Source organism: Bos taurus, chromosome 9 (genome assembly GCF_002263795.3).
Source record: "Bos taurus isolate L1 Dominette 01449 registration number 42190680 breed Hereford chromosome 9, ARS-UCD2.0, whole genome shotgun sequence".
NCBI classification, from domain to species: domain Eukaryota; kingdom Metazoa; phylum Chordata; class Mammalia; order Artiodactyla; family Bovidae; genus Bos; species Bos taurus.
This window is the reverse complement of record NC_037336.1, coordinates 1,278,905-1,423,083: the sequence shown is the minus strand read 5'-3', so window position 1 is coordinate 1,423,083 and position 144,179 is coordinate 1,278,905.

Genomic DNA, 144,179 nt, shown 5'->3' with positions numbered 1-144,179 from the left:
CATCCGATTTTCCAGTAAAGAATACTGGATCGACTTCCCATTTCCTCCTCCAGAGGAATCTTCCTGACCCAGGGGTCGAACACCAGTCTCCCGTGTCTCCTGCATTGGTGGGTGGATTTTTTATCATTGAGCCATCTTGGAAGCCTATACATAGGAACAAAGGAATAAGAATGTGTAGAAAATGGTTTCAACAAACTTCAACAATTAGGAAAGCCTGGACCTTTAAGGAATAGTAATTTCATAAGGTTTGAGAGAAATTAAGGTATTTATTAGGAATCGTGATAAAACAGGTTGAAAGACAGAGGTATCTGATTATTGAGAAGCTTTGAATGTAAAAATAAGGAATGTAAATTTAATTAAAAGAAAACTGGCTTTTGTTCATCAGTTTTTAGGGAAGAAAAAGTCAAACTGGCTGTAAAATTTGTGAAAAGAGTAGGGAGTCGTTTGTAACATTCCTAAAGTATCTCTTGCTTAATTTCTCAAATGAATGCAAGTGACTTTGAAGAAAATATATTTCAGTGATCAACCTAAAAAGAATTCACATTCAAGCAATTTTACCACTAAAATGTAGTATGGTATTACTTTGTTTCAGGCTCATGAGGAGCCAAAGTAAACTGTGTTCAGCCCAAGTTTTAATTATTCTCAAGAGCTGAGTCTGAGCCTTATGCAGGCTGATATATTTGGGTTGCCCAGGACTTTGAAGAAATTAGTACAGCTTCACAGAACTACAGAGATGGACTCTATGATTCACCCAGGGTCACATTTCCAACATTTTAAAAATCCACCATGGAGAACAAACGTGACAGTTTTATTTGCTTTCAGTTGAACCTTGGATGACTGCTGTTTTTTTCCTCTTATTTTTTAATTAATTTATTTTAATTGGAGGCTAATTACTTTACAATATTTTAGTGGTTTTTCCCATACATTGACATGAATCATGGGTGTACATGTGTCCCCATCTTGAACCTGCCTCTCAACTCTATCCCCATCCCATCCCTCAGGGTTGTTCTAGTGCACCAGCTTTGAGTTCCCTGTTTATGCATCAAACTTGGACTGGTGATCTATTTCACATATGGTAATATGCATGTTTTGATGCTATTCTCTCATATTGTCCCCCTATCTTGTTCCATTGGTCTATATTTCTGTTTTTGGGCCAGTACCATACTGTCTTGATGACTGTAGCTTTGTAGTATAGTCTGAAGTCAGGCAAGTTGATTCCTCCAGTTCCATTCTTCTTTCTCAAGATTTCTTTCACTATTAGAGGTTTTTTGTATTTCAATACAAATTGTGAAATTATTTGTTCTAGTTCTGTGAAAAATACCATTGGTATCTTGATAGGGAGTACATTGAGTCTATAAATTACTTTGGAGGGTAGTATACTCATTTTCACTATATTGATTCTTCTAATCCATGAACATGGTATATTTCTCCATCTATTTGTGTCATCTTTGATTTCTATCATCAGAGTTTTTTAATTTTCTATATATAGGACTTTTGTTTCTTTAGGTAGATTTATTCCTAAGTATTGTATTCTCTTCATTGCAATGGTAAATGGAATTGTTTCCTTAATTTCTCTTTCTGTTTTCTCATAGTTAGTGTATAGGAATGCAAGGGATTTCTCTGTGTTAATTTTATATCCTGCAACTTTATTATATTCATTGATTAGCTCTAGCAATTTTCTGGTGGTGTCTTTAGGGTTTTCTATGTAGAGGATCATGTAATCTGCACACAGTGAGAGTTTTCTTCTTTTCCAGTCTGAATACCTTTTATTTATTTATTTATTTATTTTCTTCTCTGATTGCTATAGTTAAAACTTCCAAAATGATGTTGAATAGTAGAGGTAAGAATGGGCACCCTTGTCTTGTTCCTGACTTTAGGGGAAATGCTTTCAATTTTTCACCATTGAGTATAATTTTTGCTGTGGTTTATCATATATGGTTTTTATTATGTTGAGGTATGCTCTTTCTAAGCATGCTTTCTGGAGGGCTTTTATCATAAATGGGTGTTGAGTTTTGTCAAAGGCTTTCTCTGCATTTACTTAGGTAATCATATGATTTCTATCTTTCAATTTGTTAATGTGGTGTATCACATTGATTGATTTGAAAATATTGAAGAATCCTTGCATCCCTGGGATAAAGCCCACTTAGTCATGATGTGTGATCTTTTGAATATGTTGTTAGATTCTGTTTTCTAGAATTTTGTTGAGGATTTTTGCATCTATTTTCATCAATGATATTGGCCTGTAGTTTTCTTTTATTGTTCATCTTTGTCTGGTTTTGGTATTAGGGTGATGGTAGCCTTGTCGAATGATTTGGTAGTTTACATCCCTCTGCAATTTTCTGGAAGAGTTTGAGTAGGATAGGTGTTAGCTCTTCTCTAAATTATTGGTAGAATTCACCTGTGAAGCCATCTGGTCCTGGGCTTTCCTTTGTTGGAAGATTATTTATTACAGCTTTGATTTCCATGCTTGCAATGGGTCTGTTAAGATTTTCTATTTCTTCCTAGTTCAGTTTTGGAAAGTTTATTTTTCTAAGAATGTGTCCATTTCTTCCAAGTTGTCCATTTTACTGTCATATTGTTGCTGACAGTAGTCTCTTATGATCCTTTGTATTTCTGTGTTGTCTGTTGTGATTTCTCCATTTTCGTTTCTAATTTTGTTGATTTTATTCTTCTACTTTTTTTTTTTTTTTGATGAGTCTGGCTAATGATTTGTCTATTGTATTTATCTTCTCAAGAACCAGCTTTTAGTTTTGTTGATTTTTGCTATAGTCCCGCTTGTTTATTTTCATTTATTTCTGCTCTAATTTTTATGATTTCTTTCCTTCTACTAACCTGGGGTTCTTCATTTCTTCTTTTTCTAGTTGCTTTAGGTGTAAAGTTAGGTCATTTATTTGATTTTTCTCTTGTTTCTTGAGGTAAGCTTGTATTGCTATGTACCTTCCCCTTAGCACTGCTTTTACTGAATCCCGTAGGTTTTGGGTTGCTGTGTTTTCATTTTCATTCATTTCTGTGCATATTTTGATTTATTCTGTGATTTTTTGGTTATTCAGAAGTCTGTTATTAAGCCTCCATATATTTGTACTTTTAATTTTTTTCCCCTGTAGTTGACATCTTATCTTACCACGTTGTGATCAGAAAAGATGCTTGAAATTATTTCAATTTTTCTGAATTTACCAAGGCTAGATTTATGGCCCAGGATGTGATGTATCCTGGAGAATGTTCCATGTGCCCTTGAGAAAAAGGTGAAATTTATTGTTTTGAGGTGAAATGTCATATATATATATATATATATGTATGTATGTATCAATTAGGTCTTACTGATCCATTGTATCATTTAAAGTTTGTGTTTCCTTGCTAATTTTCTGTTTGGTTGATCTATACATAGGTATGAGTGGGATATTAAAGTCTTCTACTATTATTGTGTTATTGTTAATTTTCCCTTTCATACTTGTTAGCATTTGCCATGGATGGAGGAATCTACTGGGCTGCAGTCCATGGGGTCGCTAAGAGTCGGACATGACCGAGCGACTTCACTTTCACTTTTCGCTTTCATGTATTGAAGAAGGAAATGGCAACCTGCTCCAGTGTTCTTGCCTGGAGAGTCCCAGGGACGGGGGAGCCTGGTGCACTGCCATTTATGGGATCGCACAGAGTCGGACACAACTGAAGCGACTTAGCAGCAGCAGCAGCAGCATTTGACTTATGTATTGAGGTCCTCCTATGTTGAGTGCATATATATTTATAATTGTTATATTTTCTTCTTGGATTGATCCTTTGATCATTATGCAGTGTCCTTCTTTGTCTCTTTTCATGGCCTTTATTTCAAAGTCTATTTTATATGATATGAGAATTGCTACTCCTGCTTTATTTTGGTCTCCATTTGCATGAAATATTTTTTTCCAGCCCTTCACTTTCAGTCTGTATATGTCCCTTGTTTTGACGTGGATCTCTTGTAGACAGCATATATGGGAGTCTTGTTTTTGTATCCATTCATCCAGTCTTTGTCTTTTGCTTGGAGCTTTTCCCCCTTATTTTAAACCAAAGTTTTTGTTATTTCTATTTAAATTCCTGGCTCTTTTACATATATATATATATATATATATATATTTTTTTTTTTCCTGATCTGTTTATAACTTTAGATCAAAGTATCCCACTCCATCCAAAAGGTCCCAGTCTTTCATTCCTCATGGGGTCCTGCTAGCCCCCAGCATAGCACCTGCCTCCCGCCAGGGGCCGTTGTGTCACAACAGGCTCACCTGCATCACTGTCCTCCTCCCAGGGGGTGCCTTCTCCTTCTAATGTGACTGTCTGCTCCAATTTACCCTCCAGTTCTGAGAACAAGGTAAACGAACTTCACTGTCCTCCTTTATTTCTTTTATAAAACTTTTCCAGAGGATGGAAAAGAAGAGAAATCTATCATAAACATCTTGAAGGCTATTAGCAAAAACAAGAAATATCTGTCTAATTTTATTTAAAAATGAATTCTAATAGAACATTTTTGGTTCAGGATTGCAAAGCAAACACTATTTGTTTTCTTTTCTTTTTTTTTCATTAAACTTGTCATTCAAAATATATTTGCAATAGCCATACAAAATAGGAGTTGCAATTCAAATGTAGTGTTATTTACTTAGTTTCTTGAAAATTATGATGCATCCATCTTCATCACCATAGAAACAATTAAGTTCTAATTAATAATATTTTATTGCTTATTTGTTAATTAAATTGCTTTTTTTGTACTTCATAAGCAGATATCCATATTGAAGTTGTTTTGGTGTTTCAGAAGAACTTTATTCAAAAAATAAAGTTATTTTTTGATGTTTAAGAATTAATGAAGCTATTTATGAATCAAAAGGAAATTATCCTATTGCCAGCATCTAATGACTTCCTAAGAGTATTTCAGTTAACTAGAGCAGTGCTGGGCAAGAGAGCAAAAAATGCCCTTAGCAGATGACAAAGGCATTAGGTGTCTATGCAGCTGGCCTGTGCTTGCACTAAGCATGAAGATTCTCATTATTTTTTATGTAAAATTTATCACTTGTTCTATATTGGGGGGAGTGATAGGAATTACTATTAGGTGATGATTCAGATGGAAGATAATTTCATTACTTTTCCAAGATTGTGTTAAATAACTCTTTTTTTAATACCAAAGTGTGGGGCCTCGAAAAGTGATGTCAAAGGTACATATATCTGTTATTCCACTCTTCTTCCCAATCTTGTGTGACTGTAATGAACCTGTTACTATTTAGCCAAGTAAGCCAGTTGCTGCTGCTGCTAAGTCACTTCAGTCGTGTCCAATGCTGTGAGATCCCATAGACAGCAGCCCACCAGGCTCCCCCGTCCCTGGGATTCTCCAGGCAAGAACACTGCAGTGGGTTGCCATTCCCTTCTCCAATAAGTAAGCCAGTAAGTACAGCCAAAAGCACAGAATTAGAAACATGGTCTCTTTTGATATTCATTGTAAACATATTATATCCTTAAAGTCTATTTTTTAACTGTGAGATGGTTTTGAAAACATATCACTATTGCTCGATTTTTGAGTGACTATTTCATGTTTGCAAAGCACCATGAGACTTGTCTCCTCTGCTCCCATCTGAGACCATCTGTGTTATGTACTATGAGTGGACCTCTAGGGAGATAATTTGGATGATAAAGCTCTTTTAACTCCATATGTAAAACTGAGAATGTTTTTCCTTTTTTAATTTCATGATACCAAATTACCCTTCATACCCATCATACCTTTCATACCCATCAAAAACGTTTTGATATTTTATTTTATTTATTTCCAGCCCAAATTTACTGACTGGTGAAATTGATGCCATGAAAGCAGGGGTCCTCAGTTATGAGTGTGTCCCTGGTCATGGCCCAAACAACAGAGGATCCAGGGTCCACTACTGCCCTCTTCCTCCTTGACTCCTCACTCTGTGGCTTTAATGCTTCATGCAGTAACTCATACTTTTCTCCCAAAAAACAAAAACCCAGGTTTACCTGGAGTTAAACCCCAGGCTTGACTAAGCTTTGACTGTTTGGTGTTTGGGTGGCAAAATGAAAGACCCTGAGTTCAGGAAAATAAGCAAGGAACTCTGTACTATATTCACTTTTAGGAATAGTTTATTGTTTGCAACATTATTAAGCACTTTCTACCATTTATATTTTAATTGTTTTTTTTTCTGTTGAATTTGCAATATTTTTAAACTAATAAATTGGATGTTAGATTAGATCAGATAAGATCAATCCCTCAGTCGTGTCTGACTCTTTGCGACCCCATGAATCGCAGCACGCCAGGCCTCCCTGTCCATCACCAACTCCCAGAGTTCACTGAAACTCACGTCCATCGAGTCAGTGATGCCATCCAGCCATCTCATCCTCTGTCGTCCCCTTCTCCTCCTGCCCCCAATCTCTCCCAGCATCAGAGTGTTTTCCAATGAGTCAACTCTTCGCATGAGGTGGCCAAAGTACTGGAGTTTCAGCTTTAGCATCATTCCTTCCAAAGAAATCCCAGGGCTGATCTCCTTCAGAATGGACTGGTTGGATCTCCTTGCAGTCCAAGGGACTCGCAAGAGTCTTCTCCAACACCATAGTTCAAAAGCATCAATTCTTCGGCGCTCAGCCTTCTTTACAGTCCAACTCTCACATCCATACATGACCATAGGCAAAACCATAGCATTGACTAGACGAACCTTTCTTGGCAAAGTAATGTCTCTGCTTTTGAATATGCTATCTAAGTTGGTCATAACTTTCCTTCCAAGGAGTAAGCGTTTAATTTCATGGCTGCAGTCACCATCTGTAGCGATTTTGGAGCCCAGAAAAATAAAGTCTGACACTGTTTCCACTGTTTCCCCATCTATTTCCCATGAAGTGGTGGGACCGGATGCCATGATCTTCGTTTTCTGAATGTTGAGCTTTAAGCCAACTTTTTCACTCTCCACTGTCACTTTCATCAAGAGGCTTTTGAGTTCCTCTTCACTTTCTGCCATAAGGATGGTGTCATCTGCATATCTGAGGTTATTGATATTTCTCCCGGCAATCTTGATTCCAGTTTGTGTTTCTTCCAGTCCAAATTTCTCATGCTGTACTCTGAATAAAAGTTAAATAAATTGGATGTTAACATGATGCTAAATCTAGATAATCTACGATAGAATATATATTTCTAAGCGCAAAATAGTTAGAAACTGTGAATAATCATTACCAATGAATTTTTTAAAGAAAATTTAAGTCATTGATATATGAAACAAAATTCTTGAAGTAGGACTTTTTAGATTATATCATAGTATTATCTATAATTTTTGGTTGTTCTTGCCTTTTGAGGAAATATTTCAGTATAAAACTTAGAATGTGATGAGATGTATATTTTTAGAACTAGAAATATCTAATTGCAAAAAGTACACATTTTCCCTTGCTCAATTTTTTTTTAATTGAAGTATAGTTTATTTACAGTGTTATATTGGTTTTAGGTATACAGCATAGTTATTCTTTTTTTGCATACTATACTTCATTATAGATTATTAATTACAAGGTATTGCGTATCATTCCTTGTGCTATACAGTAAATCCTTATTCTTTTTGTACATGTTTGAAAAGACCCTGATACTGTGAAAGATTGAAGGTGGTGAGAAGGGGACAACAGAGGATGAGATTGTTGGATGGCATCACTGACTCAACGGACATGAATTTGAGTAAGCTCTGGGGGTTGGTGGTGGACAGGGAGGCCTCGTGTGCTACAATTCATGGGGTCGTAAAGAGTCGAACACAACTGAGTGACTAAACTGAACTGAACTAATACATGTTTATTTTTAGCTGTTTACCCCCTATATTTGAGTTTACCCCCTTTCTTTTTTAGTCATAAAGAAATCCAAGGACAGATCTGTGTTCTTAATCTGATGCTATTAATATAAATCATACTAGGATGGATCTTAGAATCCAGATTCACAGATGATGAATACCACCTAAGGTTCACAATTCAGGGATCTGGTACCATGACAAGACTTCTCATATACAGCATTACCCAGTTTGGCCAGATGCCATGATTTCTAAGTGTACATTTCAATAAATTAGCATTGTAAGCCAGTTTCAGTGTATTTCAACTACCTGGTAAAAATCTTGCTTTGGATACACACTCTCTAAACCACCTCTCTCTACCTATCTATATATGGATATTTCTTATGATTTCATTTATATATTAATATTTAATATATTTCATATAGCTTTTAATTTATTTACTTTTGAAATGTAATTGATTTACAGTATTGTATTAGGTTTCAGATGTACAGCCAAATTATATATATATATATATATTCTTTCTCAGATTCTTTTCCCAAATAGGTTATTATAAAACATTGGGGATATCATCACCTGTGTTATACAGTAGGTCCTCGTTGTTTAACTATTTTGTATATAGTAGTATTTATATGTTACTCCCAAATTTCTAATTTATCCCTCCCCCTGATATTTTCACTTTGGTAACCATAAGTTTGTTTTCTATGTTTTTGAGTCTATTTCTGCTTTGCAAATAAGTTCATTTGTGACATGTTTCTTTAGATTCCACATATAAGTGATATCATTTGATATTTGTCTTTTTCTGTCTAACTTACTTCACTTGCTATTATAATGTCTATCTCCATCCATGTTGCTGCAAAAGACGTTATTTCATTCTTTTTTATGCTGAGTATGCTTATTTAACTTATATTCAGAGTACATCATGAGAAAAGCTGGGCTGGAAGAAGCACAAGCTGAAATCAAGATTGCCAGGAGAAATATCAATAGCCTCTGATATGCAGATGACACCACTCTTATGGCAGAAAGTTGAAGAGGAACTCAAAAGCCTCTTGATGCAAGTGAAAGTGGAGAGTGAAAAAGTTGGTTTAAAGCTCAACATTCAGAAAACTAAGACCATGGCATCTGGTCCCATCACTTCATGGGAAATAGATAGGGAAACAGTGAAAACAGTGTCAGACTTTATTTTTGGGGGCTCCAAAATCATTGCAGATGGTGATTGCAGCCATGAAATTAAAAGACACTTACTCCTTCAAAGGAAAGTTATGACCAACCTAGATAGCATATTCAAAAGCAGAGACATTACTTTGTCAACAAAAGTCCATCTAGTCAAGGCTATGGTTTTTCCAGTAGTCATGTATGGATCTTGAGAGTTAGACTGTGAAGAAAGTTGAGTGCCAAAGAATTGATGCTTTTGAACTGTGGTGTTGGAGAGGACTCTTGAGAGTCCCTTGGACTGCAAAGAGATCCAACCAGCCCATTCTAAAGAAGATCAGCCCTGGGTGTTCTTTGGAGGGAATGATGCTAAAACTGAAACTCCAATACCTTGGCCACCTCATGCGAAGAGTTGACTCATTGGAAAAGACTCTGATGCTGGGAGGGATTGGGGGCAGAAGGAGAAGGGGATGACAGAGAAGGAGATGGCTGGATGGCATCACTGACTCGATGGACGTGAATCTGAGTGAACTCTGGGAGTTGGTGATGGACAGGGAGGCCTGGCCGTGCTGTAATTCATAGGTCACAAAGAGTCGGACACGACTGAGGTACTGAACTGAACTGAACTGAACATTCCATTTTATATCAGTACCACATCATCTTCATTCATTCATCAATGTAGAAATAGGTTGCTTCCGTGTCCTGGGTATTGTAAACAGTGTGGCAGTGAACACTGGGGATAAATGTGTCTTTTCAAATTCTGGTTTTCTCTGGATATATGCCCAGGAGAGCTACCATGTGATCCTGTAATATACAATTTCTGAGAAATATAAGTATTAATATGCTTACATTTGCAGAGAGATTGCTACATCTAAAATATGTGAGCTTCCGCTTTAGGAATGAAGTTTGCATATTGTCATTGTGAAGAGTTCTGATCGACCAGACAGCATCCTGGTTGCTTCATGCATCTTATTTCACTTAGTTCTCAGAGCAACCAACCTGAAGTCAGCACTCTAAGTCACTCCTGTTTACAAATGAGAAACCGAAGGCCTCGAGCTGTTAAATTACCCTCTTTAGGTCACACAGCTTGCGCATGGTGGAGATGGAATTAAAAGCCATTTCATCAGACCCCAGAATTCATATTTAGCCACCATGTTCTATTGCCACACTTATCAGAAAATCAAATTTAACACGACGTAGAATTTCTAATTTTCCTCATGCTTTCATGTTAAAAAAAAAAAAAAACAAACAAACCTTTATTTCAAGGAATAGAGAGGTTTCTTTAAAAAGAATAAAATTTTCAAAAATTATAAAACCAAAGAAGTGAAAATTAATCTAATAATTTTTCATGACCCAACTAAAATTAAGCCAAGAAGTGTATTAGGTGATCTGAAGAGAAGTGGTAGTATCTTTCCATAACTATTTCAGTAAAACTAAAATGTGGAAAGTAGATTAAGAAGATTTGAATTTCAGAAAAATCTAGATACAGATAATGGAATAACATGACTCTCTGAAAATATATATATAACTGCAGAGATATCTACATGTAAGTATATCTTCAAAATTGATTTTTTCCTCATAGCCTTGCTTCTTTTTCCTTTCAGTAAATACTCTCAACCTTTGTAAAAATGTTATTTTGTCTTAACAACCTTGAATTCTCACAGCAAAATGGAGATGTCAGATGTCAGCTACACATGAGCCTTAACTAAAATAGCATTAGATTCAACAACACAAAGCAAGGGTGTGCAAAGCTGTATGACTCAGTAGTAGGTCACCCATCCACTATTTCCCATCTACTTGGCATTATATCAGGGTCTTTACTTCATAAAATCATATGTCTAATCACCTAATAACACTGACTTATAGAATCAGTTTGATTTAATATCAGTTGTTTTCCTCAACATGTACTGTCTTAGTTCATATTAGCCGAACCTGTTGCTTACTTTATCTTGATCCTGCATCTCATCACGGGAGACATAAGAGCCTATAGTCTTGCTTTGTTTTAGATGGCTATGTGCAGGCAGATGGCTGTCTCCAACTGTAAAGTTCAGAGTGACAGATTTAGAATATCAACACTTTGTGCTGGAGGAAAGCGTATGCTTCTGACTATTAATTATAGGATTAACATTTTTAAACAGTCCCATACATTTTAGTGCTCTATAAAACAGTTTTATAAATAGCACAATAAAGGAGCATTTAAATGCCAATACATTAAAACCAATAAATTATTTATTTTATATTCTGTCTGTGTATATTCCATATATGCTTAAAGATTAGCTGCACTGAATATATTGCAAACCTAGAAATAAAAATGAGAGGTTTTACTAAGTGTTTTGTCTTGTTTAATTAAAAAAAAAGAAGACTGCCTACATATCTGCTTTGTTTTCACATTAACTGGAACATATTTTAAAGGCACATTACAATAGTCTGAACTTATATGTTAACAATAGATCAAGTGGCTGAATGTGGGATTTTCTAGGGCCAAAGAAGACAGATACAGTCAGCATCTAATAACAATGACTTGTCTCCCTCCAGAGGAGTGATAGGTCTACATCATCAGAGAAGGGCTGAGAAATGGGTGTTGCCATAAAATTCCTATCTGAGTCTGTCTTTAAAAGCAGAGGGCAATCTTGCATATCTATTAGTAAATGACAACTGCTGAAATATTAAGATGTTAAGTTGAAAGTGAATGGGGATTGAAGTCAAAGGCAGAGACTGACAGGTGAAACTACCTATGGGTATGACAGAGAATTCTGTTTTTGGAGCAAGGGCATGGGAAGGCTCCCCTCTTCCCTACCCTTCTCACCACTTGTTGCTGTGTTCTCCACCAGTAAGCACCAAGTTCAGCTGGTAAAAAGTGACAGCTCCCCACCCATGTCCAGGTGTTCGTAACTGTAAAAATTACATGCCCATCAATCTATTTACACTGGTGATAATCTAGAAATGCCTATCTAAGAAGAGAAGAAAATACATATTCTCCTCTGTCCATAAAAAAAAGATGACATTTCTCTCTTATAGCCTTAATTAACATCCTGTTTCCCCTATAATTTAACACATCCAATTAAATAAACATGAATTGAACATATACGTATCAGTATTACACATGAAATTAGTCGTTAGAAGTGGTATGAAAATGTTGTTATATTTTATTTTTTAGCCACTGTTGTGTCTGGCTGTAGCCCACCAGGCTCTTCTGTCTGTGGGATTTCCCAGGCAAGAATACTGGAGTGGGCTGCCATTTAAGTCTCCAGGGCATATTTCTGACCCAGGGATCAAACCTGTGTTTCCTGCATTGGCAGGCAGATTCTTTACCACTGAGCCACCAGGGGGAACTTTGGTATGAAGATGAAGAAAGCACATTTTTATCCCTAAGTTTGCAAGTACTCTGAGTACAGAGTGCAGATTGAGGGGACATAGGGAAAAGAAGACATGTGTGATACACATGTCAGTTGCCATTCCCTCTCCCTTCTTTAAGCTACAGAACTTCAGCTCAGCATCACCACCACCCCCACAGGAGTGTCTTCTTGAGGACCTATATTAGTTTTCTGTTGCTTCTATAGCTATCACACAACTTAGTGAATGCACCAACACAAATGTTATTATCTGAAAGCTCTGTAGATCAGTTCCCAGCATGTTGGGATCAAGATGATGGTAGGGCTGTACTCCTTTCTGGAGGTTCTAGGGGCTAATCTTTATCCTTGCCTCTTCTGGCTCCCAGAGACTTCTTGCTTTCCTTAACTCAGGACCCCTTTAATTTCATATTCAAAGGAAAAAATGATGGCTCCAATCTTTTTCATATTATGTCAATAGATTTACTCTCTTCCACTTCCCTTTTCTATATTTAAGGACACTTGTTATTGCACAAAGGCAACTGGGATAATCCATGATCATCTCTATATCTCATCATTGGTTTATTTTAATTCCAACTACAACCTTAATTTCCCTTTGTCAGGTAAAGTAACATTTGCATAGATCTTAACAGTTAGGGTGTGGACGTCTATGGTGGGTAGGGGGGACACATCATTCTGCCTTCCACAGGCCCTGTAGTCATTCCTCAGAGAACTTACATCATTATATAATAGGGAAAAAAAAGGAGCTTATTGGATTACATAGAAAACTGATAGAATTGAGGGAAGCAAGTGAAACCAGATTATTTTATGCTCCTAACACAGTGACTCCTAAAGATGTAGTAACTCCTAACATAATAACTCCTAAAAAGGTAAATCATGAAACTGATGATACTATTAAAGTGCTGCACTCAATTTGTCAGCAAATTTTGAAAATTCAGCAGTGGCCACAGCACAGGAAAATGTCTGTATCATTCCAATCCCAAAGAAGGGCAATGCCAAAGAATGTTCAAACTACTGTACAACTGCACTCATTTCACATGCTAGCAAGGTTATACTCAAAATCCTTCAAGCTAGGCTTCAGCAGTATGTAAACTGAGAACTTCCAAATATATACACTGGATTTAGAAAAGGCAGAGGAACCAGAGATCCAATTTCCAACCTGCATTGGATCATAGAGAAAGCAAAGGAATTCCAGAAGAATGTTTACTCCTGCTTCATTGACTATGCAAAAGCCTTTGGCTGTTTGGATCACAACAAACTGTGGAAAACTATTGAAGAGACGGAAGTACCAAACCACTTTACCTGTCATCTGAAAAACTTGTATGCAGGTCAAAAAACAACAATTAGAACTGGACATGGAACAACTGACTGGTTCAAAATTGGGAAAGGAGTGTGCCAAGGCTGTATATTGTCACCCTGCTTATTTAATTTCTATACAGAGTACAGTATGTGAAATGTCAGGCTGGGTGAATCACAAGCTGGAATTAAGATTGCCAGGAGAAATATCAACGACCTCAGAAATGCAGGTAAAACAACTGTAATGGCAGAAAGTGAAGAGGAACTAAAGACTTTCTTGATGACGGTGAAAGAGGAGACTGAAAAAAAACTGATTTGAATAGCAACATTTAAAAAACTAAGATCATAGCTTCCTGTCCCATCACTTCATGGCAAATAGAAGGGGGAAAAATGGAAAGAGTGACATTTTATTTTCTTAGGCTCCAAAATCACTGTTGAAAGTGACTGAAGCCATGAAATTAAAAGATACTTCCTCCTTGGAATAAAAGCTATGACAAATATACATAGCATATTAAAAAGCAGAGTCATCACTTTGCTGACGTGGGTCTGTATAGTCAAAGCTATGATTTTTCCAGTAGTCATGTACAGATGTGAAAGTTGGACCATAAAGAAGGCTGAGTTTTGCTTTAAAATTGTGGTCCTGGAGAAGACACTTGAGAATCCTTTGGATTGCAAGGAGATCATACAAGCCCATCCTAAAGGAAATAAACCCTGACTACTCATTGGAAGGACTGATGCTGAAGCTGAAGCTGAAGCTCCAATGCTTTGGCCACCTGTTGTGAAGAATCAACTCATTGGAAAAGACTCTGATGAGTAGAAAGATTGAAGGCAAAAAGAGAAGGGGGTGGCACAGAATGAGATGGCAAACTCTGGGAGAGAGCAGAGGACAGAAGAGCCAGGCATGCTGCAATCCATGGGGTTGCAGAGTCGGACATGACTTAGTGAATGAACAACAACAAAATAGCATAGTAACTAGACTGCTCAATATACCAAGATCCCAAACCATGAGCCTCTTTGCCCTTTCCACAAAAGAATATAATCATTCACAGAAGGCTTTTATAGCACACACATGCAAACTTGCATACACACACAAATACATGAACATATCTTAAAAGTGCATGTTAAATCTTTCCTTAAAAATTCTTCATATATTTGTCTTCTCTCTTCTCATTACCCTCTGTTTCCTGCTTTCTCCTTGAATTTTTGACATTTTTAATCATTTATATTGTAGGATAGTTTAACAAAATTTTATTGCCATTTCTCTCACAGACCCACAATAGATAGCTTATGAAAATATTTTCATGAACAATAATTGTTCCTTTCTTATGTCTTAGGTAATCCATAAAATTATTCCATGGACAAAGTGGTAGCCAAAATGGTATTTAAAAGGACAAATTGAAAGAATGTGCACATACATGAAGGGGAAAAGAGTTGTCTAGTTTGGCTTGGCAGAAGGACACATGTGGGATCAGATGAGAAATAAAGCTGAAAATTGAGGTGGGATTCATTTTGTAAAAATCCTAAATGACAGATTAAATATATTAAATTCATAGAATAAAGTTATCACTGAGATAAATTGGGAATGGTGCACAGGGATCTCTATATTATTTCTTACACTTATATATGAGTCTATAACTATCTCAGTAAAAGTTTAAAAAAATTGAAAAGGACTTCACTAGGCTATTACTGATTAGACTGCCTGTTCCCAATGCAGGGGGCATGGTTTTGATACCTGGTCTGGAAGCCAACCTGGTGGTTCTGATGGTAAAGCATCTGCCTGCAATGCGGGAGACTCTCGTTCAATCCCTGGGCTGGAAAGATCTCCTGGAGAAAGAAATGGCAACCCACTCCAATATTCTTGCCTGGAAAAATCCCATGGACAGAGGAGCCTGATAGGCTACAGTCCATGGGGTTGCAAAGAGTCAGACATGACTGAGAGACTTCAGTTTCACTTTTTCACTGGTAACTAAGATCCCACATGCCATGTGACAAGGACAAAAAAAAAAAAAAAGAAAGAAAGAAAAAATTATAAACAATATTAAACTCATTATCAATGATTTTTAATTGAAAAAATATATAATGATCAAAGTTTACTTCAGAATGATGAAACTGAGAGTAGGATTTAAAGTGGATTATAGTAGAGATAAAAATAAGGTAGAAAAATTGGAACATAATTTCAGCAAGCTATAAAACAGGATGAAAGCTCTTTAACTCTAATGTTTCCTAATACTTTGGAAAGATAAGAGATCTTTAGATTAGTTTAGTTTAGTTTTGTTTTTTTTTAATCAAAACTTACAAACCTGAATAAGTCTTGGGTCTTTTGATGCATTATTTTATAAAGAAGCAAAAGTGTGTTGTGAAATGTAATTATAAAAGACAAGTCTTACCAAAGGTCCTCTTATCTCCCTTTTCTTACACCATCTTCTGTTCACCTAGCCATAGAAAAACTTAAATTACATGCAGCAAAACTTTTTTTTAGTTAGTTAATTTATTTTAATTGGAGGTTAGTTGCTTTACAATATTGTGGTGGTTTTGCCATATCTACATGTATCAGCCAAGGGTGTACATGTGTCCCCCCATTCCTGAACCCCCTCCCACCTCCATCCCCCCCCCATCCCTCTGGGTTGTCCCACAGCACCAGCTTTCAGTGCCCTGCTTCATGCATTGAACTTGCACTGGTCATCTATTTTACATATGGTAATATACATGTTTCAATGCTATTCTCTCATATTGTCCCACCTTTCCTTCTCCTACATAATCCAAAAGTCTTTTCTTTACATCTATGTCTCTCTTACTGTCTTTGATATGGAGTTATCATTACCATCTTTCAAAATTCCATATATATGCACTAATATACTCTATTGGTATTTATCTTTCTGACTTACTTCACTCTGTATAAAGGCTTCCCTGATAGCTCAGTTGATAAAGAATCTGCCTACAATGCAGGAGACCCTGGTTTGATTCCTGGTTTGGGAAGATCTGCTGAAGAAGGGAATAGGTTACTCACACAAGTATTCTTGGGCTTCCCTTGTGGCTCAGCTGGTAAATAATCCACCTGCAATGTGGGAGATCTGGGTTTGATCCCTGAGTTGAGAAGAACCCCTGGAGAAGGGAAAGGCTTCCCACTCCCAAATTCAGTTCAGTTCAGTCAGTCGTGTCCGACTCTTTGCAACCCCATAAACCTCAGCAAGCCAGTCCTCCCTGTCCATCGCCAACTCCCGGAGTTTACCCAAACTCATGTCCATTGAGTTAGTGATGCCATCCAACCATCTCATCCTCTGTCGTCACCTTCTCCTTCTGCCCTCAATCTTTCCCAGCATCAGGGTCTTTTCAAATGAGTCAGCTCTTTGCATCAGGTGGCCAAAGTATTGGAGTTTCAGCTTTAACATCAGTTCTTCCAATGAACACCCATGGCTGATCTTCTTTAGGATGGACTGGTTGGATCTCCTTGCAGTCCAAGGGACTCTCAAGAGTCTTCTCCAACACCACAGTTCAAAAGCATCAATTCTTCAGCACTCAACTTTCTTCACAGTCTAACTCTCAGATCCATACATGACTACTGCAAAAACCATAGCCTTGACTAGACGAACCTTTGTTAACAAAGTAATGTCTCTGCTTTTTAATATGCTGTCTTGGTTGGTCATAACTTTCCTTCCAAGGAGTAAGTGTCTTAATTTCATGACTGCAATCACCATCTTCAGTGATTTTGAAGTCCAAAAATATAAAGTCAGCTTCTGTTTCCATCATTTCCCCATCTATTTCCCATGAAGTGGTGGGACCGGATGCCATAATCTTAGTTTTCTGAATGTTGAGCTTTAAGCCAACTTTTTCACTCTCCTCTTTCACTTTCAATATTCTGGCCTAGAAATTCTATGAACTGTATAGTCCATGACACAGTGAATGGACTGTCACTTTCACTCTGTATAATAGGCTCCAGTTTCATCCAACCTCATTAGAACTGACTCAAATGTGTGTTTTTTTTTTTTTAATAGCTGAATAATATTCCCTTGTGTATAGGTACCACAACTTCCTTATCCATTCATCTGGGGATGGACATCTAGCTTGCTTCCATATCATGGCTGTTATAAACAGTACTGCAGTGAACATCAGGGAACATGTGTCTTTTTCAATTCTGGCTTCCTCGGTGTGTATGCCCAGCAATTGGATCGCTGGGTTGTATGGCAGTTCTATTTCCAGTTTTTTAAGGAATCTCTACATTGTTCTCCATAGTAGTTGTACTAGTTTGCATTCTCAGCAACAGTATAAGAGGGTTCCCCATTACTCCATACCCTCTCCAGCATTTATAGTTTGTAGACTTTTTGATGGCAGCCATTCTTTTTTTTTTTTTAATTTTATTTTATTTTTAAACTTTACATAATTGTATTAGTTTTGCAAATATCAAAATGAATCCGCCACAGGTATACGTGTGTTCCCCATCCTGAACCCTCCTCCCTCCTACCTCCCCATACCCTCCCTCTGGGTCGTCCCAGTGCACTAGCCCCAAGCATCCAGTATTGTGCATCGAACCTGGACTGGCAACTCGTTTCATACATGATATTATACATGTTTCAATGCCATTCTCCCAAATCTTCCCACCCTCGCCCTCTCCCACAGAGTCCATAAGACTGTTCTACACATCAGTGTCTCTTTTGCTGTCTCGTACACAGGGTTATTGTTACCATCTTTCTAAATTCCATATATATGCGTTATTATACTGTATTGGTGTTTTTCTTTCTGACTTATTTCACACTGTATAATAGGCTCCAGTTTCATCCACCTCATTAGAACTGATTCAAATGTTTTCTTTTTAATGGCTGAGTAATACTCCATTGTGTATATGTACCAAAGCTTTCTTATCCATTCATCTGCTGATGGACATCTAGCTTGCTTCCATGTCCTGGCTATTGTAAACAGTGCTGCGATGAACATTGGGGTACACGTGTCTCTTTCCCTTCTGGTTTCCTCAGTGTGTATGCCAGCAGTGGGATTGCTGGATCATAAGGCAGTTCTATTTCCAGTTTTTTAAGGAATCTCCACACTGTTCTCCATAGTGGCTGTACTAGTTTGCATTCCCACCAACAGTGTAAGAGGGTTCCCTTTTCTCCACACCCTCTCCAGCATTTATTGCTTGTAGACTTTTGGATCGCAGCCATTCTGACTGGTGTGAAATGGTACCTCATAGTGGTTTTGATTTGCATTTCTCTGATAATGAGTGATGTTGAGCATCTTTTCATGTGTTTCTTAGCCATCTGTATGTCTTCTTTGGAGAAATGTCTGTGTAGTTCTTTGGCCCATTTTTTGATTGGGTCATTTATTTTTCTGGAGTTGAGCTGTAGCAGTTGCTTGTATATTTTTGAGATTAGTTGTTTGTCAGTTGCTTCATTTGCTATTATTTTCTCCCATTCTGAAGGCTGTCTTTTCACCTTGCTAATAGTTTCCTTTGATGTGCAGAAGCTTTTAAGTTTAATTAGGTCCCATTTGTTTATTTTTGCTTTTATTTCCAATATTCTGGGAGGTGGGTCATAGAGGATCCTGCTGTGATGTATGTCAGAGAGTGTTTTGCCTATGTTCTCCTCTAGGAGTTTTATAGTTTCTGGTCTTATGTTTAGATCTTTAATCCATTTTGAGTTTATTTTTGTGTATGGTGTTAGAAAGTGTTCTAGTTTCATTCTTTTACAAGTGGTTGACCAGATTTCCCAGCACCACTTGTTAAAGAGATTGTCTTTAATCCATTGTATATTCTTGCCTTCTTTGTCAAAGATAAGGTGTCCATATGTGCTTGGCTTTATCTCTGGGCTTTCTATTTTGTTCCATTGATCTATATTTCTGTCTTCATGCCAGTACCATACTGTCTTGATAACTGTGGCTTTGTAGTAGAGCCTGAAGTCAGGTAGGTTGATTCCTCCAGTTCCATTCTTCTTTCTCAAGGTCGCTTTGGCTATTCGAGGTTTTTTGTATTTCCATACAAATTGTGAAATTATTTGTTCTAGCTCTGTGAAGAATACCATTGGTAGCTTGATAGGGATTGCATTGAATCTATAAATTGCTTTGGGTAGTATATTCATTTTCACTATATTGATTCTTCTGATCCATGAACATGGTATATTTCTCCATCTATTAGTGTCCTCTTTGATTTCTTTCACCAGTGTTTTATAGTTTTCTACATATAGGTCTTCAGTTTCTTTAGGTAGATATATTCCTAAGTATTTTATTCTTTCCTTTGCAATGGTGAATGGAATTGTTTTCTTAATTTCTCTTTCTGTTTTCTCATTATTAGTGTATAGGAATGCAAGGGATTTCTGTGTGTTGATTTTATATCCTGCAAATTTACTATAGTCATTGATTAGTTCTAATAATTTTCTGGTGGAGTCTTTAGGGTTTTCTATGTAGAGGATCATGTCATCTGCAAATAGTGAGAGTTTTACTTCTTCTTTTCCAATTTGGATTCCTTTTATTTCTTTTTCTGCTCTGATTGCTGTGGCCAAAACTTCCAAAACTATCTTGAATAGTAATGGTGAAAGTGAGCACCCTTGTCTTGTTCCTGACTTTAGAGGAAATGCTTTCAATTTTTCACCATTGAGGATAATGTTTGCTGTGGGTTTGTCATATGTAGCTTTAATTATGTTGAGGTACGTTCCTTCTATTCTTGCTTTCTGGAGAGTTTTTATCATAAATGGATGTTGAATTTTGTCAAAGGCTTTCTCTGCATCTATTGAGATAATCATATGGTTTTTATTTTTCAATTTGTTAATGTAGTATATTACATTGATTGATTTGCAGATATTGAAGAATCCTTGCATCCCTGGGATAAAGCCCACTTGGTCATGGTGTATGATCTTTTTAATGTGTTGTTGGATTCTTATTGCTAGAATTTTGTTAAGGATTTTTGCATCTATGTTCATCAGTGATATTGGCCTGTAGTTTTCTTTTTTTGTGGGATCTTTGTCAGGTTTTGGTATTAGCATGATGGTGGCCTCATAGAATGAGTTTGGAAGTTTACCTTCCTCTGCAATTTTCTGGAAGAGTTTGAGCAGGATAGGTGTTAGCTCTTCTCTAAATTTTTGGTAGAATTCAGCTGTGAAGCCATCTGGACCTGGGCTTTTGTTTGCTGAAAGATTTTTGATTACAGTTTCAATCTCCGTGCTTGTGATGGGTCTGTTAAGATTTTCTATTTCTTCCTGGTCCAGTTTTGGAAAGTTGTACTTTTCTAAGAATTTGTCCATTTCTTCCACATTGTCCATTTTATTGGCATATAATTGTTGATAGTAGTCTCTTATGTTCCTTTGTATTTCTGTGTTGTCTGTTGTAATCTCTCCATTTTCATTTCTAATTTTATGGATTTGATTTTTCTCCCTTTGTTTCTTGATGAGTCTGGCTAATGGTTTGTCAATTTTATTTATCCTTTTAAAGAACCAGCTTTTGGCTTTGTTGATTTTTGCTATGGTCCCTTTTGTTTCTTTTGCATTTATTTCTGCTCTAATTTTTAAGATTTCTTTCCTTCTACTAACCCTGGAGTTCTTCATTCCTTCCTTTTCTAGTTGCTTTAGGTGTAGAGTTAGGTTATTTATTTGACTTTTTTATTGTTTCTTTAGGTATGCCTGTATTGCTATGAACTTTCCCCTTAGGACTGCTTTTACAGTGTCCCACAGGTTTTGGGTTGTTTTGTGTTTTCATTTTCATTCGTTTCTATGCAAATTTTGATTTGTTTTTTGATTTCTTCTGTGATTTGTTGGTTATTCAGCAGCATGTTGTTCAGCCTCCATATGTTGGAATTTTTAATAGTTTTTCTCCTGTAATTGAAATCTAATCTTACTGTATTGTGGTCAGAAAAGATGCTTGGAATGATTTCTATTTTTTTGAATTTACCAAGGCTAGATTTATGGCCCAGGATGTGATCTATCCTGGAGAAGGTTCTGTGTGCACTTGAGAAAAAGGTGAAATTCATTGTTTTGGGATCAAATGTCCTATAGATATCAATTAGGTCTAACTGGTCTATTGTATCATTTAAAGTTTGTGTTTCCTTGTTAATTTTCTGTTTAGTTGATCTATCCATAGGTGTGAGTGGGGTATTAAAGTCTCCCACTATTATTGTGTTATTGTTAACTTCTCCTTTCATAGTTGTTGGCATTTGTCTTATATACTGTGGTGCTCCCATGTTGGATGCATATATATTTATAATTGTTATATCTTCTTCTTGGATTGATCCTTTGATCATTATGTAGTGACCATCCTCATCTCTTTTCACAGCCTTTGTTCTAAAGTATATTTTATCTGATATGAGTATTGCTATTCCTGCTTTCTTTTGGTCCCTATTTACATGGAAAATCTTTTTCCAGCCCTTCACTTTCAGTCTGTATGTGTCCTCTGTTTTGAGGTGCATCTCTTGTAGACAACATATGTAGGGGTCTTGTTTTTGTATCCATTTGGCCAGTCTTTGTCTTTTGGTTGGGGCATTCAACCCATTTACATTTAAGGTAATTACTGATAAGTATGATCCCGTTGCCATTTACTTTATTGTTTTGGGTTCGAGTTTATACACCGTTTTTGTGTTTCCTGTCTAGAGAATATCCTTTAGTATTTGTTGGAGAGCTGGTTTGATGGTGCAGAATTCTCTCAGCTTTTGCTTGTCTGAAAAGCTTTTGATTTCTCCTTTGTACTTGAATGAGATCCTTGCTGGGTACAATAATCTGGGCTGTAGGTTATTTTCTTTCATCATTTTAAGTATGTCTTGCCATTCCTCCTGGCTTGAAGAGTTTCTTTTGAAAGATCAGCTGTTATCCTTATGGGAATTCCCTTGTGTGTTACTTGTTGTTTTTCCCTTGCTGCTTTTAATGTTTGTTCTTTGTGTTTGATCTTTGTTAATTTGATTAATATGTGTCTTGGGATGTTTCGCCTTGGGTTTATCCTGTTTGGACTCTCTGGGTTTCTTGGACTTGGGTGATTATTTCCTTCCCCATTTTAGGGAAGTTTTCAACTATTATCTCCTCAAGTATTTTCTCATGGTCTTTCTTTTTGTCTTCTTCTTCTGGGACCCCTATGATTCTAATGTTGTAGCGTTTAATATTGTCCTGGAGGTCTCTGAGATTGTTCTCATTTCTTTTAATTCGTTTTTCTTTTATCCTCTCTGATTCATTTATTTCTACCATTCTATCTTCTAATTCACTAATCCTCTCTTCTGCCTCTGTTATTCTACTATTTGTTGCCTCCAGAGTGTTTTTAATTGCATTATTCATTATATATTGACTCTTTTTTATTTCTTCTAGGTCCTAGTTAAACCTTTCTTGCATCTTCTCAGTCCTTATCTCCAAGCTATTTATCTGTGATTCCATTTTGATTTCAAGATTTTGGATCAATTTCACTATCATTATTTGGAATTCTTTATCAGGTAGATTTCCTATCTCTTCCTCTTTTGTTTGGTTTGGTGAGCATTTATCCTGTTCCTTTATCTGCTGGGTATTCCTCTGTCTCTTCATCTTGTTTAAATTGCTCATTTTGGGATGTCTTTTCTGTATTCTGGCAGTTTGTGGAATTTATTGTGGCGTTTCCTTGCTGTGTGTGGGTTTGTACAGGTGGCTTGTCAAGGTTTCTTGATTAGGGAAGCTTGTGTCGGTGTTCTGGTGGGTGGAGCTGGATTTCTTCTCTGGAGTGCACTGAAGTGTCCAGTAATGAGTTATGAGATGTCTATGGTTTTGGGGTGACTTTGGGCAGCCCGTATCTTGAAGCTCAGCACTGTGTTCCTTTGTTGCTGGAGAATCTGCTTGGTATGTCTTGCCCTGGAACTTGTTGGCCCTTGTGTGGTGCTTGGTTTCAGTGTCAGTATGGAGGCGTTTAATGAGCTCCTATCAATTAATGTTCCTTGGAGTCAGGAGTTCCCTGGAGTCAGGGTTTGCACTTAAGCCTCCTGCTTCCAGTTATTGGTCTTATTTTTACAGTAGTCTCAAAACTTCTCCTTCTATACAGCACCATTGATAAAACACCTACGTTAAAGATGAAAAGTTTCTCTACCATGAGGGTCACCCAGAGAGGTTCACAGTGTTACATGGAGAAGAGAAGAGGGAGGAGGGAGTTAGAGGTGACCCGAATGAGATGGGGTGGAATCAATAGTGGAGAGAGTAGGCTAGCTAGTAATCACTTCCTTATGTGCACTCCACAACTGGACCGCTCAGAGATGTTCATGGAGTTATACAGAGAAGAGAAGAAGGAGGAAGGAGACAGAGGTGGCCAGAAGGATAAAAGGGGGGAATGAAAAGGAGGGAGACAGATCCAGCCAGTAATCAGTCCCCTAAGTGTTCTCCACCGTCTGGAACACACAGAAATTCACAGAGTTGGGTAGAGTAGAGAGGGGTTAGGGAGGAGACACAGGCGACCTGGTGGAGTAAAAGGAGAGCCCAAAGGGAGAGAGAGCAGTTAAGCCAGTAATCTCGTTCCCTAGTGAAAAATGGGTACTGAAGATTGGGTTCTTAAAGGTACAAAATTGGTAACAAATAGATAAAAGCAAAAATTAAAAATCTAGAGTAGAGTTTGGAATTTCAAAAATACGATGTTAAAGAAAAGAAGGAAAAGAAAGAGAGAGAAAAAGAACAAACAAAAACAAACAAAGTCGCAAAAGTTATAAAGAAAATATAGGTACAAAATTGATAACTAATACCAAAAAGCAAAAGTTAAAAATCTAGAGTAGAGTTTGGAATTTCAAGAAATACAATGTTAAAAAAAAGAAGAAGAAAAAGAAAGAGAGAGAGAGAGAGAAAAAAAAAAAAAAAAAACAATGTCACAAAATTATAAAGAAAATACAGGTACAAAATTGATATCAAATACTAAAAAGCATAAATTAAAAATCTACAGTAGAGTTTGGAATTTCAGATATACAATGTTATATAAAAGAAGAAGAGAAAGAAACAGAGAAAAAAAAAGTCACAGAAATTATATAAAAAAAAAACTATAGGTACAAAATTGACAAATACCAAAAAGCTAAAATTAAAAATCTAGAGTAGAGTTTGGAATTTCAAAAATACAATGTTAAAGAAAAGAAGAAAAAAAAAAAAAGATCAAAAAATTATAAAAAATATATATATGAAGTTTGCTAAAGAAAAAAAATAGGGTCTTTTTTTTGCAAAGTAAAAGGTTATAAAAGTGAAAATTAAAGGAATAATAGAGGACTTAAATTTTTTTAAAAAATTAAAAAAGAAAGAAAGAATGATCGTAAAAATAGTAAAAATATATCGAGGACTTTCTCTGGTTTTGTTGTGAGTATTGTGGGTTCAGCTCATTTTTGGCTAGTTCCTTGGTCCGACTTATATTTCTCAAGATATACAGGCCCCTTCCTATGTAGTCAGTAGTAGCCACAGGGTTTTAATCTATTGCCTGTAGCTTCCAAGGCTGTTCCCTCTGTTATAGCTTCTTCTGTTTGCTGGTCTCTTCAGTGTCTGGTTTCCGCCCTGACACAAAGGGGACAGTGGAGGACACTTTTTTTTTTTTTTTTTTTAGGCTCCGTTGTTCAGTCCACCGTGGGGAGGGAGGGAGGGATGCTGCAAACAAGTATCACTGGCATGTGCTCGCAGTGCCTCAGCCACACTGGGTCTGCCCCCGCTCATGGCACATGTAGCCTCCCTGCCCACACTGCTCAGGCTCTAGGTTGTTCCGCCAGGAACCATCCGTGGCCAGCCCTGGGCTGCCTGCACCTCCCAGGTCCAAGTTGCTCAGGTTCAGGCACTCGGGCAGTCCTCAGAGGCGTAGAACCAGTTGGGCCTGCGTTTTGTGCCCTTCCCAGGTCCAAGCAGCTCAGGTGATGAGGTGTTTAGCAAGCGCGCTTGCTGCAACTTATCGCCTCCCCGCCGCTCAGTTATCTAGGTGTACAACAGGTGCACCTTCTCAGGCAGATATTGACCGTCCAGACCCCCAAGAAGCTTTAGTTAGCAAAGAAGCCTGCATACAGTTTTATAGATAATGTCTCTCTGGGGCTGAGATTGCCCCCTTCCGGCTCTGGCTGTGTGTCACCCGAGGGGGAAGGTCTGCAGCTGGCTATCTCTGTTCAGTCCTTTGTTCAGTGCATGGGCCTGGTGGTATCTTAAGTTAGGGCTGGCTTTTCTCGTGATAGATATCCCACAGTCTGGTGTGCTAGCCCAAATTATTTCGCTCAGATAGTGCTCAGAGTATTCAGGCCAGGTCCTTACTCTAAGCGATGCAGCCCGCGCTGCACCTCCCTGCTCTGCCCCTGCTTGCTAATGGCGTGTGCAGGCATCTGTGCTGCTTCTCTGCTGGGGGAGTTACCATAGGATTTGCAATCTGCGAGTTTTAATTATTTATTTTTTCTCCCTGTTATGTTGCCCTCTGTGCTTCCAAAGCTCGGCACAGATTCGGCAGTGAGAAGGTTTCCTGGTGTTTGGAAACTTCTTTCTTTTTAAGACTCCCTTCCTGGGACGGAACTCCATCCCTCCCTCTTTTGTCTCTTTTTTTGTCTCTTATATTTTTTTCCTACCTCCTTTCGAAGACTTGGGTTGCTTTTCTGGGTGCCTGATGTCCTCTGCCGGCATTCAGAAGTTGTTTTGTGGAATTTACTTGGCGTTCAAATGCTCTTTTGATGAATTTGTAGGGGAGAAAGTGTTCTCCCCGTCCTACTCCTCCGCCATCTTGGCTCCTCCCTCCTGATGGCAGCCATTCTGACTGGCATGGGATGGTACCTCATTGTGGTTTTGATTTGCACTTCTCTGACAATGAGTGATTTTCAGTATCTTTTCATGTGTTTCCTAGCCATCTGCATGTCTGTTTTGGAGAAATGTGTGTTTAGTTCTTTGGTCCATTTTTTGATTGGGTCATTTATTTTTCTGGTATTGAGCTTCATGAACTGCTTGTATGTTTTTGAGATTAATTCTTTGTCAGTTGCTTCTTTTGCTTTATTTTCTCCCATTCTGAAGGCTGCCTTTTCACTTTGCTTGTAGTTTCCTTCATTGTGCAAAATCTTTTAAGTTAATTGGGTACCATTTGTTTATTTTTGCTTTTATTTCCATTACTCTTGGAAGTGGCTCATAGAGAAGGTTGCTGTGATTTATGTCAGAGAGTGTTCTGCCTGTTTTCCCTAAGAGTTTTATAGTTTCTGGTCTTATATTTAGATCTTTAATTCATTTTGAGTTTATATTTGTGTATGGTATTAGAAAGTGTTCTAGTTTCATTCTTTCACAAGTGGTTGACCAGTTTTCCCAGCACTGCTTTTTAAGGAGATTGTCTTTTCTCCATTGTATATTTTTGTCTCCTTTGTCAAAGATAAAGTGTCCAAAGATGCGTGGATTTATCTCTGGGCTTTCTATTTTGTTCCATTCATCTATATATCTGTCTTGATGACTGGAGCTTTGTAGTATAGACAAGTCAGGCAGGTTGATTTCTCCAGTTCCATTCTTTTTTCTCAAGCTTGCTTTGATTATTCGAGGGTTTTGTGTGTGTGTGTGTGTGTGTGTGTGTGTGTATGCGTTTCCATACAAATTGTGAAATTATTTGTTATAGTGAAAAATACCTTTGGTGGCTTGATTGGGATTTAGTTGAATCTATAAATTTATTCATTTTCACTATATTGATTTTTTCAGTCCACAAGCATGGTATATTTCTCCATCTATTTGTGTCATCTTTGATTTCTTTCATCAGTGTTTTATAGTTTTCTATATATAGGTCTTTTGTTTCTTTAGGTAAATTTATTCCTACGTATTTATTCTTTTTTTTTTTTTTTTTTGCAGTGGTGAATGTTATTGTTCCCTTAATGTCTTTCTGTTTTGTCATAGTTAGTGTATAGGAATTCAAGGGGTTTCTTTGTGTTAATTTTATATCCACATGCAGTAAAACTTTTTCACATTACAATCATGGATAATATAGCAATGATGGGGGATTTTTCAGTAAGAGGTTAATAACCAGTGAGGTAAACATGTATAACAACCTGCTTACATGCACACTGGGAAGTGTCATGAACCTTTCTCACCTCCATGCTGAGTTTCCAGAGAACCACAACTTCATTGTTTGCAAATGTATTTCTAACAAATTATATCATACTGTACACATAAACACACAGATAAAATTTAAAACATGAAAGATTAATACAATATAAGCTTAGGATCCTTGGGGGACTTTAAAACTATCTATTATTGGAAAATATCTTAGAATTACATTAGTTGAGCCCTGTATGTTACTGGTGTGAAAACAAATCCAAGAGAATTAACTCATGGAAACTGCTAGCTTATGTCAAATCTAAATCTGAAACACAATGTCCATATTCGAGATCTATAGTTTTATCTGCCACAATGTGTGTCCTCTAGAGTGTCCAGTCAGTCAGTTCAGTCACTCAGTCATGCCCAACTCTTTGTGATCCCATGGACGGCAGCAGGCCAAGCTTTGCTGTCCATCGCCATTTCCCAGAGCTTCCTCAAACTCATGTCCATAGAGCTGGCATTGCCATCCAGTCGTCTCATCCTCTGTCATCCCCTTCTCCTCCCGCCTTCAATCTTTCCCAGCATCAGAATATTTTCCAATGACCCAGTTCTTTTCATCGGGTGGCCAAAGTATTGAAGCTTCAACTTCAGCATCAGTCCTTACAATGAATATTCAAGACTGATTTCCTTTCAGACTGATTGGTTTAATCTCCTTACAGTACAAGGGACTCTCAAGCATCTTCTTCAGTACCTCAGTTCAAAAGAATAAATTCTTCAGTGCTCAGCTTTTTTTATTGTCCAACTTTCACATCCATACATGACTAATGGAAAAATCAAAGCTCTGACTAGACAGACCTTGTCAGAAAAGTAACATCTCTGCTTTTTAATATCTTTTCTATGTTGGTCATAGCTTTTCCAGAGTGTCCAGTGATGGTAGATTTCAAATTGAAATTCAAGAAAAATATATTCGGGTGCAGGTACTTGAAATAAATATTACATACTTAGATGAAATTAAGACACTAATGAATTCAACTGTACCAACTTATATCTGTATATATTATAAATGGATATAGATATATTTAACTCTATTGGCATGTGGGCATGATATTTGATAAATTTACTGATTATTCTTTTGATAGGCACGATTAAAATTATTTTTCCTTCCAAGGTTAAGTTGCTTATAAAATTGAAGAAAAGTCAATTAAAATGATTTTTACTATTGCTTATTAAAAAGTTTTAAGGTAAAATTATTTAAACATAACTAATAATTTCTGTGAAAAGAAGAGAAGTGAAAAGCAAAGGATAAAAGGAAAGATATAAGCATCTGAATGTAGAATTCCAAAGAATAGCAAGAAGAGATAATAAAGCCTTCATCAGTGATCAATGCAAAGAAATAGAGGAAAACAACAGAATGGGAAAGACTAGAGATCTCTTCAAGAAAATTAGAGATACAAAGGGAACGTATCATGCAAAGATGCACTCGATAAAGGACAGAAATAGTATGGACCGAACAGAAGCAGAAGATATTAAGAAGAGGTGGCAAGAATACACAGAAGAAGTGTACAAAAAAGATCTTCACGACCCAAATAATCACTACAGTGTGATCACTAACCTAGAGCCAAACATCCTGGAATGTGAAGTCAAGTGGTTCTTAGAAAGCAACACTATGAACAAAGCTAGTGGACGTGATGGAATTCCAGCTGAGCTATTTCATATCCTGAAAGATGATGCTGTGAAACTGCTAAACTCAATATGCCAGCAAATTTGGAAAACTCAGCAGTGGCCACAGGACTGGAAAAGGTCAATTTTCATTCCAATCTCAAAGAAAGGCAATGTCAAAGAATGCTCAAACTACCGCACAATTGCACTCATCTCACACACTAGTAAAGTAATGCTCAAAATCCTACAAGACAGACTTCAGCAATATGTGAACCGTGAACTTCCAGATGTACAAGCTGGTTTTAGAAAAAGCAGAGGAACCAGAGATCAAATTGCCAACATCCACTGGATCATGGAAAAAGCAAGAGAGTTCCAGGAAAACATCTATTTCTGCTTTACGGACTATGCCAAAGCCTTTGACTGTGTGGATCAGAATAAACTGTGGAAAATTCTGAAAGAGATGAGAATAGCAGAGCATCTGACCTGCCTCTTGAGAAACCTATATGAAGGTCAGGAAGCAGCAGTTAGAACTGGACATGGAACAACAGACTGGTTCCAAATAGTAAAAGGAGTACGTCAAGGCTTATATTGTCATCCTGCTTATTTAACTTCTATGCAGAGTACATCATGAGAAATGCTGGGCTGGAAGAAGCACAAGATGAAATCAAGATTGCTGGGAGAAATATTGATAACCTCAGATATGCAGATGACACCACCCTTATGGCAGAAAGTGAAGAGGAACTCAAAAGCTTCCTGATGAAAGTTAAAGTGGAGAGTGAAAAAGTTGGCTTAAAGCTCAACATTCAGAAAACGAAGACCATGGCATCTGGTCCCATCACTTCATGGGAAACAGATGGGGAAACAGTAGAAACAGTGTCAGACTTTATTTTGGGGGGCTCCAAAGTAACTGCAGATGGTGACTTCAGCCATGAAATTAAAAGACGCTTACTCCTTGGAAAGAAAGTATGACCAACCTAGATAGCATATTCAAAAGCAGAGACATTACTTTGCCAACAAAGGTCCATCTAGTCAAGGCTGCGGTTTTTCCTGTGGCCATGTATGATGTGATAGTTGGACTGTGAAGAAGGCTGAGCGCCAAAGAATTGATGCTTTTGAACTGTGGTGTTGGAGACGACTCTTGAAAGTCCCTTGAACTGCAAGGAGATCCAACCAGTCCATGCTAAAGGAGATCAGTCCTGGGTGTTTTTTGGAAGGAATGATGCTAAAGCTGAAACTCCAATATTTTGGCCACCTCATGCAAAGAGTTGACTCATCGGAAAAGACTCTGATCCTGGGAGGGATTAGGGGCAGGAGGAGAAGGGGACGACAGAGGTTAAGATGGCTGGGTGATATCACCAACTCGATGGACGTGAGTTTGAGTGAACTCTGGGAGATGGTGAAGGACATGGAGGCCTGGTGTGCTACAATTCATGGGGTCCCAAAGAGTTGGACACGATTGAGCGACTGAACTGAACTGAAAATAATAGAATATGTCAATTAAAATACTAAACTATCCTATTTTTTAATGTGTGTGTGTGTTCAGTTGTTAAGTTGTGTCTGTTTGTGACCCCTTGTACTGTAGCCCACCAGGCTCCTCTCTGTCCATGGGATTTGAAAGGCAAGAATACTGGAATCAGTTGCAGTGTGTGTTAAAAAGGCATTGACTTAACAAACTCTAGAGCACTCACTTTGATCTCTCTTTACTTAACTGTGTTTACATTATCTGTCTCCTCGTAGATGAGAGGGTCCAACAGAACCCTGAAGCCTCACATGACATCTACAATGATAGCTACCTATTTGCAATTCAGCTCCAACCTTCACTGTCTGCCAGACATACATGTTACACTTGTATATCAAACAAGACCTTTCACACAAAAATGGGCCTTGACTCTGAGAAGGTAACAGGCAGGAAGGCCAGAGGTCTCCAAACAGACGAAATAGGCTGCAAGTGTCAGACATTTTTTATGTCTCTCTTAAGCAGCAGGAGAAAACAAACTACAAGTGTTAGATTTTTTTTTCCCCCTTTTCTAAACAAATTTATAAAGAAGCTTCTTTTCAATCAATTACTGAGAAATATTTGGCTTTTTCAGGAATTTCAGACAATAGAGTGTAAGGATTAGGCACCATGGGGTATAAAGGAACTTTAGCCCCGTTTATTATTTGTAAATCTTGAGCTAGTCTCCGTTTATCATTTGACTTCTTTACACCCAAATTAGGAGTGTTGTATGGACTGTTACAGGGACTTAATAGCCCCTGCTCCTTTAAATTCTCAATGACAGGTTTTTAACCCTTAATTAACTTTACATTTCAGTGGATACTACTTTTTATGTGGAAATAAGTGCAGGTCTTTGAGCTTGACAACTACAGGAATAGCATCTTGTGCTCGACCCACAGATTTCCCATCAGCCCACACTCTAAGATTTACATTTTATTCAATTAAAGGGGGAGAAAGGGATGCTTCTATATTCATGAAAACAGAGGCATGGACCTTGCTCAGTATATCCCTCCCCAAAATGGGTGAGGGAGACTGCCACAATCAGAAACTCATGTGAAGATAGCACAGAGTCCTAGTTACAGCTTAGAGGATAACTGAAATAATAACATTTGGCTTCATATCGACAGTCACATTACAGAAGCAGATCGGGGAGAAACTGGGCCAGGGGTTTCAGTAAGCACAGAGTAAGTTGTCCCAGTGTCCAAAAGGAAATCTAAAGATTGACCCCCACAGTTACTAATACCTGGGGTTCCTCAGGTGTAATTAGGATGGGACCTTGTGTGGGGACCTCAGAGCACCTTCAGTCCTGATTGTCTTGAGAGTCTGAGCCCTGAAACATACACCTCTGAGGCACACAACTCTCCAGTGTGGTCCCTTACAGACCGGACATGGAGCTGGGGGGCACTTAGATCCCTGGGGCAATCCCGCTTGAGGTGTCCCTCTTTTCCAGAATAATAGCAAGCCCACCCCTTTTCACCTGCATCCCTCTAGAAATTTTTCTCAGGCTGTTTAAGAACAGTCCTGACAGCCATTACAAAGGCTTCCACCTCTTCCTTTGTTTTCTCTATTTTTCTTTCTTTTCCTCATATTCCCTACCATAATAGACTGTCTGAGCCAGTTGCAACAGATTATCTAAAGACTGATTTGGCCTGTCAGTTCAGTTCAGCTCAGTCGTGTCTGATTTTGTGACCCCATGGACTGCAGCACACTGGGCTTCCCTGTCCATCACCAACTCCTGGAGCCTACTCAAACTCATGTCCATTGAGTCGATGATGCCATCCAACCATCTCATCTTCTGCCATCCCCTTCTCACACCTTCCATCTTTTCCAGCATCAGGGTCCTTTCTAATTTGATCCATATGCTTGTTTTAATAGCTTATGGTGGATATCTGGAACTGACTGAGTGAGAAATATTTTAAGATCACTCTTCTGCCTTCGTTTTCAATCTCAGCGATCAATCTCAAGGATCAATCTCAGTGAATCTGCAAAAGGTTTCCCTCAATCTATCTAGGCCAATTTGGCATAAAGTCTTAGCATGTCCTGAGTCTTTTAAGAACACATATGACAAAATTGCTCTGATCCCATCTTCCTTTAGCCATGTTGTAGCATAGTTCCAATTTGGTTCTATAGTTGGAACTGCCTGATTCCCACTAGGGAGGGTGACTATCTCATCCCTCCTCTTCCCTACTGATTTATTACCAAGCCATTCATCTCCATAGGCAAGAGCTTTCCCCAAAACCCGAGTTTTGGGGTTGGGAGTTAGTGTTTGTCCCAGGATACACATCACATCCTTCCAAGTAAGGTCATAAAGCAGGGTAACACCTTTAAAAGCTCTAATATATTTTTCTGGGTCTTCTAAATAGTCTCCCAGATCTTCCTTGATTCTTTGTATTTCTTGATGAGAAAAATGGCTTATTAACTCTCATAGACTGATTATTTCTCCCGATGGGTGCTTCCTGAAGAGACAACAGCTTGTGTTCCTCAGCCTCTCTGGCTGTTCTGCGCATATGATCCCAGGGATAGATTGGAGAAACCTGCTTTTCTTTATCTCTTTGTCTCCTATCTTCCATCTCATGCTGTATTTCACCCTTAGCTTTTGCTGTCTGAGCTTCTCTTACTTTGATTGTCTGAGTTTCTATTGAAACCAGAGTAGTCTGATTTTGTACTCAGATGGGTTGTTTAGACCACTACTCGGGCAGTTTGAATCTCAATTTGGGTTTTTACCAAGATCAAGGTAACTTGAATTTTGGTTTGGGCTTCTACTGAGACCAGGGCAACTCTTCCTGGGGAGGGTCCCCTGACTTTCAGTTTGCTCAGTTTGGAGCCCTGGGTACAGGGGCAAAATAGGAGGACAGGAGGGAGCTGAAGGTTTCATACCCAAATCTATACCCTTAGAATGTAAGTCTGGCATGCCTCACAGAGAGAAAAAGGGCAACACATATGCTACTTTTACCCATTCCTCTGGTTTTCTAGAACTGGCCTAATAGTAAAACAGTATTATAATTAAGAGACCCTCCAACCGGCCTCCATTTGCTATCCTCCAATGGATACCGTGGCCATGCACTATCCTATAGGAAGATCAGGCATGTCTTCTTTAAGTTCTGGGGATCAAATCTATCTAGGTTTTCAGAATACAGTTCAAAGGAGGGAGGCTGGAATTGTTAGCTCCCATCTGTAAGAGAGAGAGAAAAAAAAAAAAAAAAAGCATCCAGAGCCATCTTTCTACCAGAGGCAGCAGCGAGTAAATATCTACACTCATTCTAAGTATGCTTGTTTGACTTTACATCCACATGCTGCAATGTGGAAAGAAAGACAGTTTTAAAAGGCAACAGGAGAACCTATTTAGCATTTCAGAGAGATTGAGAGACTTTTAACTGCTACATATTTTCCTAAAGAAGTAGCTGTTATGCATTGCAAAGGGCAGAGCAGGAATGGGAATAAAGTAGCCAAGGGTAATCAGCTGGCTGACTGTCAAGCCAGAAAGGCCGTGCTTTATGAAATCCCTTAACTGCAGACGACTTTATCTGGACAGGTCCTGTGGAACAGGAAAAAAACACAATATACTGAGGAAGAATTAGAAAGATATGAGAGAAGAGGAGTGAAGATTGCTGATAAAGAATGGTTACAGTCCAAGGATGAACGATTAATAATTTCCAAAAATGCTCAATGGAAAATTCTTAAGGGTTTATACCAGAGTTTTCATTTAGGTGTTGAGAGTACTTACCCACATGGCTTCTAGTTTCTTTGAAGGTAAAAATGTAATGAAAACTTTAAAGAACATTATCAAAAGATCTGAGGTTTGTCAAAAAAAAAAAATAATAATAATAATAATAATAACCCTAAGACTGAAAAGCTAGCAAAATCTGGGTTACAATGAAGTGGAAAATATACTGGAGAGGACTGGGAAATTGATTTCACTCATATGCCAAAAGCAAATGGATATTTTTGCTTACAAGTTTGGGTGGATACTTTGACTGGATGGATTGAGGCTTTTCCCTGTCATAGTGAAAAGGCTAAGGAGGTTGTAAAAATTTTAATCCATGAAATTATTTCCAGGTTTGGGCTGCCACAGAGCCTCCAGAGTGAAAATGGCTCTGCCTTTAAATCTGCTGTAATTCAAGGGGTGTCAAAATCTCTAGGAATAGAGTATCACTTACACTGTTCCTGGAGACCCCAATCCTCAGGAAAGGTAGAAAAAGCTAATGACATTATTAAGAGACGTCTGTGCAAATTAACTCAAGAGACACAGGACAATTGGCTTAAAGTTCTACCCATAGCTTTAATGAGGGCTCGAACTGCCCCCAAAAAGAAGGGACTGTGCCCCTTTTAATATATTTATGGAAGGGCCTTCTTATGCACAGACATTGTTATAGATCCTGAAGCCTTGGAATTAACTAATTATGTAACTCAGTTCTCAGCTTTTCAACAGGCTATAGCAGAACTCTGGGAGGTGATTCCTGACCCAGCCTTTAAGTCAAGCAAGCCTCTATTTGAGCCAGGAACCAAGGTCCTGATAAAAAACATTGGGATCTGGGAGCCAATCCCTCGAGCCCCTCTGCGACGGCCTTTACCAGGTTATTCTTTCTTCTCCTACAGTTGTCAAAGTGCCACGAATTGATTTGTGGGTGCATCACACTCTACTTAAAAGGTGGCACCCTGACCAGAACTAAGTGATGTAATTTTATGTTTTCACTTTCCTGCTCTGACTTTGTGCTTTTCAGATGGGCCTGATAATCTATGTGAGCCTGCTTCTACTGACTCCAAAAATCCTGAGTCTGCCATTTGATCCTCAAGACAATGCCTTCCTGTCCTGGGCTCACTCCTATGCTGCATTCCACAATTGGTCTAACTGCTGGGTCTGCAGAGTGCTCCCCTGTTCATTAGTGGAAGGATTCCCATAGTAGACATCTTCACCTCAAGGAAAAGACTTTCTCCAAGTCTGTGAATACCTTTGACAACAACAATCATACGTGATGTCTTTTCTTAATCTGATGACATCTAACAGTCTTAAAATGGACTGGTGCAACACTTTGTGCTTTAACTATGCATATAATGTGACTTTTAATTTTGATTATATATTGTCTTGGTTTAATGACTATTTTGCTACACATAAGAAGGTAAATGGGTCTAGATCTGGCGGCTTTTTACCTGACATTTATCAAATATGGGATGAGGTTATATGGCTAACTCCTGAAAAGGGATCTCTAATATCTAGCACCCCCATATGCTTGGAACAAATAGAGCCATCCCCAGAAGTTAGCCAACAACTTAATTATAATGATTGAAACAATTGGGATTTTTGCTTAGGAAATATGCAATGTAATCATTCCCGTGTTTTCCAACCCCAGTTCAGGTCCTCCTTTTGCCTAGCCAGGCACTGATTGGGACTGGATCCCTCAGTCATGCTGGCTTGCTCAAAACCGGACCTACTGGATATGTGTCTTATACATGAGCGTGACTTCCCCCTGGCTGGATAGGGAGATGCAGCCTAAGTCTAGCTTTTACTCAGGGCTTCATATTTTCAGAGCTTCCAGAGAAGCTTGATAATTTACCACACCTTAGAACTCACTGGGGAAGGTCTGTATTTCACTGGTATGATTATTTGGCTGCAATATTTGTTCCCTCTCTGGGAAGTACAGATGTTATGCTATGAGTTGATGTTCTGACTAACTCTACTCAACAGGTTTTAGAAGATTCTCAAAAAGCTATTTCAGCTCTTAATGCTGAACAAATACAAATTAGAAAGGTGGTTTTACAAAACAGATTGGCCTTAGATATTCTGACAGCTGCACAAGGAGGAACTTGTGCCATTATTCATACCCAGTGCTATATATATATATATATATATATATATATATATATATCCAATATAAACTCTAATGTTACTCACTTTACTAAGCACATGAACAAGATAATTCAGGCTATGGATACTCATAAAACCTCAACTGCCTGACTTTGGAAGACATTAACTAGTTCCCCATGGTGGAAAACTATCCTAACTGCAATAATTCTGATTGTTCTGCTTTTGCTGCATCTGTAATTGTGTAGCTGGATTAGTTTCTAGTCACATGAAGGCTTTTAAGTTACAAATGGTTGTTCAAAATCCTGTGACTGCAGCAGCTTCCTCCAACTACTACTTGGGGCTCCTGGATCAGAGACCCTCATTATGAGGGTTAGGAGAATGTGTTGCCACAACAATTAAGGGACGACTCCTCTTCTCAGCTCGGAAGCATTTACAGAGTTACAATGATGCCCCTTTCCCCAGGCAACATAATTCTCCTGAAAGAAAAGGGGGGAATGAGGGGGTAACAGCAGGAAGGCCAGGGGTCTGCAAGTGTCAAACATTTTTTATGTCTCTCTTAAGCAGCAGTAGTAAACAAACTACAAGTGTTAGATTTTTATCCCTTCTCTATACAAATTTAAAAAGAGGCTTCTTTTTAAATTCTGTGTTGCCATGACGACACCTGTTTCCACCTGAATTTAACTTTTCTCAAACCTTGAGCTAACCAATGTGTTTTTCTTATGGAAATGTTTGTCTTCAACTATATTAATGAACTATGTATTTACCCTAGACTCAGTCTTCAAGTCAGTTCCACCTAAGACTCAGAATGGACTTGACAAATCAGTGTGTTTTACTAATGCAAATATCCTCATAGGCTATGTTAATGAGACTATGTCTTTGCTTGGAAACCTGCCATTCTTCAAGATTCATGTCAATCATTTTATGGAAGGGGACAACTCACTTTATGCCAATGTTATCTCAGAATGCATATTGTGAGTGAGGGGCCTGGTGCCAATCTCTGAGTTTTGAGATATTTCCTTTCTCTATTTAGCAGCCTGCTAGTAGCTATATAACATCCAGCTAAAGACTAGCAGGGGGACACTCTTTCTTCCCCCTTCTGATGTCTATGTCAGAAGCTTTCTCTATCTCTTTTATACCTTAATAGAACTTTATTACACAAAAACTCTGAGTGATCAAGCCTTGTCACTGGTCCTGGATTGAATTCCACTCCTCCAGAGGTCAAGAATCCCGGTGCCTTTCATGGTTCAGCAACAACCTTTCAACTCTTTCAGAGGCAATCTCTCTCATTCTCATAATAATGTATTAATTCATTTGCAAATTATTAGATGAAGTCATTCGTGCACATTTTCACCACACATTATTTACATATCTCTTTATTTTTAATTGGAGGATAGTTGCTTTACAATATTGTGTTAGTTACTGCCATATATCAACATGAATCAACTCTAGGTATACATATGTTTCTTAGATCTCCATCCCACCCCCCACCCCAGCCCACCCTTCTAGGTTATCTCAGAGCACTGGATTGAGCTCCCTGCATCATAAAGCAAATTCTCACTAACCAATTATTTTATATATGGTAATGTATATGTTTCAATGCTACTTTCTAAATGTGTCCCTCCCTCTCCTTCTCCCCATCATGTCTACAAGTCTCTTCTCTATGTTTGACTCTTCAATATGTTCCTCAGTACCATTTTTCTAGATTCCATATATATGAGTTAATATATGACATTTGTTTCTCCCTTTCTGACCTTCTTCACTCTATATAATAGGTTCTAGGTTAATCCATCTCACTAGAACTAACTCAAATTCATTACTTTTTATGGCTCAGTAATATTTCATCGTATATATGTATCACAATTTCTTTATTCATTTATTTGTTGGTGAACGTCTAGGTTGCTTTCTTGTCCTGACTAATATAAATAGTTCTGCAATAAACATTGAGGCATATGTGTGTTTTAAAATTGTTGTTTTCTCAGGGCATATGCCCAGTAGTGGGGTTGCTGGGTTCTATGGTAATTTTTTTTTTCCTTTGAAAACATAGTGAATTATTATTTATTTATTTACCTAAATAAAACTGACACAGTCCTTTGGAATATAGTCATGTTGAAAGTGCAAAAAAAATTAATATAAAACTGTAAATATGGAACACTTAAACTTGAATTTGCAATAAATGAATCTAAATCACTATTGTCTGTTCTCCATAGTAGCTGTATCAGTTTACATTCCCATCAACTGTGCAAGAGGTGGGAATTTCTTTTTCTCCACATATCTCCAGCATTTATTGTTTGTAGATTTTTTTATGATGACTATTCTGATTGGCATGAGATGATACATCATTGTACTTTTGATTTGTGTTTCTCTAATAATAAATGATGTCGAACTTTTTTTTTTTTTTTTTTTAATGTGTTTGTTAGCCAGCTGTATGTCTTCTTTGGAGAAATGTCTGTCTGTGTCTTCTGTCCATTTTTTGATTGCATTGTTTGTTTTTCTGGTATTGAGCTGCATGAACTGCTTGGACATTGAGTCTTTTTTGGTGGCTTCATTTGCAATTATTTTCTCCCATTCTGAGGATTGTCTTTTCTTCTTTTTTATGGTTTCCTTTGCTGTGCAAAAACTTTGAAGTTTAATTAGATCCCATTTGTGTTTTCATTTCCATTACTCTAGGATGTGCGTCATAGAAGATCTTGCTGTGATTTGAAAGTGTCCTACATGTGTTTTCCTCTGATTTATAGTTTCTGACCTTACATTTAGTTTTTCAATCCATTTTAAGTTTATATTTGTGTATGGTGTTAGGAAGTGTTCTAATTTTCATTCTTTTCTTATCTGCTTTGAACAATGGTCACATGCTGAAGAATAAGATGGACATATTCCCTGCTTTTTGTCTTTACAAGAGGTATAAACCAATTGAGAAGTAAATGTTCAAATATATAATTCAAACTGACATACAGACTCTGAAACAGAGTGGTGTAGCAAATAAAAATAGGCTGGGGTGTGGTGGAAGTGGAGGAAGACCCACTTATAAATTTAAAACTAGCAAATGTCATTTAATCTAAAATTAAAAATCAGAAGGTGCCAGGCTTTTGGAAAAGAGAAATGAGTGATTGAGACAAAGAGAATATTATGTTATCATGAAAATGAATATGTAAGAATGGCTTTCTACCAGTTATTGTTTTAAAAGAAAAACTGTAAGTAGAAACGATTTTTTTTTAGCTAAAGTTGGAGAGGAGAATAAAACAAATTAATGAAGGGAAAACTACATTAATCTCATTCATCTATTCAAATTTTTAGTAGGTCTACTGATCCCCATCTCAAGAAATATGGTAAAGTTTTATGATCAGGTGCTATTTTTTAGTGATAATAATGGCTATTTTCTTACAATTGCTGCAGTACACTCTTTCAAAGACAGCACTAAGCTCTTCTATATGAGAATGTATTACTGATAGTTAATTACAGCTTGTTAATAGTACTTTTTTCTTTTATTTTAACAGTTACATAATGAAAGAAAAACCTGTACTAAACTTTTGTATTATACTGTGAAAGTGAAGTTGCTCAGTTGTGTCGAACTCTTTGCAATCCCATGGACTGTAGCCTACCAGGTTCCTCCATCGATGGGATTTTCCAGGCAAGAATACTGGAGTGGGTTGCCATTTCCTTCTCCAGGAAATCTTCCTGGCCCAGGGATTGAACCTGGGTCTTTAATACAATGTATGAAATAGTAAAATTCTAATTTACAGTTATCTAGAAGAAATCAGCACAAAGAATTGGAACACATAAACTTAGAGGATACAATAATAAAGCAATAGCAAACAGGATGGCTGATGTTGACCTGTCCTACAGAGTTGTTAAAACAATAGCAAAACAGAAGACCTAGGAGGCCCAGAGCTAAAAAAAAAAAAAAAAAAAAATCACATGGCCTCTGGGAAACTGAGTTTTAAGCAAGTATTTTCTTCATCATTATAATGTGTTTTGGCAGGAAACAATCAATAGAAATTGTATTTAAGTGGCAACATCATAGCCTTACTCATAAATGCAATTTGATTACTGAAATTGAAAAACATCTGAGCAAAAGAATTTATTTGTTAAACTGTCTGCCCTTGAAATACTAAATCAATTTCAATTACTTTAATTTACTTTGTTAAGATATCTCTGTGGATATATATTATCTGTTCTAGGATCATAGATATGGGTATGAATAAATATGAATATGTAGAGAGATAATATGTAGATGAGGAAACAATGGGAACAGTGTCAGACTATTTTTTGGGCTCCAAAATCACTGCAGATGGTGACTGCAGGAATTAAATTAAAAGATGCTTGCTCCTTGAAAGAAAAGCTATGATCAACCTAGACACTGTATTAGAAAGCAAAGACATTTCTTTGCCAACAAAGGTCCATCTAGTCGAAGCTATGATTTTTCCAATAGTTGTGTATAGATGTGAGAGTTGGGCTATAAGGAAAGCTGAGTACCAAAGAATTGACTCATTTGAACTGTGCTGTTGGAGAAGACTCTTGTGAGTCCCTTGGACTACCAGGAGATCCAATGAGTCAATCTTAAAGGAAATAAGTCTTGAATACTTATTGGAAGGACTGATGCTGAAGCTGAAACTCCAATACTGTGGCCACATGATGTGAAGAACTAACTCATTGGAGAAAACCCTGATGCTGGGAAAGATTGAAGGCAGGAGGAGAAGGGGACAACAGAGGATGGGATGGTTGGATGGCATTACTGACTCAATGGACATGAGTTTGAGTAAGCTCTGGAAGTTGGTAATGGACAGGGAGGCCTGGTGTGCTACAGTCCTTGGGGTTGCAAAGAGTTGGACATGATTGAGCAGCTGAACTGAACTGAGAGAGAGAATTGGAAATCAAAACCACTCTGCACATGTATATTCGTCACCCTCTTTCTCTAGTCCTGTTTGTTGCTTGTGGATTAAAAATAAGGAATGGATGATATGGGTAATCTCAGTGTTGCTGGCAATTAACGAGTTGCTCCACAGCATGTGGCTTTTCCCAGACCAGGGATCAAACCCATGCCTCCTGCAGACAGGTGGATTCTTAACCACTGGGCAACCAGGGAAGTCTGTAAATGATACTTTATTAGTCTAAGTTATTTTAGTTTCCAAAGTGATGAAATTCAATTCAAAAAATAATAGCTCATATTTATTGGATACTTTAGGTGATTGCAGCCATGAAATTAAAAGACGCTTATTCCTTGGAAGGAAAGTTATGACCAACCTAGATAGCATATTCAAAAGCAGAGACATTACCTTGCCAACAAAGGTCCGTCTAGTCAAGGCTATGGTTTTCCAGTAGTCATGTATGGATGTGAGAGTTGGACTGTGAAGAAAGCTGAGCGCCGAAGAATAGATGCTTTTGAACTGTGGTGTTGGAGAAGACTCCTGAGAGTCCCTTGGACTGCAAGGAGATCCAACCAGTCCATTCTGAAGGAGATCAGCCCTGGGATTTCTTTGGAAGGAATGATGCTAAAGCTGAAGCTCCAGTACTTTGGCCACTTCATGCGAAGAGTTGACTCATTGGAAAAACTCTGATGCTGGGAGGGATTAAGGGCAGGTGAAGAAGGGGACGACAGAGGATGAGATGGCTGGATGGCATCACTGACTCGATGGACGTGAGTCTGAGTGAACTACGGGAGTTGGTGATGGACAGGGAGGCCTGGCGTGCTGCAATTCATGGGGTCGCAAGGAGTCGGACACGACTGAGAGACTGAACTGAATTGAACTAAGATGTTTTAGGCATTTCTCTTAACCTTAGCCTGTAGCGAGTCATGTATTACTCAAGGATGAATATTATGTCAAAGTAATTACTATTCTTTCCCCATTATGGGAGAGAAAATGATGCAGGGTCTAAGTAACATGGTTACTTAGCCAATAAGTTTGGAATTGGAATTTGAATCCAAGTTCTTTAAACTATGCTTCTTTTCTAATCCAAGTTAATGTCAGCAAAGACAGAAAAATTTAATTTTGAAAATATAAATGTGGCATCTTATAAAACTCCAGAATAAGATGAAAATGTATCCCCAGAAAACTAGTTCCCCAGTAACTAGGAACAAAAGCATCCATATACTTTCTCTGCTGGAGTTGTGTTTCATTCTTCTTGTCAGGTCCTAGCTGACAATGGTGTTTGAACACTGTAGAGTCCTACTCAACACTGTAGAGTCCTTCCTCTAGGGAAAGACTGAGTCTAAGATCAACCCTGGGGAGGAGATGCATGACTAAGTTCACCACCCATAGCCCAGTAACTGTGGCTAAAACTGCTGTATCAGCCTGGCTGCTAAAAGATATCAGAAAGCACCGCCCAAGAAGAGGAATCCTGGTGGGCTTGGAATTCACCATAAAATGTGTAAACCTCAATTGTCAATATCCCCATCCTACTAAAGGAGAAACTGAGGCACAGAGAAAGTAATTTTCCATGGTCACACAGTGATGAGCAAAGCCAGAACTCAAACCAAGTTGAATTTGATGCAAAAAAAAAAAAAATTGTTCTTTTAACCACTCACTCATTTCTGTTTTAAAATCTCCCTTAAGAATATAGGGTATGCAATGTCATCTATATTGACATAGTAATGAATTTAGTTTCTTAAATGAGCTGGATTGGCAGGTTACATTCAGGAATAATTTAATTTCTCCCAGCAATCAAGATATTTTCTGCTATGTTTATCTTTTCTTTATTTGAGATAACATAGATACAGTCCAAAGCTTTCAGGTAACTTGCTGATAAAAAAAACAGTTTAATCCAATTGACCTAATTGCTTCATTCCTACACCCAATTTGAGATTGTTCACATCCTCCTATCTCTTCCATAGTTACATCTCTTCCCAGGGTCAGTTCAAGAGTAGAAGAAATCAGGAAAAGTGTGAAATCTGATTTCTCAGTGGCTCCTGATGGAGAGAACAAGTTCATTCTCTCACCACAGGAGCATGACTGTCTTGCTGGTGATTCCCTGCACCACTTCTCTCTGTGCTGGGCTCTGCCCTCTCTAATATAGATTTGGAGGGTGAGGATAATTGGACCAACTGACCTCTTCTTAATGTGTACCGCTTAGATGTGTGTACCATCTTTGGAATGGGAGATAGTTATCATGAATTATCTGCAGTTTGGTGACTAATAAAGTCCTCATATCAATAGATGCTATTACACTAATATAAGTACATTTTAACCAGGATGAAAAAGAATCGAACACCTAGAATAATGGAATTTCTTTCTGTGGTTCTTTTCAAATATGTACACTGATTTATCCCTAGTAGTGGAGGAAATTCAACTCTACAAAAAAGGGTTCTAAGCTAAATTCCAAAGATCTTGGGAGGCTTTTGTTTCTTTCATCTTAAAAACCACATGCTCCTTACGTTTTATAAATAGTGATATAAGAGGGAAGTGAAGTCATTCTCTAGGAATTTTCATGTTTCTCCTGTGGTTATAAGCAAACAATATGCTGAAGAAAATTCCCAGAAACACATATTTTTGATAAGCAGAGGTCTACTTCTTTATGCTGGAAAAAGGCAATATGCTAGAAGTGAGAAGATGTGGAATCCTCAACCCAGTGCTTAATTGGCTGTGCAGAACTAGGGGAATCATGATTCTTTTGAGCTTCAGGTTCTCTACTGTCAAAGTGACAGAGCTATAATCAAATTTTAGCTCTAAAAAGGGCTGCACTCATCTCACACACTAGCAAAGTAATGCTAAAAATTCTCTAAGCCATGGTTCAACAGTATATGAACAGAGAAGTTCCAGATGTTCAAGCTGGATTTAGAAAAGGTAGAGGAACCAGAGATCAAATTTCCAACATCTGCTGGATAATCAAAAAAGCAAGAGAGTTCCTGAAAATTATCTACATCTGCTTTATTGACTGTACCAAAGCATTTTACTGTCTGGATCACAACTATGGAAAATTCTTAAAGAGATGGGAATATTACACCACCTTACCCACCTCAGGAGAAACATGTATGCAGGTCAAGAAGCAGCATTTAGAACTGGGCATGGAACAATGGACTGGTTCAAAATTGAGAAAGGAGAATGTTAAGGCTGTATATTGTTATCCTGCTTATTTAATTTATATGCATAGTACATGATACAAAATGCTGGGCTGGATGAAGCTCAAGCTGGAATCAAGATTGCCAGAAGAAATACCAATAACCTCAGATATTATCGTCTTAATGGCAGACAGCAAAGAGGAACTAAAGAGACTCTTGATGAAAGAAAGAGAAGAGTGAAAATGTTGGCTTAAAACTCAACATTCAGAAAAACTAAGATCATGGCACCTGGTCCTATCACTTCATGGCAAATAGATGGGGAAACAATAGAAATAGTGGCAGAATTTATTTTCTTGATCTCCAAAATCACTGCAGATGGTGACTGCAACCATGAAATTAAGACATTTGCTCCTTGGAAGAAAAGTTATGATCAATCTAGATAGCATATTAAAAAGCAGAGATCTTAATTTTCCATCTAGTCAAAGTTATGGTTTTTCCAGTAGTCATGTATGAATGTGAGAGTTGGACTATAAAGAAAACTGAGTGCCAAAGAACGGACACTTTTGAACTGTGGTGTTGGAGAAGACTCTTGAGAGTCCCTTGGACTACAAGGAGATCAAAACAGTAAATCCTAAAGGAAATAAGTCCTGAATATGCATTGGCAGGGCAGATGCTGAAGCTGAAACTCCAATACTCTAGCCACCTGATGCAAAGACTGACTCATTGGAAAAGACTCTGAAGCTGGGAAAGATTGAAGTCAAGAGGAGAAGGGGACGACAGAGGGTGAGATGGCTAGATGGCCTCACTAACTCGATGGACATGAGTTTGAGTATACTCTGGGAGTTGGTGATGGACAGGGAAGCCTGGCATGCTGCAGTCTATGGGATCCCAAAGAGTCAGATGAGACTGAGTGACTGAACTGAACTGAACTGACCTTATCTCTAAAACATACTAAACCCAGATTGGTCTCTAACATGAAACTGCTACTGAGTGCAGGCATATACTACTTACCACATGATAGGTCAATAAATTGAAAGACAAGGTGTTGGTGTAAGGAATAGCAACTGTATTTGGAAAGCCAGCAGATAGAGAAAATGGTGGACTATCGTCCCAAAGGACGATCTTCCTCGAGTTAGAGAGTTAGAATTCAGGCTTCTTTTAGACTCAATAGGTACAGTCATCATTTCCTAGTCCTAGTCAAACGTTGGAGAGCATATGTTAATTCTCCCTTCCTGCAGTCATTCACCAGTGGGCCCATTCAGGATATTTTATGTGAACTAGAAAGAGGTGTTTTAGCTTATAATATTCATGACACAGAAGGCAGAGTTCTCAAAGACAGATCATTATGTATAATTTGAGCTTATAGGCAACATCCCTTTAGTGACTAATTTGTAGCAAAAGCAATAGAATACAAAGGTTAAAGTAAAAGAAACAGATCCAATATCAAAGTGGATTCGTTCTTCCCTGTTATGAAATCTCTTGGCTCTATTTAGCAGTCACTCTGCACTTGGGGCTTAGGGGATGCCTCTTCATCTTGCCTGAAGAGTTTGCATGTCAGGCCATTTTCTAAATTTGCTCCCCAGTTGTTACAGGGTGAGTTCCCAGAGAAGCAGAATACTAGAAAGAGATTATAAAACCGGAATTTTATTAAGGGAGCATTTTTAAGATTGACACATGTACAAGAAAGAAGGCAGCTATGTTTGAAAGCAAGTGCTTCACAACATCTTCCACACCAATATCTCTCTGCATTCTTTAGGTTCAATCATGATCTACCATCTTGCTGATCCCTGAATCCAGAGTAGGCAAGGTATGAGCCATCAGGCTGAAAGAAAATGCCAGGAGCCTTAGGAACTTCAGTTCAGTTCAATCACTCAGTCGTGTCCGACTCTTTGCAACCCCATGAATCGCAGCACGCCAGGCCTACCTGTCCATCACCAACTCCCGGAGTTCATTCAGACTCACGTCCATCGAGTCAGTGATGCGATCCAGCCATCTTATTCTCTGTCGTCCTCTTCTCCTCCTGCCCCCAATCCCTCCCAGCATCACAGTCTTTTCCAATGAGTCAACTCTTCACATGAGGTGGCCAAAGTACTAGAGTTTCAGCTTTAGCATCATCCCAGGGCTGATCTCCTTCAGAATGGACTAGTTGCATCTCCTTGCAGTCCAAGGGACTCTCAAGAGTCTTCTCCAACACCACAGTTCAAAACCATTAATTCTTTGGCACTCAGCTTTCTTCACAGTACAACTCTCACATCCATACATGGCCACAGGAAAAACCATAGCCTTGACTAGACGGACCTTTGTTGGCAAAGTAATGTCTCTGATTTTCAACATGCTATCTAGTTTGGTCATAACTTTTCTTCCAAGGAGTGAGCATCTTTTCATCTCATGGCTGCAGTCACCATCTACAGTGATTTTGGAGCCCCAAAAAATAAAGTCTGACACTGTTTCCACTGTTTCCCCATCTATTTCACATGAAGTGATGGGACCGGATGCCATGATCTTCATTTTCTGAATGTTGAACTTTAAGCCAACTTTTTCAATCTCCTCTTTCACCTTCATCAAGTGGCTTTTTAGTTCCTCTTCACTTTCTGCCATAAGGGTGGTGTCATCTGCATATCTGAGGTTATTGATATTTTTCCTGGCAATCTTGATTCCAGCTTGTGCTTCTTCCAGCCCAGCGTTTCTCATGATGTACTCTGCATAGAAGTTAAATAAGCAGGGTGACAATATATAGCCTTGGCATACTCCTTTTCCTATTTGGAACCAGTCTGTTGTTCCATGTCCAGTTCTAACTGTTGCTTCCTTATCTGCATATAGGTTTCTCAAGAGGCAGGTCAGGAGGTCTGGTATCCCCATATCTTTCATAATTTTCCACAGTTTATAGTTATCCACACAGTCAAAAGCTTTGGCATAGTCAATAAAGATGAAATAGATGTTTTTCTGGAACTCTCTTGCTTTTTCCATGATCCAGCGGATGTTGGGAATTTGATCTCCGGTTCCTCTGCCTTTTCTAAAACCAGCTTGAACATCAGTAAATTCAATACTTGAATCATGGTTCACGTATTGCTGAAGCCTGGCTCGGAGAATTTTGAGCATTACTTTACTAGCGTGTGAGATGAGTGCAATTGTGCAGTAGTTTGAGCATTCTTTGGCATTGCCTTTCTTTGGGATTGGAATGAAAACTGACCTTTTCCAGTCCTGTGGCCACTGCTGAGTTTTCCAAATTTGCTGGCCTATTGAGTTTACCAGTTTCACAGCATCATCTTTCAGGATTTGAACTGGCTCAACTGGAATTCCATCACTTCCACTAGTTTTGTTCGTAGTGATGCTTTCTAAGGCCCATTTGACTTCACATTCCAGGATATCTGGATCTAGGTGAGTGATCACACCATCGTGATTATCTGGGTCGTGAAAATCTTTTTTGTACAGTTCTTCCATGTATTCTTGCCACCTCTTCTTAATATCTTCTGCTTCTGTTCAGTCAATAACATTTCTGTCCTTTTTCGAGTCCATCTTTGCATGAAATGTTCCCTTGGTGTCTCTAATTTTCTTGAAGAGATCTCTAGTCTTTTCCATTCTGTTGTTTTCCTCTATTTCTCTGCATTGATCACTGAGGAATACTTTCTTATCTCTTCTTGCTATTCTTTAGAACTCTGCATTCAGATGCTCATATCTTTCCTTTTCTCCTTTGATTTTCGCTTCTCTTCTTTTAACAGCTATTGGTAAGGCCTCCCCAGACAGCCATTTTGCTTTTTTACATTTCTTTTCCATGGGGATGGTCTTGATCCCTGTCTTCTGTACAGTGTCACTAACCTCCTTCCATAGTTCATCAGGCACTCTATCTATCAGATCTACTCCCTTAAATCTATTTCTCACTTCCAGTGTATAATCATAAGGGATATGATTTAGGTCATACCTGAATGGTATAGTGGTTTTCCCTACTTTCTTCAATTTCAGTCTTAATTTAGCAATAAGGAGTTCATGGTCTGAGCCACAGTCAGCTCCTGGTCTTGTTTTTGTTGACTGTATAGAGCGTCTCCATTTTTGGCTGCAAAGAATATAATCAATCTGATTTCGGTGTTGACCATCTGGTGATGTCCATGTGTAGAGTCTTCTCTTGTGTTGTTGGAAGAGGGTGTTTGCTATGACCCGTGCATTTTCTCGGCAAAATTCTATTAGTCTTTGCCCTTCTGCATTCCATATTCCAAGGCCAAGTTTGCCTGTTACTCCAGGTGTTTCTTGACTTCCTGCTTTTGTATTCCAGTCCCCTATAATGAAAAAGACATCTTTTTTGAGTGTTAGTTCTAAAAGGTCTTTTAGGTCTTCATGCTGCTGCTGCTGCTAAGTCACTTCAGTTGTGTCTGACTCTGTGCGACCTCATAGACAGCAGCCCACCAGGCTCCCCTGTCCCTGGGATTCTTCATGCAAGAACATTGGAGTGGGTTGCCATTTCTTTCTTCAATGCATGAAAGTGAAAAGTGAAATTGAAGCCGCTTTGTCGTGTACGACTCTTTGCGACCCCATGAATCGCAGCACGCCAGACCTCCCTGTCCATTACCAACTCCTGGAGTTCACTGAGACTCACATCCATCGAGTTAGTGATGCCATCCAGCCATCCCCTTCTCCCAACCCCAATCCCTCCCAGCATCAAAGTCTTTTCCAATGAGTCAACTCTTCGCATGAGGTGGCCAAAGTACTGGAGTTTCAGCTTTAGCCTCATTCCTTCCAAAGAAATCCCAGGGCTGATCTCCTTCAGAATGGACTGGTTGAATCTCCTTGCTGTCCAAGGGACTCTCAAGAGTCTTCTGCAAAACCACAGTTCAAAAGCATCAATTCTTCAGCACTCAGCCTTCTGAGTGCCTTCTGGAACTCTGCATTCAGATGTTTATATCTTTCCTTTTCTCCTTTGCTTTTAGCTTCTCTTCTTTTCACAGCTATTTGTAACATAGAACCATTCAAATTCAGCTTCTTCAGCATTACTGGTTGGAGCATAGACTTGGACTACTATGATATTGAATGGCTTGCCTTGGAAATGAACAGAGATCATTCTGTCGTTTTTGAGATTGCATCCAAGTACTGCATTTCAGACTCTTTTGTTGACCATGATGGCTACTCCATTTCTTCTGAGGGATTCCTGCTTGCAGTAGTAGATATAATGGTCATCTGAGTTAAATTCACCCATTCCAGTCCATTTTAGTTCACTGATTCCTAGAATATCAACGTTCACTCTTGCCGTATCTGTTTGACCACTTCCAATTTGCCTTGATTCATGGACCTGACATTCCAGGTTCCTATACAATATTGCTCTTTACAGCATCAGACCTTGCTTCTCTCACCAGTCACATCCACAGCTGGGTATTGTTTTTGCTTTGGCTCCATCCCTTCATTCTTTCTGGAGTTATTTCTCCACTGATCTCCAGTGGCATATTGGGCACCTACTGACCTGGGGCGTTCCTCTTTCAGTATCCTATCATTTTGCCTTTTCATACTGTTCATGGGGTTCTCAAGGAAGAATACTGAGGTGGTTTGTTATTCCCTTCTCCAGTGGACCACATTCTGTCAGACCTCTCCACCATGCCCCGCCCATCTTGGGTGGCCCCACAGACATGGCTTAGTTTCACTGAATTAGACAAGGCTGTGGTCCTAGTGTGATTAGATTGACTAGTTTTCTGTGAGTATGGTTTCCGTGTGTCTGCCCTCTGATGCCCTCTTGCAACACCTACCATCTTACCTGGGTTTCTCTGTGAAAGTGCTACACTCACTATACCAACAAATTTGGAAAACTCAGCAGTGGCCACAGGACTGGAAAAGGTCAGTTTTCATTCCAATCCCAAAGAAAGGCAATGCCAAAGAATGTTCAAACTACCGCACAATTGAACTCATCTCACATGCTAGTAAAGTAATGCTCAAAATTCTCCAAGCCAGGCTTCAGCAATATGTGAATTGTGAACTTCCAGATGTTCCAGATGGTTTTAGAAAAGGCAGAGGAACCAGCGATCAAACTGCCAACATCCGCTGGATAATCAAAAAAAAAAGAGAGTTCCAGTAAAACATCTATTTCTGCTTTATTGACTATGCCAAAGCCTTTGACTGTGGGGATCACTATAAACTGTGGAAAATTATGAAAGAGATTGGAATACCAGACCACCTGACCTGCCTCTTGAGAAATCTATATGCAGGTCAGAAAGCAACAGTTAGAACTGGACATGGAACAACAGACTGGTTCCAAATAGGAAAAGGAGTATGCCAAAGCTGTATATTGTCACCCTGCTTATTTAACTTATATGCAAAGTACATCATGAGAAACACTGGACTGGAAGAAACACAAGCTGGAATCAAGATTGCCAGGAAAAATATCAATAACCTCAGATATGCAGATGACACCACCCTTATGGCAGAAAGTGAAGAGGAACTCAAAAGCCTCTTGATAAAAGTGAAAGTGGAGAGTGAAAAAGTTGGCTTAAAGCTCAGCATTCAGAAAATGAAGATCATGGCATCCGGTCCCACTGCTTCATGGGAAATAGATGGGGAAACAGTGGAAACAGTGTCAGACTTTATTTTTTGGGGCTCCAAAATCACTGCAGATGGTGACTGCAGCCATGAAATTAAAAGACGCTTACTCCTTGGAAGGAAAGTTATGACCAACCTAGATAGCATATTCAAAATCAGAGACATTACTTTGCCAACAAAGGCCCATCTAGTCAAGGCTGTGGTTTTTCCTGTGGCATGTATGATGTGATAGTTGGACTGTGAAGAAGGCTGAGTGCCGAAGAATTGATGCTTTTGAACTATGGTTTTGGAGAAGACTCTTGAGAGTCCCTTGGACTGCAAGGAGATCCAACCAGTCCATTCTGAAGGAGATCTGCCCTGGGATTTCTTTGGAAGGAATGATGCTAAAGCTGAAACTCCAGTACTTTGGCCACCTCATGCGAAGAGTTGACTCATTGGAAAAGACTTTGATGCTGGGAGGGATTGAGGGCAGGTGGAGAAGGGGACGACAGAGGATGAGATGGCAGGATGGCATCACTGACTCTACTGACATAAGTGTGAGTGAATTCCGGGAGTTGGTGATGGACAGGGAGGCCTGGCATGCTGCAATTCATGGGGTTGCAAAGAGTCAGACACGACTGAGCGACTGAACTGAACTGAACTGAACTGGACCTGGGGTATCTCTTAATGGCTGTTCCAGCAAAGCGCAGCTGCTGTTCCTTACCTTGGAGGAGGGTTATCTCCTCCCCACCGCCCCTTCTGACCTTGAATGTGGAATAGGTCCTCCAGGCCCTCCTGCACCCGCTCAGCCACCGCTCCTTGGAGGTGGGGTAGGTCTTCCCGGCCGCCATCCCTGCCCTCGGACTTGTGGTAGCTTCTCTTGGCCGCTGCCCCTAACCTCGTTCGCGGGGTAGCTCCTCCCGGCTTCTGCCCCTGACCTTGGACGTGGGGTAGCTCCTCTCGGCCCTTCCTGCGCCGTTGCAGCTTGGCACTCTCGGCTGCTGCCCCTGACCTTGGACGTGGGGTAACTCCTCTTGGCTGCCTCCCCTTGGGCATGGGGCCCTCCCGGCTTCTGCCCCTGACCTCAGACGTGGGGTAGCTCCTCTCGGCCACACTAAGTGCTAAGGAACTTCAGACATGCTTTATTCATGGGTGGCTGACATAGGCACAAGGGCTGTTTCAGGTGGTGCTTATATATGTATACATGAACAAGGGTGGCACATGGCCAAGAGATTACATCATGATGTGTGTTTGCAGGGTTATACATGATCTCAGCTATTACATACCATACAAATTCATTGTTTACAGAATGTGGGGTGAGAGAGCCTAACTATATTCCATCTCTTCAGGGTCTCTCACCTCAAAATCTATATGCAGTCTGTCTTCCATGATACCCACTTGGTGAGTAATGCTGACACTTGGACCCACATCCCGCAGCAACAGTAGAGGCTACAGCAACAAACTACTAGAGCACAAGTTACATTCCCATTACATAGAAAAACCCAATGCCAGGTACTGGATAGGTGATTCACACATGAGAGGGCCAGGAATTCATCACCCAGGATACCACCTGGAACTCATGTTGCAGTCCTTGACCCCACGGGGCTAGAAGAACCACCTAATTTATATGGTATGCCTTTATCCTCCATGGCCAAGTCCAGTCCACTGTCTGTCCTTGTGAAATCCCAGTCAGAACTGGCAGCAGGATATTACTTTGGATTCTGTATCCAAGCTTTAACAAAATGTCTGTTGTTGTTACTTGCAATTGTGTGGATGTGGTAGCATGACACAGGAGAGCCTCCACAGGGCAACTCCACCCCTGCAGGGTTTCTCATTAAGGACCCAGAAAAATCCCCATAGGTGTTGGTCCCACCCCTTCAAAGACAGGATTTGGTGGTGTTCACAGCCCACCCACATGATTCCAAATACTTTACAAGCTTTGGTGCACACTGTTTTAAATCTTCAAGAGAATTAGAGGTTAGTAATATATCATCAATATAATGAAACAGCTTCACTGATGTTGGGCACTTCCATTTGCCACGTCCTATGGCAAATAGTTGGGCTGTGCAGGTACCCTTGGGAAAGAACCTGGAATGTCCACTGGCATCCCTCTCAAGTGACTGCAAATTAGTCTTGGCTCTCATCAGTTATAACAATAGAGAAAAATGCCTTAAGTAAGTTCACCACATAGTGATAAGCACCCAACGCTGTGGTCAGTCAGTCCATCAAGTCATGAGTCTCTGGCATAGAAGCATGCATAGGTGGCATCACCTTATTCAGTTCTCTGTAGTCCAAGTCACTCTCCATGACCCATCAGATTTCCAAATAGGCCAAACTGTAGAGTTAAATGGACTATGAACAGGTGGTACAATGCCCACTTTTGCCAATTCAGCAATGGTGGCACCTATTTCTTCATGCCCACCTGGTAGATGATACTGTCTCACAGAGGTTACCTTCCAAGGTGTGAGTAAAAACTGTGGGGGATGCTTTGTGTATTCCCTCACAACAGCCTTCATCACATGCACTCGAAGACGAAATTCCCCCACAAAGGTTTGCAACATTAGGCCTCGTGGAACATCTAGCCCCCAAATATATCCCAGGATCAGGAATACATACAAAGTATACATCCATATAGGGAGCCGTCCAATTTCCAAAGGTAAGGACACAGGCCTTACCTTAACTGCTTGGCTGCCATAGCCATTAATTTGTGCACAAAGACCTGGAAACTACTCTGGCTTGCCATAAATAAAGCTGCCTCCAGCACCAGTGTCAACCAGAGCCATTACTCTCTATACACTAGCCTGTAACCAGTGAAATGCAAGCTCTACATGGGGCCTCCTGTCCCTGCTTGGGCTCTCTGGGTGGGCACATTGGTCTGAGCCCTATTCAGAATGGAAAAGGGCATCCAGTGGAACATCCTTGGGTGCTATGTAATCTTCTAACCGAACCACCTGTATCTCTTGCTGTGGGTACTTCCCACACTTGGTACTGTTTCTCTGGTCTCAGTTGCCTCCATAACTCTAGGAGCAGAGCATTGGGCTGTTTATCAATTCTATTTCTGTTAACTCCTGCTGCCAGCAAATTGGCCCACATTTGCATTTGCGTCACCCAGATGGGGTCTTTACCAGCTTGGCCCCCTTTGGGGTCTTCACATTTCTAACCTGCTTTGCCTGCCACTGTCCCTCTACTTCTCGCAAGCTCACCACCATTGAGATCACCTTGTAGATGGGGTGGCCCACACAGGGCGCAAGAATACCATTAAGGGTCTGAAAGAGGTAGATGGGGCATTGTTCAAAATGGCATCTCACATGCTGCTGTAAAATGCTCATCATCTACCTTGAGTATTTAGGTTAAACATAAACAATTTCATGCCCAGCTCTCTCACAACTTGCGTTAACTCAGCAAAGATATGCCATTTACTCACAGTTTCTGGGAGTTCACCCACATTTGTCCACATGGAGCAAATGGCAGTGTTAATCCATTCTATCAGTGCATGTGTTTGGTTAGGTGCCCCGTGCATGAGTCACCTAACATTCTATAATCTTTGTCTCAATGAGAGGTGAGCAGTTATAGATGACAAGTGTTCTGTCTCATCCATGAAACAAATAAAACCCATCCTCCCCCATGTTCCAGAGTCACAAAAGCCAAGCTACCAAGGGTTCCCCTTGCTTCTGTGGAAATTGCTTACCCAAATCAACCAACTCCACCTAGGAATATCATCGATACATTGTGTACTCAGTCACATTGGGGCCCCTTGGGGATGCTCCCCTGGACCATAGGCTGCTCATGTTTTGCCTTTTGTTGCACAGTGGGCCTCTCTAACATGTGGGGACCTGTGGTCTCATAATGTTCATTGTCACTGTCCCTCATTACCTCATTGTCCAAGAAGCTGGGTTCAACAAGGCCATGCATGTCTTGCTCCAGCATAGGTATACGCTGTTCTAACTCTTCTCCCATCTCTGCAATTCACACACTTCTGCATCATCACGGAGGGCATGATCCATATTAGCTTACAGGGTAGTCAACAAAATCCACCCCACGGTGCCAGCCGCAGTATGGTAGTATGAGCTACTTTGTCTGGCAAATGGGAACTGACCACCTGTAATGCGTTTTCAAGGCTAACCCGTGACCCATCCACTACCTTCCAGTCTTCCACTGGGGCCCACACCAAGAGGACAGCAGCCACCAGGTACCACATGCTATGCTGTGGCCACTGTGGCCATTGTAGCCTCAGGCTCCCCTAGCTGCTGGGTATCCTGCCAACTATACCAATTGTCTTGCTGATTGCTGAATCCAGTGTAGGCAAAGCATGAGCTGGAAAGCTGAAAGAAAATGAGAGGAGCCTTGGGAACTGCAGACATGCTTTATTCACAGGTGGCTGACAGCTGCAAGGGCTGTTTCAGGTGGTGCTTACATGAACAAAGGTGGCACATGGCCAAATTCATCATGATGTATGTGCACAGTGTTATAAATGACTTCAGCTATTACATAACCATGCTGTCATTGTTTACAGAATATGGGGTGAGAGTGAGAGAACATGGGGTAAGAGAGCCTGACTCCTTCCATCTTGGCTAATTCTTATTCTTCTACAGTTACACTAGTATTTTCCAGCCTAGGAATTCTAAAAGTGCATTTGCTGTGTGTTCCTCTGACATTACTCACAGAACAATTTCTGAAAAAGCAAATGGCTTTGGGGGAAAGGATGCTGTTTGGAGTTGGAGTTGTAGGGAATATCTTGAAGTCTGCAGTTTCACTTCATTTGCTGTTTCTAATTGGGACACTTAGTCTCCCTCATGGAGTGAGAGAATGCAATTTCTCATTGACACCCAGGTGCTTTATTCGCCTGGATCCATGACAGTCTTTTTTTTTACAAATGATCCATGCTTGGTTTTTCTTCCAAACTCATTTCTTTTTCTGACACACATTGCTCTCCTTGATCTGATTCCTGCTTACTTCTCTGGCTTTGTTTTCCTCCAATCTCTTGCCATTCAAAATTCCAATCCAGTTATGCTGAGGGATTTGTAATCTCCCAGCCTCTCTTGCCCATTCAGACATCATGCCCCATGCTCTCAACCCTTCCTTATATGTGGAATAGTCTTCCTAATCTGGTCAGCTGCTTTTCTGCCTTAAAGACTTGGGTCAATTATTATTTTCTTTGGGAAGCCATCTTCTGTGATTCACATCCCAATCTGCTTTTGTTTCCAACCTATTTTCCCATATTATGTTGTGCCTTTCCCTATTGGTGTATAGACTTTTTCATAGCATACTTACTTATGTCTTCCTCCTAGATAGGAAGATATCAAGGACAGTAACTGTCTTCATTTACATCTTTCCAACCAAGGCATCTAGTGTAGCAGCTGAGATATAAAAGGAAAACATATATTTTTATTTAATTTAAATAAAACTATTTTTAAATAACTGAATAACCATTTAGCTATTTAAGTAAATAAATGCTATCATACTTATAAAAAATATAAAACTTGCTCTCTCTATAACAAATTTATAGCCCAAATCTCTGACTTTTTCCCCATCTGAACTAGTTTTGGATTTGAACAGTTTTCAAACTTTATATTCATTTCAATCTGTGCCTGAATATTCAGGCAGCACTTCTAACTTGGCTTTATTAGAATACATTTACCCTTCTTTTGTAGGTAAAGTGAAAGTGAAAGCTTCTCATTTGTGTCCGATTCTTTGTGACCCCATGGACTGTATAGTCCCTGGAATTCTCCAGGCCAGAATACTGGAGTGGGTAGCCTTTCCCTTCTCCAGGGGATCTTCCCCACCCAGAGATCAAACCCACGTTTCCCGCATTGCAGGTGGATTCTTTACCAGCTTAGCCACAAGGGAAGCCTGAGAATACTGACGTGGGTAGCCTATCCCTTCTCCAGGGGATCTTCCCAACCCAGGAATCATACTACGGTCTCCTGTATTGCAGGCAGATTCTTTACCAACTGAGCTTTGAGGGAAGCCCTAAAGTCTAAACTATTTAGACTATGATACTTACAAACATGCTTGAGGTCAAACTAACAAAAATTTTCCAGGATATATCATAGGATTTAAAACATATCAACATAAGAACTAGACAAAATATTTTTGGTTTATCACTCAATTTTTGCTATAATCCTTTTTCCTGAATAAATAAAAAAATAACCCTTAATTTTTAAAAGTATTTCAAAAATATCTACTACTTTAAAAAAAAAATTTAAGCAACTCTAGTAAATTTTGAGCTTGGAGTATCATAAACCACTGAAGCTTATCCTCTAGAGCTTTCTATTAAAGAACTCAGAATAAATAAAATGGGATAACTTGCAATCTTGAAGTAAAATAGAAGTCTGAAATCGACAATGTAAATTTTCTTAAAAAAAAAAATTGACAAATTTTACTTGTTATTTCTATCATGTTGGCATCATTACACACACATATCACATGCATATCAAATGGGACATTACACTTGAATTCTTCCGTTATTCAAATACTGAATTCCTTTACATGAATGTGAATTCCAAATCCCACAGACAGACTCTAAGCACCTATATCTCATTCTACAATACTGATTGGCAATTATTTTCAGAAGGTCATTTTTTATCATATCTAATTACATGGAACAAGCAATATTTCCATACTCATGATTTTCTGTAGTATGCATCATATTTACTTAATCACATCTTTCACATTTGTATCAATATGCATTCATTGTGCACAGACTTTGGAATATGTGGAAGTAGGTTGTTCAGAGTTTGTACTTTCATGCAGAGTGATGTAGTTACATTTCTTTCTAGGATGTAAAAGAAATTTGGAAAATGATGTCTTTAACTAGATGTATTTCAGTGACACCACCAAACAACTGTTGAAGTTCTCTATGATTTGAAGTTTTCAGAAAAATGTTTTCTAGTCTTTCACAAATTTGTAATACCTAGTTTAAGAAGGACTCTAAAAGCCCTACCTACTGTGAATTCCTATGTGCAGCACATCTGACATTTCTTGGCATAAAAAGCAAAAGAGCCACTTAAAATTTGTTCCCTTATTCAAATTAGTGTTTGCAGTGCCAAAACCATGTTCTGGAAAGAAATTGTACACAATTAACATTTGAAAACAAAAAGAAAAGAAGGCTGAATGAGTTTTTATCTTACACATTGAGTTTATATGTTTTTTTTTTTTCTGTTTCTTTACTAGATAGAAATGTAACTGTACATATTTCATGTTAAATTGATCTATAATTCACTTTTTATACAGGTGATAAAAGTCATTATGTATGAATACCCAAAAAGTTGCTATGCAGTCACTTGAAAATAGCCAACATTGCAAATTGCTAAAAATGATGAATGTGTAACTCTGGACACAATTAGAGTTTGTGAAATCAACCATACCATTCTTCAGATGTTTGAACATATGTTCAAAAACCCAAAGCATAGCTGTGTAGGACTGTTCCCTATTGTAAAGCAATGGTCCCTTCATTTTAAACTCAATTTTATTTTTTAAAAATTGTAATCTGCATATATCAGGTTAATTTGCATTTAGATAATTTGAAATGCTCTCTTTAAAAAAATACACTCTGACATTTCACTATTCATATATTTTGAGGCATTAGCATCTCACATTAATGCTTCACACAGTTCTAGATTAGAATGCTATGCTTCTGCTTTTTAACTCAAAGCCAGAAATTTTGGTAGTAATTGTGACCTTCATATAAATACTATTTACACTATTCCTATACAGGTTTTTTACATCACATTCTATAATTGCAATCATTCATATTGATTTACAAATATAATACATATCCAGTCTTGCACACATCATTCTTATTCTGATTTTTCCTGTTCCACATCACTATTCATATTATTTTGAAATTATGTATTTGCCAAAATCTCTGCTAGTGAACTTATTTCCATCTGTTTTTAATGTAGAGACTTAGACAGTTTTGCTCTCATTTACTCTTCCAACATTACCTGACATTTTCAAACTTTAGAAAATACTCCTTTCTAATGAAAGCACACTCTCAAAATACATTTCACAAATATAATTCTCCACATAGTTGTGAGGGAGTAAATAAAATGTCAGTTACTCTCACTTTAGGGAAGAAAATAAAGTCCTCCAGTTTCAGATACACCTCATTAATTATTAAGTCCTTCTCCCTCTGGTCATTTCTTGCTTATCACTATCAGTTTTCCACTGATTGGACCATCTGAAATTTAAAACAGTCCTTGCTGCCACTGCTGCTAAGTCGCTTCAGTCATGTCCAACTCTGTGCAACCCCATAGACATCAGCCCACCAGGCTCCCAGGTCCCTGGGATTCTCCAAGCAAGAACACTGGGGTGGGTTGCCATTTCCTTCTCCAAAAATAGTCCTTAGCTGTCTCTAAAGATTTATGCCCCCTTTCATGTGGTTTATATAAATATAAACTGAACTTTATCCAGTGCATTGATTTAAACAATGATTAAATAGGTCCAAAGACAAAGGCCTATAACCTCTCAATAATATTCTTTCCAGACCTAACTTTAGATTATTTGTCTATCAATACTTTTTGGGCAAATTGCTCAACTAGCTGTAGATACAAAATATTATCAGAGCATTCACATATATCTGCAATCATATAGTTGCCAGATAAAATACAAGTTTCTGAGAGAAATTTAAATTTCAGAAAAATAATGAATAGCATTTTAGTATAAGTATATCCCAAATACTTCATGGGATATACTAGTCCAAAAATATTTTATTTGAAATGCAGATTTAAGTGAATATCCTGCATTTTATTGAATGACTCTGGCAACACTGCAGTCATTAAGGTGACTATACCTTAAAAATCTAGCTTAAGAAACTTCAGAAATGGTTTGCTTGAAGAGTCAGAAAATTTTTTCTATAAAGGTCCAAACAATAAATATTTTAGGCTTTGTGGGGCACATAGGGTCTCTTTCATAGATTTTCTTTTCTTTTTTTAATGAAACAACTTCTTAAAAATGTAAATATGTATATATCATTCATAGCTTATGCATTGTACAGAAGTAGGCCATGGACTGGATCTGGCCTAGTGCCATATTTTGCTAACTTCTGGTTCAGGTCATCACCTCTAATTTTACATAAGCCTCACGTGCTTCATTAGAAGCAAAAACTTATGTTTGCATCATCTTTCCTTGATCTGCATACAACCTTAGATCTTAAATCTTCTGTAATTCATACATTCTTGCTTTTCATATTAAGTTTGCTTATTTCCAGTCTTTTTTTTCCCATTACTTTCTTCACAGAAAAAATTAGAGCCTGACTAGTTCTGAGCCTGAAAAATCTCTAAAGGTAATTTAAAAAGTACTAGCTCTTAACCCAGAAGAATAACTTCAGATAAATAATTAATAGCTTTCCCAAAAATAATATAAGCATTCATCATTCTAAAATGTTTAAAATGTTTTCTAAAAGGCTTGTTAAATATGTTCCTATAAAAATAATATCATCTACTCAGGATCCATTTCTTTTCACCATTCCCATTTGGTCTGTCCTAGTCTGTTTGATCTCTTAGCCTCTGAATTCTTAGATCTGATTTCAAACATAGATACCTACCTAAAGCGGACATCTCAACCTTCCCAACTTCCTCACGTGTGTGAAAATCACTCAGTCATGTCCGACTCTTTGTGACCCCAAAGACCCATCAGGCTCCTCTGTCCATGGGATTTTCCAAGCAAGACTACTGGAGTGCATTGCCATTTCCTTCTCCAAGGGATCTGCTTGACCCAGGGATTGAACCTGGGTCTCACACATTGCAGGCAGACTTTTTACTGTCTGAGCCATCAGGGAAGTGATTACCTTTTCTACTTTTGATTTTACATATGTATTCTGCTTTAGGTAAATATTTTTGCTTTCTTTAGCATCTTCCCAGGAATGTGATTTAGGCAGAGGAGAGCTACGTAGACACACCAAGTTCAGTGTCTATGGTTGCAAAATGATTGCAGGCATCAACAGGTATTTTAGAATCAAAACAAGAATCATATTCCCCTAGTGATCTCTTACCAATACATTAAGTATTAATTTATCCAATACTAAGGATAGACAGATAATTTAGTTATACATGCAATGGTGTAAATAAACATATATACAGATGTATTTTTAACATATATTAGCAGATATGATGGAAAAGGCAACGGCACCCCACTCCAGTACTCTTGCCTGGAAAATCCCATGGACAGAGGAGCCTGAAAGTTTGCAGTCCATGAGGTCACGAAGAGTCAGACACGACTGAGTGACTTCACTTTCACTTTTCACTTTCATGCATTGGAGAAGGAAATGGTGACCCACTCCAGTGTTCTTGCCTGGAGAATCCCAGGGACGGGGGAGCCTGATGGACTGCTGTCTATGGGGTCGCACAGAGTCGGACACGACTGAAGCAACTTAGCAGCAGCAGCAGCAGATATGAATTCTTCCTGTTTAAAATATTAGCAGTTTGTCAAATTTATTTTAAACTTTTTCCTTCTGGAAATTATTTTATGTTTCTACTTTTTATTTTTTCTTTTCATTCATGACTGAGTATCTTTTCATGCATCATCCGTTTTTAAAAAACTGAGCTCATCAATAAGGTATTTAAATAGTCCTGCTGTTTAATTATGTACATCTAATTTTGTTGTTGTTGTTTGTAGCAAAACACAAAGGAGAAAAGGAAAGATATACCCATCTGACTGCAGAGTTCCAAAGAAAAGCAAGGGGAGATAAGAAATACTTCTTAAGTGATCAATGCAAATAAATAGAGGAAAACAGCAGAATAGGAAACACTAGAGATCTCTTTGAGAAAATTAGAGATAACATGGGAACATTTCATGTGAAGACAGGCACAATAAAGGACAGAACAATTATAGACCTAACAGAAGTAGAAGATACTAAGAAGAGGTGGCAATAATACACAGAACAAGAAAAAAGAGATCTTAATGACTCAGATAACCATGATGGTGTGATCACTCACAGAGCCAGACATCCTGGTGTGAAGTCAAGTGGGCCTTAGGAAGCATCACTACAAAAACAAAAACAAAAACAAAAAAAACTAGTAGAGGTGATGGAATACCAGCTGAGCTATTTCAAATCCTAAAAGATGATGCTGTTAAAGTGTCACAATGAATATTCCAGCAAACATGAAAAACTCAACAGTGGACAAGGACTGGAAAAGGTCAGTTTGCATTCCAATTCCAAGAAAGGCATTGCAAGAGAATGTTCAGACTACCACACAAATGCACTCATTTCACACACTAGCAAAGAAATGCTCAAAATTCTCCAAGCCAGGCTTCAATGGTATGTAAATCAAGACCTTCCAGATGTTCAAGCTAGATGTAGGTTAAGCAGAAGAACCAAAGATTAAATTTCCAATATCTGTTGGACCCTAGAGAAAGCAAGAGAATTCTAGAAAAACATCTGCTTCTTTGACTACACTAAAGGTTTTGACTGTGTGAATCACAACAAACTGTGGAAACATAAAAGAGAAGGGAATACCAGACCACCTGACTTGCCTCCTGAGAAACTTGTATGCAGATCAAGATGCAACAGTTAGAACCTTACATGAAACAATGGACTGGTTCCAAATTGGGAAAGGACTATGCCAAAGCTGTTTATTGTAACCCTGATTATTTTACTTCTATGCAGAGTACATGATGCAAAATCCAGGGTGGATGAAGCACAAACTGGAATCAGGATTACAGGTTAAGTTCAATTCAGTTTAGTTCAGTCGCTCAGTCATGTCTGACTCTTTGGGACCCCATGGACTGCAGCATGCCAAGCCTCCTTGCCCATCACCAACTCCTGGAGCCTATTCAAACTCATGTCCATCACATTGGTGAGGCCATCCAATCATCTCATCCTCTGCTGTCCCCTTTTCCTCCTGCCGTCAATCTTTCCCAGCATCAGGGTTTTCTCAGATAGGTCGGTTCTTCCCATCAGGTGGCCAGAGTATTGGAGTTTCAGTTTCAGCATAAGGCCTTCCAATGAATATTCAGGACTGATTTCCTTTAGGATGAACTGGTTGGATCTCCTTCCAGTCCAAGAGACTGTCAAGAGTCTTCTCCAACACTACAGTTCAAAAGCATCAATTCTTCAGCCCTCGGCTTTCTTTTTAGTCCAACTCTCACATCCATATGTCACTACTAGAAAAACCATAGCTTTGACTAGATGGACATTTGTTGGCAAAGTGATGTCTCTGCTTTTTATTGTGCTGTCTAGGTTGGTCATAACTTTTCTTCCAAGGAGCTAGCGTCTTTTAATTTCATGGCTGCAATCACTATGTGAAGTAATTTTGGAGGCCAAAAAAATAAAGTCTGTTACTGTTTCCATTGTTTTCCCATCTATTTGCCATTAAGTGATGGGACCAGATGCCATGACCTCAGCCTTCTGAGAGTTTTAAGCAAAATTTTTCACTCTCCTAGTTCACTTTCATAAAGAGTTTCTTTAGTTCTTCACTTTCTGCCATAAGGGTGGTATCATCTGCATATCTGAAGTTATTGATATTTCTCCCAGCAATCCTGATTCCAGCTGTACTTCATCCAGCCCAGTGTTTCTTATAATGTACTCTGCATATATGTTAAATAAGCAGGGTGACCATATACAGCCTTGACATACTCCTTTCCTGATTTGGAAACAGTCTGTTGTTCCACATCCAGTTCTAACTGTTGCTTCCTGACCTCCATACAGATTTCTCAGGAGACAGGTCAGGTGGTTTGGTATTCCCATCTCTTGAACAATTTTCCACAGTTTGTTGTGATCTTCACAGTCAAAGGTTTTGGCATAGTCAATAAGATCAGTTCAGTTCAGTCACTCAGTTATGTCCAAATCTTTGCGACCCCATGAATTGCAGTACCCCAGGCATCCCTTTCCATCACCACTCCCAGAGTTCACTCAAACTCATGTCCATCGAGTCAGTGATGCCATCCTGCCACCTCATCCTCTGTTGTCCCCTTCTCCTCCTGCCCCCAATCCCTCCCAGCATCAGAGTCTTTTCCAATGAGTCAACTCCTCACATGAGGTGGCCAAAGTACTGGAGTTTCAGCTTCAGCATCATTCCCTCCAAACAAATCCCAGGGCTGATCTCCTTCAGAATGGACTGGTTGGATCTCCTTGCAGTCCAAGGGACTCTCAAGAGTCTTCTCCAACACCACAGTTCAAAAGCATCAGTTCTTCAGTCCTCAGTTTTCTCCAAAGTTCAACTCTCAGATCCATACATGACTACTGGAAAAACGATAGCCTTGACTAGACGGACCTTTGTTGGCAAAGTAATGTCTCTGCTTTTGAATATGCTATCTAGGTTGTTTATAAATTTCCTCCCAAGGAGTAAGCGTGTTTTAATTTCATGGCTGCAATCACCATCTGCAGTGATTTTGGAGCCCCCCAAAAATAAAGTCTGACACTGTTTCCACTGTTTCCCCCTCTATTTACCATGAAATGATGGGACCAGATGCCATGGTCTTCGTTTTCTGAATGTTGAGCTTTAAGCCAACTTTTTCACTCTCCTCTTTCACTTTCATCAAGAGGCTTTTTAGTTCCTCTTCACTTTCTGTCATAACGGTGGTGTCATCTGTATATCTGAGGTTATTGATATTTCTACCGGCAATCTTGATTCCAGCTTGTGCTTCTTCCAGCCCAGGGTTTCTCATGATGTACTCTGCATATAAGTTAAATAAGCAGGGTGACAAAATACAGGCTTGACGTACACCTTTTCCTATTTGGAACCAGTCTGTTTTTCCATGTCCAGTTCTCACTGTTGCTTCCTGACCTGCGTATAGGTTTCTCAAGAGACTGGTCAGGTGGTCTGGTATTCCAATCTCTTTCAGAATTTTCCAGTTTATTGTGATCCACACAGTCAAAGGCTTTGGCATAGTCAATAAAGCAGAAATAGATGTTTTTCTGGAACTTTCATTCTTCTTTGATGATCCAGTGGATGTTGGCAATTTGATCTCTGGTTCCTGTGCCTTTTCTAAAACCAGCTGGAACATCTGGAAGTTCACAGTTCACATATTACTGAAGCCTGGCTTGGAGAATTTTGAGCATTACTTTACTAGCGTGTGAGATGAGTGCAATTGTGCAGTAGTTTGAGCATTCTTTGGCATTGCCTTTCTTTGGGATTGGAATGAAGACTGGCCTTTTCCAATTGCATGGCACTGCTGAGTTTTCCAAATTTGCTGACATATTGAGTGAAGCACTTTCACAGCATCATCTTTCAGGATTTGAAGTAGCTCAACTGGAATTCCATCACTTCCACTAGCTTTGTTCATAGTGATGCTTGCTAAGGCTCACTTAACTTCACATTCCAGGACGTCTGGCTCTAGTTGAGTGATCACACCACTGTGGCCACTGCTGAGTTTTCCAAATTTGCTGGCATATTGAGTACAACATTTCCACAGCATCATCTTTTAGGATTTGAAATAGCTCATGTGGAATTCTATCACCTCCACTAACTTTGTTTGTAGTAATGCTTCCTAAGGCCCACTTAACTTCTCATTCCAGGATGTCTGTCTCTAGGTGAGGGATCACACCATCGTAATTTTCTGGGTCATGAAGTCCTTTTTTATATAGTTCTTCTGTGTGTTCTTTCCACTTCTTCTTAATATCTTCTGCTTCTGTTATGTCTATACCATTTCTGCTGTTTATTGTGCCCATCTTTGCATGAAGTGTTCCCTTGGTATCTCTAATTTTCTTGAAGATATCTCTAGCCTCTCCCATTCTATTTTTTCTATTTCTTTGCATTGGTCACTGAGGAAGGCTTTCTGATCTATTCTTGCTATTCTTTGGAACTCTGCATTCAAATGGATATGTCCTTCCTTTTCTCCTTTGCCTTTCACTTCTCTTTTTTTCACAGTTACTATTAAGGCCTTCTCAGACAACCATTTGGCCTTTTTGCATTTGTTTTTCTTGGGGATGTCCTTGATACCTACTTCCATCCATAGTTCTTCAGGCACTCTGTCTATCAGATCTAATCCCTTGAATCTATTTCTTACTTTCACTGTATAGTCATAAGGGATTTTGTTTAGGTCATATCTGAATCATCTAGTGGTTTTTCCTACTTTTTTCAACTTAAGTCTGAATTTGGCCATAATGAGCTTCTGGGTCTTGTTTTCGCTGACTGTATAGAGTTTCTCCATCTTTGGCTGTAAAGAATATAATCAATCTGATTTCAGTATTGACTGTATAGTGAAGTCCATGTGTAGAGACTTCTCTTGTGTTGTTTTAAGAGGGTGCTTGCTATGACCAGTGTGTTCTCTTGGATAAACTCTATTAGCTCTTGCCCTGCTTCATTCTGTACTCCAAGACCAAATTTGCCTGTTATTCTAGATATCTCTTGACTTTTACTTTTGCATTCCAGTCCCTTATAATTAAAAGGACATCTTTTTCAGGTGCTAATTCTAGAAAGTCTTGTAGGTCTTCATAGAACCATTCAACTTCAGCTTCTTCAGCATTACTGGTTGTAGCATAGACTTGAATTACTGGGGTATTGAATGGTATACCTTGGAAACGATCAGAGACCATTTTGTCGTTTTTGAGATTGCATACGAGTACTGCATTTCAGACTCTTTTGTTGATTATGATGGCTACTCCATTTCTTCTAAGGGATTCTTGCCCACAGTAGTAGATATAAAGGTCATTTGAGTTAAATTCACCTATTTCAGTCCATTTTAGTTTGCTGATTCCTAAAATGTCAATCTTCACTCTTGCCATCTCCTGTTTGACCACTTCCAATTTGCCTTGATTCGTGGACCTAACATTCCAGGTTCCTACACACTATTGCTCTGTACAGCATCGGACTTTGCTTCCATCACCAGTCACATGCACAACTGGGTGTTGTTTTTGCTTTGGCTCCATCTCTTCATTCTTTCTGAAGTTATTTTTCCACAGATCTCTAGTAGCATATTGGGCACCTACCAACCTTGGGGGGTTCATCTTTCAGTGTCCTATCTTTCTGCCTTTTCATACTGTTCATGGGGTTCTCAGAGCAAGAATACTGAAGTGGGTTGCCATTCCCTTATCCAGTGGACCATGTTTTGTCAGAACTCTCCACCATGACCTGTCCATCTTGGGTGGCCCTACATGGCATGGCTCATAGTTTCACTGAATTAGACAAGGCTGTGGTCCATGCTATAAGATTGGTTAGGTTTCTGTGATTGTGGTTTTCAGTCTGCCTGCCCTCTGATGGAGAAGGATAAGAGGCTTATGGAAACTTCCTGATGGGAGAGACTGACTGGGGGCAACTGTGTCTTGTTCTGATGGGTGGGGCCATGCTCAGTAAATCTTTAATACAATTTTATGTTGATGGGTGGGGCTGTGTTCCTTCCCTGTCACTTACCTGGGGCCAAACTATGGCAGGAAGAAGGCAATGGCAACCCACTCCAGTACTCTTGCCTCAAGGGAGGAGCCTGGTGGGCTGCAGTCCATGGGGTTGTGAAGAGTCGGACGTGACCTAGCAACTTCACTTTGAGGAGAAGGAAATGGCAACCCACTCCAGTGTTCTTGCCTGGAGAATCCCAGGGATGGCGTAGCCTGGTCTATGGGGTTGCACAGAGTCTGACACGACTGAAGCAACTTAGCAGCAGCAAACTATGGTGGAGGTAATAAAGATAGTGGCTACCTCCTTCAAAAGGTCCCATGCATGCACTGCTACACTCAGTGCCCCCAACCCTGCAGCAGGCCACTGCCAACCCACACCTCCACCAGAGATTCATGGACACTCGTGGGCAAATCTGAGTCAGTCTCTTGTGGAGTCACTGCTCCTTTCTCCTGGGTTCTAGTGTGCACAAGGTTCTACTTATGCCCTCCAAGAGTTTCTTTTCCCAGTCCTATGTAAGTTCTGGTGGCTCTATGGTGGGGTTAATGGCGACCTCCTCCAACAGGGCTTATGCCATACCCAAATCTGCTGCATGCAGAGCCCCTGCCCCTGTGGTAGTCCACCGCTGACCCATACCTCCACAGGAGACACTCAAACACAGTTCTGTCTCAGTCTCTGTGGGGCCCTTGGGTCCTGGTAAGATCCTCATAAGGTTTGTTTGAACCCTCTCAGCATCTCTGGTGAGTATGGTGTTTGATTCTAAATGCGACTTCCCCACCTCCTGCCACCTTGTTGGGGTTTCTGTGCCCTTGGTTGTGGGGCATCTCCTTACATCAGCTCCAGCACCACACAGCTACCACTCCAGCAGGGGGAAATATCAAACTCAGATATGCAGGTGACAGCATCCTTATGGCAGAAAGCAAATAGAAATTAAAGAACTTCTTGATGAAGGTGAAAGAGGAGAGAGAGAAAAAGCTGGCTTAAAGCTCAACATTCAAAAAACAAAGATCATGGCATCCAGGCCTATCATTTTATAACAAATGGATGGGGAAACAATGGAAACAGTGACAGACTTTATTTTTTTGGCCTCCAAAATCACTTCAGATGGTGACTGTGGCCATGAAATTGACACTTGTTCCTTGGAAGAAAAACTATCACAAGTCTAGACAGTATATTAAAAGCAGAGACATTACTTTGCCAACAAAGTTTCATATAGTCAAAGCTATGGCTTTTCCAGTGGTCATGTATGGATGTGAGAGTTGGATTATAAAGAAGGCTGAGTGCCGAAGAATTGATGATTTTGAACTATGATGCTGGAGAGGACTCTTGAAAGTACCTTGGACTGTAAGGAGATCAAACCAGTCAATCCTAAAGAAAATCAAAAAAAAAAAAAATAATAATAATAATAAAGAAAATCAATCCTGACTCATGCTGAAGCTGAAGTTCCAATACACTGGTTATCTGATGTAAAGAGCAGACTCATTAGAAAAGACCCTGATGCTAGGAAAAATTGAAGACAGGAGTAGGGGACAATAAAGGATGAGATGTTTGGATGGCATCATGAACTCAATGGGCATGAGTCTGATCAAGCTCTGCGAGATGGTGATGGACAGGGAAGCGTGGCATGATCACAAAGAGTCAAATAGGACTGTGGAAATGAACAACAAAATTTTCTCTGTAGATAAGATTATTTGAAATTGCACAGAGACAATTTAACTTAGTAACTTTCTTTTTAATTTCTCTTGGGCTGTATTATCTTCAAGAGGATTAAACAATATCATATCTATTTTACATTGTAAGGAGATCAAACCAGTCAATCCTAAAGAAAATAAAAAAAAAAAAAATAAAGAAAATCAATCCTGACTCATGCTGAAGCTGAAGTTCCAATACACTGGATATCTGATGTAAAGAGCAGACTCATTAGAAAAGACCCTGATGCTAGGAAAAATTGAAGACAGGAGTAGGGGACAATAAAGGATGAGATGTTTGGATGGCATCATGAACTCAATGGGCATGAGTCTGATCAAGCTCTGCGAGATGGTGATGGACAGGGAAGCGTGGCATGATCACAAAGAGTCAAATAGGACTGTGGAAATGAACAACAAAATTTTAACTGGATTAATTTCACTTAGCAAGTCTTCAGCTAAAGAGAAGATATAGTGTCTATCATACACACAGGGATTAAAAACAGCCTACTTGAGCTGAGAGTCTGAGACACGGAACCCTGAGCAAAGGTGAGTTCCTCCCATATGACCTGCGGGGTGATGTCAAGGGCTTTGGAAACTGACATGGTATTTTACCATCCAGGGAGAAAGTTATTTTCCTATCAGTTGTTTTTTGATCTTTCAGATTACCTAAAGTCTCAGTTTGGTGCTGATATATCTTTAGTGTGTCTACATTTCTCAATTGTTTTTCCTCAGATTTGGAATCTTGAAGAAGATAAAAGGTCAATCTAGATATTAATTATTATGATTATTTTTATAGATACTCTTTTGCACTGAATTGTCTCCTCTAAAATTTTTGTACAGTCTCCAAGTCTTGGTATTCCACTATGTGACTGGCCTCTAAAGAAGTAATTAAGCATAATGTCCTTCAGGTTCATTCATGTTGTCACAAATGGCAGGAAAAAAAAAAAATCCTTCTTTTGTGAAGCTGGATAATATTTATATATTCCATATATATGATTGAAATACATTGCATATATGTATATGTTTACATATATACATTTCAATGTATGCATACATATATGTATACATACGTTTCAATCATATACATGTGTGTGTTTGTGTGAAAGTGTTAGTCACTCAGTCATGTCCAACTCTTTTTTTTTTTTTTTTAACTTTACAATATTGTATTGGTTTTGCCATATATCAAAATGAATCCACCACAGGTATACATGTGTTCCCCATCCTGAACCCTCCTCCCTCCTACCTCCCCATACCATCCCTCTGGGTCGTCCCAGTACACCAGCCCCAAGCATCCAATATCGTGCATCAAACCTGGACTGGCAACTCATTTCATATATGATATTATACATGTTTCAATGCCATTCTCCCAAATCATCCCACCCTCTCCCACTCCCACAGAGTCCAAAAGACTGTTCTATACATCAGTGTCTCTTTTGCTGTCTCGTATACAGGGTTATTGTTACCATCTTTCTAAATTCCATATATATGCATTAGTATACTGTATTGGTGTTTTTCTTTCTGGCTTACTTCACTCTGTATAATAGGCTCCAGTTTCATCCACCTCATTAGAACTGATTCAAATGTATTCTTTTTAATGGCTGAGTAATACTCCATTGTGTATATGTACCACAGCTTTCTTATCCATTCGTCTGCTGATGGACATCTAGGTTGCTTCCATGTCTTGGCTATTGTAAACAGTGCTGCGATGAACATTGGGGTACACATGTCTCTTTCAATTCTGGTTTCCTCAGTGTGTATGCCCAGTAGTGGGATTGCTGGATCATAAGGCAGTTCTATTTCCAGTTTTTAAAGGAATCAGCACACTGTTCTCCATAGTGGCTAGTTTGCATTCCCACTCTTTATGACCCCATGGATTGTAGCCTGCCAGGCTTCTTCCTCTGTCCATGGTATTCTCCAGGAAAAAATACTGGAATGGGTAGGCATTCCTTTTTCTAGTGGATCTTCCAGACCCAGGGATTTAACCCAGGTCTCTTGCATTGTAGGCATATTTTTTTTACCCTCTGAGTCACCAAGGAATCCCCTAAAAGAGGTTCAAGATATGTGCATGCTTAGTCACGTCTAACTTTTTATGACCTTTTGGACTATAGCTGCCGGGTTCCTCTGTCCATGGGATTTTTCAGGCAAGAATATTCTAGTGCATGTGTGTGTGTGTGTGTGTGTGTGTGTGTGTATTTTTCTTTATCCATTTAGCTGTTTACAGACACTTAGGTTGCTTTCATACTTTGATTATTATGAATAATGCTACATTGAACATGAGAGGAAAGATATCTCTTTTATTAAGCTATTTTACTACCTCTGGGGATTCCCAGAATGGAATTATTGGATCATATGGTGGTGTTATATTTAATTTTTTGAGGAACCACCAAACTTCTACAAAGTGGCTCCACCAGTTTATACTCCCACTAACAGTGCACAAGTGTTCCCTTTTCTCCATATCATCACCAACATTCGTTATCTTTTAACCTTTTGATAACAGCCATCCTTGCAGGTTGGTATGACCTCATTGTGGTTTTAATTTTTATTTCCCTGATGATTAGTGACAATAAGGATTTTTCATATATCTCTTGTCCATTTGTGTATCTTCTGTAGTTAATATATTGTATATATGGTGACTATAGTTAGTATTAATATATTTTATATTTGAAATTTACTGAGAGAGTAGATCTCAAGTGCTCTCACCACACAAAAAGTAACTATTAATATATTAAGTGATAGTTTATGCTAATTAGATTGATGTGACAATCATTTCATAAAGTGAACATATACTAAATAATTATATTGTACAAATTCAATACACAAAATGTGCATTTGTCAACCTCAATAAAGCTGGAAAACTTTTTGATTAAAAAGAAGGAGATGATTAAGTTAAAATAAGGTCATCAGGATGGGTCCTAATCCAGTCTGACTGGTGTCCTTACAAAAGGGGGAAATGTAGACACAAAAGGAAACACGTGCACACAGAGAGACCCGTTTAGGGCACAATGACAAGACAGCAGTCTGCTAGCCAGCAGAGAGGCATTAGAAGAAACTGAACCCGCCAATACCTTGATATTGGATTTTCTCCCCAAACTGCCATAAAATACTCTTTTGTTGTTTAAGTCACTCAAGTCTGTGATATTTATTATGGCAGCCCTTGGAAGCTAATATAATTTTCATTTAGTTTTGAAAATGCTAATGTATCCATTTACCATAGTGATAGAAGTCTACCTTTTAAAAATAAATTAACTCATATTTAAAGCTAAAGAATAAATATAAATAAATAATGGTAGTGCTGATCAGCTTGAAATGAAGGATAAATAGAAAATGAATTGCAGTCTCCACAATGGGAAAACCAAAATTTAGAGTTAGATTAGCGGAAAATTATTAAAGTGACAAAAGAGTAACGGGTTGTCAAACAAGCAAGGAGCAAAATAGAACAAAGTAATCATTCAGAAAGTTAAAGGAGAGACATTCAAGACTCAGGCTTTTCCACTGGGTAAAGGACAAAGATCAAGAAAAATAAGGGTTCAGAAAGGAACATTGGATTTGGTGTTATAAAATGTAGACCCACAACCAGAATTATAGGAGGTGAAATTAAAAGAGACCAAGACCCAGTCATTATGCAGAAATGGTAGAACTAGGGCAGAGGCTGAAGGCCAAAGGGGATCTAAGAAAGATTTTTAGTCAGAAGCAAGAGTTGGAGCTCTTACAAGAAGAAGGGAAGGGGCTAATAAGGGGACTTTTGTTTTTTAAAAAAGGAGAAAATTGTAGTATTGGAGAGGTAAGATCCTGAAGAAGTATGGAAGAAAGAATAGAGTTAAGAATAGCATAGGCAGCCTAGTAGCAGAAAATGAAAGGGGGAGGGGTGAAGTATAAATAATGTTTAAGCTTGGGTGTCATTGATTGCAAACAAATGAATATGCATAATTGGAAAAACTGAAAATAGTGTCTACAGGTATGATATAAGGAACTGTTGTTTGAATCAATTATAACAACTTAATCAATTGTCAGAGTTTCAGGGAGAGGAGGGGATTAATAAAAAGGATGAAAGAAAGGGAAGGGAATTCTAAGAAATGATCACTATAATAGCATATTTATTAGCCTCTATTTGAAATATAAACCTTTGTTATTAAATGGACTTCATATCCTTAGGGAAAAAAAATCTTTACAGAAGGATGGAATTATTCCCACTTCACCTAATCTGTCAATCACTGTCATTTATAATTAAAGTTTTTAAGAAATATCACCTTAGAGAATAACTTTTAAAATTATTGACTTGGCAATTGTTACTACAATTTTATTTTCTTGGTATTTGCAAGATTTACTAGTCTATTATTTTGAGAGAGTAAAAATAGTCTCTCAATGCTGAAATGGGAAATATGAATGAAGGAGCGGTAAGATAGCCGAGAAAGAAAATGAAGAGGGCTAGCCATTTTCTTGCAGGAGGATGTGAGTGTATATGATCAATATGGCCAGCTTTTATCTCTTCAAAAACATTTATTGAACTTTCACTACATGAGCAATTATGGAGTGGTAGGCACCTAAGAAGATGAACAGTCTCTTTCTCCAATTGTGATGTAATTTTTACATGTTTGCTCCTACTTTACTCCTCTTTATCCCATAAAGATGGTCCCAATTAAATTAGCAACATTGTTATATTCAAAAGTTCATTAAATCACATTAAAATACTTCATTGAGAGAAACAAAATATAAATACAAATGTAACTCAAAATACTATCACATATCATAAATGTGATTTTAGATTTTGTTTCTTTTACATTTTTACTTCACACATTGGTTTTTGTTTTTTTTTTTTTTTTTTTTGTACCTGCTCACTTTGGGTCTTTGTATCACATTCTGCCAATTCTTGCAGTATTTCAAAGCTTTTCATTATTATTATATTTGTTACGGTGATCTGTGATCAGTGATCTTTGGTGTTGCTATTATAATTTGGGGGGGGGTGGACAAGGAGTCACACCCATGTAAGGCAGAGAACTTAGTAGATAAATGTTATATGTGTTCTGCTGCCTGGCTGTTCTTCATCTCTCTCCCTTTTCTCAGGACTCCCTCTTCCCTGGGACATATTGATATGGAAACTGGACCACTTAATAACCCTGCACTGGCTTCTAGGGGTTCAAGTAAAAAGAAGAGTCACTTAAAAGTCTTTTAAATGACTTTAAAAGAGTCATTTAAAGTCATATCTCTCACTTTATTTATTTATTTTTTTTTTTTTAAAGAAGAATGGTGCTTGCCAGGGTCTGAGGAAGTGGGATAATAAGAGGTTATAGTTTAATGGGTATAGAGTTTCAATTTTGCAGGATGAAAAGAGTTCTGGAGATGGATGGTGAAGATGATTGTACAACAACATGAACATACTTAATACCACTGAGCTGTACACTTAAAAATGGTTAAAATGGTAAACTTTCTATTATGGATATTTTACCACAGTTAGACATTTCCTACACAGTTTTTCACGTGTTCCTCCTATCTTCTTTTTTTTTTTTTTTTGGCTGAAGAATATATGAAAATGTAACTATGAGACTCTTATGTGTCATAGATGCTGCATTCTACTCTCTGACCGTTACAAACTTTAATAATTTATTTGTTTATAAAGTATTAGTAAATCTAGTTTTAAATTTTACCTCAAGTTATCTGAAATTAAAAGAGTCATTTAAAATTACTCTCTTTTGTTCTTTTTCTGTGGTTAACTCTCCAGAGAACAGTCAGGCAAAGTCTGATATTTTAATGAATAAGAGAACAGATGCTAGAGAGATGGTATACACATACTAATATTTACTTCCTCTAAAGTAGTATGTGTTCATTTAGTTGTGTATTGATGTAATAAAATACACATTTACTATTACACTAATGGCTTTAAGATAATCTGAAATACATAAATGGTTTTGAAAGCCTGCATCATGTTATAACCAACAGTGAAAGAAATCAGACACAAAAGTTTCCTGCTGTAAATTCTGACTGTGTAATTACAACACTCACATGTAAAAATGACAACAGATTGTCACAGAGCAATGACAATGTAAAACCTACAGACAAACACTGCTGAGGTGAAAGTTAGTTGCATCTTTCAAATAACAAAGTGAGCTAGTTGATGAAAAGTTGCTCTCCTCCACAGTGCTCCATAGCTCACATGTGTCTCTATTAGAGAATGACAGAAAAATCTCAAGATCTCCACATGCTTTCATCTGCTATATAAAACAGTATTTAAAATTTGTCATAAATCTGACATCTGGGGAAGAAACTTGATGAATCTGCCAGTTTCTAGAAAAGTCCATGTCTTTCCCTTTGTCTTCTCACATCTCCCCACACTCCATACTGTCTCTGTAAGATATTGGAGACAGAGCTGTTCAAGGAGTGAGTGTGTGAGTGCTCCCTATCAAGCAGCCACTATCAGTGATGTTAATTCTATTTAATAATAAAGCATAGACAAACAACTCCTTGTGTAAGTATTCATTATTTGAATGCTCTATAATCTGAGTCCCCACCTTCAGTGTGGCATAAGGCAGTTAAGTTTGCCATGGTATAAAAATATTCACTGTTAAAATAATTGCCCACTTATTAGTCTTCCTGAAAGGAAGACTCTCATAACCAATCAGGGTTGTCTTTGGATGTTTCTCTCTGATTTTCAAATAACATAAAATTAATGATAAGAAATTGATTTTGAAGAACAGTTGAAAATATGGCAAATGTTACAGGAGTACATAAAGTCAATTATTACATTAAAAGTCATTGTCTAAGGATACTCTGGCGGATTCCAGCTACCTAACAATGGCCTAGAATTAGATAATCAAAAGTGTTTATGACAAGAGATGTGCTACAAATGAAAATTATTTGAATAACAACATATGGAGAGACACTCTAGGGAAACTGATGAAATCAACAACTATTCTTGACAAAAATAGCCTGGAGCACAATGTGCAAAATAGAATGTGTTGTAAATACTGTTATATTGTGCTATTAATTTTAAGAAGGATTTAAGAAAAGTTATACCAAATATTACTGTATGGTTATAATCTATAAACTATATTTTTAAATATAAAATAAATTTATTTTTATAAATATTTCACTTCTTTCAAGAAGATAAATTACTAGTGAAATATTTTGAGGACTTTTTTCCTTTTTAAAAGTGAGTCTCAAAAAAAAAAAAAAGTGAGTCTCATCAAGTGGATTTGATTTTGAGAGGATGTACATACTAAATATTCCTTCAAAATAAGAACCGTAGGTTCATTCAAAGAGTTGGACACAACTTAGCAACTAAACAATAAAATTCAACTTCAATGAGTCCAGTTACCACCAAAGGTTACTTTAGTACATGATAAAGTGAAGGTGTGAGCATGTACCAGGGGATCTTCCTAACCCAGAAATCAAACCTGTATCTCTTACATCTCCTGCCTAGGTAGGCAGGTTCTTTACCACTAGCACTACCTGGGAAGCCACATGTAGCAGTAGTTCATTACTTTTTATTCCTGAGTAATATTCCATTCTGCTTCCCTGGTGGCAGTAAAGACTCTGCCTGTGAATGCAGGAAACATGAGTTCAGTCCCTGGGTTGGGAAGATCCTCTGGAGAAAGAAATAGCAATGCACTCCAGTATTCTTGCCTGGGAAACTCCATGGACAGAGGAGCCTGGCAGGCCACAGCCATGGGGTTGCAAAGAGTTGGACATGACTTAAAGATTAAAAAATAATATTTCATTACATGCCCCCTTTGGATGGCCACTTGAGCGGTTTTCAACATTTTGCTATTATTAAAAAACTACTATGACATTTTTGTAAAAGCCGTTTCAGAAACATGATTTTTTTTTTATTGCTTTTGGGTCAATTCACAAGAGTGAAATTGCTAAGTCATGGGGTAGCTTTAGTCTTAATTTTATAAGAGATTCCCAGATCTTCCAAAGTGATTGTTTAAGTGCTTTTGTGTTTAAAATACAATCAAATACTTAAGGAACACTGGTCTGAAGCAATAACCTTCAACATCAATTACATGAAATATTAGAATATTTAACACATTATTACATGCTTTCATAAGACACAGATAAATTACTCTCTTTTGATTATGCATTGTAGATTATTTCAGTGTACTTAAATAAAATATTTAATGGCAAGTGTTTTAGTTTTAAATGAATCATTTTCATATATAGCCAAACATCAGTTCAGTTCAGTAACTCCATCATGTCCAACTATTTGCAACTCCATGCACTGCAGCACGCTAGGCTTTCCTTTCCATCATCTTCAATCTTTCCCAGCATCAGGGTCTTTTCCAATGAGCCAGTTCTTGACATCAAGTGGACAAAGTCTTGGAGTTTCAGTTTCAGCATCAGTCCTGCTAAAGAATATTCAGGACTGATTTCTTTAGGATTGACTGGTTTGATCTCGCAGTCCAAGGGACTCTCAAGTGTCTTCTCCAACACCACAGTTCAAAAGCATCGATTCTTTGGTGCTCAGTTTTCTTTATAGTCCAACTCTCACATCCATACATGACTACTGGAAAAAACATAGCTTTGACTAGATGGACCTTGGTTGGCAAAGTAATGTTTCTGCTTTTTAATATGCTATCTAGATTTGTCATAGTTTTTCTTCCAAGGAGCAAGTGTATTTAATTTTATGGCTGCAGTCACCATCTGAAGTAATTTTGGAGCCCAAGAAAATAAAGTCTGTCACTATTTCCATTGTTCCTCCATCTATTTGCCATGAAGTAATGGGACCAAATGCCAAGGTCTTCATTTTTGGAATGTTGAGTTTTAAGCCAGAATATTCACTCTCCTCTTTCACTCTCATCAAACATGATTTAATTTTTAATTTAGAAATAGAATATCATTGGAAATTATATAATTTATGTTGGATGTTTATGTATTTTAATAAAACTTAATAGTAATGATAGTTGGCATCATAGTTTCAATGTGGAATTTGTTCAATGAAGAACTGAGTATAAACTTTTATCTTCTCCCCCAAAGGATATGTTCATTCATCCATAAATTTACTCATCAATTCAATAGTAATTTATGGAGTGCTTACTATGTGTCAGGTATTATTCTAGATCCTGAACAAGGCAAATATATCTGCAGTGTTATTGCTACAGTTTTTTGATTGTATCATCTTATTAATTGATATTTTTTTACATACAGTCTTTTTATGTTTATTGCCCCTCACTTGCCTTTCTAATCTCTTATTAATGGTAGCTATAATACTTTTATATTTAGGACTTTCAGAAAAACCTGGTCAAAGTCAACAATTTCAGCATTATCTTGGGGAAACTGTGTGTGAATGAGCTCCACTGCCTTCCAATGAGTCAAATAGATGCTGGGCTTCAAGGACCCTTAGTAACTCTCCAGGGCCTAGAACCAGGGCCCTGATCAACAGGATGGCTCCCCAACACCCATGCATCTCTCCTGTCTCCTTCACTCCAGTTGGCGACTGGAGTCCTTCCCCAAAGTCACCAATTCTCAGCTTCACAGTGATGGTCTTTACCTCACAAATCACCATTTGGGACTTTCTTAGCTGTTGAAATCAAGCTCCTTCAGACACTAGGTATTTATTGGCTATCCTACTCACAAGCAGCATCCAGTCATGTGTTGTTGCCCTTCACAACAGACCTCCAGCACATACTGATGCTCATTTCTGCCCCTATTGACACTCCTTCGAATCACCTGGAATTGTCAAACATGCCACTCCTCCAGCTTCCTGGGACACCAGCATGGACACCAACAGATGCCCAAGGTGTACCTCAGGTGTTTCAGATCTTTGGCTCTATAGTATCAATCATATCCTGAAACAGCTGTAACAAATCTCCTTGAGTGGTGGCTTAACAACAGGAATATGTTATCTCACTGTTTGGAGCCCATAAATTAAAAGGAGGTATTGGCTTTCTCTGAGAGTCTGTGGTAGAGCCTTCTTTGTCTATTCCAGCTGCTTGTGGTTCCAGGTATCCCTTGATTTGGGGCCAAATAATTCCAGCCTTTGCCTCCATCTTCACAACACTGCCACTGTCACACTCTCTTTCCCTTTCTGTTCTCTAAATGGGACACTAATAATCAGACTTAAGGCCCACCCTCATCAGGATGGCCTTATTTCAAGATGCTACCTCAATTGTATCTGCAAATACTCTTTTTCAAAATAAGATCACATTTTCCAGGTCTGGATGGATATATATTTTGGTGGACTGCAATTCATCTCACACCTACAAGTTCTGTCAACACACTTTTCTATTATTTCTGCTGGTTTTTACAGACCTAATGCATTTTCACATTTGAATAAGGAGCAGAGCAAAGTTGCAGATATTTATTTTCTAAATATGTTTTTGTTACTGTTGTTGAAGTAGGAAATTGTTGTTTCTTACTTCCTATTTTCCCTAATGAATAAGTAAGAAATTTTATGTGACATTATGCTCTTTGCTTTGGTGATGGTAGGTAGAGGTTAAAAAAAAAAAAAAAAGTATCTTGCCTCATCTTCCAACAGCATGCTTTTAAGAGATGTTTCTTGGAAAACACCCCAGAGCTAGGATTACAAGGGCAAGAATTAATTTGGCCACCATTTTTAAAGTTGAACTGAGAAGTTACCCTTTGGAAGAAAAGAAAACACATGGAGAAGGCCCTTCCCTTAACTGACAGTGTCTGTTAGGTCATACTGAAAAGAAATGATCATCGCAGCTCTGTTTACAATACCCAGGACATGGAAGCAACCTAGATGTCCATTGGCAGACAAATGGATAAGAAAGCTGTGGTACATATACACGATGGAATATTACTCAGCTATTAAAAAGAATGTATTTGAATCAGTTCTAATGAGGTGGATGAAACTGGAGCCTATTATACAGAGCGAAGTAAGTCAGAAAGAAAAACACCAATACAGTATACTAACGCATATATATGGAATTTAGAAAGATGGTAACAATGGCCCTATATGTGAGACAGCAGAAGAGACACAAATGTAAAGAAAAGACTATTGGACTCTGTGGGAGAAAGCAAGGGTGGGATAATTTGAGAGAATAGGATTGAAATATATATATTATTTCAATATTTCACATATATATTACCATATGTGAAATAGATCACCAGTCCAGGTTTGATGCATGAGGCAGGGTGCTCAGGGCTGGTACACTGGGATGACCCAGAGGGGTGGGATGGGGAGGGAGGTGGGAGGGAGGATCAGGATGGGGAACACATGTGCACCCATTGCTGATTCATGTGAATGTATGTCAAAAACCACCACAATATTGTAAAGTAATTAGCCTCCAATTAAAATTTTAAAAATAATAATAAAAATAAAATACCCAAATCACTGGTACTTCTTGATATGACCCAAACCATGATTATATAAATTTGATATTTATTTTCAGCTGTTTGTCACTCTCACAGCTTCTCAAATGTGGCACCTCTGGTATCCCTTGTGTGGGCTGTCTCTTACATCATAGGAGCTTTAGCAGCCTGACCCACTGGATACCACCAGGACCAGCCCTCGATTGTGATAATCAAATATGTCCCCAGACATGACCAACTGTCCCATTGAGAGCAAAATTACTCCTAGTTAGAACCCACTGGTATAGTTGAATCCTAATAATATTCACTAACAAAATTAGATCCTTAAAAAGACATCTATATTACTTTAAAGGTGTCATGCAGCCATCTTCCAAGATTCAGATATTTTTAAATTAAAAGTAGTTTAAAAATATTTGGGGTTCTCTGAAATTGGGCAATTTTTTGTTCCATCAAGTGCATCAGTTCACTCTTATGAACTGTTGGAATTTTTTCCAACTTCATAGGCTATTTAGGCCTCTTATATTCCAAGCCATTAGTTTTAACTCTTCCGGCATTGTTATATGGCACTCTCAGAAGGAGAAGGCCCATACTGATAATACTGCTTCTGTGCAGGGAGATATTGTTTTCCTTGGTAAAGACAAACCATTCCTTTGAATTTAGAAACATTTAGTTTCTAAGACTCTGTTACCATTTTATTTAAAGCTCCATTAGCCTCAGCGTATTTAGTAATAGTTCACCATTCTGCCTCATATATGATTCATTTAGAGAAGCAGAAACGCTTGTAAAAATATATGACTAGTCTTCTGTTTCTCTCTAAAGCTATCAGAAGTGTTTCTAATTACTGGAACCTGCAGTATAAAGGAAACAAGCAAACACAAAGATATGAGAAAACTGCCTATCTTTTTTGTCTGATAATATTCTGTGCTGACTTGAATATACAGTATGTATTATAAAGCTATCTATTAATGTAACAGGGGGCTTCCCTGGTAGCTCAGTGGTAAAGAATCTGCCTGCAATGCAGGAGCTACAGGAGACACAGGTTCAATCCCTGAGTCAGGAAGATGCCCTGGAGAAGGGCATGGCAACCCACTCCAGTATTCTTGCCTAGAGAATCCCATTGACAGAGGAGCCTGGTGGGCTGCAGTCCACATGACTGAGGTGACTTAGCACACATTAATATATCAAATCTCGTTCATGTGAAAAAGGTATGCTAAAATATTGTGAATTATTCAAGAAACTCATAATCTGATTTAAATCTGAATCATATTGGCTTTCATCTTTAAGATCCCAGGAAATTTCAGAGTTAGGTGAATTCTTAAGAAAATAGCTTAATCTGGGCAGTTTCAGTTCAGCAAGGCATTAAAAAATATGATTAGCAGACCAAGAGAAAAAGAGCTATATGAATCGTATAAACTAAGGACTCACTGGGCCTCCTTACTTTTCTTATGTTGGGCCAGAACATCAGATTTGGGTGACTTTCTTTTGTAAGTCCTTTCCAGGTTTTGTAGGGACTTAAGTTTATATCATTCTGAGTGTGGGAGCTTCTTAAGAAAAATAATACTAAATTACAAATTCTGATTTAGGAACACAATCACAAAAGAAAGTAATGAAGAGCCATGAAGCTAACTCTTCCAGTCATCAGGGTCTTTGTTCCAAGATCATGACCCCTGACTTTCTCCTTCTCTTTCATTATGTACACTCAATCACCACCAGAAATTCTGGGTCATGATGGTCTCAAGCCTAAATTCTCAGAGAGATAGAGGCAGAATAGCCCCTTCATCCTCCTTGATGGTTCTTTCCTTTAATTGCCATAGGCTAGAATATAATACTCACAGCTTTTTGTTTTACTTTTTCTCTATTTTAAAAACTTTTTCTTAAGCAATTAGTACAGAGTTCACATACATCCTCTACTGTTATGCACACGTCCAACTTATTAACATCTTGTATCAGCAATTGATGAACTATTATTGATATATCTTTTAACTGAAATGAATAGTAAACTTTGGCACTCACTCTGTGTCGTACAGTCCTATGGTTCTGGCAAATGTGTAAAGCCATGTATTCACCATTATAACCAATAGGATGTAGAATTTCATCACCATAAAAATCCCCTGTGCGTTTTATACTATTTGTATTTTTCTCCATCTCCATGGATTTTTGGCAATCACTGCTTTGCTTTTTTATTGCATTTAGAGTTTTCCTGTTTTCATGCTAGCATATATTGGAATCATACAGCATGACACATATGCATGTAAATTTCCTCCATGTCTTTTTGTTGCTTGATGGCTATTTTTATTAAACACTGAATAGTTTTCCATTGTATAGGTGTACACAGTTTGCTTATCCATATGCCTATTGAAAGACCATAGCTATGTTCTAATTTGGGCAGTTATAAAAAAACATGTAAGAAACATTCATGTACAGGTTTTGTGTGGATAAGAAGTTTTAAATCTTTCCAATAAATACATAGGAGGAAAATTGCTGAATCATATAAAGCTGTTTAACTTTGTAAAAAAACTACCAATCTGTCTTACTTTCTCCACATGAGAAAAAGTAAACATTCCTCCCCATCATGCCATCTAGAAAAATTACTCCAAGTGAAATCAGAGACAAATATAAAAATTCGAGAAGCAACTTTACCTGAGTATACAATAAAGTTTCTTTTTGAGCTGGGATAGGTAAGTATTTTGTAAGACACACACAGAAATGCTTTACAATAAAGGAAAAGATAAGTGTAAAAAAAACAAGAACTCCAATTCCTCAGAAGACACTGAAGAAATTGGAAAAATAAGCCAAAAAATGGGAAAAATGCACAAAAAGAATGTATGCAAAAGGTGTACACAAAGGGTTAATATTATAACATTTTTAATTCCCATAAATTAATAAGAAAAAAGCAAAACAACTTATGGAAAATTAGATAAAATAAAAATATTTTTAGGAGTAGAAATAAATAATTTGTAAATGTATGAAAGTCCATTTATTGTTAATCAGGAAAATGAAAAACAAAAAACAACAGGAAAATATTGTTTTTACCCACTTCCTTCAAACTTCAGGGCACCTGGAAACATCATAGATGACATAAATTTGTAAATGTATACTTAATGTATTCCTTGTTGTAAATTCTGAAGGGAAAGGTTCTTTCTCTAGTTTTGAATTCCATTCCTCCTCTGATAATCCTGTCTTAATCTTCAAAGGTCTTTCCATGGAAAGAAGTGAGGAAATTCAGCAGGAGCCAGAAGATCTTTTTCCAGTCTGATCTATGCCTTGAATAAATAGAAGTTCTTTAGTCAAAGTCCTTAAGATCTTGATTTGTTAATGCCCACTTATGAAATGAGGAGAGATGTGTTTCATCTCAGAGGTTTCAAACTGTCATCATTTGAAGCCTGAAGATTTGTTTTGTTTGGCTTGGATCGACTTTTAAGTTCTTCAGATTAAAATATCAGCATGTGGAGACTGCATGTTCTGAGACGTAGTGGTCCCCACTGTTCCACATATGTTAATTGATTTTATTACCTACCCATCCTTGAAGGCATTTGAGTTTGTGGCCTCTTTAGGTAATATCTAAATTTGGTCAATCCAGAATGTCTATAAGATGTCAGGTCCATGACAAAAGGTCCTTGATAGTTGTTCCTGTCCAAAACCATTTGGCATGAACCAAAAATGCTCATGGATGTTTTGGATAGGAACTAATTCAAGGAAGTTTTGGGGTAGACTAAATGTCTTATGGACATTTTGGACTGAATTTAGTGTCTGCTAATTTTAACAGCCTCAACATGCAGGTTTGTTTGCAATGCCTGCTCTCATGATCATCACCATGCTAGTCTGTGAGAATTATCAGCACAAAGTCTATGTCATTGATTCTTTAGTTCCCTCAAAAGTCCTGGTACACAGGCACAAGTAAATAATGATTGAAAACAAAGTTGTGTGGATAAATGAAGAAACATGATTTACTTCAAATTCCAATCCCAAAGAAAGGCAATGCCAAAGAATGCTCAAACTACCAGACGATTGCACTCATCTCACATGCTAGTAAAGTAATGCTCAAAATTCTCCAAGACAGGCTTCAGCAATACGTGAACAGTGAACTTCCTGATGTTCAAGCTGGTTTTAGAAAAGGCAGAGGAACCAGAGATCAAACTGCCAACATCCACTGGATCATGGAAAAAGCAAGAGAGTTCCAGAAAAACATCCATTTCTGGTTTATTGACTATGCCAAAGCCTTTGACAGTGTGGATCACAATAAACTGTGGAAAATTCTGAAAGATATGGGAACACCAAACCACCTGACCTGCCTCTTGAGAACTCTGTATGCAGGTCAGGAAACAACAGTTAGAACTGGACATGGAACAACGGACTGGTTCCAAATAGGAAAAGGAGTATGTCAAGGTTGGATATTATCACCCTGCCTATTTAACTTATATGCAGAGTACATCATGAGAAACGCTAGACTGGAAAAAACACAAGTTGGAGTCAAGATTGCCGGGAGAAATATCAATAACCTCAGATATGCAGATGACACGGTCCTTATGGCAGAAAGTGAAGAGGAACTCAAAGCCTTTTGATGAAAGTGAAAGAGGAGAGTGAAAAAGTTGGCTTAAAGCTCAACATTCAGAAAATGAAGATCATGGCATCCGGTCCCATCACTTCATGGGAAATAGATGGGGAAACAGTGGAAACAGTGTCAGACTTTATTTTTGGGGGCTCCAAAATCAATGCAGATGGTGATTGCAGCCATGAAATTAAAAGATGCTTACTCCTTGGAAGGAAAGTTATGACCAATCTAGATAGCATATTCAAAAGCAGAGACATTACTTTGCCAACAAAGGTCCATCTAGTCAAGGCTATGGTTTTTCCAGTGGTCATGTATGGATGTGAGAGTTGGACTGTGAAGAAGGCTGAGCGCCAAGGAATTGATGCCTTTGAACTGTGGTGTTGGAGAAGACTCTTAAGAGTCCCTTGGACTGCAAGGAGATCCAACCAGTCCATTCTGAAGGAGATCAGCCCTGGCATTTCTTTGGAAGGAATGATGCTAAAGCTGAAACTCCAGTACTTTGGCCACTTCATGCAAAGAGTTGACTCATTGGAAAAGACTCTGATGCTGGGAGAGTTTGGGGGCAGGAGGAGAAGGGGATGACAGAGGATGAGATGGCTGGATGACATCACTGACTCGATGGATGTGAGTCTGAATGAACTCCGGGAGTTGGTGATGGACAGGGAGGCCTGGCGTGCTGCTATTCATGGGGTCGCAAATAGACACCACTGAGCGACTGAACTGAACTGAACTGAACTGATTGGAGAAGGAAATGGCAAGCCACTCCAGTATTCTTGCCTGGAAAATTCCATGGACAGAAGAAGCTGGTGGGCTACAGTCCATGGGGATGCACATCAACATATATGTCTATCACATCAACATATATGTCTATCACAAGGGTCCACAGACTTTTCTATAAAGGGCAAGATTGCAAGTGATTTACTGTAGATCATGCAGTCCTCATAACAACTGCTTGATTTCTGCCATTGTAGCAAGCATCATTCAGGACACTTCAGGGAAAAACTGATGTATTTATTCAGTCACCAAGTCATGTATGACTCTTTATGAACCCATGGACTGCAGCATGCCAGACTTCCCTGCCCTTCAGTATCTCTTGGAGTTTGCTCAAACTCATGTCCAGTGAGTCAATGATGCCATCCAACCATTTCATCCTCTGCTGTCCCCTTCTCCTTCTACCCTCAATTTTTCACAGCATCAGAGTGCTTTCCAAAGAGTTGGCTCTCAACATCAAGTGGCCAAAGTAATTGAGCTTCAGCTCCAGCATCAGACCTTCCAATTTCCTCTACCGTTGACAGGTTTGATCTCCTGGCTGTCCAAGGTACCCTCAAGAGTCTTCTCCAACACCACAGTATGAAAGAACCAATTCTTCAGTGCTCAGACTTCTGTATGGCCCAACTCTCACATCCATACATGACTACTGGAAAAACCATAGCTTTGACTATATGGGCCTTTGTTGGGAAAGTGATGTCTCTGCTTTTTAATATGCTGTCTAGATTTTTCATTGCTTTTCTTCCAAGGAATAAGTGTCTTTTAATGTAATGGCTGCTGTCAGCCTCCACAATGATTTTGGAGCCCAAGAAAATAAAGTCTGTCACTGGTTCCATTCTTTCCCTGTCTATTTGACATGAAGTGATGGGACTGGATGCCATGATCTTAGTTTTTGGAATGTTGAATTTTAAGCCAGCTTTTTCACTCTCCTCTTTCACCTTCATCAAGAGGCTCTTTATTTCCTTTCCACTTTCTGCCATTAGAGTGGTGTCATCTGTATATTTGAGTTTGTTGATATTTCTCCTGGTAATCTTTATTCCAGCTTGAATTTCATCCAGCTTGGCATTTCACATGACATACTCTGCATAGAAGTTAAATAAGCAGAGTGAAAATATTCAGGCTTGATGTATTCCTTTCCCAATTTTGAATCAGTCCTGTACTGATAGAAGTAGTAGTCCTGGGAGCAGCATCAGACCTGTGAAACATGGCATGCTGGCATAAGTCTTTTTGGAGGAGGTCACTGTTACCCCTACCACAGTGCCTATAGCCTACCATAATGACTGCAAACTTTTGGACTGGGCCACCTCAGGCCAAAGTATAAAGAAAGAGCACAGCCCCACCCACCAGCAGAAAATTGGATTAAAAATTTACTGACCATGGTTCTGCTCACCAGAACAAGATTCAGTTTTCCCCACAGCTAGTCCCTCCCATCGGGAAGATTCTACAAGCCTCTTATCCTCATCCATCAGAGGGCAGATAGGATGAAAAACACAATCACAGAAAACTAATCAAAATGCTCACATGGATCACAGCTTTGTGTAACTCAATGAAACTATGAGCCATGCTGCACAGGGCCACCAAAGATGGATGGGTGATGGTGGAGAGTTCTGACAAAACAAGGTCCATTGGAGAAGGGATGGCAAACCACTTCAGCATTCTTGCCTTGAGAACCCCATGAGCAGAGAAATATTACATATATATTATTTATTATAAGACATTGGCTCACAGATTTGGTGTTGACAAATCATAAATCCTGTGGGGCATGTTAGCAAGCTAGAAACTCAGGCAGGAGTTAGTGCCACAGCCTTGAATGTAGATTTATTGGGCAGACTGGCAGGCTAGAAAGTAAAGGCAGGAGCTCATATTACAGTCTTCTTATTTTCCAGGAAACCTCTCAAGGCCTCCACTGATGGAATGAGCTCTATCCTCACTGTTGAGGTTCATCTTCTTTATCTAAAGTCAGTTAATTGTAAATGTGAAGCACATCTTCCAAATACCTAGTTGTTTAATCAAGTTCAGTTCAGTTTAGTTGCTCAGTCATGTCCGAATCTTTGTGACCTCATGCACTACAGCACGTCAGGCCTCCCTGTCCATCACCAACTTCCGGAGTGTAGTCAAACTCATGTCTATTAAGTCAGTGAGGCCATCAAACCATCTCATCCTCTGTTGTCTACTTATCCTCCTGTGTTCAATCTTTCCCAGCATCAGGTTCTTTTCAAATAAGTCAGTTCTTTGCATCAGGTGGCCAAAGTATTGGAGTTTCAGCTTTAACATCAGTCCTTCCAATGAACACCCATGGCTGATCTGTTTAGGATGGACTGGTTGGATCTCCTTGCAGTCCACGGGAACACCACAGTTCAAAAGCATCAATTCTTCAGTGCTCAGCTTTCTTTATAGTCCAGCTCTCACAACCATACATGACCAACCACTGGAAAAACCATAGCCGTGACTAGACGAAACTTTGTTGACAAAATAATGCCTCTGCTTTTGAATGCGCTGTCTAGGTTGGTCATAACTTTTCTTCCAAGAAGTAAGTGTCTTTTAATTTCAAGGTTGCAGTCACCATCTACAGTGATTTTGGAACCGAAGAAAATGAATTCTTTCGTTGTTTCCCCATCTATTCGGCATGACATGATGGGACCAGATGCCACGATCTTAGTTTTCTGAATGTTGAACTTTAAGCCAATTTTTCACTCTCCTCTTTCACTTTCATCAAGAGGCTCTTTAGTTCTTCACTTTCTGCCATAAGGATGGTATTATCTGCATATCTGAGGTTATCGATATTTCTCCCAGCAATCTTGATTCCAGCTTGTGCTTCATTCAACCCAGCGTTTCTCATGATATACTCTGCATATAAGTTAAATAAGCAGAGTGACAATATACAGCCTTGACGTACTCCTTTTCCTATTTGGAACCAGTCTGTTGTTCCATGTCCAGTTCTAACTGTTGCTTCCTGACCTGCATACAGATTTCTCAAGAGGCAGGTCAGGTGTTCTGGTATTCCCATCTCTTTCAGAATTTTCCACAGTTTATTGTGGTGATTTTCACAGTCAAAGACTTTGGCATAGTTTGCAAAGTTTGCATAGCTTGCAAAGGCAAACGTTTGATTAAATAACTAAATAGCATAGCCTAGTGAAATTAATACATGAAACTAATAATCACATTGGAGAAGGCAATGGCAACCCACTCCAGTACTCTTGCCTGGAAAATCCCATGGGCAGAAGAGCCTGGTAGGCTGCAGTCCATGGTGTCCCTAAGAGTCGGGCACGACTGAGCGACTTAACTTTCACTTTTCACTTTCATGCATTGGAGAAGGAAATGGCAACCCACTCCAGTGTTCTTGCCTGGAGAATCCCAGGGATAGGGGAGCCTGGTGGGCTGCCGTCTATGGCGTCGCACAGAGTCGGACCCGACTGAAGCGACTTAACAGCAGCAGCAGCAATCATCACATAATGCTAAACCAACCGTAGAAATTATGCAAACATACAATAGCTAGGACATGTAGACAACCTAAATATCCATCAGAAGATGAATGGATAAGAAATTTGTGGTACATATACACAGTGGAATATTGCTGCTGCTGCTGCTGCTGCTAAGTCGCTTCAGTCATGTCCAACTCTGTGCGACCCCACGGACTGCAGCCCACCAGGCTCCCCCATCCCTAGGATTCTCCAGGCAAGAACACTGGAGTGGGTTGCCATTTCCTTCTCCAATGCATGAAAGTGAAAAGTGAAAGTTAAGTCGCTCAGTCGTGTCTGAATTAGCGACCCCATGGACTACAGCCTACCAGGCTCCTCCATCCATGGGGTTTTCCAGGCAAGAGTACTAGAGTGGGGTGCCATTGCCTTCTCCACAGTAGAATATTACTTAGCTATAAAAAGAACACATTTGAGTCAGTTCTAATGAGGTGGATGAAACTGGACCCTATTATATAGAGTGAAGTAAGTCAGAAAGAAAAATACCAATACAGTATATTAATACATATATATGGAATTTAGAAAGATGGTAACAATGACCCTATATGCAAGACAGCAAAAGAGACACTCATATAAAGAACAGACTTTTGAACTCTGTGAGAGAAGGCAAGTATGGGATGATTTGACAGAATAGCATTGAAACATGTATATTATCATATGCAAACTAGATCCCCAGTCCAGGTTCAGTGAATGAAGCAGGGCACTCAAAGCCAGTGCCCTGGGCAACCTAGAGTGATTGGATGGGAAGGGAGATGGGAGGGGGCTTCCGGACGGGGGGGACACATGTGCAACCCCAGGGCTGATTCATGTCAGTGTATGGCAAAAACCACCACAATATTGTAAAGTAATTAGCCTCCAATTAAAATAAATTAATTTTAAAAGAATGTATGTAAACAAATTGATATATAGATATTGCTGTGTTCCAATACATTTTTATTTAGTTTGAATTTCATATGCTTTTCACATGTCATAAATTGTAATTCTTTAATTTTTTCCCCTGAAGGACCACAAAATATAAAAACTATTTTTAGCTTGTGGATATAGACCATATAAAACCAAGTGGTGTGTCAAATTTGGACCAGGGTCCATAGTTGCTGACCCCCACTTCAGGACAATATGTTTTATTTATGTTAATTATAAATATATTGTGCTGAGCACATCATGAAGAATGCAAGGCTGGATGAGTTACAAGCTGGAATCAAGATAGATGGGTGAAACATCAACAGTCTCAGGTATGTAGATGATACCACTCTAATGGCAGAAAGAGAAGAGGAACTAAAGACCCTCTTAATGAGGGTGAAGGAGAAGAATGAAAGAGCTGGCTTAAAGCTAACTAATAAAAAATCAAGATCATGACATCTAGCCCCATTACTGTATGCAAATAGCAAGGGAAAAAGTAGAAGTAGTGACAAATATCCTCTTCTTGAGCTCCAAAATCACTGTGGATGGTTACTGCAGCCATGAAATTAGAAGACAATAGCTTCCAGGCAGGAAAGCAATGATAAACTTAGACAGTATGTTGAAAAGCAGACATTACTCTGCTGACAAAAGTCCATATAGTCAAGGTTATGGTCTTCCCAGTGGTCATGTATGGATGTGAGAGCTGGACCTTAAAGAAGGTAGAATGCCAAAGAATTTATGCCCTTGACCTGTGGTGCTGGAGAAAACTCCTGAAAGTCCCTTGGACAGCAAGGAGATCAAACCAGTCAATCTTAAGGGAGATCAACCCTGAATATTCACTGGAGGAACTGATGCTAAAGCTGAAACTCAAGTATTGTGGTCATCTGATGAGAACAGATGACTCACTGGGATAGTCTCTGATGCTGAGAAAGGTTGAGGGCAGAAGGAGAAGAGGGCATCAAAGGATCAGAGGGCTAGATGGCATCACTGATGCAATGAACATGAACTTGGGGAAACTTCAGGAGATGGTCAGGGACAGGGAGGCCTGGCGTGCTGCAGTCCATGGGGTCACAGAGTCTGACATGACTGGGTGATTGAACAACAACAACAATATTAACACACACCTAGCGACTTGCAGCAGCAGCAGCATACATATACAAAGAACTTTAAAACTAGTGTTACTGACAGCTATTCTCAAAGCAAAGCTTAAATGTAACAAGTGAGAAAATGTTAAGGAAAATTATAAAAGTTCAGGTACTAGATTATTTTATCAATGTTAAATATTGTGGTTATTCCAGTATAGTTTATGTGTAATGTTCTCTGAGGAAAGAAGAATGGACTAAAGTATCTACCAAAGTCTTTCTAAGTCTCTAATTCCACAAAATAGTGGTCAAAGCATGCTTAAATATGTTGATAAATCATAAATGTATTAATCTCCACATTTCTTTTTTTATATGTTATTTTACATATTTTAATTCAATTTTATTTTTTCCAGAAAAAATATACTTTATAAATGTTTTTATTTTATATTAGAGCACAGTTGTGCTAGTTTCAGGTGTACACCAAAGTAATTATTGTACATATACATATATATTCTTTTTCAAATTATGTTCCCAATTAGTTTATTACAGAACGGTGAACAGTTTGTTGTGCTACAGAGTATGTCCTTGTTGGCCATTTTTTTAAATAGCAGTGTTTACATATCAGTCCCAAACTACCAATCTATCCCTCCCTCTACCAAGTTCATCCTCTAAGTCTATGAATCTGTTACTGGTTTGCAAATAAGTTTTTTTTTATTCAACATATAAGCAATATATGATATTGTCTTTCTCTGTCTGACTTAACTTCACTTAGTATAATGATTGCCAGTTCCATCCATGTTGTTGCAAATGACATTATTCCATTTGTTTTATGATTAAGTAGTACTCCATTGTATGTATTTACCACATCTTCTTTATTTATACATCTGTTTAGGTTGCTTCCATGCCTTGGCTTTTGCGAACAGTGCTGCAATGAATATTGGGGTGTTTGTATCCTTTTGGACCATGTTTTTCTCCAGATGGCATATGCTCAGGACTGGGGTTACTGGATCTTACGGTTGTTCTATTACTAGTTTCTTAAGGGTCCCCCATAATGTTCTCCATAGAGGCTGCACCAATTTACATTCCCACCAAAAGTGTGAGAGGATTTCCTTTGCTCCACACCTCCAAACTTTATTGTTTGTAAATTTTTTTGATGGTGGCCATTCTACCTAGTTTGATGTGATATCTCATTGTAGTTATAATTTCCATTTCTCTAATAATTAACTATGTTCAACATCTTTTCATGTGCCTCTTAGCCATCTGTATGTCTTCTTTGGAGAAATGTCTCTTTAGGTCATCTGCCCATATTTTGAGTGGGTCACTTGTTTGTTTGCTTATTGACCCACATGAGCTATTTGTAAATTTTGAAGACTAATCTATCATCAGTAGCATTGTTTGCAAATATTTTCTTTTTTTTTTAATTTTATTTTATTTTTAAACTTTACAATATTGTATTAGTTTTGCCAAATATCGAAATGAATCCGCCACAGTTATACCCACGTTCCCCATCCTGAACCCTCCTCCCTCCTCCGTCCCCTACCCTCCCTCTGGGTCGTCCCAGTGCACCAGCCCCAAGCATCCAGTACCGTGCATCGAACCTGGACTGGCGACTCGTTTCATACATCATATTATGGATTACCTTTTGGTTTTGTCTATGCTTTCCCCTGCTGTGCAAAAGCTTCTGAGTTTAATTAGTCTCCATTTATTTGTTTTGTTTTGTTTTGTTTTATTTCCATTTATTTAGGAGATGGATCAAAAGAGATATTGCTGTGGCTATGCCAAATAGCATTCTACCTATGTTTGCCTCTAAGAGTTTTATAGTATCTGGTCTTACACTTAGATCTTTAATTCATTTCGAGTTTATTTTTGTGTGTGGTGTTAAAGAGTGTTCTGATTTCATTTTTTAAGCAAATAACTGTCCAATTTTTCCAGAACCATTTATTGAAGAGTGTGTGCTTCCTCCATTGTATGGTACTGCCTCCTTTGTCATAGATTAATTGATCATAAATGTTTGGGTTAATTTCTGGGTTTTTTATCTTCTTCTTTTGATCTATATTTCTTTTTTGTACCAGTGCCATATTGTTTTGATCACTGTAACTTAGTAGTATAGTCTGAAGACAGAGAACCTAATTCTTACAGCTCTGTTTTACCCTCTCAAGATTGCTTCAGTTATTCATGGTCTTTCGTGTTTCCATACAAATAATAAAATTTCCCTTTTGTTATTTGTTGCTTTTCCCCTGTTTCTTTCCCCCTGTTTGCTTTATTATTTTTTTCTTTGTCTTTAGTTTTTATCAGTTTGACGAATATGTGTCTTGGTGTGTTCCTTGAGTGACTGCTTTCTTTCTAACGTTTGGGAATGTTTCAGAGAGTTTTTGAAAACTCTTCAAATATTTTCCCAGGCCATCTCTCTCTCTCTCCCTTCTCCTTCTGAGACATCTATAATGTGAATGTTGGCTCATTTAATGTTATCCCAGAGGTTTCTTAGATTATCTTCACTTATTTTCATTATTTTTTCTTTATTCTGTTCTGTAGCAATGGTGTCCACAACTCTGTCTTCAAGCTCAGTTATCTATTCTTCTGTCTCAGTTACTCTTCTATTGATTCCTTCTGTTGTATTTTTCTTTTCAGTTATTGTATTGTGCACTTCTACTTGTTTGTTCTTTAGTTCATGTAAGCCTTTCTTAAGGATGTCTTTTCTTAAGGATTGTACTTTCTCAATCTGTGCCTCCATTCTTTTTCGGAGGTGTCAGATCATTTTCACTCTCATTATTCTGAATTATTTTTTTCTGGTAGATTGCTTATCCCTACTTTAGTTAGTTGCTGTACTGGAGTTTTATCTTGTTATTTTATCTGAGACATATCCCTCTGCCATATCATCTTGTCTAACTTTCTGTAACTGCAGTTTCCATTCCACAAGCTTCTTGCTTATTCTGTCTTCCCACTGGTGGATGAGACTAAGAGGCTTGTGCAAGCTTCATGGTGGGAGAGACTTGTTCCTGCCCACTCATATGTGGAGCTGGGTCTTGTCCGTCTGGTAGGTAGGGACATGCTCCATAAGACTTCAGGCAATCTGTCTGCTGATTGGTGGGGCTGTGGTCTCACCCCATTGATTGTTTGGTCTGAGCCATCCTGCCACTGAAGACTACAGTCTGTTGGTTGGGGGTATGTCTTTGGGAGGAAATAGTGGCCTCCAGGAGGACTCATGCTAGTAAATACTTGCTAACAATGCTGCCACCAGCATCTTTATCCCCACAATCAGTCATAGTTTACCCTGTCTCTGCAGGAAAACCTCCAGTACTAGTAGGGAATTTATGCCCCAATATCTTATTTCACTGCTGGGTCCAGGTGTGCACTTGACCTTTGTGCACCCTTCAGGAGTGGAGTTTCTATTTCTCCTAGTCCTGTGGAATACCTGTGATCAAATCACAGTGGCCTTCATAGTCAGATTCTCTGGGGGTCCCTCTTCCCATTGCCAGACCTCTAGATGTGAGGCTCAGGATTTTCACTTCTATGGGAAAACTTCTGTGGTACAATTATTCTCCCATTTGTGGGTCACTAACCTGTCAGGTTTGAGATTTGGTTTTATTGTAATTACACCTCACCTATTGTCTCATGTGGCTTCTTTGTCTTTAGATGTAATGTATGCTTTTTGGTAGGTTCCACCATTTTGTTGTTGTTGATGATGGTTTTAGCAGTTCTCAGTGTTTTCACAAGAAGGGATGATCTCACATCCTTCTACTCTGCCATGTTGAGAGCCTTTATCATAATCAATCTCCCCTTTACATACTAAATAATTTTCAACTCCAGCCCCTAAACACATACACACACACACACACACACACACAAACACACCATTTATTCTGTCTATTCTGTTACATTTTAACCTCTGAGCCACCAGGGAAGCCCATTCTGTTCTATATATACTTACTAATGTCCTTGTAATATGTCAGGCTTTTCACCAGATACAGGAGATAAATAAATGGCCTAATTTAAGTCACATTTCTTTAATAAAATAAATCATGGGACTAGGCAAGAAAAAAAAATTGTTAGGTATTTAACCATTTTTATCAGACATGCTAGATAAGTCATCTGATTTAATCCCCAAAACAACTCAATGTAGTATTGCCAGGTGAAAGATACAACCTATTCAATTCAGATTTCATAGGAATAGTGAATATTTTTTTAGTATAATATTTTCCATGCACTATTTGGGACATACTTGTACTAAAAAATTAGGGCACACTTGCGTTTAAAAAAAAAAAAATCCCTGAATTAGGAAATGGCTTGTCACAGTCCATCGGTTTGCAAAGAGTTGGACAAATTGTGCATACACACACATGTTAAAAATTATATGTAATTCATATTTATACTTTCATTTGCTAAATTTTGCAACTCTAACTCAGTGAGATGTAGGAAATGCTGTATCAAGTTTATATGGGAGTAAAGTGATGCTCAAGAAGATTAATTTAGTTGTTTAGGTTCATGCATCTGGAATTCTCTGTAATGTCTCCCCTCATGAATATCAGATGAAGAAACAGACTACAAAGAAATGGATGTACTTCAGTGTATTTGAAAGGCAAAAAGAATGAAATTAATTCCATCTGGATAACTTCATATGACCAAATAGTAGGTAAAGTATAAGTAAATATCAATCAACTAAACAGATATGAACCATTTAATTATTATTTGCTCTTCCAAAATAATGCTCACTTTTATAAGATTCCTTTGAATTTAATATTAGCATCTCAACTCATTATTCTGCTACAGAAAAATTTCCCATAGGTAGTAACATTTTATTGATTTTTTTCAGAATTGAAAAATAGTTATTAACATTTTAATTCCAGTTATCATCAACATAAAAATGTCCAAATCTTATTTTATCATTTGTGTACAAAGAAGCTATATTGAAGACAGAGGTCAAGTGAAATTTAAGAAATGTGTCCAGTTACTTTGTCTTATCAGTTCATTACAGATCAAAAGAAGAAAGCCAGAAATCTTTATTAAAGAGCTAAAAGAATAATTTCACACAGAAATTGTTAATGAAACAAGAATATGTATTTCTTCCTGATTTATCTTCTTTAGATGAAAAAGAAAATTATATCTGACAGCTGAATTCTGATTGCATGTAATTATTTCTTAACTTCAAATGAAGTCTGTTGTGTAGTAGAAAAGATTCATTTCCCCGAACTATATAGAATATGAACACTAAGTAAACGTCTGCTACAATTGATATAAAATATTTAATTCTTTTTTAAATTTTTTTAAATTTATTTATTTTACTGAAGGATAATTGCTTTACAGAATTTTGCACTTTTCTGTCAAACCTCAACATGAATAAACCATAGGTATACATAAATCCCCTCCCTTTTAAAACTCCCTCCCGTGTAGGTTGATACAGAGCCCCTGTTTGAGTTTCCTGAGCCATACAGCAAATTCCCATTGATTATCTATTTTACATATAGTAATGTAGAAAATTTCAGAAAAAAATGCATTTTGTAGCTGCACTTAGTAATCATCACAACGTGTTCATGAGGAAGTGTTCTGTCCCCAAGTGAGGCAGAAGGGAGATAAGTGATAGCGCAAGCCTTTCTCTTCATAAAGAGCTGTCACTTATAACCATCTTCATGAGAGACTTGACTCAGTTCTACTATTAAAGTTTCAAAACATATCCTACTTTTCTGGTGTTCATATTTTTAAAATAGTCAAAATTGAGCTGAGACAGTCCACTTAGTTTTCTCTGTGAGAGAAGAATGCCTGACAAGTGATGGAGGAAGCCTGCTCTATATCTGTCTGGTGGCTGCGCATATCTGCTGTTTTTACTCGGGAGAGAAAAGTGTAAAGACTGCTTCTGAGAACAGGATGCTTACAGTGATTGTCCAATACATTTCTTTGTTCTTCTGGTGATGTTCTTTCTAAGGGTTCTACAAAGTATAAAACAAAGAAAAAGAAAAATACATTGAAACACTTACCCAAAAATATGCATTAGATGACAGAGACTGAATTATATTCTTCCTTTTCACAAAAGTTTTAAACATTTGCTCTGGTACCAACTTCACTTAAATGTGGTCAGATTTATTCAGAATTCTTTAGTCTTACTAATATAACCCAGTGGTTGGAAGTACCCCCACCATATATTGTATTTGGTCCCCCATTATTTTATTAACACACATTTGATTACCTTCAAAACTCAAAACTGTGTGTGTGTGTGTGTATCTGTCACAACAGACCCCTTTAGCACTTAATATGTCCAACACAGGATTTTAAGTCATGTTCCATGTGAATCTAGATTTCAACAGAATAAGTCTCAGAGTATTCACATTAAAGTATGTCTATAGGAACACAGTGGTTTTTTTCAATGCCTATGAAAAAGCTCAGCTAAAATTAACTAATTAATTTGTCATTCACTAGTTGTAAAAAATAAGATGGATTAACAGTCTGTTGTGAAACTTCACATTTTCAGGAGTATGAGATAACAGAGAATAATTATATGTTTAAATAAAATAGTATGGGAAAATAATCCTAGTAAGTGAAATTAGGCATTTTCTCACTGGTAAAGCTTTATTTATTGATTGAAAAATGATAATCGACAACATATAGCTTTGTGTATTAAATGCTAAATTATTTTCAGTGCATCAATATCAATGTGTTGGTGAACAACGATTATCTCAGAATATATGGAGGTGGGACTTCCTTGGGGTTCAAGTGGCTGAAAATCCACCTTGCAATGCAGAGGACATGGGTTCAATTCCTGGTTGGTCAGGGGACTAATATCTCACATGCTGAGGAGCAACTAACCCCCACGCCACAACTACTGACCCATGAGTTCTAGAACCTGAGCATCATAACTAGAGAGCCTTCATGCCACAACTAGAGAGCCCTCATGCTACATGTTGCAAGTAAGACCAAGCAAAGTCAAATAAATAAATAAATAACATATTTAAAATAAGATATATGTGGTCTATAGACATTTATAAGTAGCCTGAACATCAGTAAAAGCTAGCTGGCTAGGTATACATCTTGGAGATTTTTTTTAATGAAATTTTTCTCTTCACTCTTTGAATCTATAAAATCTGAGCATGGAGAAAAAGGCAAATTTTATATTTTCTACATTACTTTCAGTGTCTTTTGTTAATTTAGCTACTTCTCTTCAAGTAATTCCAAATGCCAGCTTCCATCTCCATTATATATATATATATATATATATATAAAATGCCAATAGTTCAAAGGCATTTTTTTGCATAATGGCAACTCTATATTAAAACAGAGTTCAAAGAAGCTAGAGTAATAAGTGGCTTTTAATAAGTGGCTTTCTCAAAGAATTCAGATTTATTTCTTATTTACAGAAGTGAAGTGGGAAGTGAAGTACAAGCTTCCTGCCAACCACAATGGGAGGTACACTTACTTTAATTTTATATATAGTTTATCCTATTGGAAAACACCCATTTCCCCACAAAGTAAAGAAAGATAAATTCTTACACTGTGATCTCATGATGAAAAATTGTATCATCAGTAGAGTAGATCCACCATTAAAAAAGAACTTTTTTTTTTTTTACCCCTTCTGTTTTTACTTTTTTTAAAATATAAATTTATTTATTTTAGTTGGAGGATAAAAAATAAAGAACGTTTTAAGAAATCAGCATTTATTTTAAAGGTTGTGAAATTTTTATACACATTGATAACCTGTCAGTATTGCAGACAACTCATGGGAAATAATTTTGCAAAACGTAATGGAAGAAGAACATTTTATTTCCATTTGGTTAGGAAGAAACTTTTTATTAGATTTTTACATTTAAACAAAGAGAATGTTAGAAATTATCCTGGCTAGTATCATCTAAGAATCTATAAATCATGCTTCAAAACCGAATTGCTGTATTTTTTTACTGGAAACACTTTCTTCTTCAATTTTTTTTTTTTTTCCCAGTTGGGTAGTCAACAAATATTTATTGAGCAGCACTGAGCATCCTCTGTTCTTACTCCCTTCATTTATTCACTCAAATTTAAATATTTTCAGATTGCCTATCCTGTGTTAAAGTACCAGGAATACAGAGGTAACAAGACAGATAACCTGTGACCCTTACAGTGACCTGGTTCTGGCTTTGACAGAGACAGCTCACACAGTGAACTCTTGGGAGCAGGGGACTGTAGTTAAGAAGTGAATTCAGAGTGACAGGACCTTAAGATGTCAAAGCTGAGGCTGAAGAGCTCAGTAGCCCAGAGAGGAACCTGGCCTTTGTCCCGAGGGTGAGGGTAAGCTTCTGGAACCTTTAAGGAGGGACAGTGTTTTCTGATGGTGGGTGGGGATAAAAGAGAATGGAACTTTGTTCCTCTGTTTCTTTTAAGAGGAGCAAAATAACGGTAAGTTTGTACGCAAATGGGAATGGGTCAATAGAAACAAACAAACAAAAAAAAACTTCATGTGTAAGGAAAAGCAGGAAAGTTATGACAAATCTAGACAGTGTGTTAAAAAGCAAAGACATCATTTGCTGAAAAAAGCCCATAATGTCAAGGCTATGGTATTTCCAGTAGTCACTACTTCCCACTAAACTCACATAAGGTTGTGAGAGCAAGACCATAAAAAAGGCAGACAGCCAAAGAATTGATGCTTTCGAACTGTGGTTCTGGAGAAGACTCTTAAGAGTCCCTTGGACAGCAGGGAGATCAAACCAGTCAATCTTAAAAGAAATCAACCCTGAATACTCAGTGGAAGGACAAATGCTGAAGCTGAAGCTCCAATAATTTGGCCACCCAATGCAATGAGCCAACTCATTGGAAAAGACCTTGATGCTGGGAAAGATTGAGGGCAAGAGGAGAAGGGGATGACAGAAGATAAGATGGTTGGATGGCATCACCAATGCAATGGATATGAAATCGGGCAAACTCCGGGAGATGGTGAGGGACAGAGAAGCCTGGTGTGCTGCAGTCGATGGGGTCATGAAGAATTGGACATGCCTTGGCACCTGAATGACAACAACAATAAAAAGCAGAGATGGTAGAATGGTGTCCAGGACTGTGCTGGGGTGCAATGCGATGGGTTGGAGAGATCCTAGGGACCCGAGGAGAAGCACAAACACCTTATTAACAGTGCCTGGAAGCACTCATGGGAGCTTCTTCAGAGCTACTCTTTTCTCACTGAAAGGAGAGTGGTGTAATTTTAGTGAAAGACAAGGCATGAACTCTCTCTGAGGATTGGTGAAAGGAAAAGACTAGGGAAACATAATGAGGTTACCAGACTTATTCCATATGATTATTTCACAGAGATATAAAAAATTTTAAAGTCCTTTCAACAAAATCAGAAAAAAAGCTGTATTACACAAAGCCTAACAGATATAATTAGAAACATTTGAAAAACAATCGAATTTGTGACTTTATTCAATACTTCTATATTAAAATTCAATTAAGGAATCAGTAGGAATGAATGTTTAACACTCAAGAACATGCTAAATCTTTTTTAACCAGTTAGAGAAAGGATGGGTGAATGGCAGCTGTAAATACAACTGTAACAAGAAGTGGGCAGACCAAATTAAATTCTGATACATGGAACTTTTTGAACTAATTTAGAATATTGATAACAAAAATGAATTGTTTGCCAAAGCTGTGACCTATTTAGAAGCTATTTTTCTAAACTTTGAAAAAATCTGTCAAAGTAAACTGAGGTATAAGTAGAAATAATTGCTTTGTTCAACCCCACTTGTGGCATTTTAGAGATAAAAGACATCTTTTTTTAGTAGGACTGATGCTAATATTTATTCTATTGGTAGTAATTTTCTGATAATTAAGTAATCTGAGGAAATGTTATGTCTCTCCTTCAGTGCTGTGGAAATGCAAGGTGGATCCTGTTTCCAAAGGTGATTCATTTGCATTATTCAAAAGCATCAATTCTGTGGTGCTCAGCCTTCTTGATGGTCCAACTCTCACATCTGTACATGACTACTGGAAAGACCATAGCTTTGAATATATGGACCTTTGTCAGGAAAGGATGCTTCTTAATACACTATCGAGATTTGCCATAGCTTTCCTTCCAAGGAGTAAGCATCTTTTAATTTCACAGCTTCAGTCACTGTCCACAGTGATTCTGGAGCCCAAGAAAATAAAATATGTCACTGCTTCCATTATTCTGTAATCTATTTTCATGAAGTAATGGGACCAGATGTCATGATCTTAGTTTTTTGAAAGTTTAGTTTTAAGCCAGCTTTTTCACTCTCTTTTTTCAGTTTGATCAAGAGTCTCTTTAGTTCTTCTTCACTTTCTGCCATTAGGGTGGTGTCATCTGCATGTCTGAGTTTTTTGATATTTCTCTCAGAAATATGGACTCCAATTTGAGGTTCATCCAACCCATGCAATTCACATGATGCACTCTGCATAGAAGTTAAATAAGCAGGGTGATGATATATGCCTTGACATATTCCTTTCCCAATTTTGAACCAGTCCAGTGTTCCATGACTGCTTCTAACTGTTGCTTCTTGACCTGCATACAGGTTTCTCAGGAGGCAGGTTAAGATGACCTGGTATTCCCATCTCTTGCAAAAATTTCCACAGTTTGTTGTGATCCACATAGTCAAAGGCTTTAATGTAGTCAATGAAGCAGAAGTAGGTGTTTTTTTTTTTTTTTTTTGGAATTTCCTTGCTTTTTCTATGATCCAATTGATGTTGGCAACTTGATCTGTGGTCCCTTTGCCTTTTCTAAATCCAGTTTGTACATCTGGAAGTTCTTGTTTCACTCACTGATGAAGACTAGTTTGAAGGACTTTGAGCATTATCTTGAGAGTATGTGAAATGAGCACAACTGTGCAGTAGTTTGACATTCTTTGGCATGGGTCTTCTTTGGAATTGAAATGAAAACTGATCTTTTCCAGTGCTTGCTCACTGCTGAGCTTTCCAGATTTGCTGGCATATTGAGGGTAGCACTTTAACAGCATCATCTTTTAGGATTTGAAATAGCTTAGCTAGAATAACCTGGATAAGTAAAATCATGTGATCACTCACCTAGAAGCCAGACATCCTGGAGTGTGAAGTCAAGTGGGCCTGAGGAAGCATTATTATGAAAACAGCTAGTGGAGATGATAGAATCCCAGTTGAGCTATTTCAAATCTTAAAATATTTAATATCAAATGAAAGATGCATAGCATAGAGCATTGGCTTTCATTATAGACCATTTTGCATTTTATAATGCATTGCTCTGTTTTGGCTGCGTTTTCTTTTTACTCTCTAACTTGTTTTATAAGATATGCTTTATCTCTTGCAAAAGATTCCATGGTCCATTAGGGAAAGTATCAATCTTGGAGTGTTTTCTGATGCCTACAATACCCATTTCAATGTTATACTTTCTATAATATCCATACTTATTGAGTTTAGGTATTATTAAAATGAAGCACAAGCTGGAATCAAGATAGCTGGGAGAAATATCAATAACCTCAGACATCCAGATGACACCACCCTTATGACAGAAGAACTAAAAAGCCTCTTGATGAAAGTGAAAGAGGATAATGAAAAAGTTGGCTTAAAACTCAACGTTCAGAAAACCAAGATCATGGCATCCAGTCCCATCACTTCATGGCAAATAGATGGGGAAACAATGGAAACAGTGATAGACTTTATTTGGGGGGGAGGGCTCCAAAATCCCTGCATACGGTGACTGCAGCCATGAGATTAAAATACACATGCTCCTTGGAAGAAACGTTACAATCAACCTAGACAGCCTAAGCAGAAACATTACTTTGCCAACAAAGGTCCATCTAGTCAAAGCAACGGTTTTTCCAGTAGTTATGTATGGATGTGAGAGTTGGACTGTGAAGAAAGCTGAGTGATGAAGAATTGATGCTTTTGAACTGTGGTGTTGGAGAAGACTCTTGAGAGTCCCTTGCACTGCAAGGAGATCCAATCAGTCAATCCTAAAGTAAATCAGTACTGAATATTCTTTGGAAGGACTGATGCTGAAGCTGAAACTCCAATACTCTGGCCACCTGATGCAAAAAACTGACTCATTGGAAAAGACCCTGATGCTAAGAAAGATAGAAGGTGGGAGGAGAAGGGGATGACAGAGGATGAGATGGTTGAATGGCATCACGGACTTAATGGACATGAGTTTGAGTAAGCTTTGGGAGTTGGCGGTGGAGAGGCAAGCCTGGTGTGCTGCAGTCCATGGGGTCATAAAGAGTTGGACATGACTGAGTGACCTAACTGAACTGAAAATGAGGTTTAAACCTAATTTCATTGACTCCTTTTTTGTTGATAATAACACTTGGTGTTAGAAAATTTGAAAATGAAATAATCATTTTTATTTAAAGATAATTTTAACAGATAAAAGTATAATACATGAACATAAGCATTCTTGACCAATTGCCTACAAAGTTTAAACTGTGAGGCATTAATATAGTGCCAAACAAGAGGGAGAGTGATACTTCAATATGCCAGCTTGAAATTTTTGAAATGAAAAAATATTTACCTAGTTACTTTTTAAGCTGATAATATACTGGCTAGTTTAATAATGCAAGAGTGGTATGTAGCAAAACCCTTAACTGTTTTAGGTATATCCAAGCCCATGTACATTCTCCCCAAGACTTTATAGCCTCTATAGATCAAAATACTGCCTTGTTCCTTTTGTTTTATCCCAAACCCCAGATTTTGTAATGTCTTCCCAATGCATAGTGTCACTTACATACAATTTGGAAATTACTTCCTTCTGCCCACTTTCTACTTAACATATATTTATCAGCTATATATTGAGTCCCCTCAATTCACTGTCTCTGAAATGATTGAATAGACATAAAACCCTATTTTCCTAATCTGTTCCTAGGGCTTTGTGAATCAGTTCATAAACTTTAGTACCATTTTTTGCCTATAACACGGGCCAAAGTGTAGATGAAGAAAAGGAATGAGGAACCCTCGTGAGTAAGGATTCACATCTGAAAAGCACAGTATTTGGAATTTTAGGTTAATTATAAAGAAGACTTTATAAATTTTGAAAAACTCTTTTGCTTTTAATTTATTCAATTTATTAATTGAACATTTTTAGAATACCTACTAATTTTCAGGTCCTTTACTAATGCTTGACATATGTAATGTATGGCAGTTGTGTGAACATCAATCTAAAATTTTAGGGAAAATAACCAATTCATGGTTTGAAGCCTTAAGATTCATCATACAGTGGATACTTTGGTTGTTTCTAAAACTTTAAAAGTTTGTTGGTTTATGCTTTAATTTAGAACTGGCACTGTACATCTTTTTAAAAATTTAATTTCTCTAGTGTCATGCCTAGGCGCTTTTAGTGTGGAATCAGCCCAAGGTAGAATTGTAGCAATAAGAGATGTCATATTGAAGAAACCTGCTAATACTTTACTTTTTATTTCCTACTCCAAAACAACTGAAAACTAGAAACTGTACCCAAAGGAACTAGCTTTCAAGTATGATCAGAAACTGTTGGGACATATGTTCTTTAGTTCCTAAGTAAGATGATATTCATTCCATTCTCTCACTAGAGAAATTATTGAGTTGGTTTTCAAATGAATCAATATGTACCTGAGGCTTTGGATTACTTTTCAATGCTAAGGAGATATCTAGCAATTCTAAAACCTGACTGTCACAAGTATATTGCCATACTATGAGTATAATTTCAAATTACAAGACAAGCAGAAAAGTAAGAATGAAAAGCCAACATTCTTGCCTAGGAAAGCAATTGTGAATCTGCTCAGAGGCCAAATTTAGCTTATAAATTCAGGATCTCATGATAATAATGGTTTAATATTAATTTATGAGCATGGGCAGAGAACTATTATTATCAGGAATAAGAGATTATATATTAGTTATATGACATTTATTAGTGGTGCTTTTTTTCCATGGTGAGTAAAGTGGTCTTATACCTGTGGTGGATTCATTTTGATATATGGCAAAACCAATACAATATTGTAAAGTTAAAAAATAAAATAAAATTTAAAATAAATAAATAAATAAATATTCTCCTGGCAATACTGAAGATTTCTTTGTTTTTTTATGTCAGTTTCTTCCTTAAGATGGAGAAAGTGAATAAATAATAGCAAATGAGGCAACTGACAAACAACAAATCTCAAAAATATACAAGCAACTCCTGCAGCTCAATTCCAGAAAAATAAACGACCCAATCAAAAAATGGGCCAAAGAACTAAATAGACATTTCTCCAAAGAAGACATACAGATGGCTAACAAACACATGAAAAGATGTTCAACATCACTTATTATCAGAGAAAGGCAAATCAAAACCACAATGAGGTACCATTTCACGCCAGTCAGAATGGCTGCGATCCAAAAGTCTACAAGCAATAAATGCTGGAGTGAATGTGGAGAAAAGGGAACCCTCTTACACTGTTGGTGGGAATGCAAACTAGTATAGCCACTATGGAGAACAGTGTGGAGATTACTTAAAAAACTGGAAATAGAACTGCCATACGACCCAGCAATCCCACAGCTGGATATACACACTGAGGAAACCAGAATTGAAAGAGACACGTGGACCTCAGTGTTCATCGCAGCACTGTTTATAATAGCCAGGACATGGAAGCAACCTAGATGTCCATCAGCAGACGAATGGATAAGAAAGCTGTGGTACATATACACAATGGAGTATTACTCAGTCATTAAAAAGAATACATTTGAATCAGTTCTAATGAAGTGGATGAAACTGGAGCCTATTATACAGAGTGAAGTAAGCCAGAAAGAAAAACACCAATACAGTACACTAACGCATATATATGGAATTTAGAAAGATGGTAACAATAACACTGTATACGAGACAGCAAAAGAGACACTGATGTATAGAACAGTCTTTTGGACTCTCTGGGAGAGGGCGAGGGTGGGATGATTTGGGAGAATGGCATTGAAACATGTATAATATCATATATGAAACGAGTCGCCAGTCCAGGTTCGATGCATGATACTGGGTGCTTGGGGCTGGTGCACTGGGACGACCCAGAGGGATGGCATGGGGACGGAGGAGGGAGAAGGGTGCAGGATGGGGAACATGTGTATACCTGTGGCAGATTCATGTTGATATATGGTAAAACAAATACAATACTGTAAAGTTATAAAATTAAATTAAATTAAATTAAAAAAAAAAAAGAAAGCATCACTACAAACAAAGCTAGTGGAGGTGATGGAATTCCAGTTGATGCATGTTGATGGAATTCCATGGCGGAGGCATGTTGATGTATGGCAAAACCAATACAATATTGTAAAGTAAAATAATAATAATAATAATTAAATAAATAAATAAAAGGGAGGGAACATATGTAATGTATGGTGGATTCATTTTGCTGTACAGGAGAAACTAATACAACATTGTAAAGCAACTATACTCCAATAAAAACCAGTTTAAAGAAAAATAAATAAATAAATTTAAAAAGAAAAAAAAAATAAATGTCCTGGTGGGTTATGTTTCTCTGACTGGACTTGATTAGGACAATGATGAAAGAAGACCAAAGAATTTGCATTTATCCCTTCATTCCTAGTCCTTTGGATTGATATAGTAGATACTCATTGAGTCAAACTATTGAATGAAATGAACACTCTTTCCTTCTCTTTTCCAAATCTTAGTAATAATGAATCCAAAAAGCAAGGATGAAAATGATAGCTAAGATAAGAAAGCATTCTCTGGATTCATGCATGTGAAAGAATCATAATGAGACAAGCTCATGTGTTAGGGACTGCCATGCATTCTGAAGCCACGGAAAGCAAGCTTCTCATAAGATCTGGTTTAGACAATGTGGTTGGAATACAGAATCCCAAGTTGTCTGGAAGGATCAAATTTAGATACAATGCTGGAATTCTGCATGCCTTGTGGTTCAGGTTGGAAGATTGGATGGCGGTTGACAGCTACATAGGGCTCAGCAGGACAGGAAGACCTAAGAGAAGCAGACATGGGCTCATTCTTCCCAATATTGTATCCAGTTTCTAACCCTCAACCAACCTCTGGAATATTTTTTTAATCAGCCTTTCCAAGACTATGTTTTGATCAAACTTTCCTTAAGTGGCTGTATGACATTGGAATGAACACAGAACTTGGAATCTGAAAATAGAATACTAATTTTCACTTTGCTGCTTAATGACCTTAAAAGATGGTTAAGATATGAAACTCTTTAAGCTACAGTTTTGCATCTATAGATAGACATAATAATACCTACATCATAAGGGAATTGTGATGTCCAAATGAAATTTTCTACTATATTAATAAACAAGACTCAGGGAACTCAAACAAGGGCTGTGTAATCACCTAAAGGGATGGGATGGGGAGGGAGATGTGAGAGAGGTTCAAGAGGGAGGGGACATATGTATACCTATGGCTGATTGATGTTGATGTTTGGCAGAAACCAAAAAAATTCTGTAAAGCAATTATCCTTAAATTAAATAAAAATAAATTGATTTTTAAAAAATAGTATATCATTTGCCTAAGGTTACATTTCTCTGATTCCTGCTAAGTGTAATTGGATGGTCCTGAGCAAATTATAGAAATCTATCTTCCCCTGTCATTTCCATCTACAGAGTTAACACTTTAACCCCAGCCATAATATCTGCAAGTCCACTAATGTGATATACCATGTCACAAGGGATATCTTGCACTTAGGGACCCTAAACTAATTCCAACTATGTAGAAAATTACAGTCAGAAGTAATTTATTAATAGACAAGAAATTCGGTATTGTCTTATATAATCAAACCAAGGAAAGAGCTTCATACAGTTGAACTCAAAGGCAGCTAGAACCAAAGGTGGAAAAATCATAATAATGCCTTTTTATTGACTGTCTCTAATTTTCTTTTTCCATTTGCTGGTCAAATTACTTTACCTGGATACACAGCAGTGCAATCATCACATTAAATTAGAAGGGCTTCCCAGCAAGAGGTATGGCAGCCACATGCACCCCAAAATAACTAATTCAGAAAAATTTACCAGCTGGAAAACTCATCACTTGTAGTTCTTCTTTCATAGTATTGGTTTTTAGTCTGAGAAAGTAAAACAAACCTAAGAGAAGAACATTGATTAGCTAGGTTTGGGTCACATGCTCACCCCACTGGCTAATGAATCTACTGCTGAAATTAACAGGAATCTTTGGGAGTTGTAGTAGAGTGAATATGGTAGAATTAGTTCCATAAAGTTATGGGAGTTCATATTCCTAAAGAAGAGGAGATATTCCTGGAGGAATAAAATATAGATGACCACTCAAATTATGAAGTGATATTTGTGATCGACCACTGCAAGCTCTTTCATTGCATCTAAAGTATCAGAGAAATTAAGTTATAGACAAGAAAGAGAATGAAGTGTAGAAAATTAAATAGATTTGGAAAGGGTGAGCCACAGTAATGAAACAGTAGAAGGCTCTTACAGCACTTGCCATAGTTGTTGTTGTTCAGTCGCCAAGTCGTGTCACTTGTCATAGTAGTATTTCATAAACCTAAGCCTCAATAGACATTATTGGATGAAGATAACCAAAAGTTATCTAGATAATTAATAGGACAATCAGCAAACTAGATAGGCTTCCTAGAAAAAGACATCATGCATATTCATGTGAAAATAATTAATTCAAAGGATTAATTATATTTCAAATAGGGATAACTAATTAGAATAATAATTTAAAATATAACCTCATTAACATTGATTAGTTCTACAATAGTTTAAAGAACAAGTCTTAAAAAAAAAAGAAATGAGCCATAGTAAGTAAAAAATAGGGGAAAAATAAGGTAACAATGCAAAAAAATAAGAATACATTAAACTGTCTCATTTCAAAAAAATTAGTGTTTTTCTCATAGGTAAATAGAAACATGAAAAACACAGAAAAACAATGAGTATAAAAATTTAGTGTTTCAGTAATTTATATTCAGTTGTTAAATGTGTGCTTAGTTGCTCAGTTGTGTCTGATTCTTTGTGAACTCATGGACTGTAGCCCACCAGGCTTCCCTGTCCGTGGGGATTCTTCAGGCAAGAATACTGGAGTAGATTGCCATGGCCTACTGCAGGGAATCCTATAACCCCAATAATTATGGACAAAAAAATGTATATTTTTGTTTTTCTTCAAAAAAGTGAAATCACCATAATGAAGCCAAGAAGATAGCTATGCAAATTATGTATAATATAAAGCAAATTATTGGTAATATCCATCATTTACAACCTTTGTGCAATAAAACAATAAACAATAAAAGAGGAAGAACTTTTAAAATCCATATTACATCATTTATTTTATATCAGATGATACATTTACATTTTTAATTCATATTCTCTTCAAGCTAAATGGAAAATACTACTAAAAATGTAAGTTCACTTCATGAATCTTTTTCAGTAACGGTCCCTGACATTAAAATCTTTCTACGTGAACACAAAAAGCAAGACTCAGATTTAATTTTAATGCACTTTAAAAATTAAACAACAGATTATTTATCAGAAGCAATGTGTAATTGAGAGATTTTTTTAAACAAAAATTAGCATTATATTTAAAGCACCTATATCCTCAGAAAATACAGTAGCTTATTTTCCATGGTACAATCCATAATTGAAAATTTGATTAGAGAATTATTTTTCACATTCATCCAAAATCAAATGATCAAATCAGATTGCAAATTTCAAAACAAAATAAAACATTTCATATAATTAGGGCTTATCTAGATATATTTATGATGGTGTGATATGTTAAAATAATATTCTATCCTACAAATAGTGTTTTAGCATCAATAATTTTTATCATCAAAGTTTTTCATAGTAAGGAACTGGTTAGTATAAAATTAGTTTAAATATTCCAATATACCGTCTGATGTTCCTGCTTCCACCTTGTACTTTCATTGTCTGTTCTCAATATAGAAGTCAGAACCTGATATATACACTGGTATAATCCTTTTTTGGCACAAACCTTGCTAAGGCTCTTCTTTTCATTCGGACTGAAAAGGGCAGCCTTTATGGTGTCCTCTGAGATGCTGCCTGACCGGGTTTGCCTCACTCTTTCCCTCCTGCCCCTGTTACTGCACCCCGCCACATCAGTTCCTTCCGGCTCAGTATCTTGGGACTGTGTGCTGGCTGCTTTTACTCAGACGTCACCTTCTCAATCAGGCTAACCCTCACCATCCATATCTATAATTGAATCCTGCCAGCCCCAAATCCCTCACTACCCTCCACATGCTTAGTGTTTCCCGTGGCACTTATCTTCTAATCTTCAACATGCGAAACGGACTATGTATTTCTTTATTGTCTATCTCCCAATGTTAGAACAGAGTACAAGTGAACATTCTGTGTCCGATCTGTCCTCAGTATCTGTAGTACACAGGATGTGTATCAGGCAACTCTCATGTACTAGATCGTCTTCTTTATACTCATGTACTGGGGATCATCTCTGATATTTCAGCCTTGTTCTGGCCACAGCTATCACTAAGGTAGCCGAGCTTGCATGGCACACTCCACAGACCACATCCTAATAGCAATTTGTCTCAGGCCCTGCCGGTATCCTCTCACCCACTGTTCCCTTTAAGACAACCACAGCAGCTTTGTGTACATACCCATGTAAGCACAATCCAGAATGCGGGAAAGTCCACAACCTCACCCTGTAGAGAAAAAAAAGCAGGGAAATATTTACTCTTACTCAAACTTCAGAAGTAACCATTTATATGACCTCTCAGAAGATAACTGTATGAAACTAAGCAATAGCATATTCTTGACATCGAGTGGGGGCTGGTGAATTACCCACTTCTTCATAGGTTTTCTCTCCTTTCCTGCCTCAGGGCTCTCTTCTCTCATTTCTGCTCCTTGGGACTAAATCTCCTGAAAAAATAGCAGAATGCTAGCTTTATCTCAGGCTCTAATTTCTGAAAAACCTAGGTTAGGCTAGTAGTTACTAAACAAATATTTATTTATTGAATGAATTAACATTAATTCATAATATACAATAAAGACATAGAAATACTGAGTGAGTTACACTTATGCTAGGACATCCAAGAAATCAGATATAACACCAAGCCTAAAGAATGAGAAAATATTTATTCACAAGTCAACTTATAACAAGGTAACTCATATAAATGTGCTGTATTTTCTGAATTCATTTCTTAGACATAAAGACAAGGCAAGAAGTCGTAAATATTTAATGTAAGACATCTGGAAACCCTCAGTACCTTATAAGCAATATTATTATTTTGAGCTTCTAGTGACCTTGCATAGCCAAGGTCCACTTGCATAGACAAGTCCACTAGTTTCAGAAAAAAACTTTTAAAAATCAACATGAGTTTGTATTGACTCATGATTATATGACTTAACTATTTACTGGATATTTTACCTTGTTTCTAAGTGGTTTAGTTGTTTTCAAAAATCAAATATGGTCGAAACAGACTTTGCAATATTAGAATAAACTGCTGCGTACATTCTAATGAGATATAATCTTCATATTAATTTAAGACAAATATATTTTACAAGTTAATGACTGAGATTTGTTTAATATATGTCCTATCAGACAAGTAAATCTCATTGTCTTCAATATTTTGTATTGTACAAATACAATAGTCCATATTTGTATTTCTACCCTTACCTAAATAGTTGGAAAAACTGAATGTCCTCATTTTAAGATGGTTTTAATATTTAAGTCTGGGATAAGTATTTACATATTAATAAAATTATTTTCCTACCAATATAATTTAAAAATTTTAACTTTAAAGCTTTAGATGAAAAATACTTATTAAAGATCTTGAGTGATAATCAATACTATTTCATTTTGCAAATGTGGAATTACCATAATATGATCCCATACAGTAATATAACTTTGATATAAGAAAAATATATATTCAATAATAAAACACATATACTCCTCTAAATTACATTTTAACATAGCATAATCTTAGAAACTTGTCAAAAATGGAGAGAAGTAAAATGCATCTTCATTTTAAGAAATTAAAAATTAACATTGATGAAAGAATTGTTTTTCATTTCAGCTGGAGAAATTAGACTTCTGTCTTCATGGCCCAGGGACTTTATCTGAAGAAACTCAAACTTACAAAAAAATGTAAACAAAATAGATGTTTGACTCTTTTAGATACCTCATGTAGGTGGAATCACAATTTTGTCCTTCTGTGACTGACACATCTCACATAGCATAGCATCTTCCACATTCATCCATGTGGTTGCATGGAGCAGGGTTTCATTATTAAGGCTGAATAACATTCTACTGTGTGTATGTATGTGTGTGTGTGTGTGTGTGTGTGTGTGTTAGTCACTCAGTCATGTGGGTGGAGAGGAGAGGTGGTTGGGAAATGAGCTGCTGGTTGATGGGTGTAAAATTTCAGTTATATAAAATAAATAAGCTTTAGAGTTCTGCTCTACGTTGTATCTATACTTAACAACACTGTATTATGTGCTTAAAAATGTAAGAGGGTAAATCTAAAGTTGTGTTTTTATACAATAATAAAAATGATAAAATAAATAATAAAAACAGAGAAGAAAATATCTTATAGAAATTATATGGTTATATGCATTTTTCTGGGGATATGCATAGCCACGCCAAAAGAGATCAAAAACATTATTGGAAAAGATTATGAACATTTGTTATGGACATTTATTGATCATTCTGATGTCACTGTTGTTCAGTTGCTATATCTTCTGCGACCCTGCCAGGCTCCTATGTCCATGGAATTTCCCAGGCAAGAATACTGCATGGGCTGCCATTTCCTGCTCCAGATCTTCCTGACCCAGTAATCAAACCCACATCTCCTGCCTTAGCAGGCAGATTCTTTACCACTGAGCCACCAGAGAACCCGTATCTCCTGCTGTACCACTTCTTAAATTTATTTTAATTTTCATTCAGGTATCCACCTATTAGCACTGATCTGGGGACAGTGTCTGATTTATCTAAAGCAATCAGTATGTTTCATTCCCCTGCCAGGAGGAATGGCTCAGGGCAAGCCTGTGACCACACTCAACTCAATCAGTGTGAATCTCAGATCCTTTGATGAAAACATTTAATAAGCCCAGTTCTCTGGATCTGGAGGATGAATAATATAGACCACAATGGTCAGCAGCCTTCCTGTTTGAGCCACGGAAGTCAGCCTAGTAAAAATCCAACTCACAGAGAAGAAAAGTGCTGAAAAATAGCCAAAAATAAACTTAAGACCCTGTTGAAATCCATTAGGTTGAAATCCATCAACCCTGTTGAAACTTGTCCATCTACAGAGATTTTTAGTTACCTAAGACAATAAATTCTTATTATCACTTAGGCCAGTTTGAGTTGGGAATTATGTTATTTTCAGTGAAGAATCCTAACTTATATAACAATGCTCATTAATCAAAATTATGTTTTCAAAGTGTGGGTAGAGAGCAAATTAGCCAAGATAGCGTGTTCAGGCCCTCTCACCCCACATTCTGCAAATAATGACTATGTAACAGCTGAGATCATGTAGCACTGTGCATGCATGTCATGAGGTTCTCACGTGGTCACAGGATACTTTGGGCTTACACCTGTTTGAGCTTCACCTAAAAAAAGCTGCAGCATTACTGCTGTGCCACAGCTGTGTCTGCTGGGTCAGCCACTAGAGGAGAGAATACAGCGTGTCTGCAGCATCAGCCAGGAGACAATGGTGTTACAGCCGCTGTGCCAGCCAGGAGAGAGGTGGTGTTGTGTTAGGTTATGCTATGGCTGCTGCATCAGCCAGGAGAGAATAAACATGTCTGCAGTTCCTACAGGTCCTCAAGTCTCCTTCCAGCCTCTTACCTCACATCTTGCCTGCTCTGGATTCAGCAAACAGTCCAGAAAATTTGAACAGTGAGACAACTGGTACTGTGAGCAGGATCAGCAAGACACAAAGGATTTCTTTCCTTTCAGAATGCTTTATACTATATGTAGTTATTTCTCAATGGTGCTTTAAGAACAAGTTAGTCATTCTAGCTTAAATCAGTAAAAGGTTTGATTGTTTAGCAATAAAGCACAGATACAGCATAGATTGAAATGTATCTACACACTCATTCAATAAATATTTTTAGAACATATTGGGTAGCCTAAAGAACTTGAACACTAAGCAGTAAATATCACTATTTGGTACAACCATTATATGTTGACTACTACAGATCCCTACAATACATAAGATGTTTACTGTCTTTATATTCAGTTTATTTACTTACTGTAATAAACACATATATAAAGAGAGGTGGTCAAGTATGTAAACTGATATCACTGAAATTATTACTTGTTTTAACCAATTCAATAAAGCTCAACATTCAGAAAACGAAGATCATGGCATCTGGCCCCATCGCTTCATGGGAAATAAATGGGGAAACAGTGGAAACAGTGGCTGACTTTATTTTTCTGGGCTCCAAAATCAAAGCAGATGGTGACTGCAGCCATGAAATTAAAAGATGCTTACTCTTTGGAAGGAAAGTTATGACCAACCTAGATAGCATATTCAAAAGCAGAGACATTACTTTGCCAACAAAGGTCTGTCTAGTCAAGGCTATGATTTTTCCAGTAGTCATGTATGGATGTGAGAGTTGGACTGTGAAGAAAGCTGAGCACCAAAGAATTGATGCTTTTGAAGTGTGGTGTTGGAGAAGACTCTTGAGAGTCCCTTGGACTGCAAGGAGATCCAATCAGTCTATTCTAAAGGTGATCAGTCCTGGGTGTTCTTTGGAAGGAATGATGCTAAAGCTGAAACTCCAGTACTTTGGCCACCTCATGCAAAGAGTTGACTCATTGGAAAAGACTCTGATGCTGGGAGGGATTGGGGGCAGGAGGAGAAGGGGACGACAGAGGATGAGATGGTTGGATGGCATCACTGACTCGATGGATGTGAGTCTCCGTGAACTCCGGGAGTTGGTGATAGACAGGGAGGCCTGGCGTGCTGCAATTCATGGGGTTGCAAAAAGTTGGACGTCACTGAGTGACTGAACTGAACTGAACTAAACTAAACTAACAGTATCACATAGTGGTATTTAGTTTAAAATTTAAAAAGAACTTTCCTTTATATCATATAGTAGTTAGTAAGTTCATTCTGGTGTGTTAACTGCTCAGGTGTCTCCGGCTCTGTGTAACCCCAGGGATTGCAGCCTGAAAGGATCCTCTGTCCATGGGATTTCCCAGGCAAGGATACTGAAGTGGGTTGCCGTTTCCTTCTGCAGGCGGTCTTCCTGACCCAGGGATCAAACCAGGTCTCTTGCATTGCAGGGGGATTCTTTACCATCTAAGCCACCAAGAAAGCCCTAGGGATTATCTTACCATTTTAAAACTGTAAAGGAATAAATTTAATCATAGGCTACGTATTAAGCAGAAGAAGTGGTAGTAAGTTCAGAGTCAGTGATAGAAGAGGGTCAAATAAGATCTGCGGTTGCAGAAAGTAAGACAGTGCCTTTCTGCCCACCCCTGTATTATGTGCTGTGCCCACCTGCCCACCTGCCACTCAGTGTAGAGATTTGAAAAAATAGACAAAGGGGAGCAAGGAGTTTGAAAGTAGTATATTAAATTTTTTATAAAAATAAAGCCATATTTATTATTTTTATTATTATTGTTCATTGTTTTGCACTGGGAGATGTGCCCCCCCCAAAAAAAATTTTGTTGAATTCCTTGTCCCTGGTATCTATGAATATGATCTTGTTTAGACACAGTCTTTGCAGATGTAAAGAAAAAATGAAGCCATACTGAATAGGGTGGGCACTGGATCTGATGACCAGTGCCCTTAGAAGGAAGGAGGGATGTGGAGTCAGGGAAGATGGCCATGTGAAGATAGGCAGAGATCTAGTGATGAAGCTGCAGTCCAGGGAACAGCAAGGATTGGCAGCCACCACCAGAAGCTGGGAGGAAGCACAGAAGGACGTTTTTGTGGTGTTTCAGAGGGAGCATGGCCTTGCTGGTGCCTTGATTTCAGGCTTCCAGCCTCTAGAACAGAGAGACTACACTTCTTTTGTTTTAAGCCATTCCATTTGTGGCCCAAACCTGAGAAACAAGTAATCTAAAGACAAGCACATCGCTTAGGAGGTGCGTCACATCTTGAATCCCTGCTTCATGGGTATCCTGAGCCTCCTGAATCAAGATCAATTATCTTCTCTTAGAGGCTATTTATTCTAAGTGCAGGAAAACGTGATAAATGGTTTTGCTTTTTTGAGTGGCAAAATTAGGACCACAAACCTAATGCGACTCAGTACAGAAAAGATAAACACTTGTTTTCTTTTACCTCTCCCAGCTCCTGTAATCTGGTCCATTAATTGCCTTCTGAAATCTCACCCCTGCCATACCAGCAGATGGTCTTAAAACCTCCTCAGCCTGCCTTCAAATGCAGCCTAGCTTGTCCAGCCTAGCAATTTAGGTAAGAGATATTAATCCTCAGCCTCTGCATTTTACTTCAGCTCTTTCCTCCTTACATCAGACCAGTGGTCCAAGGCTCAGTCCTGAGCTGAATGCTCCATTTGTGTCACAGTATCCACCGTCCACCATGATTTGTAGAAGAAGCTGAGACAGAGGGATATATCAACAGGCTCCCGGGGCCCCAGGCTTTGATGAGGGCTGGACCATGAAGAGCCCCAGAGGGACATCAGGAAGAAGGAGCAGGATGAGGTCAGGGTGGTGTTTTTATGTTTAGGTCACTGCTGGCTGGGAGAACAGAGTGCCCTCCCCTCTCCAGGTGGCTGTCTCTGCGAAGCCCTCTGCTCTGTGTGCCAGGAGCCCTTCCCACTCTCCTTCCTCAGGCCTTTCTCCTGAACTCTTCCCATTTGCTAGCACTATGTCTCTGCTCCAACTCTACAAGTCTCTTATATTGTAAGCATGGATTTTAAAAAAATTGTTTTTTTAAACATTTCCCTCAAATCTTCCATTTTGAATATGTTAATTTTCTTTCTGTTAGGATTGGTTGGTCTCAGCTATCCCTGTCCTCATGGGGCTTCACTTAAGGGTCCTCTGTTATCACCTGTTTTATTCTTTTCAGTGACCTCATGACTGATCATAAACCCCAGCTGAGAGGATGGGAAATTTCTCTTCTGAAGGTTGACTACCCAGATGAGGATCATGTTACTCACTCACTTATCAAATGTGTTCAGTGACACCACCGAGACAGGAAGCATTCTAAGCCAGGACTAAACTAATGACAAGAAGACTGATGTCTATTCTCAGGGAGCTGGTGAATCTAGGGAGAGTAACAACTGATACAAGACACCAACATATGTTTTAGACAGCTGTTTGTGGACTCAAAATCTTTTTAAAAATTCCTCTCAGGAATTCTATAAATATTGAATTTTCCTAGTCTCTAAAGTGTTTATCCTGCTGATTCTACTTTGAAGCTTTAGCACTAATTAATATCTAACAGTATAATTTACTTAAGAGCATTACTGAGTTTTAATTGACATATTATACATTTCACCCATTTTAAGTAAATATCTAGAGCTATACAACCATCACAAAAATCCAACTTTAGAACATTTACATCACCCCAACAAATCCCTTTGTACCTAGTTGTATTCACTTCCTCTTCTCATCCCCTAGTCCAAGATTATGGTAAGCTTACCTGTTTATAAACTTCCCTTTTCTTGATGTTTAATAAAATAAACTTTTACAATATGTCGACTTTTACCCATCTTCTTTTACATAGCAAAGTGCTTTTTAGCATTTAGTTTCAATACTCTATTCATTTTTATTGTTGTTATTGTTGTTCAGTCGCTCAGTCATGTCCAGCTCTTTGAAACCCCAAAGAGGAGACTCCAAAATGCTTTTTATTACCAATAGCATTTTGTTGTATGAATATGATATATTTTTTAATCCATTTACTGATTGGTGGATGTTTAGATGTTTGTTTCTAGGTTTTAGCTATTATGAATAATGCTGCTTTAAACATTATGTACAGGTCTTTATGTGGACATGTTTTTATTTCACTTGAGTATATACCTAGCCCCTGGAGAAGGAAATGGCAACCCACTCCAGTATTCTTGACTGGGAAATCCCATGGATGGAAGAGCCTTGGCAGGCTACAATCCATAGGGTTGCAAAGAGTCAGACATGACTGAGCAATTTCACAAATATACCTAGGAGCAGAAACTCTGGCTTGTATGACAAACTTAAGACTGTTGAAGACTCTGCTGAACTGTTTTCCCAAATGGCTAAACTGTTTTACACCCCTATACACATGTATGAGCTCCATTTCTCCATGCTTTCACCCACACTTACTACTGTCTGCCTTTGAATTATAGCCACTCTAATGAAGTGATACCTATTAGGGTTTTAGTTTGTATTTTTCTAGTGACAAACAATGTTGACTATCTTTTCATGTACTTAATGATCACTCATAAATCTTTGTTGTATTTTCTTTTTAAATATTTCCTTTTTTAAAATTTGGATTATTTTTCTTATTATTATGTTGTTTTTTAATATTTTCTGGGTACAAGTTTTTCACTAGATACAAAAGATTTGCAAATATTTTCTCCCTGTCACCTGTCATTTCATGTTCTTAATATAATTTTTATACAATATATGTGTAGTGTAATGTATGTGACATGTGTGTATATGTTTATTTGTATATGTAAATACATATATGTATACAAATAATATGTATTTATACATATGTAAAATTTTCCATACTCGTTTCTTTGGATCTTATTTATTACTACCTTTCATATTCAAGCCAGATTCTGTATCTTTTCTTCTAAACTTTTCTGAATTTGTATGAAATTGCAACTTCTAATCTTATAACTCAAGGAATTAAAGAGGCTCAGAATGTATACCTATCTCCCATAAATTAGCCCATGCACTAAATTTAGAAGAAAAAAGCCAGATGACGGCACTATTCTAAGTATTGGCATCATCATATTTGTGTTGTGAAACATTCCTCTTCATATCATCTTACTGTCATGAGATGAAATATCAATAATCCATCATCACCATCACAATCCTGTCTGACATTAAGACTGCTCAAACCACAAAAAGTCCATCATTCTCCACATTGCTGTGTAATTTACTTTTATATCATAAGCACATTTTCCATACCAGAAGCAACTAAATAAATATATGGTAATTATTCCTTACACTATGATTTTCTTATTTAGGATCATCACTTGCTATAAAATTTACATAACCATTAACTAAAAGAACATGAAGATTTAGACTATCTAAATGAAATCTTTCTCACTTCTCCCATCAAAGTACTTTGGATGAGCCAGCAGGACAACTTTTACTGCTCATTCAATTTTAGAAAATTATAAAATAATCTATTTTTGTGCACATGGTGGGGAATCTAAATGAAGCCCTCTGTTATTTTATAAGCTATGATTCTACAACTTTAGAAAAAATTTTTATGACCTTGTGAGTCAAAAGAAATAACATAGTATTGTATCTAGGAAAAATGTCACTAAATTAAAGTAGAGCTTTAATTGTGCCACTGTGAGATTTTAAGATACATTACTATTAACAGGCTACCTTTACAGAGAAGCAGATAAATGAGAGTCAGTTATGACAAGCACCATGTTCTGTCCCCCGATTAATTTCTATATCTCAGTCCAAACTTGGACGAAAGGGCCAGAACACTTTCTGGCTGTGGTGCTGTTAATGATTTCCCAGAATGCTTCTCCAGCCAGCTCAGGAGACCTGTCCTATAATTAGATACCATGAACCATGATAAAACTGATAGGTAGGTATATCCAAGGCAAGAGATAGATAAATACATAACAATATGTAGATTATAGTTACTTTGTCTCTTGTGGATGTCAGAAAATATTAATACATTGGAAGGAATACTTATTATTTTAGCTTAAATTTGCTTTCTGCAAACTTTTAGGGTTACAAAAAAAGGATTAATGAACTTCAAAAACAGTGAAATACAACAAAAAAGCCAACCTGAATAAAATGACTACAATAAGAGCTAATCATTTCTGTAACTTGAGAAGATCAAAAATGAGAATAACAATATAATATTCTCCTTATTTTTTGTTTGTTTTCTTGGCTAGAAAACTTTGCAGAGTCCGATAGACTTTTCATCTCTGTTAGAACACTTCCCCCACCCATCTTACTTTCTATGTAGAGGATCATGTCATCTGCAAACAGTGAGAGTTCTACTTCTTCTTTTCCAATTTGGATTCCTTTTATTTCTTTTTCTGCTCTGATTGCTGTGGCCAAAACTTCCAAAACTATCTTGAATAGTAATGGTGAAAGTGGGCACCCTTGTCTTGTTCCTGACTTTAGAGGAAATGCTTTCAATTTTTCACCATTGAGGATAATGTTTGCTGTGGGTTTGTCATATATAGCTTTTATTATGTTGAGGTATGTTCCTTCTATTCCTGCTTTCTGGAGAGTTTTTATCATAAATGGATGTTGACTTTTGTCAAAGGCTTTCTCTGCATCTATTGAGATAATAATATAGTTTTTATTTCTCAATTTGTTAATGTGGTGTATTACATTGATTAATTTGTGGATATTGAAGAATCCTTGCATCCCTGGGATAAAGCCCACTTGATCATGGTGTATGATCTTTTTAATGTGTTGTTGGATTCTGATTGCTAGAATTTTATTAAGGATTTTTTCATCTGTGTTCATCAGTGATATTAGCCTGTAATTTTCTTATTTTGTGGCATCTTTGTCGGGTTTTGGTATTAGGATGATGGTGGCCTCATAGAATGAGTTTGGAAGTTTACCTTCCTTTGCAATTTTCTGGAAGAGTTTGAGTAGGATAGGTGTCAGCTCTTCTCTAAATTTTTGGTAGAATTCAGCTGTGAAGCCCCATCTTACTTTCTTACTGACTCCTACCAATGCACCAAGGTCTCATATCACAGAAGAACAGGTTTATGTTTTTGACTGGCAGGTTCCTTGAGGTCAGGAGCAACCTGCCTTCTTCTCTTAACATCCATCCCCTGGGGCAGGAGCAGTGTTTCGAACAGCCCTCAATAAATACTTTATGAGTTGAACAAATACATGAGTCACATTACCTGTGAGCAGTAAACTACAAAGGCTGAACATACCAAAGTTTGGAGCAATAATGAATATTGCTGGCAACTAATTTATCCTTAATAATTTAATAGCATTATTAGTCATTATTGTAATACAAGCTAATCAATCATAAATGGTAATATGTTTACAAAATTAGCATGCTGCTCTTTCTCTGGCAGAGCCTTGCCACAACTTTGAATTAAGAAGGAGGAAGGAAGAGGCATGGACAACGAAGATTAAAGTACCCTCGAGGCTTCTGGACTTCTCTGCCTCTGAACTGTGTTGAGAGGAATCTGAGTTCTGACTCCCAGTCTGTGAGCAAAGGTAAATGTGATTTCAGCAGAGACAGCAACTTTCCTGGACTCCCCTAAGGGGGACCAAACCCAGAGCCCCAGGGCTCCCCAGGGACACTGGTGAAGGAGCAGAGAGACACTGGTCTCTTCTGAATTGCAAAATCACTCATTACTCTGGCCAAGCTGAATATACATGGAAACATGTTGAAACCATGGTTCTCAGAACCTTCACAGAGGGGATGGCAGAAATGAATCAAATAGTCCCAGAAATAAATGTACAAATGCCATTGTGATATTTTTTGCAAATGAGAGGTTCTCTGAGTTTAAGGTAATGGGAAAGACATGAATCTTCAGAGGATCTCATAATCACATTTTCTCCCAATGAGTTCCTCATGCATCTGTTCATTGGGGTGAAGCGGGTAGACAGAGCATGTTTCATCCCCCCTCTTTGTAAGGCTGGAATATACATGTTGGCTAAGCAGGAGCAGCTCATATTTAATTTCTCAGCATAAAACTGCCCTATTACCACTTTTTGGAAATTACCACAAACCAAAATATATTTGACTTAACAAACAAACAAACAAAAAAAGCTAAAAACAACAAAGGTAAAAGAGAGAAAGGTAACAGTCATGTATATATAGTTTAAAAGTTGTCTTTCTGAGCCTTGGCCTAGAAATTCCAATAAGTGGAAAAATCCTTGAATAATAGCCAGTGTCATACAACTGCTAGCCCTCCTCTACATGTAAAGATCATAAGTTGTTTCTTAGGTTATAAGTGACAGACCTCCCCCACACAAAGGTATCTATATAATTTTACTTTTAAATCATTTCATAATAAAAAATGTTTTTAATAATTTTCCATTTGTATTTAGCAAGATATGAAAAAACTATTCTCTCACATTATCCCCTGCTGTTTGCTACTGTTTAAAAATTGCAGGTGCCTTTTACAAAAATAACCTAAAATATGCTTTATTTAGTCCTTGAAAGAAATTGTTTCCCAAGAAAAATAATCATGTGTTAAGAATCACTGCATCAAAAGTGATTATTACACCCAAGATATACCACTTCTTTCTGCTTTGTGGGAGACTGTAGTTAGTTTATTAACTCTGTCACAGCAGTAGCCTACTGATGGAAGATAAATATTTGCTCTGCTTTGGGTTTGGCACTCTCTAAATGCTTATTATCAGTTATCAAGTTTCTTGATTAGATGTGAACAACTGAATTCTTAGATAGCCGTATTACGTAGGTGATCTGTCAAGTTACCCAGCAGTACACAAACTTCCCCTCTAGGAACATGTGTTTCTTTATACATCTAAGAACATTTTAAAATAACAATAACCCTGTATACGAGACAACAAAAGGGACACTGATGTATAGAACAGTCTTATGGACTCTGTGGGAGAGGGAGAGGGTGGGAAGATTTGGGAGAATGGCATTGAAACATGTATAATATCATGTATGAAACGGGTCGCCAGTCCAGGTTCGATGCACGATACTGGATGCTTGGGGCTGGTGCACTGGGACGACCCAGAGGGATGGTATGGGGGGGCGGGGGGAGGAGGGAGGAGGGTTCAGGATGGGGAACACATGTATACCTGTGGCAGATTCATTTAGATATTTGGCAAAACCAATACAATATTGTAAAGTTTAAAAATAAAATAAAATTTTAAAAAATAAAATAATAAAATAAAATAATAGTACTGCATTTTCTACAGTTTCTGAAGAGTGGTAGGTAGGGGGAATGTTGATCAAAACTGGTATTTTGAGTTACACATATTATGCTGGTTTATTAAAGCAATAGTACATTTATTGATGAGTCTCCTCTTACATGGATTTTTAAAAATTAAAAGAATGAAATAATTATGATATTCTCCAAGGCCTATATAGCTTTATTTCCCAGGACATCTAGTGGCTGTATATTAGCATGTGCCCTTCCTTGCAATGGAACAGCATCCCCAGCATCACCCATGAGAGCCAGAGTTGTCCTTGAAGAACTCTATTGCCAAAAAGGAACATATCATTTTTTTTGAAATTTTTTTAAATTTTATTTCATTTTTAAACTTTACATAATTGTATTAGTTTTGCCAAATATCAAAATGAATCCGCCACAGGTATACATATCATTAAGAATCCTTTCATCAACCAGCATATAGGGTGGCTATCTGACAGGTAAACACGTCCTTGTCAAAAGTGTGTTGTATCAAATAGCTGCACATATTCTGTCCTTCATTCTGAAACAGCCCATGACTGAAAAGGCAAAAAAATATTACACATTAAAGCAGAAAATACCTTGAAAAGATAAAAGCTAAGTTTAGATTTAAACTACTTCCATTAATCCAGCTGAGGGTCCCAAATTCAGGCAGACAGTGTAATCATTTAAAAAAAAAAAAAACAGAAAAAGTTCAATTTTAACTGTATCCTGAATAAGTAATCATTTTGCTATAGAAGGAGCTGGACTTGGAAACAGAGAGCAGAGAGCAAATACATTTATCCTCTATGACATGGAATGCTTTAACCTGTTAAATATTAAAATCTATTTGGTGTTCAATAAGAAGTCAATACAATTTCTGTAGAAAAATGATACACTCAGTTCATGGAAATGAATAAGCTAACTTGGGCATTTTATGTCATTGAACCCAGTGGTCCAATTTTTTCAGGAGAGTAATAGTGTATATACTATAGTTATCTAATACATGTGCTTATGAATTTCTTAGGTGATCCTCAATTTGAAATGATTGAAAGTCATTAGAAAATAAAAGTCTAAATCTATTTTTTTATATTTCTCTCTTCACTAGAAGTTACAATTGCTGAATGAACAAGGATTAGTGAAATTTATCAAATCATTTTGAACAATAGAGGTGTTTAAATTTGTTTCTTTCCTGTAACAGATCTGGGACTTTGAGCAAGTGACTTTGAGCAAGCTTCAGTTCATATTTCAGTTTTATCATTCTGAAAATCAAATAATAATAGTACCTATTTAACTTTTTTAGTCAGGATTAAATTAGTAATATTAAAAAAAAAAAAAGGAACCAATGTGAACAAAAGAAACCTCTGACAACAGTCTGGTATGAAGGCTTCCATCTCTGAGGGGCTTTTTTTCTTGTTAGAGCAACTTCTCAGTGTGAGGATGTCTTGTGCTGCAGGTTAAATAGCTGTAGAGGAAAAAGGAACTTCTGAAATGGAAACTAAAGAATTGGTTGATATTGAAAATATACACTACTATGTTTTCCATCAATAGCCTCAGTTTTTAATTCATCTACTCCAGATCACATAGGTGAAATATTGTCAGAATTAAAAGTCTACAGCACCCAACACTATGTTTGCACATATAGAAATGAAAGTGTTAGTCACTCAGTTGTGTAAGACTTTGCAACCTCATGGATTGTAGCCTGTCAGGATCCTCTGTCCATGGGATTCTCTGGGAAAAAATACTGGAGTGAGTAGCCCATCCCTTCTCCAGGGGATCTTCCTGACCCAGGGATCAAACCTGGGTATCTTGCATTGCAGGGAGATTCTTTTCCCTCTGAGCCACCAGGGGGGTGTTCACTAAATGTTTGCTGAATAAGTAGAATGAAAATGGATTGAATTCATTTGTTTACCCTATGCTCACATAATTGTGGGATCTCCATAATGCAAAAAAAAGGAGGGGTCAGAGTACATCATGAGAAACACTGGGCTGGAAGAAGCACAAGCTGGAATCAAGATTGCTGGGAGAAATATCAATAACCTCAGATATACAGATGATACCACCCTTATGGCAGAAAGTGAAGAGGAACTAAAAAGCCTCTTGATGAGAGTGAAAGGGGAGAGTGAAAAAGTTGGCTTAAAGCTCAACATTCAGAAAATGAAGATCATAGCATCTGGTCCCATCACTTCATGGGAAATAGATGGAATAACAGTAGCTGACTTTATTTTGGGGGGGCTCCAAAATCACTGCAGATTGTGACTGCAGCCATGAAATTAAAAGATGCTTACACCTTGGAAGAAAAGTTATGACCAACCTCGATAAAATATTGAAAAGCAGAGACATTACTTTGCCAACAAGGTCCGTCTAGTCAAGGCTATGGTTTTTCCAATGGTCATGTATGGATGCGAGAGTTGGACTGTGAAGAAAGCTGAGCGCCGAAGAATTGATGCTTTTGAACTGTGTGTGGTGTTGGAGAAGACTCTTGAGAGTCCCTTGGACTACAAGGAGATCCAACCAGTCCATTGTGAAGGAGATCAGCCCTGGGATTTCTTTGGAAGGAATGATGCTAAAGCTGAAACTCCAGTACTTTGGCCACCTCATGGGAAGAGTTGACTCATTGGAAAAGACCTTGATGCTGGCAGGGATTGGGGGCAGGAGGAAAAGGGGATTACAGAGGATGAGATGACTGGATGGCATCACCAACTCGATGGAAGTAAGTTTGAGTGAACTCCAGGAGATGGTGATGCACAAGGAGGCCTGGCATGCTGCGATTCATGGAGTCGCAAAGAGTCAGACACGACTGAGCGACTGAACTGAGTGATTGTCTTTAGTTCTATGAGTTTTTAATATATATTAAAATACAGTTAATTGATATTTATTGTTGTTCAGTTGCTAAATCATGTCCAATTATTTGTAATCCCATGGCTTGCAGCACTCCATGCTTCCCTGACCTTCACAGTTTCCAGGAATTTTCTCAAACTCATGTCCATTGAGTCAGCAAAGCCATCCAACAGTCTCATCTTCTGTCGTCCCCTTTCTCTCGTGCCTTCAATCTTTCCAGCATCAGGGTCTTTTCCAATGAGTCAGTTCTTCGCCTTGGGTGGCCAAAGTATTGGAACTTCAGCATCAGTCCTTCCAAAGAATATCCATGAGTATTGACTGGTTTGATCTCTTTGCAGTCCAAGAGACACTCAAGAGTCTTTTCCAGCACCACAGCTTGAATGCTCATTTCTTCGGTGCTCAGCCTTCTTTATGGTCCAACTCTCACATCCATACATGACTACTGGAAAAACCGAAGATTTGACAATATGAACCTTTGTCAGCAAAAATATATCTCGGTCTTTTAATACACTATATAGGTTTGTCATAGCTATTGCTCCAAGGAGCAAACATCTTTTAATTTTATGGTTGCAGTCAATGTCCACAGTGATTATGGAGCCCAAGAAAATAAAATCTGTCACTCTTTCCACATTCTGTTATGAAGTAATGGGACCAGATGCCATGATCTTCATTTTTTAAATGCTGAATTTTAAGCCAGCTTTTTCACTCTCCTCTTTCACCCTCAACAAGAGGCTCTTTGGTTGTTCTTCATTTTCTGCCATTACAGTGGTTGATATTTCTCCCAGAAATCTTGATTCCAGCTAGAACTTCATCTAGCCCAGAATTTTGCATGATGTACTCTGCATAGAAGTTAAATAGGCATTATGACAATAAACAACCTTGACTTACTCCCTTCCAAAATTAAAACAGTCCATTGTTCCATGTCCAATTCTAGCTGTTGCTTCTTGGCCTGCATGCAGGTTTCTCAGGAGGTAGGTAAGGTTGTCTGGTATTCCCATCTCTTTAAGAATTTTCCACAGTTTGTTGTGATCCACACAATCAAAGGCTTTAACTTAGTCAATGAAACAGAAGTAGATTTATTTTTGGAATTCCCTTGCTTTTTCTATGACCTAACAGATGTTTCCAATTTGATCTCTGGTTCCTCTGCCTTTTCTAAATACATTATACATCTGGAAGTTCTTGGTTCTTGTACTGCTGAGGCCTAGCTTGAAGGATTTTGATCATACACTTGCTAGTATGTGAAATGGGTGCAACTGTAGGGTAGTTTGAAAATTCTTTGGCATTGACATTCTTTGGGATTGGAATGAAAATGATCTTTTCCAGTCCTGTAGCCACTGTTGAATTTTCCAAATTTGCCAGCATATTGAGTGTACACTTTAACAGCATCATCTTTTAGGATTTGAAATAGCTCAGCTGATATTTTTGTACAGATCTTCTGTGTATTCTTGCCATCTCTTCAAATATCTTCTGCTTCTGTTAGGTCCATACCATTTATGTCCTTTATTGTGCCCATCATCATGAAATGTTCCCTTGGTATCTCCATTTTTCTTAAAGAGATCTCCAGTCTTCCCCATTCTATTGTTTTCCCTATTTATTTGCATTGTTTTCTTAAGAAGGCTTTAAAAAAAAAAAGCACTCCTTGCTATTCTCTGAAACTCTGGATTCAGTTGAGTATACCTTTCCTTTTCTTCTTTGCCTTTCATGTCTCTTCTTTTCTCAGCTATTTGTAAGGCGTCCTCAGGTAATCACTTTGCCTTATGGCATTTCTTTTTTTCTTGGGGTGTGGTTTTGTTCACTATCTCTTATTCTATGTTATGAATTTCTGTTCACAGTTTATCAGGCACTCTGTCTAAGTCAAGATCTCATACCTTGAATCTATTTGTCACCTCCACTGTATAATGATACGGGATATGATTTAGGTCATACCCGAATGGCCTAGTGGTTTTCCTTACTTTATTCAATTTAAACCTGAGTTTTGCAAAAAGGAATGGATAATCTGAGCTGAGATCAGTGGAGAAATAACTCCAGAAAGAATGAAGGGATGCAGCCAAAGCAAAAACAATACCCAGTTGTGGGTGTGACTGGTGATAGAAGCAAGATCTGATCTCCAGGAGTTGGTGACGGACAGGGAGGTCTGGCATGCTGCGATTCATGGGTTCGCAAAGAGTCGGACACGACTGAGTGACTGAACTGAACTGAATCTGAGCCACAGTGAGTCCCAGGTCTTGTGTTTGCTGAATGTATAGAGCTTCTCCATCTCTAGCTGCTAAGAATATAATCAATCTGTTTTTGGTATTGACCATCTTATGATATTCATGTGCAAATTCATCTCTTGTATTGTTGGAAGAGAGTGTTTGCCAGAGCATTTTCTTGGCAAAACTCTGTTTGCTTTTGCCCTGTTCATTTTGTACAGCGAGGCCAAACTTGCCTGTTATTCCAGGAACCTCTTGACTTCCTACTTTTGCATTCTAATTCACTACCATGAAAATGACTTTTGTGTGTGTGTGTGTTATATCTAGGTCTTGTAGATCATAGAAGCTTTCAATTTCAGCTTCTTCAGAATTAAATTGGGGCATAGACTTAGATTACTGTGATGTTGAACAGTTTATTGGAAATTAACTGAGATCATTCTGTCATTTTTAAGAATGTATCCAAGAACTGCATTTGGACTCGTTTGTTGACTGTGATGGCTACTCTATTTCTTCTAAGGGATTCTTGCCCACAGTAGTAGATACAATGGTCATCTGAGTTAAATTCTCCCATTCCAGTCCATTTTAGTTCACTGATTCCTAAAATGTTGACCTTCACTCTTGCTAGCTCCTGTTTGACCATTTCCAATTTGCCCTAATTCATGGACCTAACATTCCATGTTCCTATGCAATATTGCTCTTTACAGCAATCAGACTTTACTTTCATCACCCATCACATCCACAACTGGGTATTGTTCTTGTTTTGGCTCTGTCTCTTCATTTTTTCTGGAGTTGTTTCTCCTTTCTTCTCCAGTAGCATATTGGGCACCTACCAACCAGGGGTGTTCATCTTTCAGTGTCCTATCTTTTTGCCTTTTCGTACTCTTCATGGACAATATTCCTGCCTTGAGAATCCCATGAACAGTATGAAAATTAATATATTAATCTGTGACAAATAAAATGTCAAAATTTTAAATAGAGACAGAATGAGACTTACCTTTACATACATCACTTGTCTCACCCTAATCATGAACCTGACTGAGGTTTTAATTCTTGCTTTCTCTGAAGAACAAGGAGATGCACATTAACCTTATGGGGTATGGTGGCATGTGACAAAAGAAACCTCTACTGACATAGTGTCAGGCTAGCACTTAGTAGTTCTGCCTTTGTATTGACCCATTAAATAACCTCATGAACATGACCTCCCAACTTTTCCTAAAAGCAGAGCCAGTTTCCCCAGACTGTGCTGAAAAGGAGACCTCTTTTACAAATGCACACAGAACTACACAGGAATCCTCAATCTTCAATAAGTCACACCAGGAACATTGGGGAAAAAAAAAAAAAAAACTGTCCTGGTTAAAAATACTTAAATCCATTAAGATGCTCATGAAATGATATGTCTTAGACAGTGGTTTTAATGACAAGCTATTGTTTCAAATTGCTTGTTAGCTACAGCATGACCTTAAATCCAGTGGATTTATTTATTATCCTCTCCAGGGTTGGCCCTAAGCTAAATTGTAAAGTAGGTTCAGTTTAACCTGACAGACAACTCTTGGCCCATAACATATGCAGATGCCCACTCTCTTCTTCAAATATTCAGACACCCTCTGATCGGCCCTTGGGTCCTGCAGGTCCGCTAGGAAGCTCATCAAACTTCTCCATACCCCCCACAGAAGTATGCATATTAGCTCTGCAACCTCAGTTAGGTAGCTGTGATTGGAAAACAGTCACTTATAATAAGCTGCCTTGTGGTGTGTTGTTCAATGATATTTTAATGTGTTTTCATAGCCAGAATATTAGCATTTGAACAGAGGCTGGAGAAAAATACATGGCATACCTTTTGGGGCAAAAAAAAAAAAATGTATATATGATATACTGTCAGGTATAAACTAATCCTATGATGGTAAGAAAATACACTGAATTTTTTAAATTACACTTAAGTGACAGGATAACATCAATTTTTGCAGTTTCTGTTTTCTTATGACTAAATATTTGCTTATTGTGAATTATTTTACTCATATAAATAAAGAACAGTGGTTTAGTTGCTGTCATGTCTGACTCTTGCAACCCCTTGGACTGCAGCTGCCCAGTCTCCTCTGTCCATGGGATTTCTCAAGCAAGTATACTGGAGTGGGTTGCCATTGCCTTCTCCAGAGGTATCTTTCCTACCCAGGGATCAAACCCATGCCTCCTACATTGCAGGCAGATTATTTACCACTGAGCCACTATGGAAGCCCAAATAGTCAGTTTTGTCACTCAGTCATGTCCGACCATTTGCCGTCCATGGACTTCAGCACGCCAGGCTTCCCTGTCCGTCACCAACCCACAGAGCTTGTTCAAATCCATGTCTGTTGAGTCGATGTTGCTATCAAACCATCTCATCCTCTGTCGTCCCCTTCTCCTCCTGCCTTCAATCTTTTCCAGCATTAGGGTCTTTACAAATGAGTCAGTTTTTCAGAATAGGTGGCCAAAGTACTATAATTTCAGCTTCAGCATCAGTCCTTTCAATGAATATTCAGGACTGATTTCTTTAGTATGGACTGTTTGGATCTCTATGCAGTGCAAGGGACTCTCAAGAGTCTTCTCCAATACCACAGTTCAAAAGCATCAATTCTTTGGTGCTCAGCTGTCTTTATAGTCCAACTCTTACATCCAAACATGACTATTGGAAAAACCATAGCTTCGGCTAGACTGACCTTTGGGGGCAAATTAATGTCTCTGCTTTTTAATACACTGTCTAGGTTGGTCAAAGCTTCTCTTCCAAGGAACAAGCATCTTTCAACTTCATGGCTGCAGTCACCATCTGCAGTGATTTTGGAGCCCAAGAAAATAAAGTCTGTCACAGTTTGCATTGTTTTCCCACCTACTTGCCATGAAGTGATTTGCCATCATCTTCAGTTTTTGAATGTTGAGTTTTAAACCAACTTTTTCATGCTCTACTTTCACTTTCATCAATAGGCTCTTTAGTTCTTCTTCGCTTTCTGCCAGCAGGGTGATATCATCTGCATATCTGAGGTTATTGATATTCCTTCCACAATCTTGATTCCTGTGTTTGCTTCACCCAGCCAGGCATTTCACATGGTGTACTCTTCATATAAGTTAAATAAGCAGGGTGACAGTATATATAGCCTTGATGTACTCCTTTCCCAATTTGGAATCAATCTATTGTTCCATGTCCATTTCTAAATATTGCTTCTTGACTTGCATACAGATTTCTCAGAAAGCAGATAAGGTGGTCTGGTATTCCTATCTCTTTAAGAATTTTCCATAATTTGTTGTGATCCACACAGTCAAATGATTTAGCATAGTCAATAAAGGAGAAATAGATCTTTTTCTGGAATTCTCTTGTTTTTTCTACGATCCAATAGTTGTTGGCAATTTGATTTTTGGTTCCTCTGCCTTTTCTAAATCCAACTTGAGCATCTGGAAATTGACGGTTCACATACTATTGAAACCTGGCGTGGAGAATTTTGAGCAACACTTTGCCAGAATGTGAGATGAGCACAATTGTATGATAGTTTCCTGTGGCCACTGCTGAGGTTTCCAAATTTGCTGGCATATTGAATGCAGCACTTTCACAGCATCATCTTTCAGGATTTGAAATAGCTCAACTGGAATTCCATCACTTCCACTAGCTTTGTTCGTAGTGATGCTTCCTAAGGCCCACTTGACTTCACATTCCATGATGTCTGGCTCTAGGTGAGTGATCACACCATCATGATTATCTGGTTCATGAAGATCTTTTTTGTACAGTTCTTCTGTGTATTCTTGCCACATCTTCTTAATATCTTCTGCTTCTCTTAGGTCCCTACCATTTCTGTCCTTTAGTGAGTCCATCTTTGCATGAATGTTCCCTTGGTATCTCTAATTTTCTTGAAGAGATCTCTAGTCTTTCCTTTTCTATTGTTTTCCTCTATTTATTTGCATTGATCACTGAGGAAGGCTGTCTTATCTCTCCTTGCTATTCTTTGGAATTCTGCGTTCAAATGAGTATATCTTTCCTTCTCTCCTTTGCTTTTCACTTCTCTTCTTTTTACAGCTATTTATAATGCCTCCTCACACGCAATTTGGTTTTTTGCATTTCTTTTTCTTGGGGATACTCTTCATTCCTATCTCCTGTACAATGTCACAAACTTCTGTCCATAGTTCATCAAGCACTCTATCAGATCTAGTCCCTTAAATCTATTTCTCACTTTCACTCTACAGTTTTAAGGGATTTGACTTACAATGACCTGAATCAGCGATGAGTGTACCTGTGTCCCTCATCCTGAACCCCTCTCCCAACTCCATCCCCATCTCATCCCTCAGGTTGTCCCAGTGAACTGCCTTTGAGTTCCCTGTTTCATGAATCCAACTTGGATGGATAATCTATTTCACTTATGGTAATATACATGTTTAAATGCTCTTCTCTTAAATCATCCCACCCTCACCTTTTCCCACAGAGTCCAAAAGTCTGTTCTCTATATCAGTGTCTCTTTTGCTGTATCACATACAAGGTCATTGTTACTATCTTTCTAAATTCCATATGTATGCATTAATTGGTGTTTTTCTTTCTGACTTACTTCACTCTGTATAATAGGCTCCAGCTTCATCCACCTCATTAGAACTGATTCAAATGTGTTCTTTTTCATAGCTGAGTATTATTCCATTGTGCGTATGTACCACAGCTTTTTTATCCATTCATCTGCCATTGGACATCTAGGTTCCTTCCATGTCCTTCCTAGCTGTTGTAAACAAAACTGCAGTGAACGTTGGGGTACACGTGTCTCTTTCAATTCTGGTTTCCTTGGTGTGTATGCCCAGCAGTGGGATTGCTGGGTTGTATGGCAGTTCTATTTCCAGTTTTTTTAAGGAATCTCCACACTGTTCTCCATAGTGGCTGTACTAGTATGTATTCCCACCAACAATATAAAAGTGTTCCCTTTTCTGCACACCCTCTCCAGCATTTATTGTTTGTAGACTTTTTGATAGCAGCCATTCTGACTGGCATGAGATGGTATCTCATTAAGGTTTTAATTTGCATTTACCTGATGGTAAGTGATGTTGAACATCTTTTCATGTGTTTGTTAGCCATCTGTATGTCTTCTTTGGAGAAAAGTCTGTATAGTTCTGTTAGGTAGGTAGAATAGGGAAAAGGAGTCCAAACTGGCGGTGGCTAAAAGACAAGGAAGGTCCGAGGACCAGAGTGAAGACTTCAGGCAGAACAAACAGAACAAACAGCACTCCTGGCTAAGCCCAATTTGCATAGGGCAGGCCCAGGTGGAGGAAAAAACATATAAAAGGAGGAGCCAAAGCGCTTTCTCTTGGACGCTCTCTCCCGAGTGCATGCGCGCTCTCTCTCTCTCTTTCTCTCTCTCTCTTTCTCCCTCCCCACGCGCTTCTCCACTCTCTTCTCTTGGAGTCTTGGATTCTCCTCCTATCTTATAAATAAAATAGAGCTGTAACACTGATTTGCCTAAGAGCTGCAGCACGGTTTGTCCAAGCTGTGACGCGCCGAGGGCTTTAATGTCCGTTGCTCCAAATCTTTGTTGTGACGAGACAAAGAACCGAGGAACATACACTCGCGTGACAGTTCTTTAGCCCATTTTTTTGATTAGGTCATTTATTTTTCTGGAATTGAGCTTATTTTTGTGCACGGTGTTAGAAAGTGTTCTAGCTTTATTCTTTTACAGGTAGTGGACCAATTCTCCCAGCACCACTTGTTAAAGAGATTCTATTTTCTGCATTGTATAGTCTTGCCTTCTTTGTAAATGATAAGGTATCCACAGGTGGGTGGATTTATCTCTAGAATTTCTACTTTGTTTCCTTCCAGGAGCCGGCATATTGCATATTAAGTGCATATTGCATATTGAGTGCAGCACTTTCCACAGCATCATCTTTCAGGATCTGGAATAGCTCAACTGGAATTCTATCACTGCTGGGAGCCAGCGTGAGGAGCTCCACCCATGACAAAGGTCATGAGGAAGGAGGCATATGCAAAGGCGGGATCAAGCCTCAGGAGTCCCCCTGGAAATTCTCGAGCATTTACACCCAAAACCAGAGTCTGCCTACTTTCTGCTTTGTGCCTTCACCTACACCTCTGACTTTACGGGGGGCTGTCCCCCACTACCTCTCTGAAAAAAGAGTTAGCTTACAGCTCCAGTTAATAATTCCTGGGTGTGACAGTGTTTCAACCTACAAACTCCTTTGGAAATCCTCTAGCTTGCCTGAATAGGTTTTTCTGGCCCCATGTGATTGTTCAGAGCCTCCCAACTGTGAGAGGCAGGAGATGTTCTAAACTGTCTAAACACAGATTCTTTTGAGTAGTTAAAAGATTGATTAGAAATTGTATTGGTGAAGGGATTTTCACTTGTTGGGCCAATGTTTGCTGCTAAGTTTCCATATCCCTTACCTGCTGTGTCCCTGCCGTGTATTGATTAATATAATTGGTGTAAGTAGTAGCTTTAATGTTTGTAACCTGGGACCCTTGAGTTAATTCTTTTTCTTGTTATAGCCCACCACACCTTTGCTCTGTAGGAATGCAACTTTATCTAATGCTTTTGGAGGGTGGCTCCTGACCAATCACCTTTAGAGAAAAGTAAGTTTTCTGAAGAAAGGGTCTTAAAATGTTAACAGGCCTCCGGGCCAGAAGATGATGCAAATCACCTAAGCTTTTGCATATGATAAGTTTGCAGGAAGAAAGCCTGGCTTGCTGCATGACTCTACCCCTTCCCCCATTATCCTCTATGCATAACTTAGGGTATAAAAACTACTTTGGAAAATAAAGTGCAGGCCTTGTTCACTGAAACTTGGTCTCACCATGTCGTTTTCTCTCTTACCTTCTGGCTGAATTATTCAGCCTCTTTTCTCCACTGAATTTCCTCACTGAGCTATCCTTATTTCAGCCTCTTTTCTCCACTGAATTTCCTCACTGAGCTATCCTTATTCCATTACTCTTTATATCCTTAATTAAAGTTTAATTAAGCAGTTGTTTCCTGATCCTCGCCGACGCCGTCCCTGCTTCGAATTCCCTGGATCCACCGGGGCTGGACCCCGGCAGTTTCCTTGATCTATATTTCTGTCTTTTAGCCAGTACCATGCTGTCTTGATGACTGCTGCTTTGTAGTATAGTCTGAAGTCAGGCAGGATGATTCCTCCAGTTCCATTCTTCTTTCACAAGATTGCTTTGGCTATTCAAGATTTTTTGTATTTCCATACAAATTGTGAAATTATTTGTTCTAGTTCTGTGAAAAATATCATTGGTAGCTTGATAGGGAGTGCATTGAATCTATAGACTGTTTTGGGTAGTATATTCATTTTCACTATATTGAGTCTTCCAATTCATGAACATGGTATATTTCTCCATCTATTTGTGTCATATTCGATTTCTTTCACCAGCGTTTTATATTTTTCTATACATAAGTGTTTTGTTTCTTTAGGTAGATTTATCCTTAGGTATTTTATTCTTTTCATCTCAAAGGTGAATGGATTTGTTTCCTTAATTTCATTTCTGTTTTTTCATTGTTACTGTATAGGAGTAGAAAGGATTTTTGTGTACTAAATTTATATCTTGCAACTTTACTATATTCATTGATTAGCTCTAGTAATTCACTAGTGGTGTCTTTAGAGTTTTCTATGTAGAGGATCATGTCATCTGCAAACAGTGAGAGATTTATTTCTTTTCCAATCTGGATTCCTTTTATTTATTTTTCTTCTCTGATTGCTGTGGCTAAAAGTTCCAAAACTATGTTGAATAGTAGTGGTGAAAGTGGGCACCCCTGTCTTGTTCCTGACTTTAGAGGAAATGGTTTCAATTTTTCACCATTGAGGATATGTTTGCTGTGGGTTTGTCATATATGACTTTTATTATGTTGAGCTGTGCTCCTTCTATGCCTACTTTCTGGAAGGTTTTTTATCATAAATAGATGTTGAATTTGGTCAAAGGTTTATTTTGCGTCTATTGAGATAATCATATGGTTTTTATCTTTCAATTTGTTAATTTGGTGTATCACTTTGATTGATATGCAAATATTGAGGAATCCTTGCATCCTTGGGATAAAGCCCATTTGGTCATGATGTATGGTCTTTTAAATATGTTGTTGGATTCTGTTTGCTAGAATTTTGTTGAGGATTTTTGCATCTATGTTCATCAGTGATATTGGCCTGTAGTTTTCTTTTCTTGTGGCATCTTTGTCTGGTTTTGGTATTAAGGTGATGGTATTTGGTATTAGGCCTCATAGAATGCATTTGGACATTTACATTCCTCTGCAATTTTCTGGAAGAGCTTGAGTAGGATAGGTGTTAGCTTTATAACTTAGAGATTTATAACTATAACTCTCTATGACTTAGTTAGCTCTATAACTCTAACTTAGAAAGATTTTGGTAGAATTCACCTGTGAAGTCATCTGGTTCTGGGCTTTTGTTTCTTGGAAGATTTTTGGCTATAGTTTCGATTTTTGTGCTTGTGATGGGTCTGCTAAGATTTTCTATTTCTTCCTAATACACTTTTGGAAGCTTATACTTTTCTAAGAATTCGTCCATTTCTTCTAAGTTGTCCATTTTTATTGTCATGCAGTTGCTGATAGTAGTCTTTTAGGATCCTTTGTATTTCTGTGATTTCTCCATTTTCGTTTCTAATTTTGTTGATTTGATTCTTCTCCCTTTTTTTCTTGATGAGTCTGGCTAATCATTTCGCTATTTCATTTATCTTCTCAAAGAATCGACTTCAGTTTTGTTGATTTTTGCTATCGTTTCCTTTGTTTCTTTTTCATTTATGTCTGCCCTTATTTTTATGATTTCTTTCCTTCTACTAACCTGGGGTTCTTCATTTCTTATTTTTCTGTTTGCTTTAGGTGTAAAGTTAGGTTATTTATTTGAGTTTTCTCTTGTTTCTTGAGGTAAGCTTGTATTGCTATGAACCTTCCCCTTAGCACTGCTTTTATGGAATCCCATAGGTTTTGGGTTGTCGTATTTTCATTTTCATTTGTTTCCATGCATATTTTGATTCCTTTTTTTTATTTCTTCTGTGATTTGTTGGTTATTCAGAAGTGTGTTGTTTAGCCTCTATATGTTCGTATTTTTAATAGCTTTTCCCCCCCTGTAGTTGACATCTAAGCTTACCTAATTATGATCAGAAAAAGATGTTTTAAATGATTTCAATATATATATTTTTAAATTTACCAAAGCTAGATTTATGGGCAAGGATGTGATCTATCCTGAAGAATGATCCATGTGCACTTGAGAAAAAGGTGAAATTCACTGTTTTGGGGTGAATTGTCCTATAGATATCAATTAGGTCTAACTGGTCCGTTGTATCATTTAAAGTTTGTGTTTCTTTGCTAGTTTTCTGTTTGGTTGATCTATCCATAGGTGTGAGTGGGGTATTAAAGTCTCCCACTATTATTGTGTTACTGTTAATTTCCCCTTTCCTACTTGTTAACATTTGCCTTACCTATTGCAGTGATCCTATTTTGGGTGCATATATAATTGTTATATCTCCTTCTTGGCTTGATTCTTTGATCATTAAGTAATGTCTTTCTTTGTCTCTTTTCACAGCCTTTATTTCAAATCTATTTTATCTGATATGAGAATTGCTACTCCTGCTTTCTTTTGTTCTCAATTTGCATAAAATATCTTTTTCCAACCCTTCACTTTCAGTCTGTACATGTCCCTTGTTTTGAGGTAGGTCTCTTGTAGACAGCATATATGGGGGCCTTGTTTTTTTTTTTTTTATCCATTCAGCCAGGCTTTGTCTTTTAGTTAGGGCATTCAATCCATTTGCATTTAAGGACTGATCATTGACAAGAATGATCCCGCTGCCATTTACTTTGTTGTTTTGGATTCAAGTTTATAAACGTTTTCTGTGTTTCCTGTCTAGAAAAGATCATTTAGCATTTGTTCAAGAGCTGGTTTGGTGGTGCTGAATTCTCTCAGCTTTTGCTTTTCTGTAAAGCTTTTGATTTCTCCTACATATTTGAATGAGATCCTTGCTTGGCATAGTAATCTGGACTGTAGCTTTTTCTCTTTCATCACTTTAAGTATGTCCTGCCCTTCCCTTCTGGCCTGAAGAGTTTCTATTGAAAGATCATCTGTTATCATAATGGGGATGCCCTTGTGAGTTATTTGTTGCTTTTCCCTTGTTGCTTTTAATATTTGCTCTTTGTGTTTGATCTTTGTTAATTTGATTAATATGTGTCTTATGGTGTTTCACCTTGGGTTTATCCTGTTTGGGACTTTCTGGGTTTCTTGGACTTGAGTGGCTATTTCCTTCCCCATTTTAGGGACTTTTCAACTATTATCTCCTCAAATATTTCCTCATGTCCTTTCTTTTTGTCTTCTTCTGGGACTCCTATGATTTGAATGTTGGGGCATTTAACATTGCCCCAGAGTTCTCTGAAGTTTTCCTCATTTCTTTTAATTCCTTCCCCCCCCCCCTGCTTCATTTATTTCCACCATTCTATCTTCCACCTCACTTATTATATCTTCTGCCTCAGTTATTCTACTGTTGGTTCCCTCCAGAGTGCTTTTGATCTCAGTTATTTCAGTATTCATTATTGATTGACTCTTTTTTATTTATTCTAGATCCTTGTTAAACATTTCTTGCATCTTCTCAATCCTTGTCTCTACTTACCTGTAACTCCATTCTGTTTTCAAGATTTTGGATCATCTTTACTATCGTTATTCTGAATTATTTTTCAGGTAGACTCCCTATCTCCTCATCTTTTGTTTGATTTGGTGGGCATTTATGATGTTCCTTTACCTGCTGAATATTTCTCTGCCTTTTCATTTTGTTTAGATTGCTGTGTTTGGGGTGGCCTTTCTGTATGCTGGAAGTTTGTGGTTCCTCTTTATTGTGGAGCTTGCTCCCTATGGGTAGGGTTGGAGTAGTGACCTGTCAAGGTTTCCTGGTTAGGGGAGCTTTCATCTATTTTATCGTGAGTGGAGCTGGATCTCTTCCCTCTGGAGTGCAATGAAGTGATCAGTAGTGAGTTTTGAGGTGTCTATGGGTTTAACATGGCTTTAGGAAGCCTGTAGTTTAATGCTCAGACTGTGTTCCTGCATTGCTGGAGAATTGACATGGTATGTCTTGCTCTGGAATTTGTTGGCTCTTGGGTGGATCTTGGTTTCAGTGTAGGTATGGAGGCTTTTGGCTAAGTTCTTTTCTATTAATGTTCCCTAGAGTCAGGAGATCTCTGGTATTCTCAAGTTTTGGATTTAAGCCTCCTGTCTCTGGTTTTCAGTCTTATTCTTACAGTAGCCTCAAGACTTCTCCATCCATACAGCACAGATGATAAAATATCTTGAGTAATAGTGAAAAGATTCTCCACAGTGAGGAACACCCAGAGAGATTCAAAGAGTTACATGGAGAAGAGAAGAGGGAGGAGGGAGATAGAGGTGGCCAGGAGGAGAAGAGGGGGAATCAAAAGGGAAAAGAGCAATCTAGCCAGTAATCAATTCCTTATGTGCTTTCCACAGTCTGCAACACCCAGAGAGATTCATGGAGTTACATAGAGAAGAGAAGAGGGAGGATGGAGATAGAGGTGACCAGGAGGAGAAGAGGGGGTGGCAAAAGGATAGAGAGCAATCAAGCCAGTAATCACACCCCTAAGTGAAAATGGATATTGAAGATTAGATTCTTAATGGTACAAAATTGATAACAAATACCGAAAACCAAAGATTAAAAATATAGAATAGAAGTTAGACTCTCAAAAATACAATATTAAAAATAGAAAACAAAATCAATCACAAAAATTATAAATATATATATATGAAATTTGCTTTAAAAAATAGGGTGTTTTATTGCAAGGTAACAGTAGGTTATAGAAGTGAAAATTAAAGGAATAATAAAGAACTAAAAAATGAAAACAATTTTAAAGTAATAATAGTAAAAATATTTCTAGGAATTTCTTTGGATCTGTTGTGGGCAGTGTGGGGTCGGTTCAATTTCAGATAGTTCCTTGTTCCAGCTTGTACTTCTTCTCAAGGTCTATAGGCCCCTTCCAATGCTTAGTCAATGTTAACTATAGGGTTTTAATCTGTTGCACCTGTCACTTGCAGAGCAGTTTCCTCTTCTTTGTTTATTTTGACTTCCTCTGTTTGCAAGTCTATTCAGTGTCTAATTTTTCCCCTGACAAAAGGGGGCAAAGGTGGTCACTTATTTAGGCTCGCTTGTTCAGTTGCATTGTGGGGAGGAGGGACACTGCAAACAAATATCACTGGCATGTGTGGGGAGTGATCACAGTGTATAGATCACACTGCGTTTGCCCCAGCCCACTGAGGCATGTGCTTTCTTGGTCTACACTGCTCAGGCTCCAGGTTGCTCTGCTGGTGTACTATCCAAAGCAGACCCTGTGTTTCATGCACTTCCCAGGTCTAAGTCACTCAGGTTCAGGTTCTCGGGTACTCCATAAAGGCATAGACTTGATTGGGCATGCGTTTTGTGCCTTTCCCAGGTCCAAGAAGCTCAAATGACCAGGCACTTGGGAAGCGTACTGTCTCAGGTGGGCCATGCATCTTAATTAATCACCTCCCCAGTTCCAGCACTCGGTTCCCCAGGTGTACCGCAAAAGCACTGTCTCTGGTGTACCATGTGTCTCTGGGGAGCTGAACTCAGGCTGTGACCATCCTGGCAGCTGTCAACCAGCCCGGATCCCAGGAAGACGTGGTTAGCAACTAGGAGCCTGCTCACAGTTTGGTGAAGGATGCCATCTCTGGGGCCGAGATTGCCCCTTGCCCTCCAGCTCTGACTGTCGCTTGCCTGCCTCTCTGCCTCCAGTAGGGGGAGGGGCCTGTACGCAGCCTGCTAGCTCTCCTTTGGTATTCACTTAATCTTTCATTCTGTGAGCAGACCAGGCTGCTTGTTAGGTTAGAGCCTTTCATGGGAACATCCTCTTTTTTTTTTTTCCCCCTCTCTGGCTATCCCACAGTTTGGGTTGCTATCTCATGTTAGCTCCCTCAGATTGTCCTCAGGGCATTCAAGCCCAGTCCTTACCCTAAGGACCAACGATGCAGCCTGCACCTCCCTGTCCAGCCCCTGCTCACTGATGGTGGACATGAGCATCTGGGCTACTTCTCCGCTGGGAGTGGTGATTAGGCAAGTATTCTGTGGGTATTTTTTTTTCCTCCGAGTTATGTTGCCGCTGAGATTCCAAAACTCTCCATAAACCAGCCAGTGAGATGGTTTCTGCTGTTTGGAAACTAGTCCTCCTTTACAACTCCCTCCCCAGGATGGGTCTCTGTCCATAATTCTTTTGTCTCTCTTTTTGTCTTTTATATTTTGTCCTACCTCCTTTCAAAGATAATGGGCTGCCTTTCTGGGTCCCTGGTATCCTCCAAAAGCATCCAGAAGTTGTTTTGTGGAAGTCGCTCAGCATTCAAATGATATTTTGATAAATTTTTTGGGGAGAAAGTGGTCTCCGCATCCCATTCCTCTTCTGTCTTGGGACCACCCCCCACTTTATACATTGTTAAGCCACTTAAATATAGCACCCCCCCAAAGAAGTATCATTTTGGAAGTTTTCAAACATTGTATAAATCCCATTATTCTGTATATATCTCCTGATAATCAACTATGTTTTATATGTGATTTTTAGTTGAAGGATAGTTGATTTACAATATTGTGTTAGTTTCAGGTGTACAGTAAAAGGAAGTTTATACACACACACACACACACACACACATATATCCTTTTTTCAGATTGTTTTCCATAATAGGTTATTACAAAATATTGAATATAGTACCCTGTGCTATACAGTAAGTTCTTGTTTATCCACTCTATATATAGAAGTTTATATATAGTTTATATAAACTATTTTAATTGACCCATTTGTATCCATGTAGCTCTTATTCAGTCATTTTCATTCATTTATATCCTTTCTATTGTTGTTTTCTTCCATATAACCAATGCCTCAAAATTTTCAATTTTGTAAATGTCGCCTTATGCACATATGTGCTTTCTCTATTTTAGTTACTTTTAGTCAGTAACTAAAAGTAAAATTACTGGCTCAAAATGTATGAACATCCATGACTACACTAGACAATTTCAGTTTGCTCTCACAGTGGTCTATATTCTAACCTGTGAAAGGTGAGAGCTACTGTATCTACACATCACTACAAATGGTTGACATTGTCAGACTTCTAAATCTTTGCCAACTATAAGATATGAAAAGGTACTTCTTAGTCATTTAACTGGCATTTCCCTGATAACTTGTGAAGTTAAAAAATCTATTCATGTGTTCATTATCCATTTAGATTTCTTCTTCTGTTATTTACCATTTTATATCACACTCTATATTTTGTAATGACAAAAAATACTCTATTCCGATGAAATTATCTAACATTGACTTCTCAGGTAATTGAAACTTAATAAGGAAGATCTTCCACTTGAACTGGGGCCTCTCAGTATCCCTTAAACACATCCACTGCTGCTTTAGAGAAAGACTGTTTCTCAGTCATCATTCATGTGATCCAAAAAGTATGATCACATATTACAAAGTATAATTAGATATATACACCCCCCCCCCCAAGCACCAACACTGAGTTAAAATCCTCATTTACTACTTGTTATGTGTGACTTTGGATAAGGAACTTATCTCAGTGCCTCAGTTTCCTCAACTTGAAATGAGATAATAATATAATTCCAACCCCCAGATTCTAAATGCAAACAGAACTGTTGGGAGTATATAATAACTGGTAACTGATGTTAAGTTAGACTAGTGTCTGGGCACAGTAATTATGATGATAATGGTGATAGTGTATTAGACACAGCATAAGTCACGTGACACCGTACGTAAACTGAGATGTGAGAAAAGCCTTCAGTAATCACAGTTTGGTCTATGTAATTTGCTTCGTGCAAATGGCATATAATTGATTTTGAACCATTATGTTTCTCCTCATCTCCATAGATTTTTTAACATATTTTTGTCCTATTAAACTATTTTTTAATCCTCCATTTCAGAGAAAATTTCTCTTCATTTATATAGATCCCCTGCAAACCTTAATGAATGTCATGAAAATGCTTTGAAACTTGTCAGTGAAAAATATTATGAAAATGTAATTGGTTTCCACTTTCAGGGACTCAAAAGGTGAATCTCTAGATGTAAAAACATATCCTTTTCCAAAATCTTATCAAGAAATGACAATCTTAGAACTTGCTATAACTGGAAATATAATTTGATTGTAATGCTACAAAAAAGTATCCTTGACCCCAGAACTAAAAGCTGGGTTAAAAGCTTCAAGACCAGAGACATTCCTTGTAATTGACTGGGAATCCCCGTAAGGGACTAGAAATTGAAGGATCAAGATGGAAAATTATGAGAGCAGCATGAGATAGCTCTTACCTATCAGCACTGAAATCTAATCACAAACTGGAAACAAGGCATATTCAACCACAAATTTAAAATAGTGTCCAACATTTCTTCCATGTTCACAACTCATTTGTCTGTCTCTGTTTTCTATCAAGAGAAACTACCCAGAATGATGACTATGATGAACTTTCAAATTTACTACTCCCTTTTTTCTTTGTGGTAACCTAACATTACACTTAGACATTTTTGTCTGTTTTTGTCAGCTGTCTCACACAAATCCTGTCTCTTTCCCTGTCCCTATTTCTCGCATTTTAAAGTTGCATTAATATCTTAATGAGCTAATGCTCTAGCCATTTTTTATTCAAAAATTGTCTTTGAATTTGTGGAATCAGGGTAGAAAACAAGTTTTAGAATGGAAACTGAGCACATAGTTGAATAACATGCAGCATCTTGGACTTGTGGACGGTACCATTGCTGTTACTGAAGGGGAGAGTTGCAGCTCAGCTGGAGGAGAGACAGCCTCAGAAGATATAGAGATTCAGAATGTAACAAACAACAGCTTTCTTTGTGAAAAGGGATAAAGATATGGACAGAGAAGTACCAACTATTTTAATCTTTATTTTTATCATAAATCTCCTTGCCTGCTATATGAATTCAAATAATGCAATAATTATGTTAAAACCAACAGTTCCTCATCCCTTTCCAGAGTCATCTCCACATATTTCCAGTTCACAGTTTTACTTTCTATTTTGAAGACTGTTTTAATATGTAAGAAATTATATAATTATATAAACACTTTAAAGTGATAATATATATACACATATAAATATGTTTATATAAGTACATATATCTGCAACTTATTTTCACTGAACCACATATCATGGACATTTGTAATGTAAATATTATTTACATAAACTATCTCTCTGTAATTACAGTAGGTTATTCTGACATATCATTAAATGCATTTATCCATTCCCCTACTGATAGACATTTTGGGTTCTCCACATTTTTCTTACTGTCAAACATGTAAAACATTATTAAAAAAAACAATATTTTTATAATCAAGCAAAGACAGGTATGTCACATAAGAATATTT